Source organism: Sorex fumeus, unplaced genomic scaffold (genome assembly GCF_029834395.1).
Source record: "Sorex fumeus unplaced genomic scaffold, SorFum_2.1 ptg000128l, whole genome shotgun sequence".
In the NCBI taxonomy this organism is placed as follows: Eukaryota; Metazoa; Chordata; class Mammalia; order Eulipotyphla; family Soricidae; genus Sorex; species Sorex fumeus.
Genome location: NW_026606185.1, coordinates 3,498,252 through 3,642,430, shown reverse-complemented (window position 1 = coordinate 3,642,430; position 144,179 = coordinate 3,498,252). Strand labels below are relative to the sequence as shown.

Sequence of the window (144,179 nt, the reverse complement as noted above, 5' to 3'; positions counted from 1 at the left end):
GAGTGTGTAGAGCCAAGCCAGTGTATTGATGAGTACTGACAGCAGGTTCTTCAGGTGTTTGGGTCTGACCTTGTCTGGGCTGGGTGCTGTTCGCTTCTTTTTTTTTTTTATGAGCGATAGCACAGCGGGTAGGGCGTTTGCCTTGCACGCGGCCAACATGGCCGACCAGAGTTCGATTCCTCCGCCCCTCTCGGAGAGCCTGGCAAGCTACCGAGAGTATTCGATATGCCAGACACAGTAACAACAGTAATTTTATTTATTGAATTACTGTGAGAGCAGTTACAAAGCTTTCGGGTCTAAGTCTAGGTCATACAATGAAACACTCGTACCTTCACCAGTGCCTATTCTCCACCACCAAAAACCCCACTATACCCCATCCCATACCCTCCGCATCCTGTGGGGCAGATGATTTCCATATTACTCTCTCTCTACTTTGATCTAATTCAGTATTTTGAAACCAGACCCACGATTATTATTTGGTATTTTACCTCAACACTCAGATCTGTTGAAAAGGCAACAGTAGACAATTTGTTTTCTATTTCTGGTTAAGAATAACATACATGATGTTGCATGGCTGCAGTAGTGGCCGCACGATTTTGAAATTTCGAAGTTTTAACATTTAAAACTGGAGGGATTTCTGTCAAAACCTGCTGGGTTCTGAGATTTGTCCCTGAGTCTCTGGGATCATGGCTGTTAAGCAGCTTGATCACGAGCCAGAAAGGCCGTTAATGGGCAGCGACTCAGGCTCTCATTGGGACAGGGAGGAAAGGGTCAGCTCCACTCCCATCCCATGAGACCCTGGTGTGTCTCATCACTGAGGGCCCAAAACTGACTTTTCAGTGGCCTCTGGAGGATGGCGGCCACCGAGTCACCTAGGGGGAGCAGGCGGAAGAACAACACCCTTTTTCCTCTGGGGTGGCCCAGTGACAGTAACCCACAGCAGGGTTCGGATGCATTTCTGCCAAAAGCCACTGGGTTCCGAGATTTGTTTCTGAGTCTCTTGGACCATGGCCATTAAGCAGCTTGATCAGGAGCCAGAGAGGCCATTCGTGGGTTATGACTTGGGGTCTCGTTGGGGTGGGGAGGAAAGAGCTGGCTCCACCCCCATCCCGTGAGGCCCAACATGTCTCATCACTGAGGGCCCAAACCTGATTGTCCAATGGCCTCTAGAGGATGGCAGCCACCGAGTCGCCTAGGGGAAGCAGGTGGGGGGACAGCACTCTTTCCCCCCTGGGGTGGCCCGGCAACAGAACCTACTGCAGGTCCGGACACATTTCTGCCAAAAACAACTGGGTTCCAAGATTTGTTTCTGAGTCTTTGGGATCATGGCCGTTAAGCAGTTCAATCAGGAACCACATATATAGCTCCAATTATATAGCTTAGCTCAAGGTGTTTTGTGGGTGTGTCTCCCACATAGCTAACTTTTGGCCATTTACTTTCTTAGCAAACTTTGCCCCAAGTTTTTGGGGTCTGGCCAAAGGCACAGCAGCAATTTTGGGGTATCTCCAGGTCTGAAAGCACCATCAGGCTGCTGATGCACTCTCCTCACAGGTACAGATTGACCTGCTGGCGGCATCATACCCCTGCTGTTCGCTTCTTTACTGACAAAATGGCGTGTCGGATTTTGGAAGGTAGAACTTTGGGAACAACATATCCATCCTGAGGAATTTGGTATGTGGGCAGGTGGACATGGCTATTGAAGAGATATGAGTAGAAGTCATGAATAATCTTCTCCAATGCTCTTCTGGAAGAAGTGATAGATCCATCAGGATGTCAGAGGGCAGTTATCTTGGTCTTGTAGTTGGCAAAGGACAGGTGGGCATTGCGAATGCTTTTCCCAGCTTCTGCTGCATCTGCCAGCATTGCTGCTCTTCTCTCTTTGAGGTCTTCCTTGATCACTTCTCTGCACTGCTTTGCGAGCTTGGACATTCGCTTGCAGTTGCCTGAGGCTTGCGCCAAGCCACCTTGGTGAGTGAGCTAGAGTTTTAGAAGCCAGACATCTTTTTGTGGCTCTCTCTCTCTCTCTCTCTCCCTCGGTGTTCCTCACACAATCATGGAGGTGCTGAACCAGTCGATCATATCCTTCGTCAATGTTGTCAACAATGGCATCTTCTCATGTTGCCGCAATAGTGCCAAGAACTCCCAGTTGGTGGTTGTTCTGGGAGTTCTCTTCTTAGCTTTGCAGCCCTTTCTTCCTGCTCCATGAAGTAGAATTTTGTAGACATTTAATACCCATCCTTATAGTTGCCTATTATACCATAGCACAGTGGTACGGCGTTCGCCTTACAAGCGGCCAACATGGCCGACCCGAGTTTGATTCCTCTGCCCCTCTCGGAGAGCCCGGCAAGCTACCGAGAGTATTTGATATGCCAAACACAGTAACAACAAAGTCTCCAATGGAGACGTTACTGGGCCCGCTCGAGCAAATCGACGATCAACGGGAGGGCCTTTACCTTTACCTTTACCTTCCAAGATTATCACACCATATTTGATGGGGTTCAAATATGGTTTGAATCATGGGAACACCTGCAAGAGCGATTAGAGGCCACCCTAAAAGCCTCTATCCCCCTTGGAGAGCCTGGCAAGCTACTGAGAGTATCCCGCCCACACGGCAGAGCCTGGCAAGCTATCTGTGGTGAATTTGATATGCCAAAAACAATAAATACAATGGTCTCATTCGCCTGACCCTGAGAGAGCCACCAATACATTAGTGTTAAGAAGGATGAGGAAGGAGAGGCTGATAAAATCTCAAGGCAGAACTAGGCTGCCAAAACGAAGATGGACTAAAATGACTGTCTGTACTTACAATGCATGTATGCTGGAATTGGATGCATCCATCAAGGACCTGATGGTGCAAGAGTGGAAGATCAAGTATGACATCATTTGTCTGACTGAGACAAGAAGTCATCAACCACATCATGCCATTTTCAACACTGGAGAGGAACCGTTCCTCAGAACATGCAACAAAAGAGGCGTAGGTGGTGTCGGTATCCTTATCAACACGAACTTGGCATGAGCATTGATTCATTCGAATGCCTAACAACCTAACTACACTTGAATGGATGTGGCTCACTGCCGGAAGTTTCTATCTTTATTGTCTATGCACCAACATCCAATTATGATGAAGAAGAAATTGAGAAGTTCTACATGGAGCTGGAGAAGCTCTATAAAGAAGACCACACCTTATACAAGGTCATTGCTGGTGATTTTAATGCCAAGATAGGACCGATAATATCAGCCAAATAACTCCACATCAGGATCCATGGCCTAGAGTGGAATGAACAGGGTGAGAGATTGTCTGAGTTTATCATGTCAACCAAGACCATCCATGGTAACTCACAGTTTCAGAAGACCAAATCTAAACGTTGCATATGGGAGTCTTTCCATGGAAGGGTCCACAATGAAATTAACCACATCATATTCAATCGATGGTTTTGTCTGACAGATGTCACTGTTATCCCAAAATTTCAAATGGGATCGGACCTCCGTCTCCTTCATGCAAAATTCTACTTCAGAGAGCAGGGAGAAAGAGATGCTAAAATGAAGACACACAAAAAATTCAAATAACATATTTGGACATAATAAATCTGATAAAGAGCTAATATCTAAAATATATAAAGCACATCACAAATCTCAGCAACTTAAAAACTAATAGCCCTATCAAAAATGTTTTGGATAAGAAGATGAATAGGTACTTTCCTGAAAAGGACATACAGATTGCCAATAGGTGTATGAAATCATGTTCACTGACTCGTAATACTAAGGAAACACAAATCAAAACAATTAGTTTTCACTTACACCAGTGAAAATGGAATATATCAAATAGACTGTAAACAATCAGTACTGACATAGATGTGCTAAAAAAAAAAAGGAAAGAAAAGTGAAAAAGGAGGGGAGGAAAGGTAGTAGAGGGGAGGAGAAGAAAAAGAAAAGAACTCTGGGAGCCAGAATAGCAGTATAATAAGTAGGGTACTTGCCTTACAGGAGGCAGACCCAGGTGAGAAGGGCATCTGGTCTCCCAAGCCTTGACTGCACTGATCCCTGGTTGCAAAGTCAGAAATCATCACTGAGTGCCACTAAATGAACCCTGTCCCCAACCAAAACATAAGGACAACAAAAGAATCCTCATTCATGGTTTGGTAGGTGGGGATGCCATCTGGTTCATCTTTCACAGAAAACAGTATTGCAATTTCTGAGAGAAAAAAAAAGGAAGGTGGAGGATATATACAGCATGATTTCACTCATACACGGTTCACAGAGAAACAAGTCAAGGGAATAGAAGGTTCCAGGTGATGCTGAGCCCTTGGTCCTGGATTGCAGAACTGAAAATACCAAGCAAGCAGGGGAATGGATGGCAGGGGCTGGTGAAGTGGACTGGAAGCAAAATAAAGCACATTTACTGCAGGTTAGGTGAGGTAATTTTGTGCATTAATGCTTAAAACCATAAGCATTAACATCATTATAAATTTCAAGCTGAACTAGAACAATTAAATTTTAAGAAAGTAATATGAAGGGAGTAGGGTAGGGAGGTATGGGGGTCCTTTGTAGAGGAAAACCAACACTGGTGGTGGGTGTGGAGTTAGAAAATTGCTTAACTGAAAATATTATTAATAATAGTGTAAATCATATTTCCAAAATAAATAAAATATTAAGATGGCATTATATAGCTGTAAAAATACTGAGAAAATCTTTATTTTAAAAATTTAAAAAATTGCTAAAAAATCTTTTAATTTTATAAAAATTGTTTTTGCTTTTGGGGTCACACCCAGAGATGTACAGGTGTTACTCCTGGATCTGCACTCAGGAATTACTACTGGCGGTGCTTGGGAGACCATCTGGGATGCTGGAGATTGAACCCGGGTCTGCTGCATGCAAGATAAATGCCTTACCCACTGTACTATCACTCTGGCTCTAAAAAAACATTTAATAGAAATAAGCTACTACTATTTTTGGGAGTATGACAATATATATTTAAAACCTTTAAATGTCTACTCCAAAATTACTAGAAATAATGAGTTCAGTAAAGCGGAAGCATAAGCTTAAAAAAAAACATGAATCTGCTACATTTATTTGTTCACTTGTTTTGTTTTGGGGACCACACAGGGTGATACTCAGGACTTACTCCAGAGTCTGTGCTCACTCCTGTGGTCTCAGGGGACCATCCAAAGTGCTGGAGAGTGAATCAGTGTCAGTTGAATGCAAGCCAAGCGACTTACCCACTGTACTATCTCTGCCCAGAATCTGCTTCATTACAATGAGAGCTGGAGCAGGGGAAAGTAAAAAAACCATTCCATTTGTAATCATATAAAAAAAATAATAACATACAAGATGTTGGGAAGTAGTTCAAAGGGTTGACACATAATATTATTTGTATTCTAAAGCTCTAGGCTTGATCCCAAGCATTGGATGGTCATCTGAGCACCACCAAGAATAACCCTGGAACACTGTGCTGGGAGCAGCTCTCAAACACAGGCCCATGTGCCCCCAAACCAACCAAACTATCAAAAGATTAAATACTTGGAAGTAAACCTAGCAAAGGAAGTGAAAGCACCACAGATTTAAAACTGGAAGAAACTGCTAAAATAAATAGAAAACACAAATTAAAAAATGATGCTCAGGGGACCATATGGTGATGAGGGTTGGACTGGGGTTGACTGAATGCAAGGCATGTACTAAGGTAAGGCCTCTATACTATGTCTCCCACCCAAGAATACAAATTATTAAAAGGGTTGTCTTGCTTAAAGCAACATACAGACTCATTGAAATCTGTTTGATTCTAATCACTGTACTTGACACATTCATGTTACTGTCAGTAACATATTCCAAGCACACAACATTCTAACACCACAGCTCATCCCCAACAGTGGCTCCATTTTCCTCCACCATTGTTCCGAGATTCCCTCTTTTTTAAAATTAAAATATTATTTTTATTAAACCACACTGAGCTAAACAGCTACAAAGTTGTCCATGACTGGATTTCACACAATGTTCCAACACCCATCAGTGTACATTTCCCACCATCAATGCAACAATGTCCCCAATTTCCCTCCTACCACCCTCCACTCCTCTATGGCAGACACTTCTCTTTCTCTCTCTCTTTCTCTCTCTCTCTCTTTCTCTCTCTCTCTTCCTCTTTGTGTGGGTCTATGTGTGTGTGTTGCTCTCTCTTTCCTTTTCATCATTATGGTCTGCAGTATAGGTACTGAAAGGTTATCATAAGTATCCCTTTACCTACTTTCAGCATTCAATTATTGTCCAGAGTGACCGTTTCCAACTGTTAACATCATAATGGTCCTTTCTCTGACTCCTCTCTTAGCCCACTCCCCATCCTGCCTCAACACTCTGCCCCTGCCTAACTCACACTAGTCTAAGGATGAGTTGTAGGCCTGTTCTGAAGTTCTGTTACTTTTAATCATTTTTCACTCTCTTGCTATTATTATTTATATCCTACATATGAGAGAGATTATTCTGTATCTATCTCTGTCCTCTATATGACTTAACACAGCATGATACCTTCCTGTTCCATCCACATAGTGCGAAATTGATTTACTTCTTCTTTTCTTATAGCTGCTTATTGTGTGTAAAAAGCAAATAAACCTAGATGTCAACATAGTTTCTTTATCCAATCCTCCATTCTTGGATTTCAGTTTTTTATAGATGTTGGCTCTTGTGAATAATGCTGCAATGAGCATAGGAGTGCAGATTACTTTTTTGAATACAGTTTTTGAGCCACTGAGATAAATGCCTAGAAATGAGATTACTGGGAATGCTGGAAGCTCAATTCTTAGTTTTTGGACACATCTCACGTTTAATAGAATTTTTCTTTATCTTTTCTTTTTTTTTCTTTGTTTTCTTTTTCTTTTTTCTTTTCCTTTTTTTTGTGGTGGAGGAACATACCCAGCAGTGCTTAAGGGGCTTTTCTAACTGTTCATTGGAGTGACCCTGGCAGGACTCAGGTGACCACATGTGGTGCCAAGGACTCTTCTCTAACTGCATACATGGCAGGCTTCATACCTCTTAGGCTATTTTTTTAGCCTCCAAAAGTAATATTTTATAGGACATTTTTTAAAAGATTCTAAAATGTGTACAAGTCCACAAAAGATCACAAATAGACAATTATAAGAGAAATAAAATGGACAATACACTGACTGCAAATTCTACTGACTAAATTCTGATACAGGGACTAGAGTGAGAGTACAGTGGGTAGAGAGCTTCCTTTGCACACAGCCAATCCAGGTTCAATCCCTGGCACTCCGTATGGTCCCCTAAGCCCCACCATCAGTGATACCTTAGAGCAGAGCCAGGAGTAAGCACTGCCAGTTGTGTACCCTCTTCCAAAAAATAAATTCTACTATGAAATAAGTGATTAAAATAGTTTAATATTGAAACAAGAAAGGCATATAGACCAACAGAATAGTAGAGAGCTCAGAAATAAATCCACATACATATGACCACCTAATCCATGGTCCACACAATGGAGAAGATGAAGCCTCTTCAACAAACGGGAGAGGGAAAACTGGAAATTTACCTGCAAAACAAGCAAACAAAACAGACAAAAACAAAAAGCAAATAAACCTAGATGTCAAATATTAGAAACATAATAATTACTAAATTACATTAGGAAGGCACACAAAAGCATGAATAAATCAATGACACTATCATGGATTGTAAAGTCTTTACACTCTAAAGATACTATAGCACAAACAAACAAAAAAAAACAACATTATCATCTGGGAGAAGATAGGTATACATCATATTTTTCAAAAGATATTATATTAAAAATACATAGAGAACTCACACAATTTACTACTAAAAAGCAAGTCACCCAATCAAAGGGCAAAATACCTGAATAAATACCTTCCCAAAGAAGACAAATGGCCTATGGACATGACAAATATTTAACATTACTTATTATTGCAGAAGACCAAATTAGAACCAAAACAGAGTAAAAACATACGACATATGCTGGTAAGTGAGTATGTGAAGGAAATGAAACCTTGGAACATCATGGAAATGTAAATTGGTGCAGCCTCTATGGAAGAATGCAGGGATCGTCCTTTGAGAACTAAAAATGGAGGTTGGAGAGAGAGCACAATGGGCAGGGAGTTTGCCTTGCACATGGTCGGCCCAGGTCCCATCCCATACACTCTTTATGGTTCCCTGAGCCCCACTAGGACTGACCTCAGTGAAGAGCCAGGAGTTAGCCTTGAGCCAGGAGTAAGCCTTGAGCTTACTCCTTTGGGTGTGGTCCAAAACCAAAAAACAAAAGGAAGTGCTCTATAATCAAGCAATGCCACTCCTATGCATTTATTTGAAGAATATGATATAAAAACATTAATTTGAAAAGGTAAATGCAGTCCTATATTATTAGCAGCTTTATTTACATTAGTCAGACAGAGAATTAACCTATGTATCACAGATGACTGCATAAAGAGCTGTGTTATATATACTGAATAAAATGCTACACTGGTAAACAAAAAGATGAAATTGTGCCATTGAGATATAAGTGGGTTGACAGGTTTATTAGAGAAAATGAAATAAGGAAGTGAAAGATAATTGCCAGATGATTTTCTGTATAAGAGGATATAAGTTAATAGAACAAATGAACTGACCATAAACAGGAAAACTAACCTCTAGATTTGGTGAGCACTGCACCGTAGCACTGTAGCACTGTCCTCCCATTGTTCAATGATTTGCTCGAGCGGGCACAAGTCCATTGTGAGACTTGTTGTTACTGTTTTTGGCATATTGAATGTGCGATGAGAAGCTTCCTAGGTTCTTCCCAGCAAGATACTCTCGGTAGCTGGCCGGGCGCTCCAAGAGGGGCAGAGGAATCGAACCTGGGTCAGTCGCATGCAAGACAAACGCCCTACCCACTGTTCTATAATGATTATAAACATATCTTTACCAAAAATCTCTCAAAATAAAGCAATAATAAATATTTATATGTAAATAAATAACATTATATATACATGGAACAACATATATATATACACACAATGTTAGGTATATTAAGCAAATTCTAACAAATATGAAAAAAATAGGCTCAGAGTAATAGTAGACCTGAGCATTCCACTATCACCAGACATAAATCAACATAAAAACATTGCACTTAAAAATAAAAGCAACTGAACTTAAATCATACCTTATACTAGAGGTTTTTAAACTTCAGTCTCCAGAAATTTCTTTCTAGCATGAATTATTACCATTTAGCACAAAGTAACCCCTGGGTCATGTGGTGAGTGGAAGTGCCAACCACAGCGATGAGAGCCAACAGTGCTGTGATGCTCATCCTGCCTGCACAGACAGTCTCAGCTCACCTGTTAGTAACACACATCCTGGAATCCCCAAACAATCTCAGGTTCACAGTGTCCTCATGAATTGTTTGCTAAGGCTATGTTGTAATAATTCCAAGATAAATTTATTTTGGTGTCATTATGATAAAACATTTGAAATTTTACAAATAGAGACCCCAAAAAAGCCATTCATTAAAAACTTTTAATCTTTCTTTTATTTAAAAGAAAGAGTATTAGGATTGGAGGATTACTACAGTAGATACGGCACTTGCCTTGCATGTGGTGGACCTGGGTTCAACATCCAGAAACACTTATGGTACCCTGAGTTCCAGGAGTTATCCCTGAGCACGGCCAGGCATAAGCCCTTAGCACTGCTAGGTGTTGCCCAAAAACAAACAAAAAAGCAAGAGTAAGAGTCAGGGGGAAAAGTAGTGATGACACAAAAGTTAGCAACAGATGAGCCCTTCAAGTTTATAAAAAAAAAAAAGAAAAAGAAATGTGTTGATACTTTGGGGTGTACAATAGAAAAAAATTTTAAAGGGAAATTTGCAGCAAATTGCATGATTTAATCATTCTTTATGGCTACAAAATATTCCATTATGTATGTATACTACACAATATCTTCCTGATACACATAAATTGTAAGATATCTAGGTTGGTTCCAAATATTAGCTCTTCCAAAATTCAGCTATTCCAAATCTTAGCTACGATGAATAACAGTGTGCATGTGTCCTTTTCAATGATTTTTTTTTTGTCCTGGGGGAAGATACTCAAAATTAGAATTGCTGGGTTGTATGGCAGCTGAATTCTAATCCTATACCTTTTCCAACAGGGATTAACCCAGACAACATTACCACCAGTTGCCAATGTGAAATCACAAAATATGCTACACGTGGATTGAACTGGATGCTATCATGTTAAGGGAAGTAAATCAGAAAAAGAGGATAAATACAGGCTGATCTCACTTATCTGTGAGATGTAAGGAATGTAAAAAAGTTGGATGTCTAGATCATCATTATTCCCATCTTGTAGGAGAAGAACAGAAGTCAAGGCACAGGGGAGAACAGAAAGATGGAAAGTCATGGGGTCCAAGTGGAAAGGGGATCAGGCACATTGGTGGCGTAAAGGAATTATGTTGCTAAATATACAAACAACAGAGTCAATAACACTCAAATCATGAGACCCAAACTTTCACAACCAAACTTACAAAGGAATCTGTCAAGATGCAGGCCTCGAGTGGGGATCTGGTGGAGGGAACCTGGGAACTGGTGGAGGAAGTTGGCACTGGTGGGGGATCAGTGTTGAAATTTTGTAAGTCTAAGACTCAACTATGGATAACTTTGTAAATCAAAGTGCTTTAATGAGATAAATTTAAATTTAAAAATGTGTATTTTAAAGGGGAAGTTTGTTGACATTATTACAAGTGCTTAAGCTTTGTTTTACTATCGGCCCTGGTATGAACTATCATTATAGGCCTTGCAATCCCTGCAAGTGTGAAAACTCTAGTAGAGCTGAGTGAGGAATCTACTGCTAGGCTTGTGTATGTGCAGACATATTTAACCCTCTCAATGAACTTAATATTTTTTTTTCAGAGGGGTTAACATTTGTTTTTACACTGAAATAAGAGATGCATTCAAAATGTCAATGGCTAAGGAATAGTTGCATGCAAAAAGAAAATATATAAATATGTCCACTTTTGAAAGAAATTCTGCTGTCAGAAAAGCCATATACAATATAAGAGACAACAATTCAAGGCATAAGCTCAAACTTTTCACCTTTATTGCCCTGCAAAGGAGAAACCTAATAAAGGTAACCACTGGATAAACTTTTCAGTATGTCAACTCATGTTCTCCTCATCACAATAAAAGCTGATCAGGTTGTCTTCTGGTGTCACTCATCTATAAACACAAAGTAAAAAAAATCATCTCAAATTCGGATATCACTAGAAAAGGAAAGTTCATTTACCAGTTGTAATATAGCTCTAAACATTTTAGGCTTGACATTGGTTTGTCCTTTCTTTCTTGCCATAGGGAGCTTAGGTTTATGGGGTTACACCCATCACAGTGCTCCCAAGACACTCCCATTCCTTTGTTTATTGGAATATAGCTCTAAACAGTTTTAGGCTTAAAATTGGTTTATCCTTTCTCTCTGGCTGCAGGGAATTTAGGTTTACTGAGTAATACCCATCACAATGCACCTGAGACACTCCAATTTCTCTTAGTTTATCTGTAACCTCTTTCTTTGTGCTTTGCTTCCCCAACTGGTCAATCACCTGTATCCCCTAATGAGACTCTGTTAACTTGTAAAGTCAGATCCGTCTGACATGACTTGTATTCATAAGTGAAATATTGCCTTTCTCTTCTCCTTATGTCCTTTTACTTCAGAGCAATGTCCTTTTTGTATAGACACAGGAAGACAGTTATGCTATGGTTTAGTAACTTGGGAATTAATTGACTCCAAATAATATTCACTCCTAGGCCTCTGTTTCTCGACTTAAGCCTCAGCTGCCCTTACTTTCTAGCACCCCAAAAGCAGGGTCCTGACGAGTAACTGGACGAACCCAGGACAAGCTGTAGGCTACCTTAGCACCGAAATGTGCCAGGCCAAAGCGCCATAATACCTAACTATAAGTTAAGAGCAAGATCATGGACAAATTCTATTATGATGCAAGAAGTAACAACTAGATTAGGAACCTGGTAGGGTTAGGAAAGACTGATCTGGCCTGAGCACTGCAGTCTGAGATCTATAGCAAGATCCCCCAGGAGAGCCATCCTATAAGGTTAATGTATCTCTTACTGTGTCCACACAAAATTCATAATATTATGAATGTTTATATGCTTGTTGGTCTAAGGAAAGGAGAAACACACCCATAGGTGGTATTTCGCTGTTGGGCAAGTCATCTTGCTGAATGAGAATTTGTCCTAAAAGGAGTTTCCCCTGAGAGAAGGACTTTAACTCTGTTGATTGTATGACCATGCCTATGTGTAACTGCTACCCCAACCCCCCATGATTTGGGATTTAACTAAGGGTGTGAGAGTGAGTAGGGGGTGGAGGAAGAGGAATGGAGACGAAATTGGAATAAACTGCAACTGACACCAACAAGTCGGCCCTTGTTCCCTCCTTCATCCGTCCATTGCTATTGGCCTCCTCGGGGTGGGGGAAGTGACCGAGACCACTGAATGCAGGCGACAAGAAAGAGAACGGCTGTGGGCTTAGAATTTATTTTTTGAATACACAAACAGTTGCAAAGTAATTAAAATTGTTGGTCATATTTTCAATAATCAATTTGTGTGAGAATACTTTCTAAAGTCCTGTTAGGGATAAAATCCAAACAGAGAGACTGAATGACTATCATGAACCAGATCATCTATCTGAAGTACTACTGTAGTCATGATTAACAAGTATAGTAGCAAAGTATCAGCAGCAATTGTTCACTAACATTATTTGAATTATACATTTCTTTCTCAACTCTTCAAGATGCAAGGGTTCAGATAAATGGTATAACCCCAAAACAACAACAAAAAGTTAAATATGTGAGTTGGGGAAATAACTTAAAGGGCTGGAGGACTTTAACTTAAAGCTTTGCATGTGAGAGCTCTGGATCCAATCCCCAGCATCTCATGCTTCCTTGAACACTGCCAGAAGAGAATCTTAAACTTCTAACTGGGAAGAGTCCCCATTACTTCAAGATATAGTAAAACCAAAAGAAAAAGTTTAAGACTTTCTATTAATAAAATTTTGTTTAATGCTTGATTTCTGGTTATTTTAAATTCTATTATAAATAATGTGTAAAATTTTTCTGCCTTGATAATCAAAAAATTTCTTTTATTTTCATGGGTCTACAGATGTAAAAAGATGATTACCACTGTTATAAAGTGTACATGTAACATTCCTTAAAACATATAATATGCCAGAGCACAAAAGAAGCCTTAGTAAATTTAGGAAAATTTAAATTGAGCCAGAGATATTACAGTGGGATGTTTGCTCTACAAGTGACCAACCCAGTTTCAATCTCTGGGACTGAGCACAGACCTTGTAGCCACACCAGGAGAGATCCCTGAGCAGAGATGAAGCAAGCATTAAGCATAGTTGCATGTAGTCCAATCAAAAGCCCCCAAGAGAAACGAAGTTTAAGATATATCAAGAATCATATTAAATCTTAATAAATATTAAATCATAATAAATTTAATAATAAATTTAATAAATCATATTAAATCATATTAAATCTTTACCTTTACCATATTAAATCATATTAAATGAAACTAGAAATCAGCTATATACAAACATGGAAAATCAACACATTCTGAAGAACTAATGAATCAAAGAGTAAATCAAAAGGGAAGTGAAAGAACATCTAAAAAAATAGAAAGGTAAAGGTAAAGGTAAAGGCCCTCCCGTTGATCGTCGATTTGCTCGAGCGGGCCCAGTAACGTCTCCATTGGAGACTTTGTTGTTACTGTGTCTGGCATATCGAATACTCTCAGTAGCTTGCCAGGCTCTCCGAGAGGGGCAGAGGAATCGAACTCGGGTCGGCCATGTTGGCCGCTCGTAAGGCCGACGCCCTACCGCTGTGCTATCGCTCCAGCCCAAAAAAATAGAAAGCAGACTTATAACCTAAGGGAAGGTTATGATAAAAGGGAAGTTTCTAAATTGTAAATGCTTATAAATTAGAAGTATTGCAAACAAATAACTTTATGCATCAAGAAACTAGAAAATAAACCATTAAGATCAGTGTTAGAAGAAAGAGAATACTAAGGACCAATAGAAATATGTGAGTTCCCAGATTCAGAGCATGGTGTGGTTTTGGACAGTTTTTAGAAGTTGAAATGCACCCTCAGAGACAAAAACCCTTTCAGGTATTTTTCCCAGTTGGGAAGGGGAAACTCAGCTCCACCATGAAGGGGAAATTCAACTCCACCCACCTGTCCTGCTCCCAATCTCCCAGATTCTGTGAGTGGATCTGGCAATTTTCTGAAACTCAATTGCAGCACCAAGAGAATTTATGTGTGTCTAGTTAGACCAAAAACTCCAAATAAGTTGATTGCATGACAACTATTCTCCAACCATTTCACAGTTCTTGAAGTTCTTCGGGAACTCTTCAACCTAAAAGCACAAAAACCAACAAATAAATAAAAACAAAATTAAAATGTGGAATCTTGGAGGTATGGTGCCACCAGCAGGTCAATCTTTACCTGCAGGGCAAATGAATCAGCAGCCTGATTATCACCACAAAGTGAATGTAACACCAGATTTGGTGAAACACTATTTCACCTATTTGGTGAAACACTATTTCACCAAATAGTTTTTGGTGATACAAAGGGAAAGGGAGGAAAGAAACTAAAAAATTAAATAAATATCTGAAATAAAATGTTTGGAAGAACCAAATTAGGATTTCCTAAAGAGGCAGGACAAGGACCAGACTCTGTCAGATATGTTTCACCTCCCACAGAAACGGAGAAATAGAAACACAATGTGAAAAGTTGCACCATCACACAGGGTGACTTTGAGTTCATAGTAACCAGACTCAGTGATCACAGGAGAGAAACCCACCTCAGCAGAATGCCTGTGAGAGTCAGTCCCGTCAGTGGAACTCCAGTACACGTCCCCAGGAACACTCCTCTCCCTCACAAATAGCTTCCTGACTTAAGACAACATGGGAATATGGGAAGAAAGGTAACGTTCCACAAAGGCCAAATCATTACTGTCTGCCTTTTATAGAGCAGTTCCACTGAGGTCTCTGGTAAGATTTGACAATTTGGTAGGGTCTGTACAGCATCTGTATCAGCAGTTCTGGTACTTTCTAGACTTGATGAAAGGTATCCTCTTTGTCAAAAGTCTGGAGTTCCTGAGATCTGATATTTAGAAAGTCCATGAGATGCTGCTGCCATGACTGATGGAGCTGGGTGTCTCTGAGAGGGAGACTGAGCTCCCTCCAACATTCCTCTGACAGGCCAGTGAAAAATATGGGCAATGTTCCCAGAACAGCTGCCACATAAGTGTCCACTTTCCAGAGGCCATGTCTGGTCAGTCCTGAACTTCAAATCATGCCAGTTCACTGACACTTCACCTCTCCTCCATACTCCAAGCATCTCCATATGAAGGCCATAGCTCTGAACCTTGAAGAAAAATGGTATGTGTCATACCTGGATCTGCTCTTTGATTTTCTGAAACGAGCGACTTTGAGCACCTGAAAATTTCCCACATAGGACTATGAAGCAGCAGTCATACGGAATGCAGTAGTGGCCTCCACCTGATATCTGCATAAATATGAAGTGAGAAACACCACTGTTGGTGCCCCAGAAGATCATGAAAATGAGTCCTTGGACGCTGCCCTGCAATCAGGAAGCAGAACCAGGACCCCACATTGCACTAAGTGGGCGAGCCTAAACTTGAGTCTGATTGATATGGAAAAGCTAAAACTGACCTTCTGTGGCCAGCAAATTCCTGGAGCAGAGAGCAGCAGCTTCCTCTTCTCATATATCTCAGACCTAGCTAAACTTTAGATGTAAACTTTCTCTCCTATTCATCACAGACCCCAAGTGTGAGGAGGTCATTACAATTAGTTACAGTTTCTATAACTGTTTATGTTTGGTTTCTGCAACTGACAATGTTTTCTAACTGTCTATGTTAATTTACATATTCTTCCTATGCTGATGAATTTCACTGGACGTGATTATAAGCCAACAAATAAAGGGAGGCTGAAAAGGCTGCTCTTGGTCAAAAGATCTGAGCAAGTCTTGTGATCCTCCACGAACAATTAATTTCTTTCTGGTGCCTCAGACTGCCTAACCAAACGTTTGTACAACACAACACCTTCATCCCTAAGGAGTTGCTGGCCTGGCTGTGTCAGTGAGAGATTGCCTGGCACTGCTGCTTTGTGGTGTTGGGTTCTAAACTCATATCTGTTCACTGGGAGAAATACAAGCCTGGAGTTTTGGAGCAGAGAGGCATGTTCACACTGTGTGAGTTCAAGATAGATCCAAGCTGACTTTCATATCAGCAATACTACAATCCTACAGGACCATGTCCACGTAGGCAGCGTGATGAATCACCTTCCCTCTCCGGACGCCTCTTTACTACACCAGCATTTTTGTAACTTAGGTGTCGGCCTAGGGAGCTATGGATTCTGCAGTAACTGCTCGAATCTATGTCTTGAGACTATCTGCATCTATAGCTCCAGAAAGAGTTCTTACCTGACCAACAGCAGAAAAAATATACACAACCATAAAATGAAATTGGTGGTCTAATTGCAATTTGAAACTTACTTTGTTCTTTCCACTCTATTCTACATGATAGAATCCTTTCCACATCCATCCACTCATCTCTCAATACACAGTCAGAATCCTTAGTTTATGACTGGATCTAATACACCCAGTTCAAAAGTCAACCGTTGATACAATGGGCAGCAGAAGCAGTGGGACAGGAACACAATGTATACAGATCTGAGCTTTATCCAGGTGGTGAACCCCCTTTCCAGCTTCTAGGCACATCAGTATGGGTATCAAGGAAAGAGAGTTACTTCTGAAACTTTAGCCCTTAGTACCCCCCTTAGTACCCAATCCCAACATACAAACAATCACTGCCCAAAAAAGAAAACACAGACACATACGAAGTTCTCCTCAAAGAATATTCTTATACTTACATTAAAATGCATAGTCACACAACATGCTCATATTTGTGAAGAAGAGAATACAGACTCCAGAACTATTTTTACAACTGTAATTATCGACTGTGACCAATTATCAGGCAGAATATAAACATAAATTGAAAGAACGGAGGCAAGACTTACGTCAAGAGCAGCACATGAAGTCTTGAACACCAACGCAGAACCTGTGCTAAGGGTCCCTGGACTTAGGATCAATTCAACATCTGTAATTTACAAACCCCCCTTCCCCTGAGCATGCTTTCTCCCATACCTGGAACAGTTAGTATCCATGTGTTCCGCAGCAAGTACTTTCCTGGTGTTCTTAATGAACACTTCTGTTTATTTTAATTCATTTTCTTCCTATGTTTCTCTCTTTCTTTCTCTCTCTCTCTCTCTCTCTCTCTCTCTCCTGCTCTCTCCTATTTTATTTCTTTATTTTAATTTTTAAACTTTAAACACTGTGATTTACTAAATTGTTCACAATACAATTGTTTAGGTATTCAATATTCCAATGCCAGTTTCACCACCAACATCCCTTGTTTCCCACCCATCCCCCAAACTTGACCCCTTAGCAGGAACAAATTTAATTAACTTTATATTGCTTATTACAACATATATCTCAATGGTATTGATCAAGTCATGTATTCAGGATTTACTTAGCTATTCAGTACTAGTTGGACCTTTCATGTTATTGTATCCACTGATTGGGCTGGGGAGATACCATGATAACCTTCACTCTTTCTGAATATGGGAATATATACTGCCCAAGACAGTTTTATGTCACATGTTAACCCAAAGATAAGTAAACTCGTGCACCACAAAAATGTACTATAACTGGGGCGCGAGCAAAATATAGCAGCTAGGGCATTTGCTTTGTATGCAGCAACCCAGGTTCAATCCCTGGCATCTTATACAACCCAGAGCATTACCAGGAGTAACTCTGAGTGCAGAGTTAGGAGGAACCCTTGAGCATTGCTGGGTGTGCCCCCCCCAAAAAAAATACAAATTTAAAAAATGGTAATAAAATCGAATTAGAAATCTCTAGCTTCAATTAAAAGTACTTTCATGTGATTCAATTATTTGACATATATCATTAGTCAAAAGGCAATCGAAGGGGCCCAAGCAGTAATACAGTTGGTAGGGTGTTTGCTTTATATGCAACAGACCTGGGTTCTATCTCCAGCACTCTATGTAGGAGTGAACCCTGAGTGCAAAGCCAGGAGTAAGCCCTGAGAAATACCAGGTGTGGCCCCCAAACAAACAAACAAACAAGAACAAAAAAGGACAGTTAGGGCTGGAGACATAGTACAGGAGGTAAAATGCTTCCCTTGCACCAGCTTTAAATCCCTGGCACAACATACTGTTCTCTGAGCTGGGGCCACTGATCCTATATCAATGTGGAAGAATCACTTTTTCCATGGCCTGGTTAACAACAGTAACTCCCGCAACATTCATCTGCCCCATTGATGGGCCCCTAGCCCTCATATATTTTCTCCAACTCAGGCACAGCACCCGGCAAGAAACAGCAAAGACCTTGAGTTTCTATATTATGCCTAAAAGCTTAAGAGCTCCACTCACCACGACAATCCAGGGCTCTGATGTTTTATTTCCTTGTAGCCTCTGAAGACCTCTAATATCAGTTGTATGAAGCTGGTATAGAAGTGAGGGAAAGAGTTTCTTGGAATTTTCTCCTTTCTGGTCGTGGTCCGTTGTCACTTCCAGGTCATCCTGACGAAATATGTACTAGTGTGGCTATTAATGTGGACCCTGAAGGTTAAGACTGTGGGGTAGGGCCTGTTGGTGAATTTCCTGTCCGAGGTTTTCATGTTGACCCAAACTAGGACCTTATTGATTGTGTGTTTTCAAAGGGCGGCAGCGCTCTATGTCTCCTGCCGCTTGTGTTTGGTGGTCTCCGCTTCCTCCACTCTGGGGAGGCCAAAGGCAATGGGTAGGCAAAGGAAGGAACAAGGGCCAGTCTGGTCGGTTTCAATTGCAGTTTATTCCAATCTCCTGTTCAGATTCCTCCGATTCCCCTTCTGCTTCTCTCTCTCCGGCCCCCTTCATTCTCCTTCTTGCTTCCCCCTCACTCTCGTTCTGTCCTCTGGATCTGACTCTGCCCCCCTCAGCTCTAACAGTCTTAGTTTATATAGCAATCACATAGGGTGGTGATACAAAGGTGGGTTGAACATTAACAAATCAACAAAGAGGAGTAAGACCACTCTTCCAGGAGATTAACTCACAGATAAAATCTCCTCTAAAGAGATTACTCCAGATTACTAGGAGATCCAGTGGGGGGGGGGGGAGGGGGGATCTCAATAAGGGTGTGCCGCTTTCTTCTTTCCTTAGCTAGTAATCCACTTAAATAGTTGTAGTTAATCTACTACATAACTACATAACTACATAACTACAATAGTTGTAGTTAATATTACTTCTAATATTTCTAGCAATGTCATTCTGTATGAGCACAGTAATGGATATAAACTTAAGGTTTGGTTTTTCCTGAGGACATCTCACTATATATTCTGCAATATATATATATATGTGTGTGTGTGTGTGTGTGTGTGTGTGTGTGTGTGTGGCTCTGTCACTGTCACTGTTTTCCCGTTGTTCATCGATTTGCTCGAGTGGGCCCAGTAACATTGTGAGACTTGTTACTGTGTTTGGCATATCAAATATGTCACGGGTAGCTTGCCAGGCTTTGCCGTGCAGGCAAGATACTCTCAGTAGCTTGCCGGGCTCTCCAGGAGGGGTGGAGGAATCGAACCTGGCTCTGCCAGACTGGCTTCAAGCAAGGAAAATGCCCTACTGCTGTGCTATAAAAATATATATCGCAGTCCTTCATGTAAAGTTAGTCTCCCTAACCCCAGCAGGGTCTTAGTCTCATCGTTACTTTTGAATCGTGACAGCATTTGTCCATGATCATGATCATGCCCTCAATTTATAGTTGAGTATTGTGATGCTTTGGCCTGGTCCATTTCGATGCCAGGGTAGCTCACAGCTTACCCTGCATCCATTCAGTCCCTCATCGGAATCCTGCTTTTGGGGTGCTAGGAACGAAGGGCAAAAGAGTCAAGAAAGCAGATGCCCAGGAGTAAATATTATTTGGAGTCAATAAACTCCCAAATTACAAAAGCATAATATTAACTGTCTTTCTCTGTCCATACACAAAGGACATTACTTTAAAGTCACTTAATCACTTAATCACTTAACTTCCCGTTAGTCGTCGATTTGCTCGAGCGGGCGCCAGTAACGTCTCCATTTGTCCCTGTCGCGTGCTAGTGTAGCCCAATGGCATCTCTTCGCTCCGGGAACATGGAGGGCCTCAAACCGATCGTTCATGACCTTGACAAAGAAGTCTGACCATCTGGTAGGTGGGCGGCCACGCGGTCTCTTGACATCCCGTGGAATCCAATCAGTAACAGCTCTAGTCCAACGGTCGTCTTTAAATCTCATTACGTGACCAGCCCATCTGATTTTCGACACCTTGGCAAATGAGACAGCGTCCCTGATCCTTGATCGTCGACAGATGTCAGAACTCCGGATTCGTTCTCTCATTTGAGTGAAACGTGATATTCCAAGCATAGCTCTTTCTATTCTTCTTTGGGAGACCTGTACTGCTGCGCAGGAGGAAGAGAGCGGCTTGGAATGCCTTCAAGAACGTCGAAGAAATAGCTAAGAGGACGAAGAACCTCCGGCTCCGGGCACATCTCTTTGATTCCACTGTTCTTCTACTTTAAAGTAAACTATGCAAAAGATGGGGGAAAAGCAATATTTAACTTACAATACAAGTTCAGTGTTCTTAGAAGGATCTGGTCTTACAAGCTAACAGAATCTGATTAGGGAAAAAGGTGGTTAACTGGTTCGAGGGGAGAGCACAAGAGTTTGCAGATAAACATAGGAATGGGAGTGTTTCCAGAGCACTTACACCTAAGCTCTCTATGACATAAGACACTTAATACCCATCTTCCAAGAACAAGCACTATATTTGATGGGTTCAAATATGGTTTGAACCATGGGAACACCTGCAAGGGAGATTAGAGGCCACACTAAAAGCCTCCATCCCTCTCAGAGAGCCTGGCAAGCTACCGAGAATATCCTGCCCACATGGCAGAGCCAGGCAAGCTATCCGTGGTGTATTCAATATGCCAAAACCAGTAAATACAATGGGTCTCATTCTCCTGACCCTGAAAGAGCCACCAATATGGCAGCATTAAGAAGGATGAGGAAGGAAAGGCTGATAAAATCTCAAGGCCAAAGTAGGCTGCCAAAATGAAGGAGGACAAAAATGACTGCCTGTACTTTCAATGCACATACGCTGGCATTGGATGCATCTATCAAGGACCTGATGGTACAATGTGCAAGATCAAGTACGACATCATGGATCTGACTGAGATGAAAAGATAACAATCATATCACACCATTTTCGACACTGGAGAAGAACTGTTCCTTGAAATGTGTGATAAAAGAGTCGTCGGTGGTGTTGGTATCCTTGTCAGCACAAACTTAGCCATAAGCATTGATTAATTTGAATACCTAACAACCTGAATCAGATGATTACACTTGAATAGATGTGGTTCACTGCCAGCAGTTTCTATCTTCGTTGTCTACGAACCAATATCCAATTATGATAAAGGAGAAATTGAGAAGTTCTACATGGAGCTGGAGAAGTTCTATAAAGAAGACCACAGCTTCTACAAGATCATTGTCAGTAATTTTAATACCAAGATAGGACCGAGAAGATCAGTCAAAGAACTCCACATCAGGACCCATGGCCTAGAATGGAATGAACCGGGTGAGAGACTGTCTGAGTTCATCATGTCGACCAAGATCATCCATGGTAACTCACAGTTCCAGAATGCCAAATCTAAACGTTGGACATGGGAGTCTCCCCGTGGATGGTTCCACAACAAAATTGATCATGTCATATTCAATCAACAGTTTTGCCTGACCAATGTCGCTGTTGTCCCAAAATTCCAAATGGGATTGAACCACTGTCTCCTTTGTGCAAAATTCTACTTCACAAAATGGGGAGAAAGAGCTGCAAAGTTTAAGAAGAGAACTCCCAGAATGACCACCAACTGGGAGCTCTTTGGCACTATTGCGGCAACATGAGAAGATGCCGTCATTGACAACATTGACAAGGAACACGATTGACTGGTTCAGCACCTCCATGATTGTGTGAGGAATGCCAAGAGAGAGAGATAGCCACAAAAAGACGCCTGTCTTTGAAAACTCCTGAACTCATTCGCCAACATGGCTTGGCGCAAGCCTCAGGCAACCGCAAGCGAACATCCCAGCTCACAAAGCAGTGCAGAGAAGTGATAAAGGACGACCTCAAAGAGAGAAGAGCAGCAGTGCTAGCAGATGTGGCAGAAGCCGGGAAAAGCATTTGCAATGCCCACCTGTCCTTTGCCAACTACAAGACAAAGACGACTGCCCTCTGACATCCTGATGGATTTATCAAATCTTCCAGAAGAGTAATGGAGAAGATTATCCGTGACTTCTACTTGGATCTCTTAGATAGCCACGTCCACCTGCCCACATACCAAATTCCGCAGGATGGATATGTCATTCCCAACATTCTCCCTTCCAAAATCCGACACGCCATTTTGACGGTAAAGAAGTGAACAGCACCCAGCCCAGACAAGGTCAGACCTGAACACCTGAAGAACATGTTCAGTACTCATAAATATACTGGCTTGGCTCTTCACACTCTACCTGTCTGAATGCTAGGTTCCATCCCAATGGAAAACCCGCAGGACTATACTACCGTACAAGAAGGGAGACAACCACGACATTGGCAACTATCGCCTGATTTTCTTGTTGTCTGTCATGTACAAGCTGTTCACCCGAGTCATCCTGAATAGGATTGGCAGAACACTAGATGAAGGACAACCATGCGAGCAAGCCGGTTTCTGAAAAGGATTCAGCATGATCGACCATATCCATACGATAACCAAGCTCATTGAGGTTTCTTGGGAGTTCAAGATGCCGCTCTGTCTAACATTCATTGATTTAAATAAGGCCTTTGATTCTGTTGAGACTGAAGTGGTTATCAAAGCCTTAGCCAAACAGGGCGTTCAAACTCAACACATCAGGATCCTCCATGAGCTATATTACAGATTCACTACCAGGATCTCACCATTCTACAAGGAAGTGATCATCGACGTCAAGAGAAGGGTTGGGTAGGGTCATACCATTTCACCAAAACTTTTCAGTGCTACCCTCGAAAACATCATGTGATGAGTGGAATAGGAAGAAATGGGAGTGAAGATAGACGGTCGGCAACTATACCACCTTCGTTTCACTGATGACATCTTTCTAATAACACCAAACATCAGCCAAGTGGCACAAATGCTGGCCGACTTTGACCGTGGGTGTGGAAAGGTCGGACTCCAGCTAAATCTCATGAAGACAATGTTTATGAGAAACGGTCTCTTTCCTTACCTTCCAATCACTCTCAATGGGTCGACCATCTCCGAATGCAACAGTTGTGTGTACATAGGTTGAGAAGTCAACATGACGAATGACCTTGCACCTGAGTTGTGCAGGAGGAAGAGAGCGGCTTGAAACACCTTCAAGAGCGTTGAAGAAATAGATAAGAGGATGAAGAACCTCTGACTCTGGGCACATCTCTTCAATTCCACTGTTCTTCCTGCACTAACCTACGCCTCAGAGACCTGGGCCCTACAAAAGCAGGAAGAGAACGCTATTCCGGTCTCCCAAAGAGGAATCAAAAGTATCACTAATTGAAAGTGATACTCCAGTAATTGGAGTATCACGCAAATGAGAGAAAGAATCTGGAGTTCCGTCGATGGTCAAGAATCAGGGACACTGCCTCGTTTGCCAGGCATTAAAAATCAGATGGGCTGGACACGTAATGAGACTTGGAAAGGACCGCTGGACTAGAGCTTTTACCAACTGGATTCCACTGGACGTCAAAAGATCGCGTGGCTGCCCACCTACAAGATGGTCAGATTTCTTCGTCAAGATCCTGAATTATGGGTTTGAGGCTCTTCGTGTTCCTAGAACGAGCAGACACTATTGGGCTACAGAAGCACACTACAGGGATGAATGGAGACGTTACTGGCACCCACTCAAGCAAATAGATGAGTAACGGAATGTCAAGTGATCAAGTGGTTGAAAGCATACCCTAATGAAGCACAAAGCCCTATGACAAAATCTGGGACTTATTTTTTAGCAGTTAGGAAAAAAAACCTGTCGATTTATTTGTTACTAAATTATTTGAGCATATTTCAGTTTCTTCACATGATACAGACTACAAACATGACAGAATTAATTCCCATAAATAACTATGGTAAGCAGCAATAACATCAAATATGAAAAAGAAAGAATTTGGTTCCCACCTCATATTATTTAAATCTTTAGTTTTTAATAATATGTTGGTAGGTACGCAGAGAAACAGAAAAGTACATTTATAATATTCAAAGTAAACCTATAATATACAACATCTATAATATACATGCTGGAGAACAAACCAATATGTCTCTGAATAGCACAAAAATCTTACCAGACCAAGATTTTAAAATAGCAAGTTTAAATATATAAAGACTGAGAAAAGGAAAATTCTAAAGGAAAAAAATGTATGTGTTAGATGTAACTAAGTTGGATATTAGCAATGAATAGGCAGAAATTGTAAAACATATAAAACAATAGTGAATTGAAAAGTACAAAGGAATAGAAAAAAATCACCATAGTTCACTATATTTGGTCAAGTAGAAGAAAGAATGATTATATTTCATGAAATACATCAGTTGGGATGACCCAGCTTGAAGAAAATAAATTAATGAAGATAATTAAATACAGACTTAGAGAACTGTGGAACATAAGTTTGAACACCAGCATATGTATAATATTGGTCTTGGAATAAAGAGAGAAGATCCAAGAAAAAACAGGCTGATAAACCAAAGTAGGATATATTCAAAGATGCATATCTATATTTTTCATAACTGCAAAGAACAAAAGATGGAGATATTGAACACAGTAAGACAGAAATGATTGATTATAGATAAGGATTCTTAATAAGATTAAAGTTCATTTTAACTAGGGGGCCAGAGAGATAGTAGAGAAAGATAATAGAGATAGTTGTTTTGCATGTTGCCAATCCTGGTTTGATCCCTAACTCCATATATGGTCCCCAAGTACCACCAGGGGTCAGTCCTGAACACAAAGCCTGAAGCATCCCTGAGCATCTTTGGATATAATCCAACTCTGGCCCTACACCAAACTTAATTTCTTCTTTGAAACTTTAGGTGCTAGAAGCAATGGGATAAAATAGTCAAAGCACTGAAAGGAAAAATAAACCCTTAGCAAGCATGAATTCTATAATTCTATATGTATAATTCTATACACAGCAAAATTATCCTTAAAAAAGCACAAATGTAGAGTGTTCAGTGCTGCCCAGCAAATCAATCTGTACCTGTGGAACAAGTGAATCAGCAGCCTAAGGTTGCCTTCAGGCTTCCTGATACCCTAAAATTGTTTCTGTGCCTCTGGCCGGACCCCAACAACTTGGGACCAAGTTTCTTCAGAAATTAAATGGCCAAACATTAGGTATGTGGAAATGATGCCCACAAACAACCTCCAGCTCAGCTATACAAGCTCATTTATCAGCCTTGCTTCAGATACCCATATATAAATCTCAAAAGAGATCAAAATCAGGCCATTTGAACTCATTAACGACCATGATTCAGAGAATCACAAATGAATCTCAGAGGAGAGCAGCACACTGCAGAGATGACTCCCCACCCCACGCCAGGGCACCTTCAAGTGGGGCAAGTGTGTCCTCCCTCCTGCCCCACATGAACTCCACAGCTGCCAACCTCCAGAACCCAATCACAGCCATGGTCACAGACAATCTTCACAGGCTCACCCAGAGCTCCCCATGCCTGAGAATGAACCCACTGAAAAACCCAGGTATGCGGAACCAGTGATTGAAAACTCCAGCCTTCACAGAGTTGGATGTGAGTTCACCTCCCCACCCTTCCGGTTCTCTGGCAGTTGAGCCCAAAAACTGCCTCTGGGCACCATTTAAGAGCAATAAAGGCCATGATTCAGAGACTCACAAATAAATCTTGGAAGACAGCAGCATGACGCAGAGAGGCCTCCAGACTCCAAATATTTAAAAAATTTTAAAATTCTAGGAACACTCAGCCACTTTGGGGGCCTCATGACGTCTCATACTGTTCATAACAAGCAATACTGTAGCACTGTAGCACTGTACTCCTGTTGTTCATTGATTTTGCTCGAGTGGGCACCAGTAACATCTCCACTGTGAGACTTGTTGTTACTGTTTTTGGCATATCAAATACGTCATGGATACTTGCCAGGCTTTGCCGTGCAGGTGCAATACTCTTGGTAGCTTGCTTAGCTCTCCGAAATGGACGGAGGAATTGAACCCAGGTCAGCTGCATGCAAGGCAAATGCCTTACCTACTGTGCTATCATTCCAGCTCAACCCAAAAACATAAATAAATAAATAAATAAATAAAGTTGTTGATTAATTTTACATCCCACCATGATCAGCATGCCAGAGGCCTAGAACTTTATGTCCTGGCCAATATTTTTTTTTTTAAAAAAAAGCACAAAGGTGACACTAAAAATTGCCAGTAATTAATATAGCTTAATCAAATAGTTAAAAACTAAAAGGTTTGGTCCTGATGCTGAAGAGAGTTCTTCAAAATAAAGAAAAAAAGACTCTAGAGAGTAATACGTATCCACATTTTTAAAAAAATCATTGATAAATGTAACTATATAATAAAATTTAAAGGCAACGTAAGTATGCATTTGCATTAAAGTTTTCTCCTGTAGCACTGCAGCACTGTCCTCCCATTGTTCATCAGTTTGCTTGAGTGGGCACCAGTAACATCTCACAACAAATTGTGGACTTGTTATTACTGTGGTTGGCATATTGAATACATCAAGCTTTGTCGTGTGGGCTAGATACTCTCAGTAGCTTGCCAGGCTCTCCAAGAGGGTCAGAGGAATCGAACCCAGGTCAGCCATGTCATGTCGGCCGTGTGCAAGGCAAACGCCTTACCCGCTGTTCTCCTAGATGGCTTAATAGACAACCACATAAATCAGTAATCATATATCTGTTAATGGACATAATACGCATGTTTCATTTGTACAAAAATGCAATACTAAATTGGAAGTAGTAAAACTATATAGGACCAATTTTTTTGGTATACTACTTTAATTAAGTTGGTATCAATATCAATCATTTGTTCTGGCGCTACACTTGGTGATGCTTGACCATTCCTGGCTAAATGCTTGGGGGATCACTACTAGTGTTCAGGGGACCATATGGTGGGTGTGATTAACTTCTGGACTCCTGCATGTAAAGCATATGCTAGAGTCCTTTAGCCCTTTACACCATATTTCTGGCCACGAACTTAATTTTTAAATCAATATATTTTTCACTATAGTACCAGATTAAATAGAATAAAAACCCCTCAATGTTACTTATAATGTAAAACGAGAGTAATAAAACAAAACAAAACAAAATTTAAATAGGCCAGTAAAAGAAAGAAGAGAAACAAAACCAAAATGAAAGTAAACAAAAAATGAGGAAAGAAAAAAAGCATCATATCTGAACAAGAACTGAGTGCTAAAAGGAGGTAAAAGGACATACATGATAACCGTTCAGTACCTGCAGTGCAAACCATAACGCCCAAAAGGGAGTGTGTGTGTGTGGGGGGGGGGGGGAAAGGCAAGGAAAGTGCCTGCCATAGAGGCAGGGTGGAGGAGAGGGCGGAGGAGGGAACTGGGGACATTGGTGGTGGGAAATGTGCACTGGTGAAGGGATGGATGTTGGGAAATTGTATGACTGAAACCAAATTATGAACAACTTTATAACTGTGTGTCTTGTGGTGATTTAATTAAAAAATAATTTAAAAGTGTATGGAAAAAAGAGAAAAAAGATCATATAGCTAGCAAATATTTAACTAGATTTAGAGTAGTAATGTAGGTAATAGAGGGCAAGACCATAATACATTAAGGGAAAAGGCAGAAAATGACAATTGTAAATCCTACGTTACTGTAATTTCATTAATTATTAAATAAACTCTTTAAAAATAGCAGGGATTTGTAAAAAAAGCGGGAAGATGCTAACTTTTTGTTATTTAAGAAACATATCCAATTAAAAGATGCAAAAGACTTTAACGTAAAACAACAAAGAACATATACCCTATAAATAGTAGCCAAAAGAAAATTAGAATGTCCATAGTGATATCAAAGCAGACTTAGACCAAAAAAAATTATCGGCAACACAAAAATCATTAATTATCAGTGTCAATTCATCTGACGACAACACAATATTAAAAGATTAATATTAAAACATAAATAAACAGCATGAACTATGTAACATAAATAGTCAAAGAATTATAAACAAAATGCATCAAACAGCAAAGCTGATTTTTCTTCAGAACATGTAAATAACAATATATAATCTAAAAAGGTCTTGTTTGGGGGCTGGATCAATAGCACAGTGGGTAGGGCATTTGCCTTGCACGTGGCCGACCCAGGTTCGATTCCCAGCATCCCATATGGTCCCCCGAGCACTGCCAGGAGTAATTCCTGAGTGCATGAGCCAGGAGTAACCCCTGTGCATCACCGGGTGTGACTCAGGAAGAAAAAAAAACAGTCTTGTTTGGGGGGCAGAGAGATAGAACAGTGGGTAAGATACTTGCCTTGCCAACCACCCACCTGGGTTCAATCCCCGGCACCCCATATGTTCCCTGAGACCTCCAGGGCTAATCTCTGTGTTCTAAGCCAGAAGTAAGTCCTGAGCACATCAGGTATGTTCCAAAAACAAAACCAAAAAATAATTAAATAAGTGTTATTTTATTCTATACTGACAATGTTTACAGTTTGCGATTATAATACACATTTGGAAAATATTTTCATAGAATGAGAGAATTTGTGTCTTAAATTGATGTATGGCAAATTATTAAATTTTAGTTGCAAGGATTGGAGACCCAAAATGTATGTGGTTTGACTAAGATGAAAGTTTAGTTTTCTCTTAGCAAAAGGCAAGAACAAACAAGAAAAGACTAGAAGGAAACTGCATCTGTGGGATTACCGGGGACTTGGAATCCTGCAGCTTACCTGCTTCCAACTACCCAGCGTGCAAGTCTTCTCCTTCCGCCACACGGGCAGCTACAGGGCCAGCCAGCTGAGGACACACATCAAGAGTAAATTCTTAGTTCTTAACATGGGGGTGGTGGTGAGGATTAAACCCTATGTGAGTTGATGGATTTTAACTAAATTTATTATGGTGGTTATTTTCCAATATGGGTATGGCAAGTTATGTTGCAAGTTAAAACTTACACAATGTTGTGTGTAAGACTTTAATAAAATGGAAAAAGGAACATGAATGATCTTTGGTTTTGTTTCACTTCTTTTTTCAACTTGGTGTAGAATTCTTACAAATAGAAAAACATTAGAAATACATAGTGACCATCCACATAGGCTTAGGTCTGTATACTAATCTTCTTTTACCCAATCTGTGTGCCTCAAGTAACCAAACATTTGAGAATTAGCTGCAGATACCATATTTCATCCTTTTCATTTGTATCTCCTATGAATAAGAACCTCCAATCTATTCCCAGCATAATTATCTGAGACAGTCAGAAGAACTCTATAATGATCATTAACATAAACTAAAAACATTAACATGATTGCTATCAGTTCATATAAAAATTTTCTCACTGTTCTGACCAAGTTCTAATACTGTTCTGATAAATTGCAACGGTTGTAATGGCTTCTTAATCTCTTAAAAGAACTGCTTCTGGGGCCAGTGATGGCACAGTGGGTAGGGTGCTTGCCTTGCATGTGGCTGATGCAGAGGCAGCTGGGAGCCTTGAGGAGCCCTGGACACCACTGAGTGAGGCCCAAAAACAAACAAAAAAAGAACAACTTTCATTAAAAAAAAAGTAAGAGTAATTAACTCTACTCATGAATCAATACCAGGAAGATTTTTCCACCATCTAGAATTGTCTGTTTCTTCATTGGTGGTATTTCATTTACTTTATTTATTTCTATATACTCTTACATTATTCTATTATATTGTTTTAAAGGGGGCATATATCTGGCAGTACTTTGGACCTGGGGCCACTACCAGTGGTGCTGGGTGACAGGGTCACGCAGTCTCAGAGACCCAAACCCAGATCCTGTACATGCAATCTACATGCTTTACTATCCGGCACACACTCAGGACCCAAGCCCTGTACCTGCATAGCAGTATTTAATTTTTTCTTATTAACTAGAAGTTAGCACAATGTCCTGTGCTCCACACATCGGACCCAGAGAGGCATGCTAGCCTCAGAAGGTCAGAAGAGAGAACTTCTGTCAGGCTTTAACACAGAATTTTCCCTTCTTGATTTGAACTTCTTAGTCCCATCATCCTGTCTTTCTATTTTTTTTTTCTGGTTTCTTCTTGCTTTATTCGGACCCTTTCCTCGGACCAGAAGGAACCGCTGTTCAGCGCTACCCGAAGCGCAGGGACCCGGGACCCTGATGCAAGCTTCCATCCTCCCCTCCCTGGCGGTCAGTCCGGGGTGGGGAAAGGCAGGGAGCTCATCTCGCAAGACACGTGGCCAGGCTGAGGCGTCCTGGCCAGCACCTTGGCAGAGCCTAGACAGAAGGTGCCGGAATCAGACCCGCATCTGTGCAGTCGGCTTGATATTGGGGGTCGGGGAACTCCCTGGGGACACCGGCAGATTCCCCCCCTCCGGCAGCAGGCTTGGTTCCCGGGTACCCCCCTCAGCAGGCTCGGGTGGGGGGGTCCCTACAGGCACCAGCAGGCTCAGTTTGAGGGTGAGGGGCTCCCTGAGGGACACCGGCAGGCCTCCTCCTTGTGGATCTTCTGGGGCATTTGGTTCCTGCCCAAAGAGGGCATTTGGGAAATAAACATCTTCCCGACGGCGGCGCCCAATGGGAATATTTGGGGGTCCTTTCCCCAACCCCTCCGAGCGCTGTGGGCACTGCACAATGCGGACACCCATCAGAAGGGTGGAGACGGGGGGGGGGGGGGGCTGCCCTAGGCAGCAGCCCCCTCCAGTCGGGGGGAAGGGGGGAATCCAGTGTTAACAGCAGAGAGTGGGCGTGGGCAGAGGAAAGTGCTGGGACCCGGCAACAGGGCGCCCCCCCTCCCGAGGGGTTTCTGGTCCATCTGGGCGTGTTGGGGGGTCAGAGACCCGGGCACGGACTCCCCAGCCAGCTCCCTGCAGCACACACCGCCGCGGGGCGGGGCCCCGCACTTGGCACAGTGTTCTCATCAGCAGGACGGGGGTCCCGGGCCCCCTCATACGCAGCCGTACTCATACCACATGGTCTGGGGGGCCCCACCTGGCTCGGGGTACGAGGGGATGCTGCGGGCGCTGCTCCCGAGGCCCAGGTCCTCCGGTGGCACGGCCCGCGCAGGGCTCTGGGCCGGGAGCCCCTCGCTGGGGCCCCTGTCACCGTCCGCGCGCACCGGGGCCAGGGCAGCGACGTCCCCCGCGTGCGGGGGCGCCGGGGTCAGAGTCCTGGCAGCCCAGGGCGAGAGGGGCCGGAGGGCGGCGGTAAGGGCGGGGACCATGGCTGAGGGCGGCAGCGGGGCCAGGCGCTCCTCCTTGGGGGGAGCCAGAGAGAAGCGCCTCGTGTCCAGCGGTCGGCTGCGGGGGCTCTGGCACGCAACCCCCGCCTTCCCCTGGGGGTCCGCTCCAGGGCCAGGCTGTGGGCACCGGCTTCTCTGGGCTCCTCCGGCCTCGGAGGCTGCTCCGGTGGGCTGGTCTCAGGCCCCAGTGCCCGGAACAGGTCAGCCGAGGCCAGGCTGAAGGCCCCGTTTAGGGTCTTGCTCCGACCAGCTGTGGCCAGGGGCTGGCGGGTCGGCGGGGCCCGGGCCAGGGTCAAGCTCTGGAGATGTTGAGCCGGCCTGGACTGGGCAGAAGGGGCCACCTCGGGCTCCGGGGGCCAGAAGTTTGGCTTCAGGCACTGCCCCGGCTTCTGCGGTCTCCCCTCCGAGGGGCTGGCGGGGGGCCTTGGGAATGCGGGCCACCAGGCTGGTGGGCATCTTGGCCCCGTCCCTCCCTCCAGGGCGGTGGGCCCCGCTGGTCTCCTGCAGCCGGGCCATTATGAGCCTACAGGAAGCAGTCGCTGAGCAGGTCCTCCTGGCAGCTGGGGGTGTCCAGCGTCTTTACATTTTTCTTTTTGATTTTTTTTTGTTTGGTTGGTTGGTTTTTTGCCACACTGGGCAATGCTCAAGTCTCTGCATTCAGGAATCACTCTTGGTGTCCTCAGGGGACTGTATGGGGTGCTGGGTATTGGACCCGGATTGGCCGTGTGCAAGGCAAGCCTTCTAACTGGCTGTACTATTACTCTGCTCCCTCTATTTCTCTTTTTTTTTTTGAAATGGGATGCTTATATTCAAATGGATGCTTGTACTCAGCTGTTCCCTCCAGGGTACTCCTCTGGTTTCTCAGACTCTCAGCTGGAGAGCATTTTATCTCAGGCTGAATCGTACCTCAAATCTCACCCACATTTGATTTAGATGATGTTTAGATTGTATTTGGGGGCTTAGATTGAATGCTAGAAAATACTAAAAGAGTTGGGCTACTGAAGCTGGGCATAAGTGCTTTTTTCATGTGAAAAGAACAAGTTGTCTGAGTTACAGGTGGAAAAATATGGAATAATTTTTTGTTAGTTTATTGAGCCACACCCGACAGTGCTCAGGGATTACTCCTGGCTCTGTGCTCAGAGATCACTCCTGACAGAACTCAGGGAACCACTGGGGAATTGGGGATTGAATTCAGGTTGGCTGCATTCAAGGCAGGCACCCCACATGCTGTACTGTGTCTCCAGTCCTGGAATGAATTCTTATTTTGAAAATCTAATTCAGTGAGACTGAATTAGGAGATAAGCATCTTTGAAAAAGAGTTATAGTAAAATGAGGAAATTAGGGTAGATCTGAATCGATCCTGACTGTTGTTTTTGTGAGAGAAAATTCTCCCCTTGATATGCCCAAGCTGTGTCCCATTGCTTGCAGAGCAAGCTGAGGTTCATTGCTTGCAGAGCAAGCTGAGTTTCATTGCTTGCAGAGCAGAGAGAAGACAGGCACGCTGCCTTCTTCCCAGAAGGGCTCTTCAGAAAAAACCAACCCAGCCAATGCCTCATTTGAACTTCTAGTTCCAGAACTACAAGGGCATTAAAATCTATGATGTTTTAATCTTACGACGCCACAACAGACATGAACAGGGAATGCAAGTGCACTAGTGCAGGCACAGAGCAACTCTCTTAAAAGAGTAAAAACAGAGACCTAATTTCATGGAATTAAATAAGAGCCCATAGTGTGGGGTAACAGATGCCATCGCAACTCTATAGAGATTCTGCATGCCGAGAAGAGAATTTTTCCTTTTAAAGGGCCCGTAAAATGGGCCCTTCATATTTTTAAGTATGAAAAATACTGAACTTCAGAGGCTGGAGTGGATAAAGTGCATGCTTTGCACATACATGGCTACCAGAGGTTGGATCAGCCTTGTGTGATCTCTGACCAAGAGTAATCCCTGATCACTGTTGGGTATGGAGAAGGAAAGAAGGAAGGCAGGGAGGGGGGAAGTGGGAGGGAGGAAGAGAGAGGGAGGGAGTGGGAAGGGAGGGAGAGAGAGTAGGGAGAGGAAGGATGGGAGGGAGAGAGGGAGTGGGGAGGGAGGAAGGGAGGGAGACAGGAAGTGGGGAGGGAGGGAGAGAGGAGGGGGAGGGAGCCAGGGATGAAACTGAGCTAGACAAACATGTGCTATTAAGGACTGATGATGCTGCCTCTATTCTATAGGTCAATGAACTTGTAGTGACGCAGACATAAGAAACTGCAATTCTTCCAAATATTTATTTTCATATTGATTGAGTGATCACTGATTAAAGCCCCTGGATAGAGGTGAAGTGGGCTGGTCCTCAAGGGTGTGAAAAACTGGGATTGATGACAAGGATCTGATTTTTTATTTTAAAGAGAGTTCAAATGTCTCTTCATAAAACTATTTTTAGGTCAAGCTTTTCAATATAAAACAGAAACCACACACTGAATGAAGCCCACAGCAGCAGTGTTAACCAGCTGTCTGGCCAGTCCAATGTTCTAAAAATAATTGAATGAGCTGTTGGCAAGATTTTGATTTTGGCCAGCTTCCCAACCCTTCTTTAAGTTGGATAATATCCTTCCAAGATATTGATTCACATCTGAGCCATGAGTATGGTGGCGTTGGTACCAGTCAGGATGTTCTATATACCCATGTTAGAGAGGCCTGGAGCTTGCCAGAGTTATATTTACCAATTTTTCTTCCCTTTGACATTGACAGACATTTTCCTGAAATGACATGAGTTTAGATAGGAGAATTTTCTTGAGAGTAAGAAAAGGAAATAATCATTGACTCCTCAGCATGTTGGTTTTTTAAGGAGTTTGTGGAAGACAAAACTAGCGTAAAGGAGCTGAAGTGGGCTGAGAGAGAGCACAGCAGGCAGGGTGCTTGCATTACATGCAGCCAACCCAGGATCATTCCCTAGCACCATATATGGTCCCCTGGTCCTCTTGGGAATGAACCCTGAGTGCAGAGCCATAAATAAGTCCTGAGCATTGCCCATGTGACTCCAAAACAAACAAGGAAATGGAAGGATCAAGCAGATATGTTTTATTTTAGGAGTTATCAAATCAAGTTAAACAGCCAAGGAAGAGGTCAAATGTGCTTAGTTTCTCCATAAACACACTACAGGTGAGTTTGAAGGGCAGTCAGAGAGTTTCTAGAAGAGACTGGAAGGATTCAGTATTCCTAAACTTTGCCACAATTTCAACAGCACAAGCACTGAGGGTATTTTTGATATTTTTATTTGCTATATTGTTTCAAAATCTTTTATAAGCAAAACTTTCTCTATACTTTAATCCTTAAGGTAGAATTATAATGCAGATTTTACTAAAATGACAAAATTTACCAAAGCAGTATTCTGGGAAGGAACTCAATAAGAACTTAAAACACATTTAATCACATGCCCGTATTCCTAACTCCTTCTTTCTTTACTTCTTTATAATCACTCATCTATCCTTAAATACCTGTTCAGTGCCTATTTTCCTGGACCTTATACTATATTCCTAGCATACAAAACTGAACGTGACCAATGTTTGCACTCATAAGGACCACTCATCAGTTTGAGGCAGAAGAGGTAATAAAGATTAGAAAACAAAAGCATGGGCCAGAGAGAGTGCAGGATAAGGTATTGCCATGTGTGCACCTACCCTGGATTCATCCTCAGCACCCCATATGTTTTCCTGAACCCCTCCATGACTGACCCTGGGTAAAACCAGGAGTAAGCACCGAGCACTGCCAGGTGTGTCCCCAAAACCAAAGAAAAGAAATAGATAAGGCAAAAAAAGAAAGATAGAAAACAGAAATGTGCTACATTAGATATAATTATGAAACAGAGTGTGTTCCATTGAACTATATATTTTTTTTCCTTTGGGATAATTTAGGAGACCTAAACTGAGAGGAAATGGAAGTCCAGGCTCTACTGCAGCTGACACAGGGGCAGAGGGTGCAGCCATGATGAGGGTTTGGCAAAGCATTGACAGGAATCTCTCTGGGCAGCGGAAATCTGGTATGCTCTTCACTGGTGCTCGGAGATACCAGTTTGGTCTCTAGAAAATGTGTGTGAGTCCTTTGTTGACAAATCTGAGTTTAAGAAGTAAACTGAAGTAAAACCACAATCCTCATACACTTGCCAGTTTCTGCTGGGGAGGTTCCTGCAGAGCAGCTCTCGGGAGCTGCCACCCTCCAAGGAGCTCCTGCATCTGTGTACCCAATTTCTGCTGCTGGCACAAGAGTCGGTGCTCACCAGAATAGCCCCTCAGAGGCTCCAGCTCCACTCACCAGGTGAAAGAAAGCATAAACCAGGCAAACTTGGCCAAACTGCAGGGAAAAGTGCACAGTGGTGGCAAATGAAATACTTGCAGGAAGAAAAAAGCAGTTCATAGAATAACTATAAAGGATCATTAAAAAGTAACTTCATTTATCCATAAAGAAGTTTGGGAAAACGACATCTTTAATATTAAAGAGGTGAATATGTTCACAAACCAATGCACATGATCCACTGTAACATCACTTGCAAGCCTAGAAGTGAACATTTTTACTTACACATCATACAAAGCAGATATAAGAAGTACCATCCAGTATCCTAAAACAGCAGTGGCACAAAAAGAGAACTAGATTAATGAATGTGCCTTAAATTGTACTTAAACTATCTATGAATAGGAAAACTTTACTTGTTGGGAAGAAGAAATAGTCCAGTGGGTAGGGTGTTTGACTTGCAGGATGCCAACCCACATTTGATTCCCAGCACTGTATATGTCCTTGGAATACCGTCAGGAACGATCACTCAGCACAGAACCAGTAGTAAGTTTTGAGCACCTGGGGGTGTGGTCCAGAAAAAGAAAGGAAGGAAGGAAGGAAGGAAGGAAGGAAGGAAGGAAGGAAAGAAAGAAGGACGACCCATATTAGAGGAAGATGATGATGAAATTCCAGATGTTTGTTTTGTTTTGTTTCTGAACAATGCTCAGCGGTATTTAGGCTCTGTGCTCAGGGTTTACTGCCAGGAATCCTCGTGCAAGACCATTTCTATGCAAGGCAAGTACCTTTCCTAAATTCCAGATCTTGTACAAGTGTTTGTTGTTGCTTAGTTTTGGTTTTGGACCACACTGGCGTGCTCAGGGCTTACTCCTGGCGGGGCTCAGGGAACCACATGGAGTGCTGGGAGCTGAACCTGGGTTGGCTGTGTGGAAGGCAAGTAAATCTTGTGGAGATTTTTGTTAAGGCTCCCAGATACAAAAAGAAAACTGAATCAGACAACTTGTGAAGAAGAGGATAAGAACTGAAGTCAAGTTTGCTCCTCTGTCTTGCGGGATTGCTTTCCTTGGAGAGCGGTAGGAGGGGGCACACCTGGTATTGCTCAGGGGTCACTACTGGCTCGGAATCAGGACTTACTCCTGGACATGCGCCAGGGATTATATAATGACGTTCTGAAATTTTGTTCATGGATCTGATAAAACCATGGTTATAAGACCTTGGGAAACCTGGGTGAAGAGGGAAAATAGCCTTGGAAAACGGCCCTTCCGCTTCCACCTCTCAGCTAACTGTCTCAGCCACCAGAGAAAAAGCTGGCATGGGCCAGGCTGGGAGTGTGTGAAGAGAACCTATGCCAAACAAAATTGTTGTCCATCAAGACATTTAGATTCTCTTGTAGCTTCTCCTTTTTTGAGAGTGACTCCCTTCTCTGGGTCTGTTTTCAGTTTTCGCATCTGAAAGGATTGTGATCTTCTGGGAAAGAGAGAATGAGGGGGAGAGGGAGAGAGATAGGGGGTGGGGGGGGGGGGGGAGAGAGTGCCTCGGGCAAGAGAGAAGCTGGCTGGAGGCTCTATTTTATCTTCTGTTATCTCCCATCCTCAGCTTTCCCATTATTTATTCTGTGGATACCTGAGGTTTAAACTCACCAACTAACTCCACCCTTTTGCTCCTGCTGTATCAAACTTACACTTGGAGTGTGTGTGTGTGTGTGGGGGGGGGTCTTGTATTTCATCAAAAAACAATAATTTAAGGAGTAGACAAACAGTAAATCAAAATGTATTTTTGTTTAGGGACAGAGTACATACAGAAGAAAGGGGTGCAAGCATCTGTGACAGATGCCCTGAGTTGCTCTGGGTCGTTGGTTCCAAAGGTAGCTAATTCAGTTCAGGCTCTGTACTTCTGTAAGTCATTGCCCAGGACACCAGTGAGTAGGAGAGGGTGTGGGACATGCCATGCATGCTGCTCACCAGGGTACCACATAAGGGCCCAAGCACTGCCAGGACTGACCCAGTGAAGCCCCTGAGTGAAGTCAGCGGGCCTCCACGGATGACTTATGTGAGGCAGAGAGGAGAGAGATGGCTAGTTTCTCCTAATCCACTTCTGACACCCCAGCACTGACTAAGAAGGCCAAGACAGATAAATCAGCAGTGAGCCTCTGGCTCAGCCCCATTAGGGAGCCTTCAAGCCACACCTCATGTCCACTTGGTCCGCTTGCCTGGGAGTTAATCTTCACCACCTGATTGCTCAGGGAGCCTGGACACATGCTGGGACAAGGAATTGCTCTTTGCAGGAAAGGCAAAAATCAATCTGAGTTCATACCCAGGTCTTGTGTGTTGTAACTTCTTTCTTTGTGCTCTGCTTCCCCAACTGGTCAATCACCTTTATCTCCTAATCAGACCCTGTTAACTTATAAATATTGCTTTTCTCTTCTCCTTAAGTCCTTTGCATAGTTAAAACAGAGCAATGTCCTTTTTGTATGGACACAGGAAGACAGCTGATGCTATGCTTTTGAAACTTGGGAGTTAACTGACTCCAAAAGGGACTCCAGGGCATCTGTTCTCTCAATTTAAGCCTCAGTTGCCCTTACTTCCTAACACCCCCAAAGCAGGGTCCCTACGAGGGACTGGATGGACCAAGGGGCAAGCTGTGAGCTACCCTGGCATCAAAATGGGCCAGGCTATGTGCCATAATACTGTCATGAGCCAAAGAGTAACAACTAGATTAAGACCTTGCTAGGGTTAGGAAAGACTAATCTGGCCTGAGCACTGTAGTCTGAGATCTATTGTGAGATGTCCCAAGGAGAGCCACCCTACAAGCTTCGTGTATCTCTTACTATGTCCATACAAAATACTTAATATTAAGAAGTAGAATTAAGATGTTAATTAAGATGTTAATTGAGTTATTGGACTAAGGAAAGGAGAAAAACCCTTAAGTGGCATTTCACCCTGGCTGCAGGCAATCAGGAAGCGCTTTCATATGTGACTGGGCTAGGGACCTGGGTCTGTGGTTGCTATCCCCAAAGCTGGGAGATAGAGAGAGAGATTAGAGAGAGATCAAAGCGGAGTGGGAACTTGGAGAGAGGAGCAGGAGAGACAGGAGGAGATGGGAATGAGGGGCAGTGTGAAATTAGAATAAAGGGCTCAGCGAGACTGGAACAGGCGTGTGGGGCAAATGGAATAAACAGCAACTGATCACCAACCAGCTTGACTCTCGGTTCCTCCTCCACCCGCCCATGGTATCGGCTGTGGGGGAGCAGCCCGAGACCACCAAATGCGGGCGGCGAGAGAAAGCTGTGGGATTTCTTAGTAGCTTGGTGCTTACACAGGCGAGTGCTTACACAGTACACATCTCAGGAGGCAGATGCGGGCAGCAGGTGTGCTTGGCCACCGGGCACAAGCAGCACATGGGTGGGCTGAGGCAGCCATGTGTGCTCCCATTGTTGAAGTTAGCCCTTACAGGGTTTCTCCATATGGGGCTTTCTACCTAGGTAAGAGTCCGTTGCTAGAGTGGCTGCCAAGGGTGGTAGAGTTGGGATGGCCTTTGAAAACTTCTTTTCTTGACCTGTGGGGCCACATGAGGAGAAGAGAAACTTGGGGCAGGAGGCATGGGAGTCCCAGGAGGTGCAGGAGCAAGTGGGCTCCAGCTGGGTCAGGCCGGTGGCACGGGAACGCGCGGGCGCGCTCGAGGCTGGGGGGGGGGGGGGCGGGCGCGCGTGGCTGGGCGGGGCGCGGGTGCGCTCGAGGCGGGGACTGGGCGGGGGCGCGGCGCTGGGCCGAGCGCGGACGCGCGCCGGAGCAGGGCGCGGGCACGCGCGGGGCACGGGCGCGCGCGGGGCTGGGCGGGGCCGCGAGGCTGGGCGGAGCGCTAACGCGCGCGTGGCTGGACGGCACGCAGTGGGGGGGGCGCGCGTGGCGGGGCGGGACACGGGCGCGCGCTTGACTGGGCGGGGACGCGGTGCTGGGCGGGGCGAGGGCGCGCTAGAGGCTGGGCGGGGCGAGGGCGCGCGCGGGGCGGGGCGCGGGCGCGCGCGGGGCGGGGCGAGGCACGGGCGCGCGGGGCGGGGCGCGGGCGCGCGGGCGGAGCGGGAGTGCGCGCGGGCTCGAGCCCCGTCCGGCTGCCCGGCGGACCCGAGGACCCGCACGATGCGTCGCGAGCCCGGCGCGGTGGCGGCGCTGCTGCTCGCGCTGCTCGCCGAGGTAGGAGCCGCGGCCGGCGCGGACAATGCGGGACCCGTAGAGCCGCCTGTCGCCCGCCGGGGGTCGGGGTCCCCGGGACGGGCGGCGCAGGCGCAGAGCGGACGCGGGGGGCGGCCCCGGGAGCGACGCGGGCCCCGGGGTGCAGGGGGCGTGGGCCGGTTGGCCTCGAGGGGACACTTGTTGAGGTGACCCCGGCGCCCGCTGTCCGGCCAGCTGTCGAGCCGTCTTCCCGGGAGCAGAGTCGCCTCCTTCTAGGGTCAGACCCAGGCTTCGGGCTGCTAGGAGCCGGTTCCGCTCGGTGCTGGCCCGACCCTGCCCGCCCGCGCGGACCCCGAGTCCGGGGAAGCTGGTGCCCGCCGCCCACCCTTGCCTGGGGTCGCGTCATGGGCCCGCGTCCACGGCTGGCTGGGGAACAAAGGCAGGTGGACGCACCTGACCCTCGCCTCGGGATTCGGCGGACAGCCCGTGGGTGGAGGGCTCGGCCGGCTGAGGCGCAGACGGGCCGCAGCGTCGGGGTGGGCGGGCACGGGGGGGCGGCTCAGAGCCGGTGTTCAGACCCTCCCGGCTCCGGACAGGGCCCCAGCGCCGTGTCCATCCCGCCGACCCCAAGCGGGTGGGCTCAGCCGCTGCACAGACTAGACCCAGCGAGGATCGGTTCCTCCCCGGATAGAAGTTTGGTACCGTGGAAGCTACCCGCGGAGAGTTTGGAGGACAGCTGAACACCTGTTAGGCAGAACCGGAACACAAACCCAACGGACCAGAGGGGAAGCCCGACACTCGGTTGGCTCATTCCTATCCTTAGCGGTGGCGCGAACCCCGCGCACTCTGGGACTTTTCTAACTCCCGATTGTGTCTGGTGTGGACTGGTGTCTTTCTGAGGACCGAAGGCGATTTCTTTACAATTCACGTGGAATTTTGTATCTGAGATACAAGTCTGTGATGTTTTTGTCTTTCATTGGTTGCTCTGAATCTCACTAAGGTGAACAGAACACCTCTGAAATTTCCGGAATCACCCAGATAAACCTGCTTTTATTGTTGCCCACTCTCTCCTCTCATTCTGTATGTCGGAAGTGAAGGGTTTTCTTCAAATTGAGAACATAGTAATTGAGAAAATAAAATTTGATCGCATCTGACTGCCCGCTGCAACTTAGGATGGTTCTTTCTTGTTCTCCAGCTGGTTTTGTTGCACTGTTGCCGTGTTGATAATAAACCACCTGGAATTGGAGGGTTTGCTGTTGGACAGCCTCATCGTGATCGTGCAGCGAGTCTGGGGTGAGGAGTGGGTGGACTGGGTGGGGTGTATGGGACTCAGGAAGCCTTTATAAGGGAGAGGAAGGCATCTACATCTGCTGTGAGGAGGCTCTGCCTCCCCATGCGCGATCTCTTTCTAGAAACTTACCTAGCGTGCTCCCCAGAGACAGCGTATGCTTCTACATGGGGCGCTCAGATGGCCAGACTCTGTTCTATGCACACAGCAAATATCTCAGAGAGCCTTTAGCTCTAACTTTTTTATTTTTTATTTCAAATAGATGTTACAGAACTTGTTCATGGTCTCACTGTTGTTAACTGCCAGTGCTTGTGATGTGGGGTTAGACCAAGGCAGACTGGCCCAGCTCACTCTGGTCCACTGCCAAGAGGAAGGCACGAAGAGAATGAATCTAGTGACGGGGAGCTGTGTTCCCATGAGGTCAAGTAGCTGCATACCAGAACTCAGACCCATGTCATCCAGAGGATCATCTGAAATCCAGCACTTTCTCAAAGGAAGTGGTGGTTGTTTATATAACACTCCTGCACAGCAGGCTTTACAGGGTGCACTTCCTAAAACTCAGGCATGGCTTTAAGTGGAGATAGCACTGTCCCTTCCCTGCGAGGCTTATGGGTATGATATGTACCTATTTTACATATGTGTCGATACTATCGTGTATATTATATGTATCGCGATTGCAATATTCTTGCTAATCCAGAAATAGGTTTGGTTTGAAATGACTGAGCAATTTTAACATACAGCTGACCACCTGCTTAGGAGGACGTTGATAACTGACATCCAGAGCAAATACATCCTAGCTATAAGAAGAAATCAACCCTCCCCTGCCCCCTCCCCAGAAAAAAAAAACTGGTCAGGCTCTAAAACATACTTGTGAAGTGATAAAAATGTAAGAGTTGAATTTAGCCAATCTGGGAGGATTCTGGATTCTACAGCTGTGGGTGTCTGAAGCCTTCTGCAATTTTGAAAGTTGCTATTGGAGATGGCCGTTAGAAGCAGCGGTTGCTGCCATGAAGAGCTGATGTTGGGAATTCTAGACCCAAAGTGCTGTTTGAGCAGATCTCCAAGGGGCCCGTAACTTGCCCCTTTTACAGCTAATTGAATTGTCGGCTTCCCTTCTCAGGGTGTGAGGACGCCCCTGTACTGCAGGAGTGTGCAGCTGTTCAGCTGTGCAGCTGGTCAACCTCCCCAGCCAGGTGGGAGTTGGCTTCTTGAAACCAACCCTTACTACCTTTCCTTCCTGCTAATTCAGTGTCCTGTGAGCCTCAGAAGCTCCCGTTTCTTCACAGCCCTTGCTCATCCCTTAGGTTCATAGCCTAGGGTTACTGCAGAGCCATCTGGAGTCAGAAACTAAAGCAAATTGTTCTGTGTGTCTGCTTTGCCTGGTTTCTCAGTTTGGTCCCGCAAATAACAACGACTAAGAGAAGACTGGGCATATAGGTGGCGTCTTCACCTGGAGCTGTGGTTCCTATTAGACAGAACAAAGACAGCACCTTAGAAACCGGGAGTGAGAGTTTTCCAACCTTCTTCTTCTGTAGTTTAACCTGGGAGTAATTAGGCCCTGAGCACACACCTCCCAGGGGCTTTCATTAGGTTGTTGACACTTTTGGAATATACTTAGTACTGTTTGTTCCAAGACTGAAATGAACGCAGAAATGTGTAGTCAACCATTCAGTATAAAATTCCTCAGTGCAAGGGATGTGAGGGGAAGAACTGCCCTGCAATAGTGGTGTCAGGGTCTTCCTGAACCCCCACTGGAAACAGGAGCTGGGAGCCTTAGCCTAGGCTCCAAACAGCTCAACAGTATGCTGGAAATAGAATAGCTAGCTTAGTGGAGAGAAAGGAAAGGATTTTCTTAGAAAGAGTATTGGAAAGTGAACATTATCTTTTGATAGAAATTGCTGAGAATTTTCTATGTTCTATGAATTTTGATGTCCAGGAACTTTGAAATTAGAGCCAAAATTTGAGGAACTTTTATTCCCACCCCCCCATCCTGAAACATGGAATGTGGTGATCCAGAGGTACCGTTTTCTGAAACAAATCTTCTCAACCTTCCCATTCTTAGAGCAATTGAGATGAGTGCAGCATACTATTTGACTGAAAATGAAGCCTGTAGGGAGTTATTTGTCACTGAAGGCCCCTGAAAGGCTGGTGTTGAAGGAAGAAAAGCAGTATAGCAAATGAACTTTTTGGCAAGTGGGGACACCAGCTGTGGGTGTGGAGCAGGGCCAGGCACCTTAGACAAAATCTGCAGTATGTGCTAGAAAAGTCTTCACTTAGTATTGAAATTAAGTGGCATGATCACAGGATAGTCATTTTTCTTTTTGCTCCAGTAACTTATTTTATTAATTAAACTAATGTTTTACTCTAGTAATCAAATGCCCTTACCTACCCCCATTTTCCTCCTTTAGTTTTTCTTGATCTTTTTGTCTGTCTGGCCTTTGAGCATTGTAGGTTATTATATGTGTATGTTCTAAAGGTCGCAGTGCTCTATCTCCCTTTCCACTTGTGTTCAGTGGTCTCTGCTTGCCCCACTCTGGGGAGGCCAACGGCAATGGGTAGGCGGCGAAGGAAGGAACGAGGTCCAGGCTGGTTGGTATCAATTGTAGTTTATTCAAAACTCCATTCCCCTTCTGCTTCTCTCTCTCCAGCCCTCTTCATTTTCCTTCTTGCTTCCCCCTCATTCTCCTTCTGGCCTCCCTCATTCACTCTTATAGCCTAGTTTATATAGAAATCATGTAGGGTGGAGATAAAAAGTTAGGTTGAACATTAAGAAATCAACAAAGAGAGGTAAGACCACTACTCCAGGAGATTAACTCAAGGACAAAGTCTCATCTAAGGAGATTACTCCAGATTACTAGGAGATCCACTCAAGGGTGGGATCCCAATGAGCTAGTAATCCATTTAAATAGTTGTAGTAAATCTACTTCTAATATTTCCAGCAGTGTCATTCTGTGTGAGCACAGTAAGAGATATAAACATCTCATTATACATTCCGCAATCCTCAGGCCGGGTTAGTCTTCCTAGTCCCAGCAGGGTCCTAGTTTCGTCGTTACTTACTTTGGATCATGACAGCATTTGTCCATGATCATGCCCTCAACTTATAGTTGAGTATCGTGGCGCTTTGACCTGGCCATTTTGATGCCAGGGTAGCTCACAGCTTGCCCTGCGTCCATTCAGTCCCTCGTCGGGACCCTGTTTTTGGGGTGCTAGGAACTAAGGACAACTGAGTCAAAAAAGCAGATGCCCAGGTGTAAATATTATTGGAGTCAATCAACTCCCAAGTTACAAAGCATAATATTAACTGTCATCCTGTGTCTATACAGAAAGGTAAACTTAAACTCCCAAGTTACAAAGCATAATATTTACTGTCTTCCTGTGTCTATACAGAAAGGTAAACTTAAATTTCTTTAAGGTAAACTAAGTTCCCTGCAGCAAGGGAGAAAGGACAAATCAATGTTATCCTACAATTATCCATGGCTTAACTCCATATTGTCTTTTTCATAAAATTTCATGGGATGTTGCATGTTTGTGTCACTTGCAAGATCATTTTGTAGTTCATTTGTTTGTTTTTGTTGGGGGGGCACATCTGTCAGAAGTCAAGATTTACTCCCAGCTTTGTGCTCAGTGATCACTCCTGGCGACGTTCAGTGAACCATATCAGGTGTGGTGCATTGAGCCTACGCTGGCTTGTGCAAGGCGTTAAGTACTATCTCTTGGCAGAGATGCAGTTAATTTGTGTGGTATTTTTGTATATGTCTTATGAGCCTCCAGTGCTCCTGAGGTTGTGCAGCTGCTTGTAGGTTATAGTTATGGATTATGGGGTGTCAGGTGTACCAGGGAGCTCTTAAGAAATGTAGTGGTGACAAAGTGTCCCTGATGCCATATAATCTCATCAATGGCCAAGATCCAGAGACTGTAACTGAAAGCTCCCAGAAGAGCACTGCAGAATGTCCTGACCCTGTGCCAGACTGTCTTCACTGGGGCACCTTGTAGGGGGACAGGTTGAGTTTCCCTGCCCACCCCGAGCAGAGCCCTGGCAGCTGAAAACCTCCAGAACTCAACCAGTGCCATGCCCAAGGCCACTCCACATGCTTGGACAAGCCTCACTCAAGATGGGCTGAAGCTCACCAGAGAGTGGACTGGCAGGAAAACCCAGGTATGCGGTAACCTGTGCCTGAGATCTCCAATCCTGCTGGGACTGGGACTGGAACTGGGCCACCTCCACCCAGGTCCCCAGTTTTCAGTAGCTTGGCAGTCACACCCACAAATTGCCCCTGGGCCAAGTAATCTCATCAATGGCCAAGACCCAGAGACTATAAACCAAAGCTCTGGGAAGAGAATGACACAGAATTTCCTGGACATTATATTCTATCTATAACAAGCACTGCTCTGTACTGCACTGTTCTCCCATTGTTCATCGAGCTGCTCGAGTGAGCCCAGTAATGCCTCTTTTGTGAGACTTGTTGTTACTGTGTTTGGCATATCGAATCCGTCATGGGTAGGTTGCTAGGCTTTGCCGTGCGGGCGAGATACTCTTGGTAGCTTGCTGGGCTCTTCGAGAGGGGCAGAGGAATTGAACCCGGCTAGGCTGGGCCGGCTGTGCACAAGGCAACCGACCTACTACTGTGATATCGCTCTAGCCCTATACCAAGCAATACAAAACAAATCTTCTAACATTGCCTTTTCAGCAGGTTTGAGTGGTGGTGGCACACACCTGGTTATGGTGCTGGAAATCCAAATGTCAGAGACCTGTGATTGCACTTGGGCATTTGGGGCAGTGACAGGAATTGAGAGTTAGGACTCATTGGCCTCAGGCTTGCATCACAGGTGCCTTTGCACCTTCTTCATCTATCCTTGAAGCCCCAAATGAATTTTTTCATGTTTTTGGGATAGGTACCTAGGGCGAAATTGCTGAATTATATGGTATGTACATTTTCAGCATTTTGAGGAACCAACATACGAATGCTCATAGATGAGTTTACATTTCCAACATTTTCCTGTACTGGGCCTGTGTATGTTCACAAAATATTTGTGGGCTCTCTCCGTGTGCATTTGGTGCCCATGAACCACTTCCCCATCCCTGCCGGCAGCTGCCATGAGCAGATGCATGAAGGAGGGAACAGGCCCACCAGGCTGGTTGGTGTTCAGTTGCCGTTTATTCCAATCTCTGTCCCGCCCTTTACTCCATTCTCTCTGACGCCTGTTCCAGTCTCACTAAGCTCCCTGTTCCAGCCTCACAATGCCCCTGATTCCCGTCTCCTCCTGCCCCCATGCTACCAACGGTTTCTTTCTCTGTTCAGAGATTTTTTAAAAGTTTTATGTTGGGAGTCGGGAGATATTACAGCAGGTAGGGTGCTTCCCTTGCTTGCAACTGACCCACATTCAATCCCCCAGCACCCAAGATAGTCTCCTGAGTAACATCAGAAGTGAAGTGATTACTGAGCACAAAGACAGGAGTAAGCCCCGACCACAACTGGTGTGTCCCCAACCCCCAAATTCCATGTAGTCCTAGTTATTTATTTTTAACATTTTCTTTTCTTTTATGTTGGAGTTGAACCCCCACACCAAACTTGCTATAGCCATTATTATGTAATATTTTTAGCATTTGTCTTTTCTATGTGTTTTATGGTCTCTACTCTTATATCTTAGTATTTGATCAGTTTTGGATTTATGTATAAATTGTGAGGTACTGATTTAGCTTTATTCTTTTTTTTTTTTTTTTGCTTTTTGGGTCACACCCGACAATGCTCAGGGGTTACTCCTGGCTCTGCACTCAGGAATTACTCCTGGCGTGTTCGGGGGGACCATATGGGATGCTGGGAATCAAACCCGGGTTGGCCACATGCAAGGCAAACGCCCTACCCGCTGTGCTATCGCTCCAGCCCCTAGCTTTATTCTTTTGCATGTGACTAATGAATCAATGTTTTAAAACTGAAAATCATTCCAATGATTTTGGGGCTACAAAAATAGTACAGGGGTTATGGCATTGTCTTGCATGTGGCCAGCCTGGGTTTATTCCCTGGCATCCCACATGGTCTCCTGAGCACCATAGAAATATATTCCTGAGTGCAGAGCCAGGAGCAACCCTGAGCACTAACAGATGTGGCCCCAAAAAAACAAAAACAAAATATCATTCTAATAATTTATATCTAAACACAGAAATATTTTTCTAGTCAAGATTTTAAAAGAACTCTTGAATAACCTTGCATTTCAATAATATTTAGATTCTTCAACATTTTATTTCTCTAAGCTCTGATTAAGACAGTGACAATGATATAACTAGCATATGCTGATATATTACTACTATTTTCTAAGTACTTTTGGGGGAGGGAGTTGAGCCACACTCAGCAGTATTCAGGGCTTACTCCTGGCTCTGTGCTCAGGGATCACTCCTGACAGTGCTCAGGGGACCATATAGGGTGCTGGGTATTAAACCCAGGTGTACCGCTTACAAGACAAATGCCCTAACTGCTATACTATTTCTCCTGCCCCTAAATACATTTTAAAAGAAATTTATAATTTCAGATGTTCTTTTTCCTCTTTTCCAATTTTACTGAACTATATTTAATAAGTATAAGTAGTGTATGTTTAAGGCATATACCTATACATATGTACATTTGATATATAGATATATTTGATTATGGGAATTAATTGCCACTATCAAGCTGATTAACAGATTTATCACTTCACAGTAATATTGTATGTGTTGAGAACACTTCAAATTGATTCTCTTAGCAAATGTGAACTATATAGAACAATTCTGTTAGCTGTAGTTGCAATGTTATAGTCTGCATAACACTAGACTTCCAGATTCTATTCATCTTTCATCCTAACTGAACTTTTATACTCATTGAATAGTTCATATTTACACTTCCTGTTTGGCAATTGATTCACTGGCAGGCACAGTTCTCCTCTCTGTTTTGATGAGTTTGAGTTTTTTGGATTTTGCTTATAAGTGAGATAGTTTGTCTTGGTGCAGTTGACTCATTTTATTATTCACATTAGCATAAAGTCCTTCAGGTTCTTCTGTATTGTCAAAATGGCAGTATTCCTTTTTAAGGTTGACCAGTACATCAGATTTTATTTTCTTTATTAAGTCTCATCATCACTGGATTTTTTTTTTTTTTGCTTTTTTGGGTCATAATCTGGCAATGCACAGGGGTTACTACTGGCTCTTCACTCAGGAATTATCCCTGGCAGTGCCTCAGGGGACCATATGGGATGCTGGGAATCAAACCTGGGTCAGCCGTGTGCAAGACAGATGCCCTACCTATGGCTCCAGCCCATTACTGTATTCTTAAGTTGCTTTCTTACCTATTCCATGGCCTTTTAAACTTTTGTGAATAATCCTATGATGAACATATGTGTTCAGATATCTCTTTAAGATAGCTACTTCTTTTGCAAATGTGCCCAGAAATGGGATTGTTATATTACATGGTAGTTCTATTTTTAATTTTTTTGAAGAATTTCCATACTCTTTCATAACAGTTGTGTCAGTTTACATTCTCATTAATAGTATTAAAGGGGTTTCCTTTTTGTTATACCCTTTATGAAACATGTTATCTCTTGTGTTTTGGTAATAATCTAAATACATATGCGATGATTTTTAATTGCCATTGTGATTAGCATTAGGTTATCTTAAGAATAGCTTTCCATGTACCTGTTGGCCACTTGTATTCTTTGGAAAAATGTTTATTTCTGATACTTTCCCTTATGTAGATTGTCATTTTTCTCCTCTAGTTATATTCAATGTATAGTTTGGATCTTAACCTCTTACTAGATATATGGTTTGCAATTGTTTTCTCCCAATCTATTATCTTTTGATTTTGTTGATTGTTTTGTCTTTGCCTGTACAGAACTTGGATGTAATCTCAAAACAATTATTGCTTTGATCACTGTCACTGTATCACTGTCATCCCGTTTTTCATCGATTTGCTTGAGCGGGCACCAGTAACATCTGCATTTGTCCTAGCCTGGAGATTTTAGCAGCCTCTCCTTACTCGTGCTTCCCAATGGAGCCACATTGGAGGCTCTTTCAGGGTCAGAGGAATGAGGCACATCATTGTTACTGTTTTTGGCATATCGAATATACCACAGGAGCTTTCCAGGCTCTACTGTGTGGGCAGGATACTCTCGGTAGCTTGCCTGGTTCTCCGAGAAGGAGAACTAGACTATAAGAGGTACGCGGCCTAGTGCTTCTGGGGGCTTTGTTTTACAGTCTCTGGATCTTGGCCATTGATGACATTTCATGGCACCAGGGCAGTTTGTGGGTATAACTGCCTAGCTACTGGAAAATGGGGGATCTGGGTGGAGGAGGCCCGATCTGAGCAGACTTGGAGATCTCAGCCCCAGGACCCACACACTTGGGTTCTTCTGCCAGTTCCTTCATATGTGAGGCTCGTCCAAGTGTGTGGAGAGTGGTCTTGAGCATGGCTGTGGCTGGGTACCAGAGGTCTTCGGCTGCCAGTGCTCTGCTTGGGGCGGGGAGGGAACCTCAACCCACCCACCTCTGAGGGGCCCTGGTGAAGACAAGCTGGCACACGGGCAAGAGACTCTGCTTTGATATCATATAAAAAATAGTAAAATGTGCTTTTACTATCATATAAAAAAATTAATTGCCTGATCAGTGTAAAGAAGCTTTACTGAACCCTTCTGCTTGCTGATCTGCCATACCAGATGAGGCTTGCCACTGGCTGATATCAGAAAGCCTATTCTGGAATGGAGGTCAGAATCTCTTCCTTCCTGGGCAGTTCTCAGCAGCCTCCACGTCCTACTTCTGCCATATTAAGACCCACACTACAGCAACCAGACTGCAGCTGTGCAATAGATCTACTCAAACAATTGTTCTTCATGTCATTCTGTGAGGACAGACAGAGGGTACAGAGAGCAATTTCCAGCTTAATCTCTCAGTATCTTCGGGGGTGGGGTGGGCTGGGAGAGAACCACAAAGACTCACTCCCAGCACAGCAAGAACACTAGAAAAACAATTCACATAGAAATGAATTGAGGAAAACAGATAGAAGCTCACGAAGCTCATTGAGCAAAACCATCATCATTGAAGATATAAACCAGTAACTCCTCAGAGTGTCTTTAGTGACACTATAATGAGGATGTTCAGTGGTTTCAAAGAAATGATAGCATAGGTAGTCAGCAAAGCACAGGAAAGTATGAGAAAAAAATGAAAAAACTAGAATTAGAAATGACAGAAATAAAGAACATGGTAGGTGATATAAAAGAGATCAATAGGAGCTCTGAGTAGCAGTATAACAGAAGCTGAGCAAAAGATCAAGGACGCCCAGGATGAGATGGAGGAAGTCACTAGGTAACAGCAGTAGGTGGGAAATGGTCTGAAAAGAAACAAACAGCACACCAGAGCACTGTGGAATGATTTTAAGAAGAGCAATATAAGAATCGTTGGAATCCCTGAAACACAAGAAGGCAAATGTGATGAAGAAACAACAGTTAAAGAAATCATTGATAAGAACTTTCCAGAATTGAGGATTTTTGGGCACCGAGATCCAAGAGGCCTAAAGGGTTCCAGTTAAAATAGACTCAACTAGGAAAACTCCAAAAGACACATTGTACTTAAAATGACAAAATCCAAAGATAGAACAGAATGTTGAATGCAGCAGTATTTAAAAAGCAACCGTATATGAAAGAAAGCTGGTAAGACATGCAACAGATCAAATGAGACTATGAGCTAGAAGAATATGGAAGGCTATAGTAAAAAACTCAGTGAAATGAACACCTCACGAAGAATACTCATCTAGCTAGATTATCATTCAGGTTTGAAGAAACTGTGCAGAGTTTCAGGGACAGGCAACAGCTTGGGGAATTTGTACTTGTGAAACCAATTTTGCAAGAAGTATTAAAAGAGCTCCTTTAAAGGACAGGAGAAATTTTCCATCATGTGGCAATGAGTATAACACTAATGGTGCATATGCCTGGCAAACTACGCATGATGTATTCAATATGCCAAACACAGTAACAAGAAATCTCAAAATGGAGACGTTACTGGGCCCGCTCGAGCAAATTGATGAACAACAGGAGGGCAATGTTTGACAGTGTTTGGACTACTAGGATTAAGAAAGGTTAAGAACATATAGCAGTTCTTCATCACAAATTGACTTTTATTTATTTTCTGATAATCTGCCATTTCTTTAAGTTTTATTGGACGAAGTAAAATGAAATAAATTTGTTACATACATGCCAATGTGGAAGGCGAGGGGGTGGTAGGGAACCTGGGCATGTTGGTGGAGATGGAGGGGACATTGGTTGTAAGAATGTGTGGACTCATTTGTGGCACATACATACATATATATATTTATATAAATATAAAACATAATATGAGAATAATGCCCAAGGACTGCGGGAGCAAGGGCCACGAGGAATGGTCCACTGTTGGAAACTTGTCACAAGTGGTGGTAGGGGAAGGGCAGCTAGGAAGAGAAGGGACCACTACACCAAAGATAGATGGAATTGATCACTTTGGACTAGAACTGAGTGCTAAAAGTAGGTAAAGTGACACACACAATAAACTTTCAGTACCTGAAACCATAGTCAATCAGTCTTGATGGTGCCATTTCAGATGGCATGTTCTTTATTTCTGTCATTTCTAATTCGTAGTTTTTTTCATTTTGATTCTCATACTTTCTGTGCTTTGCTGACTACCTGTGCCATCATTTCTTTGAAACCACTGACCATCCTCATTATAGTCTCACTAAAGACATTCTGAGGAGTTACTGGTGTTGTTTATATCTTCAGCGATGATGGTTTTGCTCATTGAGCTTGGTGAGCTTCTATCTGTTTTCCCCAATTCATTTCTATGTGAATTGCTTTTCTAGTGTTCTTGCTGTGCTGGGAGTGAGTCTTTGTGGTTCTCTCCCAGTCCACTCCAAGATCACAGATGCTACTGGGCCGATGTTAAGTGTTGTGAGGCTTTTGGCAGGTAGGTGTAATTCTAGGGTACTGTACAATGGGACTGGTGCCTAGTCACAGGGCTACTTTAGTTTTGAGATTGGCAAGCTGTTTACTGGGTCAAAAACTGAGTGCCTGGAAGTTGTAACTGGCTGCAAGACTGAGATAAGCCTGGCTTGAGCGAAGTCCATAGAAGGACAGGGCTGATGACTAGTAACCAGAGTGCTGAACCTCCCATCTTGATCTCTTTTGGTCCTAGACTTCTCTGGACTTTTGCAATGAATTCTAAAACCTCCAGAAATATTTTGTTTGTGAATGGCTGCCAGATAGGGGAGCAGATATGTGAATCAGGAAATTCCTTTTTTTTCTTTTTTCTTTTTTTTCTTTTTGGGTCACACCCAGTGGTGCTCAGGGGTTACTTCCGGCTCTGCACTCAGAAATTACTCTTGGCAGTGCTCAAGGGACCATATGGAATGCCAGGGATGGAACTCTAGTCTGCTGTGTGCAAGGCAGACAACATACTTGCTGTACTATGGCCCCAGCCCAGGCAATTCCTTTTCTACCATCTGATTGATGTCCTCCTAAATGTTTTAAGCACATGGCATTTATCTCTGCAACCTTCCTGAGTTCACTGTTGCATTTATGTATGTTGTCTTATGACCCAAGTGAGTTCAGATTAAGAAACTAGTGTAAGATTAACTATAGTTAGTTTCCCAACCCCATCTACTTCAGTCTTTGTTTGTAAATATGCTTCTACACCTCAGCCCCAAGTATATCAGTTTATATCATAACAATTTCTTCTCTGGATTCACCTGGTTTGACTTGAAAGAATTTTTTACTGAATGGTTAACGTTTAGAATCTGAAATTTAGTTGTGCTACTATAACTTGTGTATCTTTTTTAATGTAAATCAGGTGTGGACAACTGGAGGATGGGAATTCTGTCTCATAGTATCTAGAACAGATAAGCAAGCCCAGGACTGCAAGCTGACTCAGGATTAAGATTCCTTGCTGGGAAGGCTTTGTGGTTCTCTGGGAAGCATGTCCTTTCTTAACTCCTCTGCCCCACCCTGGTTAGTAAGATTGCAGTCTGTGACCAGCCTGTGTTTTTTGACCGGGCTGGTCAGGGGCATTGACCAGGCTGTCTGGGGGTAAAGAACTACAGAAAGAGCCTGCAAATGTGCTTCTTGTGTTTGCTGGCTTTTTGTTTTGTAAATGTGGATGTTTGATTACTTCATAGCAGGTTGGGAATTTTTTGGCACACAAATCCATTTTCTTATTGACATGTACCAATTACTATGAAAGAAAAATTTACTGGGGAATATTTTAGAACACATAAAATGGAAAACAAACTAGTGGGGTTTGGTTTATGGGCTGTTTTCGTTATTCATTAATTTATATTTATTTATGGGTTTTAGTTTTATTAGTTGAACTCACAGAAAGATTTTTTTTTCTTATTTTAAAATTAGCTTATAGTTTGGGTCACATAATTACTTTTGGTTTTGGTGTCCATAGTTGCCTCACCTCTACCTTATTATCTACCTCCATTCTATCCTTCACCCTTCTTGGCATTCTCAGTTCTGTAATCTAGGAACAAGGGCTTGCCCACATTGATACCTCTATCCCCTTATCTTATTACTTGATAATGCCACAGATAAGTGAAAACAACTGGTATTTGTCAGGGAAGGATTTTCAGTATACCAAGTCTTTTTTTTTTTTTTCTTTTGAGCTCACACCCGGCGATGCTCAGGAGTTACTCCTGGTTCTCCACTCAGAAATCACGCCTGGCGGTGCTTGGGGGACCATATAGGATGCTGGGAATAGAACCCGGGTTGGCCGCGTGCAAGGCAAACGCTCTCTACTCACCATGCTATCACTCCAGCCCAGTATTCCAAGTCTTTTTATCAGTAGGATTATGTCTTGAAAGCACTTTGTAAGTAGGAATTATTTGATAAAGATTTGGATTTTGGGAGTAAAATTTGCCTTTAGAATTTATGTTCTTAGAATAGGGCTGGTTAAATATAGGTAATTTGCCATTTCCACTTTTTTTTGGGGTGGGGGTAGGGTACCTCATAAATATGCTAAACTTCTAATCTCCATCCCTGTACCTCACTACTACTATTTTAATACTCTTGTGGGGCAGGGAAATGAGAATGAGGCAAACCTAAAGAGGTTTTGATACTTTGAGGCATAGGAAAAGGGCCTTTGAAAATATTACATTGAACCAGAATTATACCACTGGTGGCTCACAAACACTAGTTATTTACAATCTGGTTTATTTATTTATTTTTTTAGTTTTGTTTAATTTTTTTAAGGCACTGTTGTTTACAAAGTTATTCATAGTTGAGTTTTAGGCATGCAGTATTCCTCTACTAGAAAAGAAATTTTCAGACCAATTTCCCCAATGAACATCAACACACACAAAAAACACAACAAAATCTTAGCAAACCAAATTCAACAACCTTTCAAAAAGATCATGTAGGTAAAAATCATGATCAAATTGAATTCATCTTAGGCATACAATGGTGGTTTCACATATGCATATCAATTAACATAAAACCACAGCAATAAAAGAAAAATGGAACGCTGGGGATCGAACCCAAGTCAGCCCCTTGCAAGGTAAAGACCCTACCCGCTGTACTATTGCTCCGGCCTCCCAGCCAGTATCATTCTTGAGGGTGAAAAACTTCAGGGTGAAGGCATTCTCTGTGAAGATTAAGCAAAAGACAAGGATGTCCACTTTCTCCAGTCTCTTAGTTGCCATTATCACTGGTGTAAGATGGTATCTTATTGTTGTTTTGATATGAATTTCCCTAATAATAAGTGATGATGAACACTTTTTCACATACCTACTGGCCATCTGTATGTCCTCTTCATGGACATGCCTGCTTCCCTCTTGCTCCTTTGATTTTGTTTTGGGACCACACCTGTTTTGGGACTCAGATCTTACTCCCAGCTCTGTGCTCAGAGATCACTCCTGGCAATGCTTAGGGGACCAGGGACCATATGTGGTGCCAGTGATGGAACTCAGGTCAGTCTCATGCAAAGCAAGTACCTTATATACTCACTATACTATCTTTCTGTTCTCTTGCCATTTTTTGATGTATTTATTAGGTTTTCATTTATTTGGGTGCCACATCAGGAACCTCAGAGTTTACTCCTGACTCTGGGCTCAGGGATCACTCCTGTCAGTGCTTTGGGAATTGTTTCTGGTGCCAGAGATAGAACCTGGGCTAGCTGCATGTGGGAAAGCACCCTACCTGTTATACTATCTCTCCAGTGCTTTAGTTTTTTTTGTTGCTGAGCTTCTTGGGTATTTTGTAGATTTTGGAATTAGCCTAATAAAGATAGACTTTTAGACCAATAGCAAAGAATTGAGTACCTAGAGACTCGAGCGGGCCCAGTAACGTCTCCATTGGAGACTTTGTTGTTACTGTGTTTGGCGTATTGAATACGTCACGGGGTGCTTGCCAGGCTCTGCTGTGCGGGCGAGATACTCTTGGTAGCTTGCCGGGCTCTCTGAGAGACTAACCCTCAGATTTATGATTAGTATATCTATGACTGTTACTGTGTTTGGCATATCAAATACATCACGGGTGGCTTGCCAGGCTCTGGCGTGTGGGTGAGATACTCTCGGTAGCTTGCCAGGCTCTCCGAGAGGGGCGGAGGAATCGAACTCGGGTCGGCCATGTTGGCTGCGTGCAAGGCAAATGCCCTACCGCTGTGCTATATCTATGACAAAGGAGCTGGGTACATTCAGTGGAGCAAAGATATCTTGTTCATCAAGTCATGCTGGGGAAACTGATAGCCACATGGAGGGAGGGAGAGAGGAAGAGAGAGAGAGAGAGACAGAGAGAGAGAGAAGGATGAAGGCAGGGAGAGAGGAGAGGGAAAGAAGGATGGAGGGAGAGAGGGAGGGAGGAGAGAGAGTAGATCTGTATCTTACACCATATACTCGCATTCATCCATAGCATATGAAAGACAGTGAGGAGGGCAGAACTCTCTCCAGGATCCTTACTTCAGAGATGTGTTCGTGATTTTATTCTGGGGGCAAAGATAATAAGAACAAAAGTAAATGGAACTGGGCTGGAGCTATAGTACAATGGGTAGGGCATTTGCCTTGCACATGACCAGGCTGGGCTCAGTCCCTGGCATTGCATATGGTTCCCCAAACACCTTCTGGAGTTATTTCTGAGTGCAGCACCAGGAATAACCCCTGAGCCTCACTGGGTGTGACCTCTCAAAAAATAATAATAAAAACAAAAAAGGAAACTTGAGATAAAATAACAAGACACCCAGCCAAGTGAAAAAAAAATCATTTCACAGAGAGATTTAATCTTGCCACTGAAGTGGGTGACCACAGCTTCACTAGAATTTCTTATCTGTTAGTACAGTGATATGTCCACTTCACAGAAGTGTGTTGAACCTGAAAGCGAAGTCTTTTATTGAAGGTCAATAAAACAAAATGTAGTTCTTTCCAGATTTTATGTGGAGAAACTGAGGCACTAAAGGCTGGTGACTGTTATAAACCGGAGCTGGTGTTTGAGGTGGGGAGACAGCTGTAGCTTTTGCTCTCAACACAGAGCCTTGCACTGTCCCATCTCCTACCCCTTCCCTGACATTCGTCACAGCTTCTATGTTTTGCTTTGTTCATTTTCTGTGTTACTTCTTCTCAGTTTTCAGATAGATAAATAATTCAAAAAATTACTTTGTAAAAGTGCATTTCTCTTAGCTGTTGTACAACAGCTGTTGAGTGTGCAGTGAGTAATGGTGTGCTTACATTCTTTTGAGTGAGTGTTTTTCTATCCCGAGGGTAGATTCCCAAAAGTGGAATTTCTGAATTGTATGGCAACGTAGATGTTCAATAACAGGTGAATGGATCATGCAGTTGTGGTTTCTATCTACACAGTGGAATACTACGCAGCTGTAAGGAATGATGAAATCATGCAATTGGATGTAAGGAATTATGAAATCATGCCATTCACTGCAACATGGATGGAACTGGAAGATAAATTAAATGAAGTAAGCCAGAGAATGATAAACAGGATGATATCACTTATACATGGTATTTCGAATACCTAGATGAGGAAGTGCAATATTTTAAAGGTGGGGGTGACTAGCTCACCCTTGGCCCAGAGTATATGGAGAAGGAAAGAAATCAAGAGGTGGGGGGGGGGGGGGAGGAGGAGAAGAGACAGGTGAGAAGCAACGGGATCAAAGAGATTCAGGGGCATTGGTGATGTTAAGGAATGGTAGAGCTGAATAGCCAAACCTCAGCGTCAGAGGCACAGAAATGATGAAACACAGATATTAACAACAAAAGCATAACAAGATGTTTGTCAAGAGGGCAGGTTGGGGTGGAGGGTAGGAGAGGAGCATGGGGAGGAAGAAGCTGACTCTGGTGGCTGGATCTGTGCTGGAACATTGTACATCAGAAACCCAGCTGTGAGTAAATATAAATCACAGTGCTTTAACAGAATTTGAAAAAACGTTTAAGTGTTTTGTCTGCGTAACTCAGGTTTAAGATGCGTTTTTCTTTGGGTTTAAAAGCATGTCGTGATGAACGGATTGATTTGGAATCAGCGTCTCTTTGGGAAGGTTCACCTTCTTATCTCCTCGCCTCACCAGGCAGGATTCCCCTCAGCAACTCCTGTATCCTGTGGGCTAATGGCATGCTAATTCACCAAAGGACACTATAAACTAAGCTAATGGTGGTAGGAATCTAAGGTCCACTCATAGATTTCAAGCAGAAAAGAGACAGATTAGAGTACCAAGGGCTCGTACAGGCCAGCAGTAGAGTACTGTGCACAAGGAGAAGAACTGGCATTGAGCAATGGAAAAAATGGAGACCTGGAAGGTGCATCCTAGAAACATATAGGAGAAGAACCAACAGGAGTGGATGAGGACTGCAGAGAGGGCTTCTGGGATGGTGCTGAGTTTTTGCACCTAAGATGCCATCAAAGGCTGATCTTCGTGCGGCAGATATGATGTGTTACACAGCTGCTGTCCACACAGAACCCCCGGCCCAGCCCTGCCTTGCTCTTCACCTTCCCTCCCTACTCTCTGTTCCCAGTGGCTGCGTTTTGCTTTGATCCTTTCCCTTTATTCTACCTTTTACACAGATTCCTGTTCTAGAATATGTGTGTGTTGAGGTTGTTGAATTGAGGATGAAAGAAGGCTTCTGTTAGGATTGATGGAACTCGCTGTTTTTGCTGGTACCCTCAGTGTTTGCCTGACTAGTCTCTTTAACAGAAATATTGAAACCAAACTCAAAATCATTAGGTTTAAGCTGAATATTATTTGCTTTGAAGTACATAAGCCCAGGAGTTTACAGTCAGATGTAGCAATCTTATCGATAGCACAGCGGGTAGGGCGTTTGCCTTGCATGCAGCCAACATGGCCGACCCGAGTTCGATTCCTCCGCCCCTCTCGGAGAGCCCGGCAAGCTACCAAGAGTATTCGATATGCCAGACACAGTAACAACAAAGTCTCCAATGGAGACGTTACTGGGCCCGCTCGAGCAAATCGATGATCAACGGGAGGGCCTTTACCTTTTATACTTAAATATTTAAGTCTTTTCTTGTGCTCACTTTGGAAGCAGTTCTCTTACAGAAGTCTTTACTGGTGAGAGTTCTGTCAGTCTGTCCTGACTCATCCCAAGTGATGCAAAAAATAGAGATGAAGGGGCCCAGAGAGATAATAAAGCGGGTAGGGTGATTGCCATGCATGTGACTGACCCTGGTTTGATCTGTAGCAACCCAAATGGTCCCTTGAGCCCTCCAGAAGTGATCCCTGCGCATAGAGCCAAGAGTAAGCCCTGAGCACTGCAGGGTGTGTCCAAAAGCAAATAAAAATTGGAAATAAAATTATATCCCCATCAAATTCTTCTACATGGTAGAACTAGGGATTACGGAGGGGGAGAACCCTATCCCCCCAAATCCCTACTTTAAAAAAAAGTTTTTTAAAGAGCTGTTTAACAGATGAACAATGCTTCTGGGTAGAGAGATAACACTGGAAATGAAGAGATGAGATGTAATTAACTTCTTTGTCTTTACTATTACTCCTGGATGTTTCCAAGATTCATTTATTTTAGGAAGATGACAGTTGTAATTAAGTTGTCAAGACTTTGTCATTTTTGCTGTAGCAACAACATGGACACCCAGATGGAAGCTCTAATCCAATTTAGACTACGAGGGTACAAGGGGTGGCACCTGGCTGCATGGGTTTCTTAAACTGCGAGCACCCAGCTACATTTATAGCAAGTAGAATGTTTACTTCTTTTTGGGGATACATGCACAGCCTAGAAAATCCTGTATCCATCTCCGTTAGGAGATGTCACCTTACTGGGCTGAGGGCAGTTAGTGATTTAGACACTAGGTGTTTCTTGGGAGAATTGATTTCCTGATCACTTTCTACATGAGTGAGTCAGTATGTGTCTCCTCTCTTAGGAGGGGGAAGTTGAATCCAATGATCTAAGGTCTCCTCATGTTTTTAGAAGTGGTCTAAGGTGTTAGGAAAAGGACAATTTTGGAGTCAGACCAGGCTGTGAAGCTGATGCAGCCTTTCTTTGGGGGCTTATCCCTTAGCTTTCCAAATCTTCATCTGTCACAGGAAATCATCTCTTTTTTGTTTGTTTGTTTTGTTTTTGGGTCACATTCAGTGGAGGTTGGGGCTTATTTTATTCTTAGCTCTGTGCACAGGGATCTCTCCTAATGGTACTTGGTGGGACCATAAATGGTACCTGGGATCATAAATTGGGGTCAGCCATGTGTCAGGCAAGCGCCTTAATCCCTGGACTAGTCTTTGGTCTTGGGAAATCATCTTATCTTGCAGGAGCTATTCGCACTTAGAGATACATGCGAGTGTGGAGGCTGCTGTCTAACAGCATTGCTGTCTTTATTCATTGACATTTGCTTTTTGACAGGGACAGATACTGAATTAATGATGGAAGTGTGAAAATGGTATTGCCCTGTTGGTAGAGTGTGAAGAGAAACAAACTCTAAAGGGCAATTTAACCTTCTTGGAAAGAGAGCATTGTGAAACCAACTAGCTTGTATTCCTTCTCAGCAATGAGAAGGAATACAAGCTAGTTGTATTAAAAAAAAAATGATGCGTTTGTCTATGTCATCTGGTACTCTAGATAAGATGGCATGCCTTTCCAGGTAGTGCTTGTTCAGAACCAACAGAAGCATCATACAACTGTGATATATAAGGATTAAATTTTAGTTTCTCTCTGCTTACCGTGTACTCCTCTGAATTAAGAAATGCTTTATCTTGATGCATTGTTACAGTGATGGTAAAGTTAGAAACATGAGCAGATAACTAAGGACAGATAACCATGGAGGCATCCAGGGACAGGAGCTCTGAGTGGCCCATTCTGGGAACCAGACAGAGATGAATAATCATAAATCAGAAAGCTGACCAGAACAGAAGGGTCAAAACTCATCTGTTGGACCTAGGCAGGAAGGGGAGCAGGACCATCAAAACAATTAGTAGATTACTAAATGTCTATGAAATCTAAAGCAGTATAGGAGAGATGAAGTCATGAAATTTGCTTATAAGTGGATAGACAATGCTAAGTGAAATGAGTCAGAAAGAGAGGGACAGACATAGAAGGACTGCACTCATTTGTGGAGTATAAAATTACTTAACATGAGACTGATACCCAAGGACAGTAGACACAACTGTCTACTGTTGTGTATTATTATCCCATAGTTGGAAGCCTGCCTCATGAACGGGGGGAGAAGGCAGCTGGAATAGAGAAGGGATCACTAAGAAAATGATGGTTGGAGGGATTGGTCGGGATGGGAGATGTGTGCTGAAAGTAGTTAATAGACCAAAAATGATGGGCTCTCAGTAATCTCAGTATTGCAAACCATAATGCCCAAAAGGAGAGCGGGGGGGATTGTCTGCCATGGAGGCAGGGGGTGGGTGGGAAAGGAGGGTATACTGGGGAGATTGGTGGTGGGGAATGTGCACTGGTGGAGGGATGGGTGTTTGATCACTATGTGATTGTAACGCGAACATGAAAGCTTGTAACTGTATCTCACAATGATTCAATTAAAAAAAATCTAAAACAGTGGTAGATACTAATCTTTGTTATATCTTCGACAAAGATTCCCAGTAATGAGGGCCCCCTTTTAAGTTCTATGTTGTACTTCTTTCCTCAAGGTGCCCCAGTGCATTGTCACCAAGTAACTAAGTGAGAAACCCCATTCTTTTTCTCTTTTCTCCTTTTCCCCACAGGTATGCTATGTTGCTAGGAAGCTTCCTTTTTAAAGTGCTCTGTACCCCTGTTCTGGGCTGCAGTGTCAGGTGATTGCCCTGTTGTGATCTGTGTTGATGTTAAATAATTAAATCTCCTTGATTTCTCACCTTAAGATGTTTTTGGTGTGATTAAGTGAACTGTTACAACACAATCACTGTGGGGGACCCCCTGCCAATTTCCTTTCTTCCCATTTCTTTGGTCTCTAATATGGCTCCCAGCTCTGTCCTTCTTACTCTTCATCCTTTGACAACTCAGCATGATTTGGTATATGGTGTTCATTTTCTCCCATACTGTGTTTTTGTTTACCTGCCTAATATATACAGAGGGAAAAACAAACTCTTCCTCCACCTCCCTTCCCTTCTCCCCCACTTATTGTTTCCTAAAGGAGAAAAGGAGAAATAGAAGCCCCCTCCTTCTCTCTCTCTCTCTTTCTCTCTCTCTATAACTTATATGTATACATACACACACACACACACACACACACACATATATATATGTAATTTATTTAGACTTTTGCTTGATGGGAGGGAAAATTGACCTTTGAGGGATGCTTTGGGGAATGTTCATAATCTGATTTGGCATGAATTAAATTTTGTACTGCTTCAGCTCATTAGTACATTTTTCTCAGTACATCTAAACAGAAAGGTAAGGCCCCTGTAAATGTTGGATTCTAATGGTTCCTATCCTAATATTTCAGGGCAGTACTTCATTCTGCCCCATCATAAAAATCCCCATCAACTGTAGACTGATAAAACCATAGCAAGCGTGGCAGAGAGGGTTAGTCTCTAGATATAACTTCTGGATTGATCAATGAAGTTTGTAGGTAATTGCTAATCTATAATTAGCAAATTAACTCTGCTGAGTGAAGTGTTCCATGAGCTGCCTTATTACTTTGGGTCATGCTGTCCCGTCCTTCAGGATAATTCTCTCTATCTGTACTTATGTTCTTATTTCAATAAAACATCCTCCAAAACCCAATTTGATCCTACAATACCAATGTTATCTTTGACTTTCAAACATCTTAGACCATTGCTTTATTGTAAAAAGAAAATCATTGCATTCTAATTATGGAATCATTGGGAAGTAGAGAATAATTAGGAAGGGTAGAATTGCACTATGAAAGCAAACTACATTTTGGCCACAGTAACAAATACAATGGGAAAGACTAGAAGGAAAGCGTTATATGATATAAATGGTCTTAGCACCCTCCCTGTTACTCTCAGACCATTTACATTTCATGATGTTTTCCTTCTAGCCTTTTCCATTATATTTTGTCATTGTGTTCGTAACATGTTCGGTTTTGCGTTCTTCTATAGTGAATATGCTGTCTGTGAAACATTCCCTGGAAACATTTCTGTGATATAATATTGGGTAATATGGCTTCTGATTGACTCCTGAGTTCTCCTCACATTGTTAATCCATTTTCCTGTATTGTAAGATTCCTAAGATCAACATTTATGCATTTTGAATTTTTCTATACAAATTTTATTTTATTTTAAAAAAATTATGTGTTTATTTTATTGATGGGGTCTAGTTGATGGTTGTATTGAAATCTTATTCTATGCTAGCAGTGCTGATACATCAATCTGTCCACCATTGTCCTATGGTTTCTTCTCCCTTGCACTCTTTTTCTCCCTTAGCCTGCTCAATTTCCAGTTCTGTATTAGGATATATTTTAAAACATTTTTAAATGTTTATTTTTAAATAGATTCTGTGAAAGGAAGATTCTGCTTAAGCTTGGTTTACCTACTGAAAGTCTCTCTTCAACTTGAAATTTTTAAGGAGGAAGATAGACCTTTAATTGTTGAATAGCTGAAAAAAGTCATGTATGATGCAAGTGAAATGAGTCAGAAAGAGAGGGACAGATGTAGAAAGACTACACTCATCTGGAGAATATAAAGTAACAGAATGGGAGACGAACACCCAAGAATAGTTGAGATAAGTACCAGGAGATCTACTCCACGGCTTGGAAGCCGGCAGCACATGCTGGGTGTGGGGGGGGGGGGGCTATGCAGCTCAAATAGAGAAAGGAACACCAAGTAAAGGGTGTTTGGAGGACTCGCTCAGGATGTGAGATGTGTGCTGAAAGTAGACTATAGACCAAACACGATGGCCACTTAATACCTCTATTGCAGACCACAACACCCTCAAGGAAAGAGAGAGCAAAAGGGAATGCCCTGCAACAGAGGTGAGGCAGGATGGGAGCAGGGGATGGAGGGTTGGAGGGCTACTGGGTTCATTGGTGGTGGAGAATGGGCACTGGTGGAGGGATGGGTACTTGATCATTGTATAACTGAAACCCAAGCATGAAAGTTTTTAAGTTTACAACTGTACCTCATGGTATTTCACTAATAAAAAAAATCATGCGTGAGATTTAATGGAAATATTTTATGGACTTGAATGTGATGTTAGTAAATGACAAGAGATATAAAAATTTAAGGTAAAAGTTGGATGCCAAAGGAATTTTTATTTCCAAAACTGCATGGTATTGAATAAAGATTGTTGTACACCGGTGGAGCAGAATTAAGAGTCCTGAGCTAAGCCCCAAGTTTATAGGCAGCTAATCTATGTCATAAGAGCTATGAGGTGGAGCAAAGAGAATCTCCTCAAAAAATTGTGCTGAGAAACCTTGTTAGCCCTTTGTTAAAAAATGAGATTAGAACTGTACCTCACACCGTTCACAAAAGTAAACTCAAAATGGAATAAAATTTTGAGATTAGACCAGAATCTATAAAACACATTGAATAAAACATCAGCAGAACACTTTAGGAAATTAATTGACCTCAGGGGAGTATTCAACAAGATAACCATAGTAACAAAGATAACAAAGGCAAATAAATTAAAAAAAGTGGAACTGTATCAAACTAAAAAGCTTCTGCACCATGAAAGAAACTCAATATATAATAGAATGACAACCTACTGAATGGGAGACAGTATTTGTACATAGTACATGATAGTGGATTGATGTCCAAGATCTATGAGGCACTTACAAACCACAAAAATCCATTGGTCTTATCCACAAATGGTGCAAGGAAATTAATAGACACGTTCCCAAACAAGATGTAGAGGTGTCTAATAAGTAAAAGTGCTCTTCATCACTAATGATTAGTGAAATACAAATTAAGAGAACATTGAGATATTATCTCACACCAGCGAGAATGGTCTGACATATCAAAACATTTGGAAACAGCTAGTATTGGTGGAATTGTAGTGAGAAGGGAACTCTCATCGACTGTTGTCAGGAATATGATCTGGTTCAGCTGTTATGGAAAGTAATATGGAGATTTCTTCAAAATATAGGACTAGAATTACCATACGACCCAGCAATACTACTCTTGCCATCTATTCCTAAAACACAAAAAACATTAATTTGAAAGGATATATGTAATCTGTGTTCATCACAGCACTTAGTACAATAGCCAAGATATGGAAACAACCCAAATGCCCAATTTCAGATGGATGGATTAAGAAGTTGGGCTATTTATACACAATGGGATACTGTCAAGCTCTGAGAAAGAAGAAATTATGAAATTTGCAGCAACATGGATGGAACTAGAAGATAAAATTCTGAGTGAAGTTACTCAGAAAGGTATAGATACAAAATGATCTCTCATGTGGAACTTAAAGAGACACTATAAGGTAGAAACAAATACAGCATACCAGGAAAATGAATCCACACAATTGATTTAGGGGCAGGGAGTTGAAAGGGAGGGACTTTCAGATCCTTCGGGGAGAGACGTCAGTACACTGGTGATGGGTGTAGTGTTGGAATCATGCACACAGGAAGCCATCATTAACAGTATTGTAGATCATAGTGCCTCTGTCAATAAGAAGATAAGTTAAAAAAATAAAGCAATAGAAAATCATACCAGAAAAGAAGTGTGTGTGTGAGGGGAGCAAGAGAGACTCCACTTGTCTCTAGTTGACTGCTCAGAGGCTTTAGAACTTTTATGAAAATTAGGAAATCTATAATTTTCTGTAATGATTATCTTAAAATTACTGTGGTCCAAATAAAAACATATTTGATGGCTAATTGACAATGACCATTATCAGCTCCATTTCTAGGAAGTGTTTGAGTGATTGACACATTTAGTTCAGTGTGTACAGAGAGCTCAGCCAAGCTATTTTCCTGTTTCCTTGAGTGTACACAATTCTGTAGTTCTCAAGAAATGAACAATATTTATTTGTGCACAGGTGCTTATTGAAATCATACATCCCCACTCCTATATTTGTGTGTCATAGGAGAACAAGACTTCACTAAAAAATTAGCTGAAAGGTCCTGTCAAGCCTCAGTGTCTGTGTTGCATCCTAGTTAGACTGGACCTCAGGCTGTCGACCTGAGGATTTTGTTTTGTGTATGTATGTGACTTTTTTTTAACTTCACTTTTTTTTTCTATTTCTTTTTTTGTTTGTTTAATTAATTTATTTGTTGAATCACTGTGTCACTGTGGGAAAAGTTACAAAGCTTTCAGGTTTAAGTCTCAGTCATACAATCATCAAACACATTTCCCTTCACCAGTACTTATTTTTCACCACCAAGAACCCCAATATACTCCCCCTCCGAACACTCCCAATGCCTGTGAGGCAGATGAATTCTAGTTAACACTCTATCTACTTTGATTAGATACATTGTTTTGACAAAAGATGCACCATTATTATTTAGAGTTTACACCCCCAAATCAGACCTGCTGAAAAGGCATTGCGAAATAATTTGTTCTCTACAACTGGTTATAAGAACCAAATGATGTCGCGCAGCCGCTATTGTGGCCGTGCGATTTTGGATTTCTGATATTTTACTTATTAAGCCTGGAAGATTTCTGCTGAGAGACAGATAATTCTAAGATTGGTTTCTGTGGCTCTAGAGCCATGGCCGTGCCGGAAAGCCGCTCGTGGGGGGCAACTCGTGACCTCGGTAGGCAGTGAAGGATGAGCCGGGTTCATTCCCATGAGGTTTCAGTTGCCCCGTCACAACTGGCTCATACTTGGCTTTCCAAAAAGCTCCGAGGGGGGCGCCATCTTGCTGTCTAGAGGGAAAAGGGTGGAAGGGAGCAACACCCTTTCCCTTCTGGGCAGGTATGGTGGCGTGGATTAATGCACAGTCCATTCACTTTTCTGCTGCAAGCTGCCAGGCTCTGCATTAAGTCCTTGTGCAGGAGCCATGGCCGTGCTGGAGAGCCGCTTGTGGGGGGCAACTCGTGACCTTGGTAGGATGTGGACGACGAGCCAGGAACGCCCCTCTTCCTATGAAATTTCAGTCACCCCGTCACAACTGGCTTTCCAAAAAGCTCTGAGGGGGACGCCATCTTGCTTAACTTCACTTTTTAACTGTGACTTTTAGCTTCACTTTTTCTCCAGAGAGAGATAGATTGTATTAGAGATAACATTGTTAAATAATGTTGTTTGTGTGAATTTTCATCTTGTTGGGTTTAAACTTGTAATTACCTAGTGTCTGATGATATTTTCGCTTGCTAATGGGCAATCTGTAACTCTTCCTTGGAGAAATGCCACTAAAATCCTTTGCCCATTTAAAGAACAACATTACTGACATATAATTCACATACATGCCATGTACATTTAAGGTGTACATTTCATTGTTTTTTTAATACATTCAAAAAACCAGAATCAGAATCAGACCAGATTCCATAAAATACATTCAGGGAAACATAGGAAGAATATTCCAGTCTTGAATCAAAGGTGTTTTCAATTATATGACTTCATTAGCAAAGACAATAGAAACAAAAATAAGTGGGATCACATCACCTTCAAAAACTTGTGTGGTGGACATTCTGCGTGCTGCTCCACCATTCCAGAAGAAGTTTGCTTGTACCTGATCTCACTGGGCCTATTTTGGAATGAGAGGCAGAGTCTCTCCCTACAAGGTGGGTCCCAGCAGCTTCCACACCTGGTCTGTGCTATATTAAGGGCCCACATAACAGTTCCTGAAGCAACAGATCTATTCAAGAAATTACATGCTGCTCTCAATTATTCTTCCTGTCACACTGTGAGGACTGGCAGAAGACAGAGAGCAGTCCCCAGCTTAATCCCTCAGTATCTTCCTGGAGGGTGGGGATGCGGTCTAACTACAAAGATTCACCCCCAGAATAACAAGAAACCAATGGGGAAAACACATAAAAGTCCACCAAGCTCAATGAGTGAAAACAGTATCACCAAAGATAGAAACAACAACAACAACCAGGAAATCCCCAGTGTCGTTAGTGACACTATGATAAGGGTGTTCAATGAGTTCAACGAAATGATAGCACAGGTCGTCAGCAAAGCACAGTAAATTATGAGAGTTGAAATGAAAAAACTAGTAGTCAGACATAAAGAACATGGTAGATGATTTAAAAGAAGTTAATAGAAGCTCTAAACAATAGCAGAATAACAGAAGCAAGCGAAATATCAGGCAGCTCCAAGATGCAAACCACTGGGAGACAGCAGAGTGGATGATAGCCTGAAAAGAAAGGACAGCATACCCGACAACTACAGGATGAGTCGAAGAGGATCAATATAAGAATCATCAGAGTCCCCAAGGAGTAGAGAGGCAAATGTGATGAAGAAACATTAGTTAAAAAATATAAGAACTTCCCAGAGTTGAGGATAATGGACACTGAGATCTGAGTGGCCTAAAGGATCTGAGTGAAAATAGACCCAATTATAAAACCTCTAAGACACATTATACTCAAAGTGACAAAACTGAAAGATAGAGACAGAATGTTGACTGCAGCAAGATCAAAAAGGAACTTATATATGAAGGAAAGCTGTTAAGATGTGCAGCAGATCTTTCAAAAGAGACTACAAGCTAGAAGAATATGGAAGGATTCAGCACAAAACCCAATGAAATGAACATCTCACCAAGAATATTCTATTTAGCTAGATTCAGACTTGAAGGAGCTATACAGAGCTTCATGGACAGGCAAAAGCTTAGGGAATTTGTAGCTTTGAAACCAGTTTTGCAAGAAGTATTAAAAGAGCTCCTTTAAAGAACAGGAGGAACTTCCCATTATGTGTCATTGAGTATGATATCACTAATAGTACTAATGGTGCATATAGTTGTCTTCTCTCAGATGAAGAAAGATTAAAAACATAAAGCAATTCATCATCAATAATTGACTTATTTTTATTTTATAATTATTCTATTTTTCAATCCTTTAAGTTTTATTGGGCCACGGTGTGTGAAATAAATTTATTATATGTCTGCAAAGGGGTCAGCTGGGGGGGTGTCATTTGATTTTAGCTACACTTCTTTTGCCACACAGAAAATATTAAAATACAAGCAATAAACTGGATCAGAGATGCAGAAGAAATAATTATAAAAAAGACTCCTCAGAAATACATTTGTATAATGTGCAACATAGAAGCTGTAAGGAAGGATTGCTGTTTCTTCAATATCTTGGAAGACCTTAAGGAAGACCTAAGTCTTCTTTGAAGGTTTGCTAGAACTTATCAGTGAACCTGTTTATACCTGGGTTTCCCTTGGGGGATATTTTTAATTACTGTTTGAATTTCTTTGCTTTTATTGGTCTGTTCAGGTTTTCTACTTCTCATCCAGTTTTTGGTGATCATATGCTTCCAGGAATTTATCCATTTCTTATTGGCCTCTAGTTTGACAAAATAGAGTTGGTCATAATAACCTCTTAGCATCTTTTGTATTTCTGAGGAGTCTGTAATTTCTTCCCTTGCAGCTGAACCAATTTATTTGTTGTAATTTTTTTCCTCCTGGGTCTAGCTAAATTTTTTTCTATCTTGTTTACTCTTTCAACGAGCTAGCTCCTGGCTTTATTGACCTTCTATTTTATTTTCTTAATTTCTATATCATTGATTCCTGCTCTAGTTTTTACTATGTTTTTTTCCTTCTAGTTTTGGAATTCAATTGTTGCTTCTTTTCTGTTCCTTGTTTGTTTTGGGGCCATACTTGGTGGTTCTCAGGGCTTGCTCTAGCTCAGCTCAGGATTCACTCTTGATGGTGCTTTGGAAATCATTAGTGGGTTCTGGGAATTGAACCTGGGTCAACCACATGCAAGGTATGTACCTTACCTGCTGTGCTAGCTCCCTCTTTTTCTGATTCTTAAGATGAGTGTTTAGGTTGATTGTCTTTTTGTTGATTTGTATTTATTTCTCTAAGCCTCCTTTTGAGGTTTAAGACAAAATAAATAAGACAATGTAACAGTGTCATTGACTTGGTTAGAATATATTCAGCAGGAAATTCAATATTCAGATTTTAATATAGATGGTTCCTTAGGGAGGTAAAGATGTGGCAGTGCTGGCAAGTGGCCTGCTTGGTGTCTGGAGTCACTCTGAACCTGAATGAGATTGATCCCAGTGAGATGAATGTCAGCAACTGCTCTTGAATACTCCATAAGTCTAGCTGACCATCATCCCCAGCATATCTATTTTATTGTTGCTTATGGCAAGTGCAGACACAGAAATTGCAGACTTTCTCAGCAGAAGTAGTACAAAATGAGAGTTCCTTTATTTCATAAGCTATATAGAAATTTGTTGACTAATGAGGGAATTTAATAAAAAGTTTCACCAATATTTCTGTGAGGAAGTAGGTCATACCTAAACATGGATTTAGGAGTACACTAAGTTGATACATATTAATTTATGGGTGTTCTTTTCAATAACTTCATCATATGGAAAAGCTGTTTGTGTAAATGGGTGGGTATGTGCCTCCATATGCTCTGTGAAACATAGACCATCAGCCTATATAAAATGCTAATCTATTTACCTGAGTTATTGTCCATCCAGTTCCGTCTAGGCTGTTGAGTGAATTAATCTATGGCCATCATTTTCCAGATGTACCTGGACCTGAGAGATGTCCGACTGGACCTCTGTCTTTCCTGTCTGTCTCCATCCAAGGCAGGTGTGTGGATTGTGATTGGAGAAGAGCTTATTATCTAGTGGCAAATTGCTCAGAGACTTTGTTTCTTGTTCTTGGCCTCACATTGATTTTGTTTTAATGACAGAAGGAGAGAAGAAAAGAGAGGAAATGAACTCATTTTCTTTGGTTATATTATAAAGGGCAAATACCAGTTAAAATGGCATTTTAAAATTATATGGGAGTTTTGTTTACATTTATCTTGTTCCTTATTTTCACTTATAATTGATTTGATGGTCTCTTAATAGGCAGTGAACACACACACACACACACACACACACACACATAATATATATCACCGTCACGGTCCTCCCGTTGTTCATCGATTTGCTCGAGCGGGCCCAGTAACATCTCCACCATGAGACTTGTTGTTACTGTGTTTGGCATATTGAATATGTCATGGGTAGCTTGCCAGGCTTTGCCGTGAGGGTGAGATACTCTCGGTAGCTTGCCGGGCTCTCCAAGAGGGGTGGAGAAATTGAAAATCGAACCTGGCTGGGCTGGGCCGGCTGCATGCAAGGCAAACGCCCTACCACTGTGCTGTTGCTCCAGCCTACATATATATATATATATATATATATATATATATTTAACCATGTATATATGTAATGAACTCATTTTCTTTGGTTTTATATGTGGTTTTATATATATGTATGTATGTATATATATACACATATATACATATATGTATATATGTATATGTATATATGTATATATACATATATACATATATGTATATATATGTATATATATGTGTATATATATATGTATGTATATATATTTAACCATGTATATATGTAATGAACTCATTTTCTTTGGTTTTATATGTGGTTTTATATATATGTATGTATATACATATATACACACATATATGTATATATATGTATATATATATTTAACCATGTATATATGTAATGAACTCATTTTCTTTGGTTTTATATGTGGTTTTATATATATGTATGTATGTATATATATATATATATGGTTAAAAAAAAGAATGAGAGGCTTCCATCCTGAGCCCCTATTAACTCACTACCTGTAGTTTTCTCAACACTGGTGACTACTGTTAAGGGGTTTTTTTGCAGTTCTCTGATATATTTCTTTTAATTTGAAAACTCAGATGCTTTGTTTTAAGTATACAGAGGAGATCATACTATACACAGTGTATTATATTTTGTTCCTTTTAAAAGATATTTTCATTTCAGCTGTATAAAGTCCACTTCATTCCTCATAGAATTACTGAGTGTTCCATAATATGAGTGATTATGATTCATATAATAAGCTCTCTTGTGATGGAGGAAAAAAAGTTTCTAGCTTTTTACTACTGCACACAGTGCTCCATCTAACTTATGGAGAAGTGCCTCTCCTATGCTCTTTTGCAAATTTGCATTGATGCATTATATTGTCATTAAACCATAAAAAGTCTTTTAATAGTAATTCTCAGAAAGGCTGTAGAATCAGGAGACATTTGATTAAGTGGTGATTCAGTCTCTGACTTGGGTACACCTTTGTAGAAAAGACATCTGATTTTGAGGAAAAAAGTTAAATATTAGGGTAGATATCAGCCCCAAATACACATTTCAAGGTGTTGGATTTAATTACTTCACCTGGACATGGAGGCAGAATAGAGGGAGGTGCCTGGTTCAGGAAAATAGTTCCTTGTAAGAAGAGCATGACGGTCCAGAGGAATTTCCTACCAGTTGGTGGTGAAAGTTTTTGCTGTTTAACACTTGAGACACCTTGATCATGTCACCAGCTGGACAGTGTTCCCAAAAGGCAATAATAATGTTTTTTGAATTTCTGCTTTATCAATCCTTGACATATTTCTTCCATTTTCATGGCTCTCTGGGTTAAAACTGCTGTCAGGGATTTATTCTTGTCCTCCTCAGGTTGGTATTAACAGACTGTGCACCATGTTTGTTCCAGAAACACTTTTCCAGTGTGACTGATGGCTTGGAGACAGGATCTCAAGAAACCAAAAGTTTTTCACCATAGTAGCCTCCCTTCAGGGGTGTCTCCTAGTCCGGGGGTGTGGGCTCTGAAAGGGACCCCCGTTTGGCCTGGTGAGTTTTCCTGCTCAGTGCTGTTGCTTTGAATCAGGCTGTCCCCTCCTTCTTGACTTGTGGGAAGAAGAGAAGTGAGAAAAATGGAGTGAGGGAAATGGAGCGAGAGAAATGTGAGTCAGCCAGGCTTTGCCACTTTCTAGTATGGACTTGCCATGTGGATTTGGGGAGAATGGGCTTTTGTAGGTGGTTTGCGAGTTGAATTTTCATTGAAGTGTGTTTGCAGTGGTTCCAGTGGGAGAGAAGTGGGAACTATGGAAGGTGATTTAATGGTCTGTGAGTAGCGCTGGCCCCACTTTTTCATGTTTTTATGTGGTTAGCTCTTGAAGTCTTGTAATACCCTTAACTTGAGGTTGAGATTATTGTATGCATTTTGTGGTTGAGGGTATTCCCAGAGCAGAATAGAGGTGCAGTCTCTTCCTCATATTTCAGGTCATTCTGTGATTGATTTTATCTGAGTGACCTAGTCAGTGGCACCTACTCAGTGACAGCCCGTGATGTAGGCCTTTGTTCTGTCTGTGATGGCACCATGTGTGGTATTCAACACAGCGGTTCTTAATGTTCAGGTGTTTGGTTCATGAGTTGTTGAGTCTGCTGAAGCCTGTTGCAAAGTGTGGGGCTCAGTTCTCAGAGGAGAGTTGAGAGGGGTGTTGTAACTTATCTTTCCCAAAATTCCATTGTGAAGTCACTTTGTCTAACCTCATGTCTCTTCTTACTCAAAGCTGTTACCTGTTGGGTTTGGTTTAAGTAAAAGCATATAGTAAAAGCCTATTTTTATTATATGCCTATAGTAAAAGCATCCTGGCTATAAGATGTGAGCAAAATTGCCTGCTCTCTTTACTGATAACTATAAGGCAATAGCTCTTTGGGTTTATTTAGGGAAACCAGCAGAGGCCAGGAAACAGAATAAACGTGCTGCTCTAGGGGCTCACGCATGACCCAGAGTTCTGACACTATCGTGCACATGTGTCCACCTCGGTCCTGGGGAATCCTTAGAGCACTTCACAGCTGGGGGTCTGGAGAGTATCAGGTTGAAGGTGTTGGTCCCCCCAACATTCAACCTGCTATCTTGGAAATGGCAAACCCAGATGCTCTTGACTTCTCAGAGTTTCACTCTAAACCTTCAAAATTTCCAGCCATTGAAAAATCCAGTTGTGTTGCAAGAGCTCTGGATGTTTCACCGAATTCTATTCTGTTCACGCTCTACTAATATTCTGGTGGTTCTGGTGCATTTCCTGGCCTTTGAGCAAAGCCGAATGCCTGCATCAATCCAGATGGGTCAAGTGGCTTTTCCTGTGGCTCTTCGTGTGCCGGATGCCTGCTGAGACAGTCAAGGCAGACCCCTGCCCCAGCACCCATGCCAGGCTCCTCCCATCATGGGCTCTGCTTGCTATCTTCACTGCTCTGCCCCAGCACCTTTCTAATCTTCCTCCACTGCCAGGAAGCATTCACACACACATGTACACACGCACTCATATGCATGCATGCACATGCACACACATATGCACGCACACACGCATGCACACACAGAAGCACACATGCGCACACACACAGAAGCACACGCGCACACACAACATAGGCACACACGCACACAGGCACACATGCACAGGCATGCATGCACGCACACACGCATACACAGGCACGCAGGCACACACTCCCTCCAGCCCCTAATACTGCCAGGGAGTGCAGTGTTCCTTCGGGGTGGGACTGAAGGACCATGCAGGGTGAAGTGAGAAAAGCATCCAAGTGTTGTGTGTAATGGTCAGTGGCATTGTTCCCGTTGTTGGGAAGGACCAGGGTGCTAAGGGGGTGGAGGTTCTTTGTCTTTGGCCTGCAGCCCTTTGGACACATGCCCAGGATGGCCAGTGGCAGCTAGGAGGTCTCCTGGGAGAGTACCCTGCAGTGTAATTCAGTGTAACTGCACAGCTTCTGCTCGGCACACCTGCTGGAGGCCTTCACCATGTAACCCAAGGCAGATGCTCAGTCTGTAGTAAGGAAACCAAAATGAGCTTGAAAACAGAAATCCGGGGGGGAGAAATACTTGGTCCTGGGCTCTGAACAGCAGGGGTGGAAATGCTGTCATCAGCTTTGCTTCAGTTGGAGTGAGACTTTTGACCACCGGATGAGTGCCATGGTAGCTCACCAGGGCAGGGACTGGCACATGCAGCAGTGCTTGTCAAGACTGCAAGGATTTCAAAAATTGCAGGAGAAATGAAGTGAACTCTACTATGCAGTTTAGTTTAACTAGAAAACCTGCTGGAGCGATAGTACAGCTGTAGGGTGTTTGCCTTGCACATGGCCAACCTGGCCGAGCCAGGTTCGATTCCCCTGCCCCACTCGGAGAGCCTGGCAAGCTCCCCGTGACGTATTCAATATGCCAAACACAGTAACAAAAAGTCTCACAATGGAGACGTTACTGGGCCCGCTCGATGAACAACAGGAGGACAGTGCTACAGTGCAATGCTAGAAAACCTGCAGCCACGCAACACATCGTAAGACACTTCCTACCCATTCTCCAAGAGCACCTCACCACATTTGATGGGGTTCAAATAGTAGGCAACCAATCATAGAGGGAAATATACATATATATATGCATATATGTGTATTTTCAGATATATATACACGAAAGTTCACATCATTCAACCGTGATATCCTAAAGAACGTCTTCATGACCCCTGCCAAAATAGAACAATCTTCACACTTTTTCCTTTATGGATACTTTTTTGTAGCATTTTCAGCGGTTTTTCCTAACAATACAAAATATATAATTTCAGTTGTGCTTTGGGACAGGGATTGGGGCTTGGGATGGAAACATCCCAAATATGGTGGTGGGAAGGTGTAATGGAGATGGGATTAGTGTTTGAATATTAAATGTAACCAAATATTGTGAACTACCTTAATAAAATTAAAAATTAATTAAAAAATAACCTGTGTTATTTACAAAAAAATAACATTTTTGTCTTCTGCTTGCCTTTATTTTTTCCTCTGATACTATTCCATCTTCCTTTTCTCCCCATCCTTTGTGGCCTTGAAAGGAAAAAAAAAGCTACAGAAAATGATTTTTATCACAGGTTTTAAAAAGTGGGTCCCAGTGACAGCTATGAGAATGATAGCTGACAGTGCTCAGAGACAGAGCTATTAAAAGTTTTCTGATATTTTTCCAAAAATGTGTTATTTTGGGTGGAAACTTGCTGTCGACAATGCTTAAAACGAAAACTCACTTTCCTTTTAGGCCTGAGTTCTGCCATCCTCCTTCCTGTTGGTGTTTTCCTCCACTGGCCCACTCCACCCCTCCCTACCCAGCCCCACATACTCAACAAGATAAAAGGTCAGGAGACAAAGCTGGGAAGCTGAGAGGAAACTGAGGTTAGGGCCTGGAACAGCATTAAGGCTTGCTGAGGTTTGCAGTACAGCTACCAAGAGGTTCTCATGTTTGGTCCTTTACCTCCTTTCAGTTCTTATTCAGAGTGATCATTTCCAACTATTTTTGTCATTGTCCTTCTTTGGCCCAACTGCCTTCTCCCCCAGCACTTGAGGCAGGCTTCCAACTGTGGACCAATCCCCCTGGCCCTTGTTTCTGCTGTCCTTGGATATTCACCTCATGTATTTTTTTATATCCCACAAATAAGTGCAATCATTCTATGTCTGTCTTCCACCTTCATTTCACTCAGCATGGTACTCTTCATGTCCATCCATTTACAAATGAATTTCATGACTTCATTTTTCCTAAGCAGCTGCATAGTATTCCATTGTGTAGATGTACCATAGTGTCTTTATCCATTCGTCTGTTCTCAGGCTGTTTCCAGATTCTGGCTATTGTGAACAGTGCTGCAATGAACATAGAATTGCAGACGGTGTTTCTGCTGTGTGTATTTGGGTGACCACAGACAGCTTTGTTAATTATGTATCTTATAATGATTCAATTAAAAAAAAACAAGATACTGAGGCTTGACAGAAAATCAGTGTAGCTTAGTTATAGGTGAGCAGAGCAGGTAAGTCATCCCAGTTCCCTGGGACTGCTTCTAGTGGCTTGAAAAATACGTTTATGGGATAGAGGGAGTACAGTGGTAAAGGCTCTTGCCTTACCCGTGGCTAAGTCTGGTTCGATTCCTGGCACCACATACGGCACCCTGATACCCCACCAGAGTGACCCATGACCAAAGAACCTGAGTGATATCGGCGTGGCCCAAACCTTGTCTGCTCCCCCAAAAGAGTTTGGACTTTCAGAAAAATCCTAGGTTACACTTTCCTCCTATGCAGGTAAAAGAAGAGGGAGGGAGGGAAAGATACAATTTTCTAATGCAAGTTTAGAAATCCTGGTCTATATTTTGGCATTTTGCCCTGACAATGTACTTATCTTTCTAGGAATGTCTTGTCTAAGATAGTGCTTTACTTTTCAGTTTAGTGGTCAAGTTTTGTCTCTGCAGGCAGAGATTTCAGTCTGACTGAAGGAATATGGTCTTTTTTTTTTTTCTTTTTGGCTTTTTGGGTCCCACCTGGCGATGTTCCTCAGGGGTTACTCCTGGCTCTGTCCTCAGAAATTACTCCTGGCAGTGCTCAGGGGACCACATGGCATGCCAGGAATCGAACCTGGGCTGGGCACATGCCCTACCCACTGTGCTATCACTCTGGCCCCTGAAGTGTGGGTCTTTTTTTTTTTTCTGTGAAACACCATGAGATGCAGTTGTAGACTTATAAGTTTTTGTGCTTGGATTTCAGTTATACAATGATCGAGTACCCATCCCACCACCAGTGCCCATTCTCCACTCCTACCAATCCCAGTATCCCTCCCACCCCCCCATCCACCATCCCACCCTGCCTCTGTGGCAGGGCACTCCCTTTTGTTTTCTCCTTTTGGGTGCTGTGGTTTGCAGAAGAGGCATTGGGTGGCAATCATGTTCGGTCTAGAGTCTACTTTCAGCATGCATCTCTTTCCTGGGTGGCTCTTCCCAGCACCCTTTATTTGGTGCTCCCTTCTCCATCTGAGCTGCCTTTAAGTGTGGGTCTTTTTTAAGTGCACTATTTCCCCATCACCCGAGAGCGATATAGTCCAAGCCCATCTGTGAATGCCTTAAAGTGCATACTGTAGTAGTTTGTATATGCTATATTTTGCTATATAAACACACCTATTTATACTCTTTATAAATTCAACACAATAAGGGACTAAAAGGAACAATAAAATAGAACAATTGTAATACTATAATAATGGTCAGTCAAATGTGCTCTCCCAGCTTCTCTTTCTCTCCCTCCATCTCTCCCCCGAATTATCTTATTGTTCACAGTATTTTTCAACCATGGTAGAATGTGAGAAACAGGAGAGGGGAAATTTGAGAATACAGGGAGACTATTTGACTCGTTTCATTTGGGGAACACTGTGGGAGGGCTTCTAATGACCCGCCTGTCATTGTCCTCCCTTCTTCCTGTGTTATTGAAACTCAGAGCCAGACCCAGTGACTGCAGGGCTGCTATGTGGAGCTCAGAGAGCTCCTGTTACTGCCTTGAGAGAGACAGCATTCCTGTATTGGGCCCTGAGCAGAGAGAACATCAGTTTTGATGTCTGTTGGGTGCTTTTGTTGGAATTGGATCCATCACCACAGTTGATTGCCTAAATTTGTTGCCAGCAAATAACAGTAGCACTGCTATTTCCATCTGTCATAGCTACTTTCAGATAATTCAAATTAAATCTTCCAGTCACCATCTTTTAATGAATGATGTTTTGTAGGATTTGAAAAATGTGTCATCTGAACACTTTTTTTTTTTTTTTTTGCTGCAGCCCATGCATTTGACTTGGTGTTAGTTTGTCCTGAAGTTTCAGGTCTGAATATTTTTAGCAGCTCTTTTGGTCTGATAGTTCAGGTTCATCAGTGCAAAGATGAGGTCTTCTTGGAAAAGCTGCTAAATGATCTTGTCTTTTATTTTGCCGTTGGAGATGCCATAAATGACAGTGTTGAGAATTAGGGAGGCTCTAAGGTATAATCTCTAAGGACTCATCAAAAGTTATTTTGGGAGGATGGAGTGGGGGTAGTGAGGGGACATTTCATGTAGATTTAGTCATCATTTTAGTTTTCTTTTAGACCATGAACTATTACCTAAAATAAACCTCATTCTGATTTTTCTAAGACATGTAATAAACATTCCAGTATTGGATTGTGAGTTTTTGGGACACAAGAAATAGCAACATTTGTACATTCCAGGATAGGAAGGTTTTAGAAGCTGCCAAACTATATTTAAATTTGCTTTCTGCTAGTTTCCTGTGTTACCTTAGCCAAGTTAATACACCTCCAGAAGACCTCAGTGTAGTACATAGACTATTTAACTTCTATGAGAATATAAAAAGCACCTGGTCTAGTAAGCATTCAGTAGAGGCAGCTATAACTTTTACCTTGCAATGAGCTATGGTGAACAGATGCTATGTCTCATTACTCATTGGGGGAAATGCCAAATTGGGAGAGCTATAAATTCCAGACAGATAATGTAAAAAAGGTAGTAATGAATGTTGGTGAGGATGTGGAGGAGTTGGAGCCCTCATGCATTGCTGGTGGAAAAGTAAAAGATGCAATTGCTTTGAGAAATAGTTTAATGGGTCTCCAAAAAGTTAAATGTAGAGCTAACTATAGGACCTATGAGTTCCACATCTCAGTATCAACCCAAACAAAAGGTTGATGTCCCCTCCTCACGTGAAGATTGACAGGCAAACGTTCATAGCAGCCTGTTCATATGAGCCAAGAAAAGGAAACAGTTCAATGAATGGAAAAACAAAATATGGCATATTCTTTCTGTGGAATATGATTCACTGAAGAAGAGTGAATTGCTGATTTGCAGCAACATAGATGAACAGAATCTAGACATAAGATATGTTGATGTATATTATTTCATTTGAGTGAACCGTGTAGAATAGGTCTGACTATAGAAAAGTAAAAACTGTGGATCATTGTTTACTGGAGGGATGGAAGTTGTAATTAGCTAAAGAAGGACTTGAGAGAACTTTTTCACTTAGTGGACGTGTTTTAAAACTGGATTGTGGTGGGAAGAGAGATAGTACAATGGGTACGGCACCTGCCTTGCACATAGCCAACCTGAATTTGATTCCTGGCACTCCATATTTCCCCCACCAGGGATCACAGAGCCAAATGCCAGCCCTGAGCACCTCTGCGTGTGGTTCAAAAACCAAAACAATAAAGATAGAAATAAAGATAAAAAATAGCAAAACTAGATTTTTGTATTTCATGAACAGCTCTCTACATTCTGCAACTCACCTCAGACTACATTGAAACTTTTTATTTTTGGATTATTGTGACTTATAAAATCTACCCACCTATCAATCTGTACATATGGTTTTTCATACCTATAAAGATGTCTGTGCTCATATCAATGAGGTGACTTTTCAAAAATCTTTAGGCAGTCTAAGAATGGGCTCATTGCCTTGGGGACAATCTTGTGATTAGAGGTATAGAACTTTTCTTCTCAGCCCTCCTCTAGGTAGGGGAATTCAGTCACCAATGGTCAAGGTCAAAGGTTTCTGTCATTTCTGTCTATTAAAGCCTTCATATCCCCCCCACCACCACCACCACTCAGAACATGGTCTGGAGGGCTTCAAGTTGGTGAACAGGTAGAGATTAAAGAAGACTGATCATCTAGTGAGTAAAACATTTCTCCTAGTTCTGCGGGGGGGCTCCAGCAAATTAAGGGAACACTGGAGGGACTCATGGGCATCTCTGATCTCTCACCTGGGACTATCTGGACTTGTGATGAGCAAGTGAGAGGGGGGAGGCCATTCTAAGAGCTGGACCTGTGGGATATGACACTCTCCAGGTACAAGCTGTCATAATTGAACTAAATTGTGGACCACTCACTTATTGTCAAGAATGGCCAGGAATGGTGAAAACCCAATACCTGTGTATCACAGGTGAGGTGAATATGTAATATTGGAAGAGTGTTGGAGAACACAGGAGGAGCAGAGGTTTCCAGCATGGTGGTATATAAATAAAACCTCCTGCTAAGGTAGCACTTGTATCACATGATTGGCATGCATTTCCTAAAAAATCAGCAATCGTGTTTTCTAAAAGAATGCTTTTAGAACTCATACATATTAGCATGTGGATACCCTTGCATTTGACGCTTTCTACATATTCCATCTTTTATGCTGTTTAGAATTTCTGGGCCAGTTGCCTTTGGCTTCAGCCACCTTTGATTATTGGATAAATTTAATGCTCCAGAAGAGTTATTTATAAAGTGACCCAAAAGAAGGTATACCATTGAAAAACTAATGCTATAAATATAGGCTTAGGCAGTCCTATTTTTCTATTTCTCCCTGTAAATATTTTCATTTTGTTAAAATAAAACATATATAAAATGACCATGTTCCTTAATGTTAAATTTTCAGTGGTTTTAACTATGAATGTTTGTATATTATCTTTCACAAACTTTGCCCTTTTACTTTTGTTTTAATTCCCATGAATGATGTTTTGTTAGACACTTTTATGCTCTCTTAATTTAAATATTTTATATACATTCTCCATTTCTTTATTGTATTCCAAGGGATCTACTTTTTTAGCATAAACTTGATAGTAAAATTTTATGAATATTATACAGAAAAATAATGAACAATGAAAAAATATTGACAAGTGAACTGAACATGTACAATAAAAGCAAAATATTGTATATTTCTCTACAATCTGATAGTATGTGCCACATCTTTTGAGTGCATTATAATTTTGTTAACTGATTCAATATTCTGAAAATGTTGGCTATTCACCACTCCTGGGAATATATCTCAGAGAGCCAAAAAAAAAAAGTATAGTCGAAGTGACATCTGCACATGTTTGTTCATTGCAGCACTGTTTACAATAGCTAGAATCTGGAAGAAAACTAAGTGCCCGAGAACAGATGACTGGTTAAAGAAACTTTGGTACATTTACACAATGGAGTACTACGTAGCTGTTAGAAAAGATGAAGTCATGAAATTCACATACAAGTGGTACTACATGGAAAGTATCATGCTAAGGGAATGAGTCAGAAAGAAAGGGATAGACATAGAAAGATTGCATTCATCTGGGGAACATAAAGTAACAAAATAGGAGACTAACACCCAAGAATAGCCGAGATAAGTACCAGGACATTTATTCCATGGCTTGGAAACCAGCTGCACACACTAGGAGAAAAGGCAGCTCAGATAGAGAAGGGAGCACCAAAAAAAGGGTGTTGGGAGGATCCTTCCAGGATGGGAGATGCATGCTGAAAGTAGACTGTAGACCGAACATGATTGCCACTCAGTGCCTCTTTTGCAAACCATGGCACCCAAAAGGAGAGAACAGAAGGGAATGCCCTGCCACAGAGGCAGGGTGGGATAGGGGAGATGGGGGTGGGATACTGGGATCAGTGGTGCTGGAGAATAGGCACTGGTGGAGGGATGGGTACTCAATCATTGTATAACTAAAACCCGAGCACAAAAACTTGTAAGTTCACAACTGTACCTCATGGTGTTTCACTAATAAAAATTAAAAAAAAAATAAACCAAGAGAATTTGTTTCTAATAAAACTACTCTAAAAGAATATAAAAAAGTTGGCTATTTTCAGTTTTTCATAATAACATTCATATTTTTATATTATTTCAGTAGGATATGTAAAATGTAACAATCCCTACTGAGGTTGTTTACACTATAAAATGTTTTTAATATGGATTGAATATTGCCATTATATATATAAATATAAATATTGCCATACACTTACATTCTCAACATTTTTAGGTGATGGTACTTTCACCTTATACTCTCATCAACAGCAAAGGCTAATTTTTATTAATGGATTGCTAAAGCCATTTCATTAGAATTTATGCTTATTTTATTATTGATATATATTTAAAATAGGTTTTGTTGACCTTTTTATTTTCTTTTCAAAGAATTCTCATTTTTTTACTTTTAGGTTTTTCGAGTTTTTATTTTTCTCTTTGAATCACATAAGAACCTTGTTATTTAAAGATACTAAACTTTTCTTTTTTAATTTTTTATTAGTGAATTGCCATCAGGTACAGTTAGAGACTTACAAACTTTTGTATTTGCGTCTCAGTCATACAATGATCGAGTACCTTTCCCTCCACCAGTGCCCATTCTCCACCACCAATGGTCCCAGCATCCCTCCCACCACCCCCCATCCCGTCCCCTCCACCCCACCCCACCTCTGTGGCAGGACATTCCTTTTTGCTCTCTCTCTCATTTTGGGTGTTGTGGTTTGCAATAGAGGTATTAAGTGGCCATCATGTTCGGTTTGTTGTCTACTTTCAGCCCCATCTCCCACCCAGAGCGGGCCCTCCTAGCACCCTTTACTTGGTGGTCCCTTCTCTATCTGAGCTGCTTTCCTCCCTAGCATATGAGGCCATCTTCTTAGCTGTGGAGTAATCATCTTGGTACTTATCTGTACTATTCTTGGGTGTTAATCTCCCATTCTGTTACTTTATATTCCACAAATGAGTGCAGTCTTTCTATGTCTGTCCCTCTCTTTCTGACTCATTTCACTTAGCAACTTAGCATGATACTTTCCCTGTACTACCACTTGTATGTAAATTTCATGACCATCTTTTCTAACAGCTGCATAGTATTCCATTGTGTAGATGTACCACAGTTTCTTTAACCAGTCATCTGTTCTTGGGCACTCGGGTTTTTTTCCAGATTCTGGCTATTGTAAACAGTGCTGCAATGAACATATAAGTGAAGATGTCATTTCTACTATACTTTTTTGCATCTCCAGGATATATTCTCAGAAGTGGTATTGCTGGGTCAAATGGGAGCTCAATTTCTAATTTTTTGAGAAGCATCCATACTGTTTTCCAAAAGGGCTGAACCAATTGACATTCCCAACACCAGTTGCTTTTGTTCTTTGGGATGTGTGCCAGTCTCTGTGGTGTGAGATGATATCTCATTGTTGTTTTGATCTGCATCTCCCTGATGATTAGTGATAAAGAGCATTTTTTCATGTGCCTTTTGGCTATTTGGATTTCTTCTTTGAGAAAGTTTCTGTTCATTTCATCACCCCATTTTCTGATAAAGTTGAATGTTTTCGTAAAGTTCAACCAGTGCCTTGTAAATCCTCGATATCAACTCCTTATCAAATGGGTATTGGGTGAATATCCTTTCCCATTCTGTAGATTGTTCTTTGTATTCTAGTCACTGAAGATACTAAACCTTTAACAATATTTTCCTCTGTTGGTTGACTTTTAATTTTGGTTATTAACTAAATTTCTTCTTCTAGAGGTGAGGATTTTTACATGTTTGAACTATGTGCCTTGAGGAACTCTGTTCCTCTGCCATGCTTTTGTGAACTACAGCAGATAAAACAAAGAAGCTTTATTTAGTGTATGTCGTGAGAATTCACAGAATTTTCTCAAGGGTTGCAGCTGGGATTAATTTGCATCTTGTGTACACGTCCTCAGAATCTTCTGGTGGGTTTTTTTTTTAATTTATTTTGCAGGCAATAGATGAATTTCTTATGGATTTCTCAATAAGAAACTAGAATTCATTTCACTTCCTTTTTTTTAAAAATTGATTCACTGTGAGGTACAGAATTACAAAGCTGTTCACAGTCAGGTTTTAGTCATACAGTGTTCCAACACCCATACCTCCACCAGTGTACATTTACCACCACTAGTGTCCCCAGGTTTCCTTCACTCTCTGTCCCCCTAGCTTGTCTTTATGGCAGGCTCCTCCCTCCTTCCCTCCCTCCCTTCCTTCTTTCCTTCCCACCCCCCTCCTTCCTTCTCTCACTGTCTCCCAACCCCCCCTTGGGACATTATGGTTTGCAATACAGCTACTGAGAGGTTATCATGTTTGTTTGTTTACCTGTTTTCAGCACACAGTTCTTATTAGAATGATCATTTCCAACTATCTTTGACATGGTGGTTCCTCCACTTCCATTTTCTCAAGTGTTTCCCTTATGTAAATGACACTTGTGAGAAGCCTTGTATTCTCACTTCTGAAAAAATTGATGTTCCTTGGAGATGAGGTGTTCCTGAAAACACTGTTCCTAAGCTCAAGGATTGGGACATCAGCATTTAGGGAGCTGCTTAAAACCCTAATAGAAGAATTAAAGCACAGCTACTCCTGCTAATTAAATTCAGAGACCTTGAGATAATGACCTGTCAGATCCCCCATAAATTCTTGCTTTGATTTACAGACGCTGCGCCTGCCTCTGTCCTTGGTGCTGAGCCGTCCAAGCGATTCTTTGTTCTGGCTGTGGCGGCTAACCGCCCACTCTAATTGGACAGGAGCTGCCGACCTGCTCTCCTGCTGTGTGTCAAGCTCACAGTGATGAATGTGAAAATAGCACAGCTTCAGCAGAGAACTTTGGACTGACCCGCTCAGGGCCTTCCCACTGTTTTAAAGTGAATTGTGCATTTATTGTGCTGAGAGACTAGCCAGAGCTCTCTCTGCAGTAAGTAAGGATTATTATTTTCCAGGTGTCAGCAAGTGTCAGTCATTTAAAGAGCCTACTTCACCCAGCCCTGAAGGAAAAAGAGTGGGATTTAGGTAAATTCCAGTGTTTTGAATTCCCTAGGTCCTTGCTTTTTATTCCCAGGAGTCTTACTTTTCTGCAAATTGACTGTGTTTGATTATGTTCCAACTCTTTTTTTTTTTAAACTACAATTAGAGAAAAAATGCATCATTTTATTAAATGATTGCATCTTGAGCCTTCATATTCAGTACAACTAAATGTAGACTGATTCATGTCAGTCTGAGGAATATTATTTGGATCAAGGATTTGTTCCTTCAGACTTATTTAGATTCTGGCTAAATATGGATAGCTATATTTAGAGGACTCCATTTTAGTTTTCAGATGTCTGAATGCTTGAATAATAGATTCTCAAGGTTTCTTCCTAAGTCTGTCAATTTTATAAACCTTTGCAGTTTATTTATTGGAAAGGGGCACATACCTGGCTGTGCCCAGGGTTTACTGCTAGTGGAACTCCAAGGACCTTAAGAGGTGAGAGGGATCAAACCTGGGTTGGCTACATGAAAAGCAAGTGTTCCACCTCCTATACTATCTCTCTGACCCCTGCAATTGAATTCCAATTCACTTGGTTGAAATGCTCCTATAATAAACATTTTCCCTTGTTTTGTTAATAATTTATATGGTCTTTGTACTTGCTCTTTATCATTTCTCCAAGAAGCAGATAGATGGCTATTTTTATGAATGTTTCCATTATTTAAGAAAAAAATATATTTTGTTGGTCAGTTAGGACTTTCAGTTTGCCCAGAACCTGGCTCAGTGCCTAGGTTAAGGGATTCTCTGTCATTAACAGAGGACCACTAGCTTTGCCAGTGAAGTTTCTTTCTTTCCTTTTTTCATTTTTTGGGTCACATCCAGCAGTGCTCTTGAAGGATTCCTGGCTCTATAGTCAGGAGTCACTTGTGATAGGCTTGGGAACCTGTGGGTTTTGTGTAAATTGTCAATCCTTAATAATAGTTTCATATATTGTCAGTTTGTGGAATTGCATGGTATTATCTTTCCTGAATGGATAGCCCTACTTTTAGGAGTAAACATTAAACCCAGGAACTTATTGTTTTAGTTTATTTGAATTTTTTATTATTTTTTAATTTATTTTAAATTATTTAAATTTATTTTAAATTATTTTATAATTATTCTTGTTCTATTTAGGGGAAATTTTGGAAAATTAAATGCCAGATAAATGTAAGATATACTACAGAGTCTTTGTTCTAAGATGTTTGGATACATTGCTTCTGCTTTGCTGGCAGATAAAGCAATATGATGAGCTGTGGAAGCCATTAGAACTTGTATTTGGGGATCGAGTTGTTGCCTGGTGCTGGGGAGTCTCCCTGATCATGAGCTTGACCCCTTTCAGGCGTTTTGGTATATTCAGTCGGTTACTTCACAGAGCCACCTGTGAACTCAGCAGAGAAGAACCTGCTGTAGACATGAAGATGTGTAGCTCATACTGCTGGCATCAGGCAGTCTGGATTGGAATCCAGTTCCCTGGGGTCTGGGCTCCTCGCTCTGAGTGCTTCTAGTTGGTTCTGGCATGGTTCTTTGACCTTTGTCCTATGGCTGGCCTTTTATCACTCATCTTCTTTCAAGCCAGGCTGCTTTCTGGAAACCAAAACCTCCCAATCCTCCCTGCATACTCCCCTCTCGACCACACCACAAACCCATCCTCACCACCCGCACTGCCCCCTGACCCCAGCCCTGCTCCTGCCCTGCTCCCCACCCCCAGCACTGCCCCAGCCCTACTCCCAACCCCAGCCATGCCCCATCCCTGCCCCCATTCCCATCTCTGCCCTCCCACCCCCATCCTTGCCCTCCCACCCCCAGCACTGCCCTCAGCACCGTCCCCCACCCTGCCCCCACCCCATTCTCCCCCAGATCCTAGTATTGCTCTATGCTAGATGTGGACATAAAATGGATAGGTGAATTCTACCTTTCTTACTAGTCTCATACTTACTTACCCTTGGCAGCACATGACTGCCAACCTGGGGCTCTTGGCTCTATTTTCTAGCAGCAGCTTCCCTTTGCACCTTTCATCCCAGGGAGGAAGGCTTGTGGGTCAGCGGACAAACATCCTGGGCCACACGAAGAGTGAATTAAAAAAAAAAAACAGCCATACATTTTGATTCCATTACTCAAATGCTGCCACGCTTCAGGCCACTATCTGGACACTCGGTTGAGCCTCATGCAGGGGTGAAGTAACACAGATCCCAGGTAATGCGGAACTTTGTGACCTTGGACTCTGCACTCAATGGGACCAGGATCAGAGATCCTCTGTCTGCTTTCCCTAGTCTCTGGTGACCCAGGGATCACACCCATAAGCCTGCTGATATCAGATGACCTCCTCATCGGCCACCCTCCAGAACTCACGGCTTCTCCTCCCAGATGGGAGTATAAAAGGAGGCCCCCATAACCATGCCACTGGACTCCATGCTGGGCTGTTTTCACTGGGGGCATTCCAGAAGGGGTGGGTGAGAGCCCTCCCTGCCCTAAGGGCCCCAATCCTGGTAGCCAACCTCCACTACCCAACTGCTGCCATGCTCCAGGCTGCTTTCCAGACCATGTGACACATTATGGGACACTTTCTACCCATTGTCCATAATTACTACACCATGTTTGATGGAGTTCAGACAGTAGGCAACAGATCATAGAGAGAAATTATTATCTCTTGGAGAGCCCAGCAAGCTACTGAGAGTATCTCGCCTGCACAGCAAAGTCTGGCAAGCTACTTGTGTCGTATTTGATATGCCAAAATCAGTAACTATAACAGGTCTCATTCCCCTGACCCTGAAAGAACCGCCAATCGCTGGGAAAGACAAGTAAGGAGAGGCTGCTGAAATCTCAGGGCTGGGACGAATAGAGGTTACTGGCGCCTGCTAGAGTAAATTCATGAACAATGGGATGACAGTGATACAGGGATACATTTTGACTTAACTTTATTGTTTTGAATATGAAAAATACTTATGATTCGAAAATCAAACTATGAGAAAGTATACTTACCGAAGTCTCAGTCTTGGCCCTGTCTCTGCTACCCCCTCATTTCCCATAGGGTAAGCATCTTGTTTTTTAGCTTTTATTGTGAAAGATACAGTAATTCCTAGGGCTGGAGCAATAGCACCAGCCCTAGGAATTAGGGTGTCTAGGGAATTAGGGTGGTAGGGCGTTTGCCTTGCTTTCAGCCTGTCCGGACGAGGCGGGTTCGATTGTTCTGCCCCTCTCAGAGAGCCTGGCAAGCTACCAAGAGTATCTCGCCCTCACAGCAAAGCCTGGCAAGCTCCCTGTGACGTATTCAATATGCCAAACACAGTAACAACAAGTCTCTAAATGGAGATGTTACTGGACCCGCTCAAGCAAATCGATGAACAACGGGAGGGCAGGGTCCCCATGTGAACAAGCCCTTCTGACTGCTGGATGAACAGTAATTCCTCGTTCTCTGTTAAAAATAAAATAAAATTAGCCAAGTGTACAGTTTTTCTTTTTCACAAAAAAAGTTGCATTTGAAGACACAGCCTTGTGCATATTACTTTTTCAGCTAACACCTCATCTTGGAAATCATTTCACACTGCTCTAACAACCCTTTCTTGGTGACTTCTCAGTGCTCTGTGGTGTGACTGTACCATTATTCCTTATTTAACTGACCTTCTATAAGTGGATATTTGCATCATGCTGAGAATTCTGTCATTAGGAGCAGTGCCACGAGTTAATTAATATTGTGCACACAGTGTTTCTTATTTGTGGAGAGAGAAGCAGTGACTAAGAGAAATGCACTGGAAGTAGTTTTCTAGTTTTTGCTAAATTTCATTTCCAGTTGCAGTGCATGAGAGTGTCTAAAATTGGGCTGTGTGTGAAACAGTCAGTGCCTTCATCTACACTGTTACTGCAGTGACACCCATACTCCTGTGAGAATTACACATACATGCGCACGCACACATATCTGCATATTCACATGCAACTACCCTTCAGCAATAGGTATGCAGGGCTGCCAGCCAGGAGAGTCGCCTCCCTGAAGTAAGGGGGTTGGAGACCAGAGCAAGTTCCGCAGTTCTTAGTCTGCTTCTCCCTTTGCTCTCTGTACTCATAGAACTTTTAAGGGAAATTGGACCTAGGAAGAATAAGTTGGAGAGAAAAATGGGGTGTACTTCAGAAGACACAGTGCCCACGTTAGTTCTGCTACTTGACAGAAACTGTAACCCTGAGTGAGGCGTCTATTCGGGGCCCTATTTCTCCAAGCTATGAAATGGTCTTCCCGATACTCACATACAAAGGAAACTTCATTTCTAAAAAGCAAATCTCCTGTGCTACTTATGTTGTTGTGTGTGGAGACGTGATACTCGGGCCTTAACCATTAAGCAGCTGTTCCAGAATAGAGAAGGACAGAAGGGAAACTCCCCTACTGGACGCTCAAGGCATTTCTTGGCCCATTCCCAGGGTCTTGGGTGCTGTGTGGAGGTTGAGTAGCCTAGGAGCAGCTGGGCAAGGAAAGGGAGAGGACTTGAGGCTGGGTTCTGGTACTCGCTGAACTTCGGGGTTACCATCAAGGGAGAAGAGGCAGAGCTGGAGTGGCAAGTTCTAAGAAAGTGGGGCTGCCAATGGTGGTAATGGCGAATATTTAAAATTATTTCCTTTTAAAAGGAACATTGAAGATGCCATTTGGAAGAAAGACCCAGTCTGTCTGTATCTATCATAGAGACTGTTGGAGTGAACTGTCACATGGTGTAAGGAACTTTCCGGGCTCTTCCTTGCCCAAATAAATAGATGATCTGAACTACATTTTTTTTCATCAGACAGATGCTAACAAATTCTAAATTACAGTCCTTTTCTGTTAACAAAGCTGGGACACTCCTAGGTGTGCCTCTGAAGATCTGAAAGTTTGTATTTTAAGTATTCAGTGTTGTTTCTGGCCTTTTCCATAACATCTGACTTTGCCAGCATCCAGCACAGTGTCTGTGCCCTCATCCCTTGGCATGGCATTGCAGTTCTGGGGCCTCTTTCTGATGTCAATGCAGTTGCCGGTGGATGGGCTCAGGGTTGCCATTGTATACCTTCTGGACTTGGGAAAGGTCAAGAATGGATTGCCCTGGCTGGTCATAGAAGCCCCTCTGACTGCCTTGGTGGGCATGGGGCAGAGGGCCAGTGAGGCAACACAGAGGGCCTTTACCTTGGCCAGAAATATTTCATTGCCTCTGTTTGTCCCTGTTTTCTTGTTGATAAAAAAAAAAACCCTCTACCTTATTTCAAAGTTTTGTCTACATACAGGGGCCAGCGACTTGGTTCATGGAGGTCAAGGTGTAAATTAAAATGACAGACAAACCATGGCACAGGGACTAGGGGCAGAGCACAAGTCGTGGAGCACCTGCCTGTGTGCAGGAGGCCTGAGTGTGTAGGCCAGGCACTGCATGGCCCCCTGAACACCTGTTGGGGGTATGGGCATGGCCCGAGGGCCCTCTTACACACCCAGCACAACTGGGGGTGGCCCCTATTTTAGAATAGTCAAGGCACGAGCAGACAGAGTTTAGACACTTCTTTGCATGGGGCACTGGGTGGAGTCTGAGCTGTTCTTCTGCAGGAGTTCATACTCTAGAGTGTCACATGCTGGGATTCCTTGGAGGCTAGGGGAGGCCCCTGTGCCTCTTCCTGCTTCTGGGGGCACTCACATAATGAATTTTGAGGTAAGAGCACCCACTGGGGGTCAATGATTTGAGTACGACTTTGGGTATTTTTGGACATATTTGGATACATAAACATCTAGAAATTTATGAAACTTTGGGGAAGTGTTGCAGAAATAAATATTGAGAGGAAATGGAAAACTTTGTAGTATTTCATTTCTGACGTTTCTACATAGCTGAGGTGCTCTGAATTAAAAAAAGAAAGAATTGTCTTTGAGTGACCTGTTTAATGAATCGGTGACATCTGGCTTATTTAGAGATACAAAAGGGTAGAAAAAAGAACAGATGCTTTTCTGTGGTGTCTTTCCCCTTTTTTTGTTTTGTTTGAGGGAGGGGTTGTTTGTTTTCTGGGCCAGACCTGGCAATGGTCAGGGATTACTTCCTGTTCTGGCTCAGGAATTGCTCAATGTGGTGCTGGGGGACCACATGGGGTGCCCAGGACTGGACCCAGGTCAGTTATGTGCAAGGCAAGCCCCATGTCTGCAGTGTTCTCTCTCCAGCCCTGATGTGAGTTTTTCTTTCAAAAATTGTAGGAAATAAAGTCATGGTGGAGTGGCTCTTCTGCTAACTCATTATCTCTCCTGGGCTTCAGTTTTTCATGTTTAAACAAAATCCATTCATCCTTTCTTGCTTGTTTTGATGAGGTCTCAACAGTTTGCAGATTAACTGCTATTGACAAACTTTTGCTTCCTTCTATTTCCAGTGCACAGAGGCCAAAAAACATTGCTGGTATTTTGAAGGACTCTATCCAACATATTACATGTAAGTATTTCTGTACGTTCCTTTTTGATTCTGTGGTGACATCATTCTCCGGGGATTATCACTCTAAAGGGAATAGGATGGGATTCAACTGTGAAATGACTTCAGAGGACACTTATCTGCTCAGGCCACTTCCTGCAAGGACCCGGGGAAACTCAGCTGCTCTTTCATCTCATGTTTATTGAGTCATCCATGAGTGGTCAAAAGGGGCAGGATGACTAGCAGAGTGATTTGGGTTTATGCTGAATTTTGTAGGCAGAAGGAGTAAGTGGGGGTGGGAGGAGGACAGGAAAAACTCCTCAGGGGTGTGTGTGTGTGTGTGTGTGTGTGTGTGTGTGTGTGTGTGTGTGTGCGCGCGCGCGCGCGCGCGCGCGCGTACATTGGTGTGTGCATGTGAATGCATTTCAAAGGTCACTTGCCCCAGGAATGTGTACTTATGTGTGGTCTCAGGAACTCTTGCCTCAGGGGTCCTTCACTAGATTCACATCTTTTCAAGACTCTTGCTGTGCCCACCGTACCCACCAGTCTTGACTCTAATTAAAGCTTTGCTGTGTTCCCTCTTACTGTCTTCATGTATGTTTAATATCTGCACTTATTTAATATGCTGAAACATCTGCCACCATAGTGACCAGATTGACACTCCAGTTATCAAATACTACATTTTATTCTGATTAGAAGTTTCATAGGTTTGTAGTTTAGAGTTTCAAAACTGTTTCCTCCCCCCAATTATTCTTAGTATTGAATTTTGCAAAACATGAGGTTTTAGTTTTTGTTTGTTAGTAATGGATATAATTGTGTATGGCAGGAGCACTCTATTCTATCTTCTACAGCAGCTAGAGAGGAACGACAGCATAATAGTCAAGAGAATCTATTTGCATGGAATAGGATGTATATTTCCTCCCTGTCATTGTTGGGAGTTTCAGTTCTTAAGAAAAGACCAGAGGAGCAACAAGACCCTTGCAGGCCTGTGAGTGGCTTAAAGCCCAAGGGCTTGGTCAGTTTTCTTAGCAGGAGTCTCATGTGAGGAACTGCCCACGTTATACGAGTCTTGGCAAAAAAAAAAAAAAAGTAAAAAGACAAAACCAACTTGGAAAAAGCCCTAACAGCAGAGGACTTGGACTCTAATTGCAGAGCTGTCAGGTTGAAGAAAAATGGTTCTGGTATAATAGGGAGATAAAAACCTTTTGCTTCTCTTGCTACAGTGAATTTTCCTTGGTAAATGTTATTTACTTGGGTCAGCTTATGCAAGTATGGATCAACTATGTGTTTCTCTGATTCTTTCTCGGGATAAAAATCTCAAATTGCTTTCTAAGGCTTCTGATGAGCACTTTTCTGTTTAATCAGAGGTTGGGAGATGGAAGATTTTACTCCATGTCACTTGTTCCTTTGTTTCCTTATTCTTTACCTTATTTATATGTATTTTTCATGTATTTTTACACTGAGACAGAGAGAAATACTAAGACAAGCCTTGTTCTCCTACTCAGACTGTAGCTTCAAATGCATTTTGATTTTATTCTCTACTAATGGTGGTGGTGGTGGGGAGGGTAAAGGTCTTAAAATTAAAAAGTAAAATCACCCTATTAGGGTACTGAAGCTCAACATAAAAGCAACGACAGTTATTTAAGCACTTACTCTAGGCCAGGCATTGTGCTGTACCTCTGATGTGAATGAATGTCATTAACCCCTTGTCAGTTGAAAAACCTCAGTCACGCTATCCTTTTGATTCTCTGAAGGATATTTCTGTTCCCAGTGCCTTCACATAAATCCATTCTTTTGTTAGTGCTCACTAGAACCATTGTGTAAACCTTTTCTCTTGCTTTCTTGAGGTTTATCTGACATACAACGTTGTGTAAGTTTAAAGCATTCATTTAATATTTTCCTATTGCAAAATAATCACCACCATAATACTAGCTGACACCCTCATCATGTAACAAAATGACCATTTCTTTTTTTGTGGGAAAAACATTTAAGATACTGTCTTTTATCTCAAAGGCCAGAGTACCCAGCTCTGGCAAGGATACAGAGAAGCAGGAACCCTCATTCTTTGTTGGTGGGAATGTCATATGGTTCAGCTTCCGTGAAAAACAGTAAGGAGACTTTTTAAAATAAAAATTAAGATAAAATTAATGTCAGTGATTCAGTAATTCCACTTCTTGGAATATCCCAAGAATACAAAACCATAAATTTTAAAAGATATGTGCACATCTATGCTCCAGTTTATGGTAGCCATGATCAGCAACAGATCATTGAAGAAATGGTGGAGTATTATGCAGCTGTAAAATAGAGGACATCTTGGATTTTGCTCTAGCTTGGATGGAACTGAAGTATATCAAGCCAAATGAAATGTCAGAAGGACAAGTTTTGGTTAATCTCACTTATATGTGGACTGGAGTGATGGCACAGCCGGTAGGGCATTTGCCTTGCATGCGGCCAACATGGCCAACCCGAGTTCAATTCCTCTGCCCCTCTCAGAGAGCCTGGCAAGCTACTGAGAGTATCTCACATGCAGGGCAAAACCTGGCAAGCTACCCGTGACATATTCAATATGCCAAACACAGTAACAACAAGTCTCACTGGGCCCGCTCGAGGAAATTGATGAACAACGGGAGGACAGTGACAGTGACACATGTAGAATGCAAGCAACCAAGTAAAGGAATAGTTCGTATCCAATGAAAACAAACCTTTGTACTCTCACCACAAAACTCAGGTTACTAAGGTGAGGGGAAGCTGCTATAGCGGAAGAAAGGTTGATTATAAATGGTGCAAGGTGGTGGTGGAGGGTATTTGGCGTTGTGTTGATGATGGAGGTGCAGTAACTTTGTACAATTAAAGTATAAACATTAACACTTTTAACCCATGTTAATGCAATAATAAAAAGGTTTTTGTTGTTTGTTTTGTAGCTTTTTGGGTCACATCTGACAATGTACAGGGATTACTCCTGGCTCTATACTCAGGAATACTCCTGGTAGTGCTCAGGGTACCATATGGGATGATGGGACTCGAACCTGGGTCGGCCATATGCAAAGCAAACACCCTACCCTCTGTGCTATCATTCCAGTCCCAATAATAAAAGGTTTTCAAATATATAGTCTCTTAGCAACTTTTAAACATATCCTACAGTATTATTAACTATAATCATTATGCTGAACATTAACTTTCCAGAATGTGTTTCTCTTATAAATAGAAGTTGTGCCCTTTCAGCATTATTTCCTCAGGTGTTCCACCCTCCAGTCTCCAGAGCCTTCATTTTTTGTCTGCTTGTTGTTTTGAGTTATGTTTAATGTGTTTCATATATTCATACTGCTTTTTCCTCTGACTTTTCCCTCTTAGCATAATACCCTCAAATTTCACCCATAATAATGCATGTAGTCAACCCCCTCTTTCTCTTGCTTGAGAAATGCTCTGCTCCGTGCGTGTCTGCTCTTGTACTCTGTGTCTGGCTTGTTCCTCCATCTGCCGGAAGGCCGTAGCTTGTGTCTGTGTCTTCACTCTTACGAATAATGCTGCACTGAGCACAGGACTACAGACCTCTCTTAATGTCCTCTTTTATTTCCTTTGCATATCTACCTGAATATTGCGGGGTTATATTGTAGTTCTATTTTTAATATTTTTAGGAATATTCTATAATATTTTCCATAATGACTCACCAGTGCACATTCCAACCAACATATTGTAACATAGAGTTTACTTCTATGAACATCCTTTCTAGTATTTAATTGTAGTATAGGTGACATGGTTACGATAGTGTTAGCATTTTTAGTTTTGATGTACTATGTTGTTGCACTTCACGCCACCCAAGTGCTCCAAGCCTTCTACCCCTGTCCTTCCATTAGTTCAGGTCACCTCCTCATCCCCCAGCACCTCCTTCACTGCTGGGGAATGTCAGTTTTGTTGTCCAAGCCCAAGTGTCAGTTCTCATTCAGTAATGTCTGTTTCCTTATCTCTGTGTGCCATAGATGAGTAAGATCATGAGTATGCATCCTTCTCCCTCTGACTTTCCTTAACCTGGTAGCTTCAGTTCCATCTGTCTTGAAGCTAACTGCAATATTTTATTTTTTGTGGCTGCATGATATTTTATTGTATATATAATCATAATCATATGTATATAATCATACCAACATGCTGAGACCACTCTCCACACACACGAAGGTACCGGCAGAGGAACAAAGGCATGCAGGTCCCGGGGCTGAGATCTCCAAACCTGCTCAGATCAGGGCTGAGCATCCTCCACCCAGATCCTCCATATTCCAGTAGGCAGGGGTCACACCCACCAACTGGCCCCCTGGCGCCATGTAATCCCATCAATGGCCAAGACCCAGAGACTGTAAAACCCAGCTCCTGGAAACCTTCTTATTATCTCATTCTTACTTTGGACAAACTGGCAGGCTACTGAATGTAACCTGCTCACACGGCAAAGTCTGGAAAACTCCCCGTGGCGTACCCAATATGCCAAATACCAGTAACAATGATGGGTCTCATTCTCCTAAAGAGCCTTGAATATAATCTCAGGGCTAGGATGAAGGAGACGTTACTGGGGCCTGCTCGAGTCAATTGACGAACAACAGGATGGTCATGATCATCGTGATATAATCATAATTTCATTATTCACTCATTTCTCATTGAATATTTGGTTGTTTCCATATCCTAGCCATTGTGTGAAGTGCTGCAGTGAGCATAGAGGTGCATATAACTTTTTTTGCCTTTTTATTTATTTTTTTATTAAAATATTTGTTAATAGTGAGACATCATGAGGTACAGTTGCAGACTTACACATTTTTGTGCTTGGGTTTCAATTATACAATGATTAAATACCCATCCCTCCGCCAGTGCCCATTTCCCACCACCACGGATCCCAGTATCCCTCCCACCCCCCATCCCACCCTATCTCTGTGGCAGGGCATTCCCCTCTGTTCTCTCTCTCCTTTTGGGTGTTGTGGTTTGCAAAAGAAACATTGAGTGGCAATCATGTTTGGTCTATAGTCTACTTTCAGCATGCTTCTCCCATCCTGGGAGGATCCTCCCAACACCTTTATTTGGTGTTCCGCTCTTTATCTGAGTTCCCTTTTCCCCTAGTATGTGTGGTTGGCCTCCAAGTCATGGAGTAAAATTCCTGGTACTAATCTCAGCCATTCTTGGGTGTTAGTTTCCTATTTTGTTACTTTATGTTCCCCAGATGAATGCAATCTTTCTATGTCTATCCCTTTCTTTCTGAGTCATTCCTGCTGGTTTTCCACTGGGACAAAACCTTGCATTCAGACAGGTAGTGTGTGAAGAGCCAGTGTATTGATGAGTAATGACAGCAGGTTTTTCAGGTGTTCGGGTGTGATCTTCTCTGGGCTGGGTGCTGTTCGCTTCTTTACTGACAAAATGGCGTGTTGGATATCAGAAGAGAGAATGTTGAGTACGACATATCCATCCTGCGGAATTTGGTATGTGGGCAGGTAGATGTGGCAATCGAACAGATCTGAGTAGAAGTCATGAATAATCTTCTCCATTGCTCTTCTGGAAGATGTGATAAATCCATTGGGACATTGGAGGGCAGTCATCTTGGTCTTGTAGTTGGACAGGCGGGCATTGCGAATGCTTTTCCAGGGTTCTGTCGCATTGACCAGCACTGCTGCTCTTCTCTCTTTGAGGTCTTCCTCTATTGCTTCTCTGCACTGCTTTGTGAGCTCGGGCATTCGCTTGCAGTTGCCTGAGGCTCCCACCAAGCCACGTTGGTGAATGAGCTCAAGAGTTTTTGAAGACAGGCGTCTTTGAGGCTATCTCTTTCTCAGTGTTCCTTGCACAATCATGGAGGTGCTCAACCAGTCTATCGTATTCTTCGTCAATGTTGTCAATGACGCCATCTTCCCATGTTGCCACAGTAGTGCCAAAGAGCTCCCAATTGGTAGTCATTCTGGGAGTTCTCTTCTTTTTTTTTAAATATTTTTTTGTTTTTTTATTATTTTTTATATGTATACATTTAAGTTATATATATATTTTTTATTAGTGAAACACCATGAGGTACAGTTATAGACTTATAAATTTTTGTGCTTGTGTTTCAGTTATACAATGATCAAGTACCCATCCCTCCACCAATGCCCATCCTCCACCACCACGGGTCCCAGCATCCCTCCCACCCCCCATCCCCCCCATCCCACCCTGCCTCTGTGGCAGGGCATTCCCCCTTGTTCTCTCTTCTTTTGGGTACTGTGTTTTTCAAGAGAGGCATTGAGTGGCAATCATGTTTGGTCTATAGACTACTTTTAGCATGCTTCTCCCACCCTGGGAGGGTCCTCACAACACCCTTTTTTTGGTGCTCTCTTCTCTATCTGAGCTTCCTTTTCACCAAGCACGTGAGGCTGGCCTTCAAGTCATGGAGCAAAATCCCTGGTACTAATCTCAGCCATTCCTGGGTGTTAGTCTCCCATTTTGTTGCTTTATGTTCCCCAAATGAATGCAGTCTTTCTGTGTCTGTCCCGCTCTTTCTAACTCATTTTGCTTAACATGATACTTTCCATGTAGTACCACTTGTATGTAAATTTCATAAATTCATCTTTTCTAACAGCTACATAGTACTCCATTGTGTAAATGTACCAAAGTTTCTTTAACCAGTCATCTTTTCTCGGGCACTCAGGTTTTTTCCAGATTCTGGCTATTGTAAAGAGTACTGCGATGAACAAACAATTGTAGATGTCACTTCGACTATACCTTTTTGCCTCTCTGGGGTATATTCCCAGGGGTGCTATAGCTGGGTCAAATGGGAGATCAAATTCTAATTTTTTGAGAATCATCCATACTGTTTTCCAAAAGGGTTGGACCAGCCAGCATTCCTACCAGCAGTGAAGGAAGGTCCTTTTCTCGCCACATCCGTGCCAGCACCAGTTGCTTTTGTTCTTGTGGATGTGGGCCAGTCTCTCTGGTGTGAAATGATATCTCATTGTTGTTTTGATCTGCATCTCTCTGATGATTAGTGATGTAGAGCATTTTCTCATGTGCCTTTTAGCCATTTGAATTTCTTCTTTGCGAAAGTTTCTGTTCATTTCCTCGCCACATTTTTTGATGGGGTTGGTTGATTTCTTCTTGTGGAGTTCAACCAGTACCTTGTATATCCTTGATATCAACCCCTTGTCGGATGTGTATTTGGTGAATATCCTTTCCCATTCTGTAGGCTGTCTTTGTATTTTGGTCACTGTTTCTTTTGAGGTGCAGAAGCTTCTTAGTTTAAGATAGTCCCATTTGTCTATCTCTGTTTTCACTTGCTCGGCCAGTGGCGTGACATCTTTGAAGATACCATTAACTTCAATATCATGGAGAGTTTTGCCAACTTTGTCTTCAATAAACATTATGGATTCCGGTCTGATGTTGAGGTCATAAATCCATTTCGATCTTACTTTTGTGCATGGCGTTAGGCAGAGATCTGAGCCCACTTTTTTGCATGTAGCCGTCCAGTTTTGCCAGCACAATTTATTAAAGAGGCTTTCCCTGCTCCATTTCACTTTTCTTGCCCCCTTATCGAAGATTAGATGATTATATGTTTGGGAGGAGATGTCAGTATATTCAACTCTGTTCCATTCATCTGCAGCTCTGCCTTTGTTCCAGTACCATGCTGTTTTAATTATTACTGCTTTGTAGTAGAGCTTGAAGTTAGGTAGGTTGATTCCTCCCATTTTCTTTTTGGGAGTTCTCTTCTTAAACTTTTCAGCCATTTCTCCCAGCTCTGTGAAGTAGAATTTTGCATGAAGGAGATGGTGGTCCAATCCCGTTTGGAATTTTGGGACAACAGTGACATTGGTCAAGCAAAACCGTCGATTGAATATGATGTTGTCAATTTCATTGTGGAACCTTCCACCCGGAGACTCCCATGTCCAAAGTTTAGATTCAGCCTTTTGGAACTGTGAGTTACCATGGATGGTCTTAGTTAACATGATGAACTCAGACAGTCTCTCACCCTGTTTGTTCCATTCTATCCATGGTTCCCCATGTGGAGTTCTTCAGCTGATCTTCTCGGTCCTATCTTTGCATTAAAATCACTGACAGTGATCTTGTAGAAGTTTTGGTCTTCTTTATAGAGCTTCTCCAGCTCCATGTAGAACTTCTCAATTTCTTCTTCATCGAAATTGGATGTTGGTGCGTAGGCAATGAAGATAGAAACTGCCAGCAGTGAGCCACATCTATTCAGGTGTAGTCGTCTGATTCAGGTTGTTAGACATTCGAATGAAACAATGCTCATTGCCAAGTTTGTGTTGATAAGGACACCAATGCCACCGACACCTCTTTTGTCTCATGTTCTGAGGAACAGTTCTTCTCCATTGTTGAAAATGGCGTGATGTGTTTGTTGCCTTCTCATCTTGGTCAGACCAATGATGTCATACTTGATCTTTCACGCTTATACCATCAGGTCCTCGATGGATGTATCTGATGCCAGCGTACATGCTTTGAAAATGCAGACAGTCATTTTAGTCCTTCTTCGTTTTGGCAGCCTAGTTCGGGTTTGAGATTTTATCAGCTTCTCCTTACTCATCCTTCTTCACTCTGCTGTATTGGTGGCTCTCTCAGGGTGAGGGGAATGAGACCCATTGTATATACTGTTTTTTGCATATTGACTATGCCATGAATAGCTTGCCAGGTTCTGCCATGTTTTTGAGTTAAATTTATTTGAACATTTTTCTTCCAATTCCTTATTAGATTATTTGCAAATCTTTTGTTGTGATTGTCGTTGCTGTTGTTATGCAGAACCTTGTTGGTTTGGTGAAGTCTTAGCTATTTTTTGTTCTTTAGATACTTAAACTTTGGGTATCATCTCCCACTAAAAAATAAAGCACTGTTAATGCCAATATTTTAGGTTTTTTTCCTAGTTCTCCTCTAGAATTTTATGATTTCAGGTTTTGCACTTAAACCTTTAATGTATTTCAGGTTAATTTTTATTAGTGGCAAAATAAAATTATTGTTTTCATTATGGCACTGTCTATAGCACTGTCCTCCCTTTGTTCATCGATTTGCTCGAGCAGGCCCAGTAACATCTCCATTGTGAGACTTGTTACTATGTTTGGCATATCGAATATGTCATGGCTATCTTGCCAGGCTTTGCCTTGTGGACAAGATACTCTCGGTAGCTTGTTGGGCTCTCCGAGAGGGGCAGAGGAATCGAACCCAGCTCAGCGGGGCTGGCCGCATGCAAGGCAAACGCCCTACCGCTGTGTTATCATACAGCTTTATTATATAGTTTGAAATTGGGAAGGATGATGTCTCCACCTAAGTTCTCAATTTTGGATTTTTGGTGTATATTTTTCCAAAGAAATTTAGCTTTGGCTATTCATGGTCTATTTATGGCCACATCTCAGCTTTAGTTCTTTGTGGGCTTTTTTTTTAACATTCAAGTGAAAATGTCTTTAGAGAAACTGGGCAATAGTACAGCAGGTAAGGTGCTTGCCTTAAGGTGGCTGGCCCAGGTTTGATCCCCTGTACCATTACAGTCCTTGAAGCTCACCAGGAGTGATCCCTGAACACAGGGCCAGGAGTAAGCACTGAACACAGGCTGGTGTGCCTCCCAACAACAACACCACCAAAAATAAATAAAAATAAAAGGAAAAGAATGGAAATGTCATTGGAATTCTAGAGTATGTTGGATTTGTGAATGGTACTCTAAGGGGTCTCCTTTCATTCTCTTTCCCCATTTGTTCCTCACTTCATTGTGAATTATTAAATTGTTTGTGTTGTTTCCTACCTAAAAACATCAGGAGCAAAGTTCAGCTACATAACACCTTGGAGTTGTAGATATCCAGGACACTTAACTGGTTTTTATCTTCTTTCTTTATTGACAGTCCCTGCCTGGCCTTGCGTGCCTTGGGGTCTGTGGTGAACTTGGACAGCCAAGCTCCCTGTTGGACAAAGCCTTCCATTCCTGCCCCTGCAGACCATTGACACTGCCTTCTGCTGGCTCCACACCTTGGTCTTTGCCCAGCAGTCCCTGCCCTTTAGGACACCATCCATGGCTGACCCTTGCGCAGGATTGGTTCCTCCTTTCTCTATGACTCTGCTGTGTTTCTTGGATAACCTTCACACAACATTGTGTGTTCTGTGAACATTTCCATGGTGCCATGACTTGCCTGTTTACTTAACCTTAGTGCTTGGCTTGGTGATTGGCAGTTGGAGTCTTTCTCCTTGCGTTTCTGCTCCATATTTTGGCACCTGTCTTAGATTTAAGAATAAGGGTGACAGAATCTAGACGTCAGGTTCCAGATATTTGTTCTGTTCCTCATTATTTTAATTGGAGTGAAATTCTCATAACAAAACCAACCATTTTACATTGAGCCAGCCAGTGACCTAGAGTATATTCACAGTAACGTAAAGTCGGTACCACTATCTACTTCAAATATTTTCTCTGCTCTTTCGTATAAGTTACTGACACGTTGACCTTCTCGGCAGCTTTTTTAGTGAATCATGGACACTGTGCTGGCTTTCTAATAGTAACATGGGGTTTGTGCATGGTCACCCCTGAGAACAGATGAGCATGTGTACACCAAAGCCCAGCTGCATCTCTGCTGCTTAGGCGTATGTAGGGTTCTGCAGAGTGCCCACTCTGCAGCCTCAGTGCCGCCCTAGGGCACCGGGAGTGTTGCTGAGGAGAAAGACTGCAGGCTGTGGGTGGGCCTTGAAAGCCTCTCTCCCTGCTTTCTGTCACACTGGGTAGTGAAGCGTTTCTACCCCAGTAGTGACAGACTGGACAGAGGTCACTTGTCTGTATTCTGTTCTGGGCCGGCTTATCTTCAGGCCACAGTGCTGCAGTCAGGTGGTGGTCGCTTGACGAGAAACACCAGACATGTGGTGATTTATGCAGGGTGCCACGGATGACCCTGCAGGTTAGGTGACTGACCCAGCTCCGCTCAGCCATACTGGGGATCTGTTGCTGATCTACCAGTTCACTGCATCAGACCCTCTCTTAGCACACGTCTAATATGCAGGCCCAGTGCCGGGGCTGTGGCGGGTACACTGATTTATCCATCGCCAGACACGTGCCGAGTATCTGCTGTATGTCACTTACTGAGATGTGGTGTGTGCAGGGCCGACAAGGTTGGTTCTGTGGACAGGATAGTAATAGCTAATTAGTTATTTTAATATTTTAATTTTCTTTTGGGGAAGAAAACTTTATGTAACTTTCTTCAAAATAGGTAACTACTGAATTCCCTATTAATAACCATTATGCCAGCCCAGATGATTTCCTTGTGCTTATACTCCGTTAGTAGCCTTTACCCTCCCTTTAGAAAATATATTCCAAACAATGCCTCTGTTTTGAGTTTATAATGCCATGGGGTACACTAGGGACAGAGCATTTAGGCTGCAAACTCTTTTGGAGATTTTACTCTTATTTTATTGTTACTCTTGAAATCCAGTGGTTTTGTTTTGTTTTGTTTTGTTTTTTGGTTCATCAGAAGCCCCTGATGGCCCTCCTCTAACTTTTCTTGCTTTTGGGCATGTCCCTGCATTTCATTACAGCCCTACAATTATCAGGCTAATTGAAGCTAAGTTTTTAAGGATAATCCTGTTTCCACTATAGCTGCATAGACATCACAGTTACTCCCACCTGTTATGATTTCTTTATGCTAAAGACTCTCTGTCTGCTGCTCCTTCATGAGGTTGACTTGTTTATAATATTACCAGTGTTGAACTGGAAGATTGCATATGTGTATGTACAAATAGAGTATTCTTATTCTTGAAGAAAAAAGTTCTCTGGGATCAAAACAGAAATGCAACACTGATTTCAAATCTCCTTTAATTTTTTTCCCTCCTCCCTCTGTATCCTTCACTACCTTTCTTTTTCTGCCAATCAGCTTCCCTTTGAAAAGCGCCTAATGAAGATGTTGTCTTTTTTTTAGCCAAAAGTATAGTTCAACTGTAGATTTGAACTTTTCCTTTGCCTTTATGAGACTCTTGTTTGATTTCTGCTACCAAAATGAGGGGCAGAGTTGGGAGGAGGGGGTGGGAGAAGAGAGAAAAAGAGAAAAAGGAAAATTTATTCAGGGCTCTCTTTAAATCTTCTCTTAGCAACCATGCCATTTAGAAATAGGCGATCATGTGGCTTACCCAATCTAGTTCTTGGCTCTCACTCCCTAGCATAGTTGTTCTTCCGAGAAAGGACTTGGCCACTCATTTCCCCTTGTTTTCAGGACGTTGAGCACGAGCTTCAAAAAGGACAAGACGAAACACTGAGACACATTGTGGGGAGCGGCAGTGGCAGGGGCAGGTGCTGCGGCTGTCAGGAGCTGGACAGATCTGAAGCAATGATCTTCTCCTTCTTGTTGCTTGAATTGTAGAAAGGCAGGTTTTGTCTTTAGCAGAGCTGCATGTTTTCTGACAGCTCCCTGTGGTGCCTAAGTGGCTCCTAAGAGATGTGGCTTGCATACCTGGCTGGCCTGGCCACCTAGCCATGCCCTGGTGCGGAGAAGCACAGCGAGCGTCAGGGATTTAGTTTTGTCTCACCTGCTTCACCAGATCCTGGGTCTTATCTACTTTCCTGTTGTTGTTGTTGTTTTAATTTTAGTTTTAGTTTTGTTTTTTTGGGCTACACCCAGCTCTGCCCAGGGCTTGCTCTTAGCTCTGCACTTAGGAATTACTCCTGGTGGGCTTGGGAGACCATATGGGATGCTGGGGATCAAACTAGGTAGGCTACACACAAGGCAGATGCCCTTCCCGCTGTACTGTCACTCTGGCTCTGGTTCTCTGGTCTTAAAGTAGAGGTGATGCTATTGCCTGCTGCCGTCTACTCTTGGGTGGTAGAGTTCCTTTTCCTCTTCACAAGGGCTTTATTGTCACCAGTGTTGGTGGTTTCATTGGGATGTGACACAAGTCAAGTGGTTCTGTTTCCAAAACATTCCAGAAAGAACCCCTGACTCTAGGTTCAACCACCTCCTAGATGACTGGAGGACTGGGTGACTGTGCCTGTCAGCTGGGCATGGGCTTAGCTCTCCTGGAACTTCCTTCAACACTTCTCAGTCACAGGGCTACCTAGGCAGCAGTGCCTTTGTGGACACTTCAGAGCCACATGCAGCCCATTTTGCAGGCCCTGAGTGTGGAAGGGGTGGCCAGCACAGGAGTAGGGGTTACGTGTCTGCAAGTATTCCTGCCCTTTGGCTGACGCTACCAGCTGGAAGCTCCCAGCCGGGCTCTACGTCACGGAGGTGTAGAGGAGAGCGGGGAGGTGGCTGGGGAGTGAAAGCAGGAAGGAGATGGGGGGATGGCATGAGTCTCCAAACTCGAGGGCCAGGGACCCTTCCCTGGAGTTGACAGTGGTAGGAAGTCTCCCTCACAGCCCTGGTCCCTGCTGTGATTGGCACACTCACCCCTCCCAGCGACCCAAAGCAAAGAAGACTATCTCAGAGTCTTTCCAAATTGTAGGTGAGACCAACCCCTCCACTGTCAAAAAGGCAGCAGTGACAGGATTCTCTGTAATACAGATGCCCAGCGGAATCGCAGCTGACATTCGCTGAGCGATGACTATGTGCAAGCATCTTTTTTCTCAGGATGTTATCTGTACACTTTCTTCCAGAAGGTCTTTCTTTCCCTTTTGCTCTGTGTCAGCTGCTGGGGGGGGGGGGGGTGGAATGGCATGGGGGTGATAGGAGTGGAGGAAGTACATCCCTCTGATAATCAGCTCACGGGACAGCCCCTGACCTACTCTTGATAATCTCTGTTGCCCCCTCCCTTGCCTGGGAGTTGTTAAGGAAACACGTTCTGTCCTATTGATTTACCCTTCTTCCATTCCGGCATATAGAAGAACTCGAATCCTTTTTTATTTTTACAGTTTAACCTCTTTTCAGGTAGCAGCAAAATAAAGAAGCATTCCTAGTGGTCATCTAAAAAAAACTATTCATTATCCATAACATTAAAATTGAATGCAACCATTTGCTGTTTTTAAAAAAGGTATTTTCATAAGACACTTAGAATCACATGGTTTGGATGATAAGAATTTATCTGGAAAGATAGAAGATGAGCAGCATGCCCTCATGAGAGACTTCTCAGTGTCCTTGGCGTGATTAATATCAAGGATTTAAACGTAATAATACTGTTTTCCTCAGAGAAAGCACTTCAGTGTCTAAGGAGCTGACCTCTGACCCCGCAAGCCCCACTTTCAGTGGCTGCTCACTACATACTTTTACACCACACTTGGGACAAGTAAAGTTGATGTCACATACAAATCTGTTCTTGACACAGTAGTAACAGAAGATCTACTCTACTCACAGCCTATGGTGTGAGGCATGGTGGGTCACTCTCCACACAGACATTTTTTACCAGTGGTAGCTAGTGTCCTGTCACTGTTAGGAGCACCAGTGAGAGGGATGTACCGTGAGGATAACTTAGCTTTCAACTTTTGGGTATTGATAAGGGGCAAGAGAAAAACCAGAAACTTAGCACAGCCATGCCAGAGAAGTTCTCTATTCATGTACTCAAAGCCAGCTTCCTGTGTACTCTGGAGCTTACAAAACACAGAACAAATGCCTAGGAGACATTCTGTTAAAATGGCAGACTTGCCTCTTTGAAGGAAAATAAAAAAATTGTTTAACCCACCTTACTTCAAACATGCAACTGTAAAGTTCACACATTGCTTCACTTTCCCAAATGATGCTGCATGGTGGTTGCGAAATAATCCCTGTCGGTGTTCTCACCACAGCCCCCCAATCATACAGGCAGCAAACCAAAGCTTCTGACTCTTCCTTGGCAGCTGGTTATTTTGAGGGAAAAGATCATTTTTATACTGAATATTCAAAACTGATGCTCCCACAGTAGCATTTTCAGAGTAGACAGTGGATCTCCATGAGAAAGTCCACAAAAATGCTTTCACTTCTACCTCAGGTGGCTCACAGTCCTGACTTAAATTCACAAAAGCACTGAGTAAAGTCAGGGCTTCGGTGTGTGCAGCTGACTTTATTCTTATCACTGTCTGTCCTCTTCCAATTCTCCTGAAGCTATGCCTCTCTGAAGCCCACAGTGCCAGCTGCCTCCTGAGGTGAACTTCCATTCCCCTTCCCTGCAGCGCCTTCAGGAGTGTGTAAGCCTCTGGATATGGCAGTAGGGATTTTGGCTGCAAGTGCTTGTGTAAAATGCTTGCTCCAAATTAGCCAGGAGTTTAGGAGTGTGCAAAACAGCTGAGCTCCATGTAAGTGTTTCTGAAATGTTTTTCAGGAAGCAGACTCTTCCTTGTTCCACTTGGTCTATCCAGGTTTCTGGACTGAAACTTGTTTATAGTGACTACTGAAGGCTATATGAATATTGTACCAGGAGAAGATTGGAGAAGGTGCAGGTGATCTGGCCACAGGCTTCCAGGATGGAAAGTATTTAGGACAGAGAAGTCAACAGACTTTCACCAGTCCAGCTCAGCCCATAGGCTGCTGTGTTCTTGGTTACATTTTCTAACCTGTCTCTGCTACAATCTAATCTTACTTATTTTGTGACATGCTCTTGCTGCTGCTCAGAATAATTTAGAGCATAGGGAATAATATATGGATGACTAATCAAACTTTGGTATTGTAGCTGAGATAAACATTTCAGCTTATTTGTTTATGTATTTTAGATGATTAGGGGCCCAATTGGCTAGCCAAGAACAGAGCAGTCACCTAATATTTCTTTTCCAAATTGTCAATTGTCCTTCTCTGCAGATATTCTACAACACAACAGTGAGACCAAGACACTGAGCCTACAGTCTGGCGGGGGATGAGCTGGGAGCCACCAGCAGCTCACTGAGCTTCCAGACAACTTAGAGGCAGCATATTGGGGCTTTCCAAAAGTCAGGTGCAAGGACAGTTGCTTAAAAACATTTTCCATGTAAACATAAAGTAACAAAATAGGAAACTAACACCCAAGTATGGCAGAGATTAGTACCAGAAATTTTACTCAATGACCCAGAGGACAACCACACATGTTAGGGGAAGGGGGAGCTCAGAAAGAGAAGGGAACACCAAATAAAGGGTGTTGGGAGGATCCGCCCACGATGGGAGAGCATGCTGAGGGTAGACTGTCGACCAAGCATGATTGCCACTCAATGCCTCTTTTGCAGACCCTGGCACTCAAAAGGAGAGAGAGGGAAATGCCCTGCCACAGAGGCAGGGTGGGATGGGGGCTTGGGGGGGGAGGGGATGCTGGGGTCCGTGGTGGTGGGAAATGCGCACTGGTGGAGGGATGGGTGTTTGATCATTGTATAATCGAAACCCAAGCACAAAAATGTGTAAGTCTACAACTGTACCTCATGGTGCCTCACTATTAAAAAATAAATAAATAAAAAATTTTAAAAAACACCCCCCCCAAAAAAACATTTTCCATGTAATTCTAAATAGACCCAAGATTTTGACCAGAAAAATAGTGGTTTTAATGTGCAGGTTTCCTGTTCTTTACGGGTACCAGTGAATCTGGTTATCTCTCCTAGGAAATGGAGCATAGGCTGAAGTAGACAAGGTCTCCTGAATCAGTGATTTAAAAGCAAGAATAACCCAGTGATCCTCTAAAGAGTTGACTGCTTGAAAGGCTTAACCCCAAAGGTAATCCTTGATTACCTGTAATCTTTTAGAATACTGAGACTATCCTGACCTTGTTTTATAGATGAAATCACTGACAGCAGGTGTTTAAGTTGTGCCTCAGCCTCTCAGAAGTCTCTTGCATAAGTGGCCACATTTGTTCCATGAGGGAAGCAAAGGTGGTGCAGGGCTTTTGACTTCTGGGCATTCTGTTTGCTCGTTTATTTTAGTTTTGTCTTCTGCTCTCAGAACTATGGAAAGAGACACTGAGAGGAAGCTTTTGAAGTCAGCTCAACTGATATTCAAGAGCATCTGTCCATGTTCCAGCTCAGAGGAGAGGGTGGGAGGGGCCCTGTGGAGGGGAAACATTTGCTTACATACAAAGGCAAAGGATGAAACAGAGTCGATGGCCACATACCATGGTCACACAGTGATTCCTCCTCCAGTACCTGTTACTCGCACACCAGCACTTCCAGGGAGGGAGCTAGAGGGTTGGGACCATGAGGTGAAGGGGAGGGAGTCGGTCACTCCCTTTCTGGTTGTCCTGCATTAGAAGAGGAGACTCTGAGGCGGCTGGCCGTGGGAGTGGGAGGCTTCTGGTAAAGCCTCATGGTACTCTGGTCTATTGTGTCTCTCAGGTATCATTCATGTGCTGTAAATAATTAATGCAGGGAGAAGGCAAAAGGTTGTTTCCAGGTGTCAGATCAAGATCCCAGAAACAGACCCGCAGAGATAGTACCTGGCGGCCATCTGATGGGGGAGGCTGGAGGTACTAGCACCAGGTTTGGGTTCCCTGAAACACAAGGCAGCCGCTGACCCTGGAATGTGCTGGTGAGTGGGGTGGCCCCAGGCCACTCTTGTCAGACCCCCAACCAAGTCAACCACAGTATGTTCCCTATTTGGATCTAATTGTTAGGAAGTGGGGGATGGGGAGGGCCAGTAGGCTTGGCTGTTGGTGGTACAGGGCAGAGGGCCTCATTGGGCATCCCTCCACAAGCTCCTGTTCCGAACCACGTTACACTCCACGATGAGGCACCTGAATATGGCCTTTGTTTTGCAGCCTGGAGGGGAGGAGGGGGGATCAGGTTTGGGACAGATATTCTAAAGGAAAATTTTGTTTCTCCCTTGGTTCATGTTGGATTTATAAAAGAGGATTTCTTGTATAAGATGGTTGCGTTTTTTTGTCCTTAGAATAAGGTGAAAAATACCACTGGTAGTGCTCCCATGAACTAGCCCTAGACTCCGAAGGCTAATGTTTATGTCCTCCAAAACTCATGCTGAATCCTGCCCCTTAAAAGTGATGAGACTGTGTGGCCTTTGGAGTGCAATTAAATCATGAAAGATCAGGCTTATTGAATGCAATTGGGCCTTGCAGAGTTTCTAGGAAGTGCCCTCAGCCCTTCCCTGTGTAAGGATGAAGTTCCAGCTGTGAAGGCACCCTCCTGCGACTGAGTGAGCATGATGTCACCTGGTATTTCCCAGTTTCCAGGACTGGGAAGTGCATGTCTCCTGTGTGTGAGCCAACTCAGTGAGGCTGAGCAGCATGAGAAGAGTAAGGCAGTCACTGAAACTGCCTGGAACTTGATTTTCCCCCATTAGCTAAATACTGGCCACCACAGAGGGGAAAGGGTTCTGTCCCTCTGCCTGCTCCCACTAGATGGCTCAGTGACTGCCATCCTCCAGAGGCCACTGGACAGTCAGGTTCGGGCCCGCAGTGATGAGACACGTGGGGCCTCACAGGATGGGGTGGAGCCGGCCCTTTCCTCCCCATCCCAATGAAACCCTGAGTCGCTGCCCACGAATGGCCTCTCTGGCTCCTGATCAAGCTGCCTATCGGCCATGATCCCAGAGACTCAAAAACAAATCTTGGAACCCAGCAGCTTTTGGCAGAAATGCATTTGGACCCCTCAGTAGGTTACTGGCCTTGGGCCATCCCAGGTGGGAATAGGTTTCGTGCCTTGGCCTGTTCCCCCTGGCAGCCTGGTGGCCACCATCCTCCAGAAGCCACTGGACAGTCAGGTTTGGGCCCGCAGTGATGAGACATGTGGGGCCACATGGAATGGGGTGGAGCTGGCTCTTTCCTCCCCACCCCAACGAAACCTCGAGTTGCCACCCAAGAATGGCCTCTCCTGATCAAGCTGCTTAACAGCCATGATCCCAGAGACTCGGGAACAAATCTCAGAACCCAGCAGGTTTTGGCAGAAATCCCTCCAGATTTAATTGTTAAAATTTCAGAATTTCAAAATTGCTCAGCCTCTTCTGCAGCTGTGTGACATCGTATGTTATTAATAACCAGCAATAGAAGACACATTGTCTACTGTTGCCTTTTCAGCAGATCTGAGTGTTGGGGTAAAATCCCAAATAATAATGGTGGGTCTGGTGTCCAAATATTGAATGTAATCAAAGTAGAGAGAGAGTAATGTGGAAATAATCTGCCCCACAGGTAGGGGGAGGGTGTGGGATGGGGGTATACTTGGGGCTTTTGGTGGTGGAGAATGGGCACTGGTGAGGATACGGGTGTTTCAATGTATGACCAAGACTTAAACCCGAAAGCTTTGTATCTGTTCTCACGGTGATTCAATAAATAAAATTATAAAAAATGGAAAAAAAAATTAAGGCGGAGTTCATGCCCGATTCAATCAGCCTAATCACTAGCTGAATAAATAGAGGTACTCCTACATAAAAAAAAGACAATGTCATGCACATATTGTTTAATATTTCACTGTGCAGCAAGAATGAATTTAAAAAGACACAAGACTATTTATAGAAATATTTAAATTCCACTTAATATTATGTATTATAAAGATGCTCTGTGGAATATTCACTTTTCACCAAGTTTATGTGATACAAACTGTGTATTCTCTGGGTGGCTAGGGTAAGCCCCAGCAGCTCTCCCTCTCACCGATGGACTTGGGCCGTACCCCCACCCAAGGCAGCCCATGCCAAGGGCGCATGAAGGAGGAAACGAGGGCCATGCTGGCTGGTGATCAGTTACCGTTTATTCCATTCTTCCCACGTGCCTGTTACAGTCTTCCTAAGCTCCCCATTCCCTTCTCCTGTCTCTCTGCTCATCTCTCCGCGCTCCATCTCACAGCCTGGTTTCTCTCTCTCCATGCACCTGCTCCTGCATTCTTCCCCCACATTCTTCTCCCTCTGTCCCTCTTGCTAGTCTCTCCACACTCCGTCTTGTTGCCCTGGTCTCTCTCTCTCTCTCTCTCTCTCTCTCTCTCTCTCATTTCTCTCCAACTCCCCCCATTGGGGGTAGCAGAATCAACATATCAAAAGCCCTTCCTGATGGCCAATCAGGCTCACGGGTGGAAATACCACCTAGAGATGTTCCTCCTCTCCTTAGTCCAGTAACTTAATTAACATCTAGTTATTTTGTATGGACACAGTAAGAGATACATTGAGCTTGTAGGGTAGCTTTCCTGGGGACATCTCGCCATAGACTCAGACTACAATGCTCAGGCCAGATTAATCTTTCCTAACCCTAGCAGGGTCCAAATCTAGTTACTACTTTTTGGATCATGGCAGAATTTCTCCATGACCATGCTCTTAACTTATAGTTAAGTATTATGGCACTTTAGCCAGGCCCATTTTGATGCCAGGGTAGCACATAACTCACAGCTTTCCATGAATCCATTCAATCCCTTGTTGGGACCCTGCTTTGGGGGTGCTAGGAAGTAAGGGCAACTGAGACTTAAGTCCAAAGAACAGGCGCCCAGGGGAGAATATCATTCAGAGTCAGTTAACTCCCAGGTTACAAAAGCATAGCATTAACGGTCTTCCTGTGTCCATACAAAAAGGACACTGTTCTGAATTAACTGTGCAAAGGACTTAAGGAGAAGAGAAAAATGATATTTACAAGTCAACGGAGCACAAAGAAAGAAGTTACAAATAAACACAGAGAAATGGGAGCACTGTGATGGGAGCAACCCGATAAACCTAAGCTCCCTGCAGCAAGGCCTAATGGACAAACCAATGTTATCCTACAATGAACCCATGGCATCTCAACTAAAATTTAAAAACCATTTTACTTGAACGAACAGTGATTCAGATTCAGGAGCACTGAACCAGAAGTGGTTTGGAACATCCCACTGACAGGAGTTAGAGGCAGATTTTATAGAGAAGAAGATAAGGAAGTGATTTGACTCACCATGGCTTATATGGTTGCACAAACATGCAAGCTTTCCCAAATAGGGATAGCTTGTTGACTGCTTGTGATTGTTCTTCTAACCTTGAGACACTGATAGTTGATTCTGGCTTGGGTTTTGGTTTGCTTACGTAGCTACCAAGGTAGCCCTCTCAGTTCAGTTTGATCAAACAAGTCCTCGTTGTTTGATTCCTGCCTGTTTGATTACTTTGGCAGATGCTTTGTGTCTATCAGTGCAGATCCTGTTGGTGGTATTTGTGTAAGACATGATTTACATATATTATCATTCATGAATTCAAATGTTTTTTAGTCCCAGGAGTTTGCAGAAAGGATTATATTGTGCTCCAGAACTCAATAAAAGTCTTCCTATATACTGTGTCTTTAACGTTTGGCTTATTTTTGTCATGGGGAAACTGCAGAAATAGAATCGCTGAGAAAAGGTCTTGCTCATTTTGCATTTTAATGAATGGTACTGTGATACTAGTCTCTCAAAGGTTACTATTCTATACATCCTGCAGTACTTGATGGCACCCAATCTAGCCTTCCAGCAGCATTAGGGGGTTAGGAATGACAAAATGTGCTATAAGTGCAAATATGGGTTAGGTCGTGTACTGCCCATTGTCCAAGGTCAGCTTTCTGTGTTACGGTCATTCTCCTTAAGACAAACACTGATGATATGCCCAAATTTAGGACATTGATTCTCAGTCCATTTGCACAAAGTTTCTGAGAGGTCACGTCCAGCTAGTGAGCACAAGCATTTTAAAAGCTGCCTAGTAATTCCTGTGTGAGCCAAAGTCAAGAGCTGCCAAGACCTGAGGCGTGAGGCGCTGGGCAGATTCCTCCTCCCAGACCACTCGGTTCCTGTTGGAGTCATATTCCACATGGGGACTTTCTGCTGCCTCGTTCAGGTGGAACCCTCGCAGGGCACACTGGGGCTCTGAGCAAGGGGAGGGAAATGGCCTGTTATATTATGCCATAGAAAATGACATCAAATCTGTGATGCTTATTACAGGAAGGAAGACTTGGTTGTGACTGACCCAATACTGGGGAAAGGGGGACTGTCTCTCCCGGATGAAGACATCTAGAGTGTCTCCATAATGGGAAACTGAAATGTTTCAAGGTTCAGAGGCAGAATATCCTTAGGAAGCGAACATCCCACTCTGCTGATTTAAAAGGACTTGTTTGAAAAATAAACAGTGCTATTTTTAGGGCTATAGATCATGGTAGGGCCTCTGTGAAGGATTCTGGAGCATCCTGTAGAAGGGATGGTACCAATGTTGTCTAATTACTTGGTACTAATTCAAACTCATCTCACTAATGTCCTTCAGTTATGTTTAGAAAATATCAGCCTGGAAGAAGTAATTCTAGTGAATTCAGTATTGGCTCCATCTCTGATATTTTGCCATTGATTTGACTGAAAACAGGATCAGCATCCTGTATTGATCCCGTTGTTCACAAGCTATACGGAAAGATCTAGGACAATTCCCTCTTACGATTTTTTTCCAAATTAATGTATAATTTAAATACCATAAAATCTAGTTTTTCTTCTTTTTTATCATGACAGCGAACTGACCTCACTGATTGGAGTTTAGGATGCTGATTGGAAGAGAGCTTGGGGTGGGTTCCTATACCTCCCTCTCTTCCTGCTGGCCTCCCTTCTAACTCTCAGGCCAGACCCACCTCTTCCTCAGTCTTTCATTCCAGGCAGGGGCCAGGACTCACTTTGTTAGGTGGTTTTCTTTTTCCATCTTCCTTTGGTTTTCTTGGTAGAGGCAGCTTACAGACTCTGGGGAAGATCTCAGATTTTGGAGTAGACAGCCCTCAGAAATGGGAAAATTCCACTTCGTATTGTGGCCAAAGCCTTACTCGAAACACAGCTATGCGGGGTTATCTCTGTGGCTCCTTCCAGAGAGGAGGAGCAGAAGGAGCTGGGTCCCAACAGAAATTGACTAAGATGCTTCTTTTGCATGTTGCTTCCTTTAAACTAATAGTAATAGTAACTATCTTAAGTGATAGACTTCTAACCGGCTGAAAAAAGGGACAGATTTAAGTTTCCTTTTTATTATACTCTATATCCCATATTTAGGGCCCGAGGCTGTGCTGTACCAATACAGTATGGGAAGACTTAGCTTGCTAAGAATAGATTAGAATGTTTAATTAATGGAGAGTTATTTATAATTCACCCATGTTAATGGTGAGTGTCGGAGACGGTAGTGTGGAAGGAAAGCCGGCTTTCTTCCTGATGCTAGAGAATGAGGGTTTACCCAACTGGATTGCTTGATTGTTTCCTGGAGAAGAGAAGAAATAAAGCCCTGTGAATCCATGCAAAGAATGTGACCAGACCTGGATCTTATAGAAATAAAATGTAATAGACCCTGCAGTAGACAGTGGATGCTTCCTTGTGGGCTGGTAGACCAAGAAAGTCCCATATTTGAGGGCTGGATAACTGGGTACAGAGAGAACACACAGATCTTTGGGCGCATACAAGAGATTTTTACAGGATATTAAGTGGGCTTAGGATCAAGCCCCCTCCCCCTGCCCCCAAGTTTTATCCTCCTGTTGTGGGGCGGTGGCTGGGCCACATCTTGTGGTGCTCAAGACTCACTACTGGTTCAGGGATCACTCCTGGAGGGATTTGGAGGATCCTATAGGGGGCTGGAGATTGAACCTGGGTTGGCTGCATGCCAGGCAGGTGTTCATTCCCCCCTTTCCCTCCCCCACCCTCTCTTCAGCCCTCTTGTTTCCCTTTAGAGCTTTCTCCAAACCTTGGAGGGTATGTTTAGTTTTTTCAAAGAGCTGATTTCTCACAGGTGAGTTGAAGGTCTTTACTATCCTGAATAGTTTTGTTTGGGGGCCACACCGAACAGCGCTCACAGCATTGCTCAACGTTTACTCCTAGAGGTGCTCAGGCACCACGTGCGGTGCTGAGAATCAGCCAGGCTGACTGCAAGGCCTTCTATACTCTCTCTCTATCCCAGTCCCTGAATGTACTTTCTTTTTTATAAATTATTTTATTTTATTTTTATAAAGTTGTTCACAGTAATTGATTACATTTAATATTTGAACACCAATCCCACCACTTTTGCATCTTCTCACCACCATATTTCGAATGTTTCTACCCCAAAACCCAAACAGTGCCCTCAAAGCAGAACCAAAATAATTTTGTATAGAGGAAAAAGATTGTATATTGCCTTATGCTTTAAACCCCATCAGATATGGTGTGCTACTCTTGGTACATCAGTGGTGTAGAATCTGAGTTGTCTCCAGGAATTCTACAGCAGATTCACTCATGGGTGAGGCTTGTCCAGGCCTGTGGGGAACAGCCATGAACATGGTGATTTTGAGTTCTGGAGTTTTTTGGCTGCCGGGGCTGTCTCGAGGTGGGGAGTTGCCCGTATGACACAGCCTGGTGCGGCGTCCCTAAATGTAATGTCTTGATTCTAACCTAGGAACCTGCGTGGAGGCACCTAGCCAATGCCTCCCCTCTATGAAGTAATGCATATGATAATGAAAGCCATGTAGGAATGGGTACAGATTAACACCTTAGTATTTCCTTCATAGTTTTAGTTTCTCCTCCAATGGTTGATATAATTTTGAAGATTTGACTTAAATATGTGTTATCATTTTACATCTCATGACAGAGTTATTATTTACAAACTTTGACTATTTTTTCTTTTTTTCTTTTTTTCTTTTTTATTAGTGAAACCCCATGAGGTACAGTTGTAGACTTACAGACTTTCATGCTTGGGTTTCAGTTATACAATGATCGAGTACCCATCCCTCCACCAGTGCCCATTCTCCACCACCAATGATCCCAGTAGCCCTCCCACCCCGCCACCCCCTACCCTGCCCCACCTCTGTGGCAGGGTATTCCCTTTTGCTCTCTCTTTTCTTTAGGGTGTTGTGGTTTGCAATAGAGGTATTGAGTGGCCATCGTGTTTGGTCTGTAGCCTACTTTCAGCATGCATCTCACATCCTGAGGGAATCCTCCAGACATCCTTTACTTGGTATTCCCTTCTCTATCTGAGCTGCTTTTCGCCCCAGCATGTGCTGCCTGCCAGCTTCCAAGCCGTGGAGCAGACCTCCTGTACTTATCTCAACTATTCTTAGGTGTTCACCTCCCATTCTGTTACTTTATATTCCCCAGATGAGTGCAGTCTTTCTATGTCTGTCCCTCTCTTTCAGGTTCATTTCACTTAGCATGTTATTTTCCATGTAGAACCACTTCTATGTAAATTTCATGACTTCATCTTTTCTAACAACTGCATAGTATTCCATTGTGTAGATGTACCAAAATTTCTTTAACCAGTCATCTGTTCTCGGGCACTTGGGTTTTTTCCAAATTTTGGCTATTGTGAACAGTGCAGGAATGAACATGCAAGTGCAGATGTCGTTTTGACTGTACTTTTTTGCCTCTCCGGGATATATTCCCAGGAGTGGTATTGCTTGTTCAAATGGAGCTCAATTTCTAATGTTTTGAGAATCATCCATACTGTTTTCCAAAAGGGCTGAACCAGTCGGCATTCCCACCAGCAGTGAAGGAGGGTTCCTTTCTCGCCACATCTGCGCCAACAACCGTTGCTTTTGTTCTTTTGGATGTGGGCCAGTCTCTGTGGTGTGAAAGGATATCTCATTGTTGTTTTGATCTGCATCTCCCTGATGATTAGTGATGTAGAGCATTTCCTCATATGCCTTTTAGCCATTCGGATTTCTTCTTTGAGAAAGTTTCTGTTCATATTGTCAACCCATTTTTTGATGGGGTTGGATGTTTTCTTCTTGTGGAGTTCAACCAGTGCTTTGTTTATTCTTGATGTCAACCCCTTATTGGCCTTATCGGATGGGTATTGGGTGAATATACTTTCCCATTCTGTAGACTGTCTTTGTATTTTGGTCACTGTTTCTTTTGAGGTGCAGAAGCTTCTTAGTTTAAGATAGTCCCATTTGTCTATCTCTGTTTTCACTTGCTTGTTCAGTGGCATTTCATCTTTGAAGATACCATTAGCTTCAATGTTGTGGAGGGTTTTGCCAACCTTGTCTTCAATGTACCTTATGGATTCTGGTCTGATGTTGAGGTCTTTAACCCATTTTGATCTTATTTTTGTACATGGTGTTAGGTAGAGATCTGAACCCAGCTTTTTTGCATGTAGCTGTCCAGTTTTGCCAGCACAGTTTATTAAAGAGGCTTTCCTTGCTCCACTTCACATTTCTTGCTCCCTTATCAATGATTAGCTGATCATATATTTTAGGGGGAGGTGTCAGTATATTCAACCCTGTTCCATTGATCTGCAGTTCTACCTTTGTTCCAGTACCATGCTGATTTAATTATTACTGCTTTGTAGTAGAATTTAAGGTTGCCGAGGTCAATTCCTCCCATTTTCTTTTTCCCAAGAATTGCTTTAGCTATTCGTTGGGGCTTATTGTTCCATATGAATTCCAGGAGTGACAAACTTTGTCTATGTTTTTAATAGAAAGATTATATGACTTCATTAACATTGGCCATTTCTTCATCTTATATGCTCTCCTTTTCTACTCATGAGATGTATCTGACCCAAAGGCTTGGAATAAACCTGCCTGAATAAATATGTGCAACTTCCTTCCTTCTTGAACAGTGCTAAATGTTACTTAGACTTACTTCTTAGTGACTAACCTCTCCAAAGAGCCCTTCTGCTGCATATGTGTTTAATTGCTCTTATGACAGTTAATACATAATCAGGCAGAATTGCTTCTAGACATGCACCTCCTTTACCTTTGTGTTCCCTTGGGACAAGATCTTATATTGTTTACAGGAGCCATGACACCTGATTTTATCTTGGAGGTGTACTTAATAACAGTTAGTTCCTGCTCACATGAGCTGTCCTGTACTGTTCTCTTATCTCATCAAAAATTTCTATTTGGATCCTGTTATCTAGCATAGAATACTTGCTAACAAACAGGTATAAAATTCAGGACCCATTTCTGCAGCTGCATGGTCTTGCCCTCTTTTAAAGGAATTCTGCATGCCTCAGCTATAGACCTGTAAAAAGATTTGTGGAATAGTGGATAGACTTAAAGTAATTCTTGCTATCATGAATAGTGCTGCAATGAACATAGGAATGCAGATGGTGTTTCTGCTGTGTGTTTTCACCATAGCTAGAATCTGGAAACAACCCGAGTGCCCAAGAACAGATGAATGGATAAAGAAATTTTGGCACATCTACACAGTGGAATACTCAGCAGCTGTTAGGAAAAATAAGGTCATAAAATTTGTCTATGAAATGATGGACATGGAGAGTATTATGCTGAGTGATACTCTCAGGGACAGATATAGAATGACTGCATTCATTTGTGATATATATATATGTGTATATAGAAGACTAATATATATATATGTGTATATAGAAGACTAATATCCACGGCCAGGGAAATAGGGGTTAGGAGGACTGGTCAATGGTTAGAACTAACCACAAGTGTGTGTGGGAGAAAAGGTAGGTTAAAAAGAGACCAGTATGACAGTAATAGCTGGGAATGATCACGCTGGACATGAACTGAATGTTAAAAGATGGTAAAGGGATATTTTTGATAACCTTTCAGTCTCAATATAGCAAACCACAATGCCCTAAAAGGGGAGGGGGAAGAGAGAGAGAGAGAGAGAGACAGAGAGAGAGAGAGAGAGAGAGAGAGAGAGAGAGAAAGAAAAGTTCCTGCCATAGAGGCAGGCAGGGGTTGCGGGGTGGGGGTGATGAGAGGGAACCTGGGGACACTGGTGCTGGGAACTGTACACTGGTGGAAGGATGGGTGTTGGAATACTGTAACACTGAAATCCAGCCATGAGCAGCTTTGTAAAAGTTCATCTCACAGTGATTCAATATATTTTTTATAAAAGAATAAGTTTTATTCCTTTCATTGTAAATACAGCATGCAGAGTGAATTGAGCAGGAAAATTCTGTTCTTGTGCCTCAAGCACTAGATCTGATATGTTGCCTGGTGACTTATTTGGTATGCTAGACTGCCTGCTAATGTTTACCACTTATAATTAAGCACAATGTTACACTTAACTTTTATAATTCCAGCTGTTTGGAATGTCAGCAGGTATGTATGTGGGACTTCAATTTACCAGCAGGCTCATTGGGAGAAAGCAGCAGTAGAAAGAAAGAGGGTAATAGTGTCACCCCATGTGTAATTGGCGCTTCTTCAAGTGGCTGACACTTGCTGGCATCCACATTGGGAGCCAGGCCAGGACTGCAGATGAAGCACAAGGATGCTTGGAGTGAATTGCTCTTCAGCTAAATAAAGGGTGCTCTGTTTTGAGAAATAAAGCAGATAATCAGTTGACAATGATTATCTGTATTGGCTGCTGGTGTTCCAAATTTATATCTCAAAAAGTGCGAACTGTACACTTAAAGTTGAATGTTGGCAATAGAGTGAGAAAACCATTATATGCCCCCTCTTCTAAGATAGGTATATTCTTCGACTTATATGCATATATGCCCCAGAATTCAAAAACAGTGTCTAAATACGTCTCAGAGGTTGTAGATATATGCCAATCACGCTGGTGTGAGATGATGTCTCACTGTTTTGATTTGCATATCTCATGATAAGTGATGCATAGCATTTTTTCATATGCCTTTTGGCTCTCTGTATGTCTTCTTTGACAGGTTTCTGTTCACCTCTAACCCCCATTTTTTATGGGCTTCTTGTTCAGGTTTCTTTTGTAGCATTCTGTTAGTTCTTTTTATATCAATATATCTGCACACTACTCATCAAAGATCAACCCTTTACCGATAAGTGGCAGGCAAATAGCCTCTCCCAGTCTGTGAGTTGTCTTTTAATCTTGCTGTCATTTCCTTTGCAGTGCAAAAACTTCTTACTTTGCTGTAATCCTGCTTGTGTATCTTTGTTTCGGTTTGCTTGGCCAGGGATTCTGAGACATTGAAGATATATCTGGTTTCAATATCATGAAGTATTTGGTCTATGTTTTCCTCAATGTAATTTATGGACCAAAGTCTTATATTGAGGTCTTTAATCCATTTTGATTTGACTTTTGTGGATGGTTTCAAGAAGGGACCTGAGTTCATTTTTCCCCACGTGGCTGACAAGATTTCCCAGCACCATTTGTTGAAAAGGCTTTCTTTGTTGACTTCATATTTTTTGCTTTTTTATCAAAGATTAACTGTCCATAAGGAACCCTCATTCTCTGCTGATGGGAATGTTGACTGGTTCAACTCTTTTTGAAGACAATATGGACACTTCTCAAAAAAATAATCATTAAGCTTCCCAGCCGTTCCATGTCTGGGCACCTACCCCAAGGTCCAAAAACTAAATTTAGGAAATATATCTACTACTATGTTCATTTCTTCACTATTCACAATAGCCCAACAACCTAAGTGCCCAAGGTCTGATGACTAGATAAAGAAACTGTAGTACCTATATACATAGTGGAATACAACTTGACTATAAGAAAAAAAAATGAGATAATGAAATTTGCTGCCACGTGGGTAGAGCTGGAGAGTATCATGCTGAATGAAGTTTGTCAGAGGAGAGGGACAGACACAGAATGATCTCTCATATGTAGGACTTGAAGAAACAGAATAGGGATTAATTAATGCCCCCTGAAAAACAGAAGCTGAGAAAATGTCTTTAATAGGAAGCTTACCTATTAGAGGGAAGGTGGTGGGAAAGGGCACTTGGACAATGGCAGAAAGAAGTGGAAAGCTGAGTGGAGGGTGGATGCTGGAATATTTCATGCATGAAACCCTTCTAATAACAGTTTGCAAATCACAGTGCCCAAAATATAAGTAAATAAATGTTATAGACTTTTTGGGTCATACTTCCTCTGACTTGAGAAAGAGAATGGTGCTGAGACTGAGGTTACAGTGTGGTAAATTCTTCCATATAGTATAACTCCGAAAGGGAAGAATGTTAACACGTCCAGCTCTTGAAATAGGATCTACTTAATCCGTTTTTACTCCTGTACCTGCTTGCTTTGTTTATACCAAGTTCTAGTTACTGAAGTACTCGTTACTTGGATGGGAGCCAAGTACTCTTCAGTTCTGGCTGTGCCCAGAGTTGAGACAGCTCAAGATCACTGTGAATAAACCCAGAGAAAGACACGAAGAAAGCGACATGGAGGCAGAGGCACCTCACAGGGCTGTGAGCTCAAAGCATGCAATCTGTCTCTGCTCGCTCTTCACACCTTCAGCAACTGCAGCAGAGGATGTGCACGAGTAGGCAAGTGAAGTGGGCCCTCCCGTTAAAGAGGCTCTTTGTGAGAGATGTACTTTCTGGTCTTTGATTATTCTATCTCAGTGTAGAATTAGGAGCGCTTGCACAGATGACACTGGAGACCAAAGAATCTTAGCACAGTGACAACAGGAAGTCAGGAGATTTGGGTTAGGAGTTTCCCAGAGCATACCAGGAAACATGAGCGTATTCAGTTATGAGTTGCAACTTCCACAACATAACTTGGAAGAAATTTGAAGAAATACACATCATCCTGCAACCAAGTACTCATCTGTTCAAGTGTATATTGAACCAAAACCCGAGTTTCACAAAATCTTATATATCATATTCTCATATATCCCAGTGTCACTGGATATGTCATTCCAGAAACCTTTCCTTAGCATACGATGTGTGACAGCCATTTTATAATCTTGTTTATTATATTTATTATCTTGCAATTTCTGCAGCTAACAAATTGTCTCAGCACCACAGTTGTTGGTCCTTTGCTTTGGAGCTCATAAAACTGAAAACATTGTCAGTAGTTGTCTCCTCATCAAAATCTTGAGCTAAACCTGAAGAATTGTTCAAAATATCACTGTATCACTGTATCACTGTTATCCCATTGATTGTCAGATTACTCGAGCGGGCACGAGTAATGTTTCTATTTTAGGTTTTAGCAGCCTCTTCTTATCTATCTTTTCCCAATGATTGGAGGATCTTTCAGGGTCAGGGGAATGAGATCTGTTGTCGTTACTGTATTTCGCATATCGAATATGCCACGGGGAGCTTGTGAGGCTCTGCCCGTGTGGGCAGGATACTCTTGGTAGCTTGCCAGGCTCTCAGAGAAATATGTTCAAAATATGGAAGAGTTTATTTCTCTGTAGTAGTAGGGCTAAGATCTTGGTTTCCTTGAAAGTATCTGGAGGTAACACCTGGCCTGTGACCTCTGTGCTTGATGCCAGTCCTAAGCCATAAAGGCAGCTGCTTCTTCAAAGCCAGCAGAGACCTCCGCATACATCAGTAGTCTTACACATAAGCTTAATCTTATGCACATTACTTAATACAACTTCAGTCATGTCGAAATCATGGGATTGGTATGTGACTATCCATCATAGTTGTAGGATCCTCCACACTCAAGAGGAGGGATTGCAATAGGCTGTGTATTCTGGGGACAGGAGTCCTGGAGTACTCCTGTCCTTTGAGTACTCAAAGTACTCCTTTGCGTTATGTCTTCTACGTTATCACATTGATCAAGACTCTGATCTAGTTTCTAAGGACTCTTCATGAAATCTTGATTAGAAATAGTTCTGTCTCTTTATTTATAGATTATGGTATGAAATCTACTGTATTTATCCTAAAAGCAAGAAATCCTTGGGGCCAGGTAGGATGCTTAATTTAAACTCAGTTCATCCCCAGCAGGGAATCACATAGATTCTTCCAAGCCCTGCCAGAAGTGCACAGAACCAGGAATAAGCCCTGAGCACTGCTAGGTATGGCCCAAAAATATACAAACAAAAAAAGGCAAGAAATCCTATAACTCCCTAGAATATTTCCTCTCTCTGTCCACCTATTTGCACCAATATGTACACATATACAGAGGCATGAGTGTAGCCACAGAGCCTGTGTGGCTGGATGGAGAGACTGTGACACCAGTTCCCCGAAATAGCATTGTATTGAGTGGTACCAGACACTGCTCTCGTCTCAGTGACTCACCCCTAATTCTGCTGCTTAAAATAATGTCTTCACTGATTATCATGGAGATGCTGATCAAAAAACTCTGATAAGATACATCTCTCTCTCTCTCTCTCTCTCTCTCTCTCTATCTATCTATCTATCTATCTATATACATATATATATATATGTATATATGTATCAGAGTGTATTAGACCTAGAGATTAGACAGACTCACTTTGTGGCCTGCCTGGACTTGTCCATGCTGCAGATCTGGCTTGAGCGCTGAGCGGGTCAGCAGTTTGGTTCCTTACTGGTTTTTTACTTCACTTTGGTTGCAGAGCTGGCAGACCTTGCCTGGCACCTCCTCAGAAAGCGATATTGTACGTGTGCACATGGGGATGGGAAGCAACCATGGTGTGCTTGGCTCCCTCTGACAGGACCCTCTCAGCACCTTCTGTATGGGCTACAGACCAACAGTGGTCTACTCTGCTCATCTAATCATGGAAATCTACCTGTCCCAAGGAGTGGGGTGCCTTCCTCTGACCTTGTCCCTGACCAGCCTGCACTGTTCTCTCCACAGATGCCGCCCTTACGAGGACTGCTGTGGCTCCAGGTGCTGTGTGCGGGCCTTATCCATACAGAGGCTGTGGTATTTTTGGTAAGTCACAACTCTCAGGTCTGGATACCTTGCTCCATCCTCAGTCTATATTGTCATGGCTGCAGTTGCTTCATCACTTGAAGGCTTGGCCTTGGGGATAGCCTTGGTCAAGAGAACAGGAGCATCCAGGTTGACTTGTGAGAAGCCAGTGTTGCTCATGATTTAGAGGGAGGTCTTCCCATGCCCAGGAATTGCAGCTGGAAGAACAATTCTTTTGTATGTTTGATTGCTTTGGGAGTCTCAGGGGTCATACCCTGCATTGCTCCTGGCTCTGCACTCAGGGATCACTTTTTATGGTGTCCATGGGATCTCAGGAGGTGCTGGGGATCAAACTCAGGTGTGATGTCCTATCTCTGCAGCCCCAGAACAGCTCTTTTCTTTTTTTTTTATTAATGTTTTATTAAGGCACCAAGATTTATAAAGTTCTTCATAATAGAGCTTCAGGCATACATATACTAGCGTTAGTTCCATCATAGTGTCAACTACCTTCCACCTGGAGCGATAGCACAGCGGGTAGGGCGTTCGCCTTACAAGCGGCCAACATGGCCGACCCGAGTTCAATTCCTCCGCCCCTCTCGGAGAGCCCGGCAAGCTACCGAGAGTATTCGATATGCCAGACACAGTAACAACAAAGTCTCCAATGGAGACGTTACTGGGCCCGCTCGAGCAAATCGACGATCAACGGGAGGGCCTTTACCTTTACCTTTACCTTACCTTCCACCTGGGTCCCCAGGTTCCCTCCCACACCCCTAGTCTGCCTCCTGGGCAGGCACATTTTTAAGTTTGGGTGTTGTAGTTTGGATCTCCTGCTTTTTTTTTTTTTGTCATACCCAGTGTTGCACAGGGGTTATTCCTGGCTCATGTACTCAGGAATTACTCCTGGCGGTGCTCGGGGGATCATATGGGATGCTGGGAATCAAACCCGGGTCGGCTGCATGCAAGGCAGATGCCCTACCTGCTGTGCTATCCCTCCAGCCCCAATTTTGTCTCAGTTGTTTAGATATATACATATACACACCTCTGCACCATCAATAAGACCTCTGCCCCCAACACCCTTCCATGTGCCTCTTCTTATTCCCCCTTAGTTTCTTTCCTTCTTTGTCCTTCTCATTTCTGTAATATAGGATTAGGAGTGATCTAGATTTACCACCCTCATTGTTTGATACCTTGCATTCCCTCATCCACCGATGAGGGAATTTGTATTCTACCGATAATTTGTATTCCACCGATAATTTGTATTCCACCGATAATTTGTATTCCACCGATAAGTAAAATAATCTGGTGTTTGTCTTTCTTCTTCTGACTTGACTTAACATGAGACCCTCCAATTCCATCTAAGTGTCAATGAATTAATTGCATGGTTTTATCATTACTTGCAGCTGCAAAATATTGTATTTTGTATATATACCATGGCTTCATTTTCTGCTCACTTGTTGCTAGACCTAAGTTTAATACGTAAGCCGAGCTATTGTGCTATATACTGTAATGAGTAATGGTGCCCTTTTGAATGAATTTTTTTGTGTCCTGGAAAGAGATACCTAGAAAATGGGATTGTTGCTTCATTTGGCAGCTCAGTTCTTACTTTATGAGAAATCTCTATACCATTTTCCATACTGGTTGAACCACCATCAGTGGGTGAGAGTTCCCTTCTCACCACATCCTGACTAACATAGGCATTGCTTCCAGTCTTCGTTGGTATTTGTCATTCCCACTGGTGTGATACGGTATTGTCATCTTGGTTTGGGTTTCTCTGCAAATAAGTGACGGTGAACACTTTTTCATGTGTCTATTGACCATCTTTTTGTCTTCAGAGAATTGTCTGTTCACTTCTTCTCCCAATTTCGGGTGGGATTTGAGTTTTTGGTGGTTGGTCTCTGAAGAATAGCTCATCTTTTGGAAGGTGGGTTCATCCTGAAGCAGCTGCTCTGTTGTTTCTGAAATGGAGCTTCCCCAAGCCCCCATTTTAAAAAAATTCTCATTGTTTTTATTTATTTAAAACACCACAATTCATGATACCATTAATGACAGAGTTTCATGCTTCCAATAGTCCACACTGCATGCTCCATCACAGTGCCCACCCTCCTCCACCATTGTCTCAGCATCCCTCCTGTCCACTCCATAGCCACTACCCCCTCAACCCCTGTCCCTGGTAAGCTCAGCTCTGTAGACCAGTTCTCAGGTCATGAAACTTTTGAAAACCAGAGAATTAGCAAATCTCGTGGTCCAGTTTATTTCCATTCAGACTCTGTCGGTTGAATCCTGACAGACAGCCTGTGCCATTGCCCATAAACGGCTCCACGGAAGGAGCTGGTAGAGCCAGGAAATCTAAAATTAAAATACTTTCAGGGAATTTTTGGATACAGAGGTTCCGGTGAGTGGGGGGATCCTCTGTGGATCACCATCTGGGATACATGTTCTCATTTGACTCTAGAAACAAAACATGCTGCTTTCTGCATCAGGGAAAGCCGAGCTGCTGTGGGGATTTGCCAGAAACGAGTGTTTCTGGCACCATCCAGAGCTTCCGCTGCTCTGCTCAGGGCATGTGACCTCAAGGCTGACTCCACAGAGTTATGGCTTCTTTAACTTCACTCCTTCAGCTGCCATGCAGCTTCAAGGTTCTGACATTACTGACTTCTGAGAACTTTAGACCTTGGCTGAGGATGTTCCAGTAGTCACCTGTGTTTTTCCCTCCTGATAACTCTCACCAGTTTTTGATGAGGGGAACTATCCTGGGGGATTCTGCAGGCCAGAGCTTCCTGCTCTGGGGGTCTTGTCATCGTTACCATCACCCATGCCCTGGTGGTCATTGGGCATGTGCATGGCTGAGCTCTCCCATCTCAGGCAATCCTGGCCTGACCAGTCTAGCCGTCTGAGGCATCCCTGGTTCAGTATCACTACTTGGAGCATGGCCGTGCCTGATTATCTCACCACATAGTTGCTAATACCTAAAACTGTTTTTTGAAAAAGTGTTTGGGGTTTGTTTTGTTGTGGCTAAGATCTCTACATTTCAGGCTTAGAGAACTAGTACCAAAAGCTGAGGGAGGGGCTGTAGCTGACCGGAAAGGAGCTGGACTGGAGGGCGGGGGCGGGGGTGTGCTTGACTCGTGCAGGGCAGCGTGCCTCTGCCTGCTCAGAGGTTAGTCCTGAGATTTAGGGTGGGATGTGGATTAGCAGGGAGCCTTCCTTGGGGACGTTCGTTTAAGAGCTGCAGATTTCCCTTCAGTGATTCTGTGTCTTAGGTTGTACTAAATTGTACACTAAAAAAATAGTAGTACACTTTGTACTAAATTGTATACTGGAAAAAAATGGTAAAAATAGGGGCCTCAGGACAGCTCAGCGGCCAAGCTCACTGCGGGGCCTTCCCTTCCCCAGGACTCTGCTCAGATGGGGTTTCCTTCCTGTTTCAGCGGGGGAATGTTGTAGCCACACTTGGGGGCCATGTGGTGTCAGGGATGAACTCAGGGTCTCAAACAGGAAAAGCATGTGCTCTGCCAGTCAGGCCGTCCCTACCCTCATAAGGGTTTTTTTAGTCCCCGGGCCTGTTACCCCCAGGTTCCTCTCCCTCTGTGGCCTTTAGCGTTTCCCAGCCTCTCCCCATGCAGTGCTTCTGCCTTTCTCTCCAATCTACCTCCTATACTTTTATCCCCCATGACTCAGCTCAAATGTCACTTTAAAGCAGAAGGTGCGTCTCTCGTCTTCCTCACTATGACATACTCTTGTCATATGCCTTGACATATGCCTTATCCGGGGGGAGGTTGTTTGCCTGACCCATGAACTACCCAGTTCAGTCCCCAGTATATAGTCCCCCAAACCCTTTAGGAGTGATTCCTGAGCACAGAGTCAGGAGGATGCCCTTAGCGCTGCCGGGTGAGCTGTATAAACAAAAGCAAGCAGAAAATGACTTACCTAAAGCCTTTTGTTGTACTAAATTATACACTTAAAAATGGTAAAACAGAAACCAGGGGCCCCAGGGTAGCTCAGTGGCCATGCACCTGGGTTGGACATGTGGAGCACCGCATCCATCCCGGGCACAGCCACACATGGCAAAGGTGCCCCTGCCCTGGTCATGCCATCCTTCTTGCTCCCCTGCGGCATGGAAAGGGTCTGATATCCAGCACACACTGTCTAGAGACCATAAGCCCCACAACTAAATATGTTTGCCTTCTGGTCATCACAATGACTCAAAGAAGGGGAACCTTTTAAGATAATAAAAACAGCATAAAATCGTGTATCATTTACTACACAAATTTTTGCACTCTAGTTTTTCTTCCTTAGCAGTTACTAAAGTCCTATTAAGTTACAAATTTGTAGTTTCCTCCTCCACCACTAAAACTCAAGACTGGTGGTGGGGAGCAGGGTCCCCCAGCTGGGGGAAATGGCCCTGAGTGAGGAGAGGATTGGAAGAGGATTAGTTGTCTCAGCTGAGCTCTATTTTGAATCACTGTGCCTGATGTCTTTGGCCTTCCCTCCTGTTCCGTGTCTGAAGCTACCCAGGAAGTATGCGACATGGGCACCATGTCAGGATTCTTCAGGCCCTGCTGTGTTCTTTCATAGTTTGTTTGTGGAGATAGCGCCTTTGGCCATGCCTGACTTTCTGGGTTCCGTGCAGTTCTCATTGCTCACATGACAGTGTGCTGCTCACACAGAATTGGAAGGTTCCAGGATACCCCTTAAATTTTCAGGTCAGAGATGGGCAAGAGTGTGCCAATCACTGAGAATTTTCTGGCCATGTTCTTTGTAGAGTCATGGTCGGAGGATATTCAGTCATATTTTGAACTTACAGACTTTACTTGGGCTCCCAAGTTGGCCAGTGGATCAGTCATGGCAGTCCTCAGCCAGCTGGGCTGGTGTGCGTGTGTGTGTGTGTGTGTGTGTGTGTGTGTGTGTCTGTCTGTCTGTCTGTCTGTGCATGTGTGTATGTGTGTGAGTGTGTGTATGTTTATGTGTGTGTGTGCCCATGGCAGTGCTGCTTAGCACTGCATTGTCAGGGGTGACCAAGGCTCCCTGATGGTACTTAGGGACTTCCAGGGCTGCACACAGAGATGTTCAGGGGTCTGAGAGCACATAACCTCTGTGCTCTCTGTCCAGCCCCTCCACATAGATAAAGGTATTATTTGCAGGAAGGTTTCTCTGTTTCTTTAGTTTCTCTGTAATCCGGGAAGCCTCCTCATGCGGTGCTCTTGCTTAGGTTCCTCCTGATGATGGGTGTGCTCTTCTGCTGCGGAGCGGGCTTCTTCATCCGGAGGCGCATGTACCCCCCACCACTGACTGAGGAGCCTGCGTTTAATGTGTCCTATACCAGGCAGCCACAGAGCTCTGCTCCAGGTAAGCCACTTCCAGCACTCCTGCCATGTGGCACATTAGAGTTGGGGCATGCGAAGGGGGTGCTGTCACAAAGTATGCCCGGAAGAAGTATTCAGGCCAGGTTTCATCATTTACATTGTGGTTATTAGCTTCATTTTTCATGTGGGGTGCTGGGAACCAGCCCAGGCTACACGCATATGAGACATGCACTGTAGTACTGAGTCGCGTCCCTGATCCCTGGGCTGATGATACATTTTATTCTGCCTTTGTCACGATAAAAAGTACGACTATGGGGTCCAGTATTATAGCAGGTAGGGCGCTTGCCTTGTACACAGCACACCTGGGTTCAATCTCTGGCATTCCACTTGGTCCCCTAAGTACCACCAGAAGTGATCCCTGAGTACAAAGCCAGGAGTAAACGCTGAACACCACCAAGAGTGGCCCCCAAACAAACAAAAAGTACAATGACTATTAGGCTGACTGCCTTTTGACTCATGTTCTTACCTAGTTATTGGTCCATCTTGTATGCATTTATGAAACTTGTGTATGCATATTATTTCCTTTCATTTCTTAAAATCATCTCATATACATTTTGCTCTGAAGAATGTTCCTGATATTTTTTAAGCTTTGGGACTGAGAATTATGTTACCAAGTGGCAGATTACCTAGATATACTTTCATTGTAGATAATTTTTTAATTTATTCATTCTTTCAACAAATATTTATTGTGCATTAGCAAATGCATTAATAAAATGAACCATTAGTTTTCTGAGGACTTATACATATTGCTGCTATAGAAATTTTGACTTATTTGGGGACCATTACCCAAGGTGATGTTTCTGGGTCAAAAGAATTAGTAGTTTCTAAGTTGAAGCCAGCGGAGATGCTGCCCATGAGCACTGGTTTTCAGCAGGAAACCACTCCTGAGGGCCGAGGGCCAGTGAAGAGGCACATCCACCTGGGGGGAGGAGTTGGTGCTGTGAGAGGTCCAGTGTAATGTAATTCCTGAAGGCTGGAATTGCTGAGTATCACCTATGAATCACTGGGTCTGGCCCCAAAACAGCAACCACAAAAAGGTAACTAGGTGAGATGATGGATGTACTGCTAAATTTTGTAATATTGATCAAATCATTGTGTTTTATACCCAGAGCAGGTACAGTGTCATACATCAATTCTATCCAGATAAACTGGGAGAGGGTAATGGGGAGATGTCAAAGCCTCAGCAAATGCAGTGCTGGGGTGGGTGGAGTGCTGGGCCGGGAACAGTCTGAGTGTTTGAGGTGCACATGTGAGGAGGGCTTGGGGGTCAAGAAGATAACGACTATCGACTTCTGCCTTTTTTATGTGGTTCCTGACCTGAGCATTGAGGCTGAGGCTGCGTCCACTGTGGCCAACTGTGCATTAGGCTGTTTTTAGGAAGGGAAGATGGGTAGTACAGAGGGCAGAGAGATGCAGGGAGCAGAGGGGCTGTTGATAAAGCCAGGTGTGCAGCTAACACAGTTTGGATCTCCCCTTGGTGAAAGGAAGTGGCTGCAAGTATCTAAGTCATTGTCTGTCACAGTAGCTGCCAGGAAAGCAGTGAGTGTTGAATGCAGAGCTGGGTGGAGAGAGTCTGCGAGCCCAGAGTCCACGCAGACCATACCTGATGCAGGACATTCTCCTGTGCCCGCCAGGAATGTTCTCATCTGCTCTTGCCCTGTCTGTCATCCTTCTCTGAGCAGCCCTTTCTGACACCAGCCTAGATTCTCCCACTCGAAGACTACTTAGAGCCACTGTGCCTTTGTGATCCAGTCCACGTCGTAGGTCATGGGTATTTCTCTGGCCTATGGAAGTGCACAGGTTTCTCCCACCTACTGTTCCTGGTTCTTTTGAATAATAACAGATAATACCTGTTGCAGAAAGTGGAACCCAAAGGGGAAGGTGCTTTCTTGGCTAGCCCTGACTTCACTGGGGCAGGGAGGGACATTTTTATTCACTGTCCCATTGTTGGGCAGTTGATATTATTAATTTAAGCAAAACTAACAGCTTTCACGTCTTTAACCTTTAATCAGTGGGAGCAGAAACTTTTGGCCCATCTCCGTCCTTTGTGCCAGAGAAAGTTTCATATAATCTGGGTATCTAGGCATATATATCCTAAATTTATTTTTAAACAAATACTTTCACAACCCACCCAATAAGAACCTAGGGCTTAGAGCAACGGACAGTTGCCTCCCAAACCTCTTACTGTGGATTTTTGTCCCTACATGCATCTGATCTGGTGGTGGGAGGTGGGGGGAGGGTCCCTGCCTCTGGGCTCCAAACTAGCGCAGAGTCCAATAGTAAGAAAAGCATGGAAGCATTAGATTCTAGAGTCTCATCCTTTCCCTTTCATTGAACACATTCAGATTGCCGGAAGAACTCCAAGGGGAAAGGTGGGGGGACAACAACAAAAAGAAAAATGCACTTGAAGATTTTTCACTGCCTTTTACTTCTTCAGTTTATCCTTAATAAATTTTGAGTTCCTCCAATGAGTTTTCTCTTCTTTTAGAATACTTTTAATGTCTCGAGGAGGTATTTCTAAACAAGTTGAAATGATGTTTTTCATTCACTGTTTGGTTGTGTTCACATTGTCATCCCTGCTCTTTGTGGAGGACAGCTGCTGATGGAATGGTGCATGGGTAATTATAAAGGTTATCGTTGCTGTTGAAAATGAGGGAAGTTCGACAAGGGGCTATAGCTAGCACAGATTTTTCTTTTCATTTTAATGCCTTATGGTTTATCACAAGCAAAAAGCAGAGGAAGATCAGAAAGCCATAAGACCTGAGTGGGTTGCCGGAGTTCTTCTGGTCATGCCTGTTGCCCAGCTCATAACTGGCCTTTTGCTCCATGTCACATCTCAGACTGGATACTGGCTAGTTCCCAGAGCTGCACTTACCACATGAGGTAGCCATGCCATCTTTGGCCAACTCTGCCCAATATTTTTGCCTTTGAGGCTTCTACAAACTAGAGATACTAAAATCATTTGGTAGAAAGAGGGAAGAGCATGCTGTCCCCAATTTCAGTTCATCTAGACTGGCCAAGGGGTTGGATGGAGGAAGTCCAGTGTGTGCTTGACACTTCATAGTGTGTCCTTATAATATCTTCTCTTGGAATAAAAGCAACATCTGTACATATTAAATCTCTGCCAAACATGGTAATAAAATTTTTTAAGATGAGAGACGAGGAAACATAAAAGCAAAATGTGAGACAAGACCATCTACAATATAATATATATATATATAATAGTATCTAAAGTGTTTGACATTAAGTTGTGTTAAAATAGTTATCTCCTTAGAGAGAGACAGTTGAACATGACACGAGAAAGTACCAGGAGTTAACTGGGAGTATTTAGTGTTCGGTAGTCACATGTGAGATCGTTCTGTCTCAGCGGAAGGCAGCAGTGGTCGTGGCAGGGTCTATAGCAGTGGGGTCGTGGTGGTGCGTTTGGGCCTAGACTCAGGGTTCCTGCACAGGCTGAGGGAGAAGCGAGGACCCCATCTCTGTGACTGCAGTTTCCCTCCTGAGACCGAGGGAGTGTGACTGTAACCAGGATCAGTAGACACAGTGTGTCAGTTCTCATGCCCAGGGTTTGAGCAGAGGCAGACAGAACACACTGTAGACTGTGCCTGAGAGCACCTGCATTTGAACAGGACCCCAGTTGGACAGAAGAGCACCTGCACACAGAAATACCTCCCGTGCACAGGTGTGTCCTTCTATCACCCTCTCTCCCATGGGTGTTCATTTCTTTTGAACTTCTTCTTACACTGTGTACACATAAAAATATGTGCTTCCTTTTTTCCTCTGGTTTTTCTCTTTTTTAAAAATTCATCCTTCCGCTGTGTGTGTGTGTGTGTGTGTGTGTGTGTGTGTGTGTGTGTGTGTGTATGCTGGAGCCACACCTAGCAATGCTCAGGGCTTCCTTCCAGCGTGGACTATGTGTTGCCAGGGATCAAACCTTCCAAACACATGTCCCAGCCCTTTGTGCTGTTTCTCCACCTTCATTTTTGTCTTAACACTTATCCAGTAGTAAGTGATAAGGTGCTCCCTGGGAAGCCTGAGTCGGTCCATGCCTACTCTGGTCCATGCATGCTAAGCACATTCCCAGTGGCTGACATTGGGGGTCCCCAGGAAAGGATGAAGTGTGCAACCTCTATGCGATGGGGAAGTCTGTGAGAGTGTGTGTGTGTGTAAGTGAATGCCCGTGAGCACCTTATCAGAGTAGTTGAGGGCCACAACTGAGTGTAAGCAGAATTAAGTGTGCAACCGAAGCACATTGCCACACTCAAATATGGGAATGAATATTTCAAAAGGGGAGTTAAAATGAAAGCACATGAACTCACGAACAGGCCTCACCCTAAAAGAAGTTCCTCAATTAATAAAAGTAAACTCTCAAAAGGCTGAAGTGATAGTCCAGGGGTCAAGGCACTTGCATTGCATGCTATTGCCTATGGCTGAGATCTCCTGCACCACAGGGTCCTTTGAACACCACATGTGTGACCTGGAGGCTTCAAGCAGTACCCAAGTCACTCCCAGCACTGCTGGCCCAAACTGCGCTTCCTTTCAGGCCTCGCACTCAGCCTCTGGCCCAGTTGGCCAAGAATCACTTTGAGGACCACCCCCTACACGCCCCACTTCCTGAACTCCATCTAAAATAAAAAACTAAACGATGAATTCACAGGAAGCTGGAACCAGCAGACTGCTTAAATGAGTTACACAAAACAGAAAAAGATTTGCAAACCTGGAGGTTTATGCTTGGTAAAAAACAACATATAGAAATGGCATCACAGGCCTTACTTCTGACAAACCTAATTAGCTGGAAAAGGAAAAATTACAAATTAAAACTGCAAGTCCCACAGTGATTCAAATTCACACAATAAAAGTATTCATGAGATGGAAAATCTTGATAAGATGGGAAGTGTACATCACCAAAGATGCGTCAGAATATTGACATTTACAACGGACCAAAACTCTTTTAAGCAAGAGTTTAAAGACTCAAGAAAAAATTTAATTAACTTCCAGAACATTCATTTAGTACCTTGAACCCTTATTTTTTGTTTTGGAGGCCACACCCTGCAGTGTTGGGGGCTGCTCTCAGCTCTGTGCTCAGAGATTGCTCCCAGCAATACTCCCTGCTCAGGGGATGATGTGGTGCCAGGGTTGACCGGGGCCTGGGTCTCTCCTGTGTGCTCCAGCCTACTCAGCTCTCGCCCGGCCCAGCGTCTTTGAAACTCAAAAAGGAACAGTTTATTTCAGTGACATATGAATATCTACAATGTATTAGAAAATTAAAAAAAAAATTGTTATTGTGCCACACTCCTGAAAGGGTTCAAGGATCCTATGAATTGAACCCAGGTCAGCTGTGTCCAAGGCAAGACAGCACCCTATCCACCCCACTCTAATAGCACTAGCCCCCTAAGTCTATTTTTTGAAAGTTGTCATAATTCAGAAAGAAACACTAAAATGATAAGTTGTGTTTATTGAACACAAATACAGCAACCCAAAGTGGGGGGGGGGGGCATAACTGTAACGGAATCGAGTTATATATATTATAAAAATAAGCTGGTATACAAATAGAGTGTTCTAACATTAGGACATCAAATGCAATTCCAGATACCAGATAAGATCTGGGATACCAGAAAAGAAAATTATTATGTAATATACACAAACGGAAACAAATAATTCAGTATACAAATTGAACTATTTCAAGAAAACGAGGGATTAAAAAAGCACAAAAACATAAGTCCTTTTTAAAATTATTTTTAAAAAATGTTTTAATCTGACGTACACAAAGCTTATTCACAGCTCTACACCCCAGGGTTCACTCCTTGTGGACTCAGGGACTGTATGTGCCACAGGGATCAAACCTGGGTTGGTCATGTACTGTAAAAACCCCTCCCACATAGCTGGGGTTGGGGGTGGGGGGATTATACGTGAAAGGATGTTCGCGGGCTCTCTAGGCAGCTCTCTCTCTTGCCATCCTAGTTCGGTGCTCTCGGGCCGCTTCTCCGCTGGGACAGCTGTTGCCTTGGATGGACAAAGAAAGTACGAGGGCCATGCTGGTTGCTGATTAGTTGCTGTTTATTCAATCTCTCATCTCTCCCAGCTCTCTCTAATCCTCTCTCTAACTCGCTCTACAACGCTCTCCATGACTCCTCTCCAACCTCCCCAGCCACCCTAACACTTTCTCCTCTCTGCCTTCTCTCTGACTCGCAACCTTCCCCTCCAACTCTGTGTCTCTTCTCTCCATCTCTGTCTCTCTCTTCCTCAGTCTTTCTGGAACTCTGTCTCACTCCATCTAGTCCCTTTTCTTCTGTCTCACTCTGTGTCTCTGGTCCTAAGTCCATCCTTATCAGTAATTACTTTTGATATGAAAGGATTGAGCTCTTCAGTCAAAAGAGAGAAAATGGGCATAAACACATGACCCAATTACCTGCTGCCTCTAGAAAACTTAACAGCTTGGAAATGAAAAGATGGGAAAAGCAGATAATCAAAAGCAAATTATCTCAGCAATTTATATCCAAAAAGGCAAAGTTGACTATCTTAGTATGAAATAAAACGTCTTGAATTTTTAAGTTTATGAGAATAAAAGAATGTATGAGACATAAAGGAACACTAATTGCTAACAAAAGATCAGTTGACCATCCAAGTGAGTGATGAACAATTCTGCAATGCTAGCTGTAAACATGGATATCCCACTTAACATGATTCTTATTCTCTTTCACACTTTTTTTGTTCAGGGTCTTCCTGGTTTGCCATAGTTCTACTGGGCTTTGTTTTACCTGTTTCCATCCAAATTTCTTTCTGGTGATAATTCCCATTAGTCCACTAGGTATGGCTCAGAAACAACACCTTCTGGCCACAGTATACCCCTCCCCACCCCCCACCATGCTTGATTACAGAATTGAATTTGCAGTGTTTGAGATGTTTAGTTTCCAGAGCCCTATGTGCATAGGCACATTTTAAAAATGACCACTCTGCCAGTCCAGTGGTCAAAGACCTATTCTTTCCCGTACTTCTGTCCATGGTTTGCATGCCTGTGATGAAGTCTTCCTCATTCCATTCCTTCCCCCCCCCCCCCCCACCAAAGGTCAGTGCTGAGTCCATCTCTCTCTCTTCCTTCATGGACATCTGCATGGTCAACCTGGTCAGTGTCTGCTCCCGGCCTATGCTCTTAACCGGATCAGCAGATGTCTGGAAATGTCCAGGCTGTGCATATTGTCTGTGTGAGCCACTTTGTCCTGCCTCCCCTGGCCAGAGGGCTGTTAGCTGCTTATCACCAGCAGTGCTCCGGCTTCCTGATCACCTTTTGGTTTAGATACCAGTGTCCAGCATGTTCTGTCCCATGGGTGACAAGATCTTTTTCACCTAACAGTTTATGTTCTCCACAGTTTGTCATGTATCATTTCTGTCTGTTCTTTGTTTGTCTGTGTGGGGTTATACCCATCGTGCCACTTGCTTCTGGCTCTGTGCTCAGGGTTTGTCCTGGCAGAGCTCAGGGGACCATACACAGTGCTGTGTATGGTGCCCAGGCGGGCCATGTGTGCGCCAGGCACCCCGTAGGCTGGTCTGTTCTGCTGCTTTATTTCCATACTAATGCCTCTCCGTCAGACTCCGATCCTATGCTCCCAACTCATCAACACCCAAGATCTCTATCATGAACATCAAAATACCACCTTCATGCTCACTCTCCACACACTCACATGGAGCCTCACCCACAAGTAAATCCACAGAAAACCAAGGTATGCGGGACTTTATGACTGAAAACTCTGGGTTCAACAGAATGGGGAATGGGTTCTCTGCCAGTCTCCCTGTTTCTGGCAACCCAGCAGTCACGCCCATAAGCCACCTCTGGTGGCGCCAGATAATTTCATCATTATTCTTGAATAACTTTGGACTCTACTCAAGTAACCAAGCACAAGTGGACTTCCCCTAGCGACTGCCCACTGTGAATGTCCTATTGGTCCAGCAGGAGGAATACAGGACGGTAGACTCCTCCTGACCAGTTCTCCACCCACCCTGACAGGTGCTGGGAGCCCTCCTGTGCTTGGGTCCTTTGCTTGGCAGTAGGTTCAAACACTGCACCAGATTATAAAGTCCTTGGGCTCACTGAGCGTGTATTTCCCACTCCAAGTCTCTACCCACGTAGGAAGGCCCAGACATGGGTCACAGTGCTCAGGCATTTCACCTAACCAGTAGGTCTTTGCATGTCCCTTTTAGCTACCATTGGCCCCTTCCCCTGCCTCTAAGCCTTCCTCTGAGCAGCTCTTCAGTGCACAGCGCAGTCAGGGCTGCCTTAGCTCTGGAGTAAAACTATTAAGTAAAGGCACAGGAAATTCTGTATCTCTGTGTCCTTTGAAAATCTGAAGTTAAAGGCTGGAGAGAGAGAGACAAAAACAAACAAAAATTGGGGTGGGGGACAGAGTGGTAGTACATTGGGGAGGGTGTTTTACCCTGCATGAAGCTGACCTGGGTTCGATCCCTGGCATCCCATATATTCCCTGAGCAGCACCAGGGGTAATTACTGAGTGCAGATCCAGGAGTAACCCCTGAGCATCTCTGGTTATGGCCCCAAAACAAAAGAAACACCAGAAAAGGAAAATTTAAATTTATTATCTGGGTCTGTCCTCATGATGCAAACAGTATACCAATCACTTCTTTAGTCTTAAAAACTCTCCTTTCTGAGGGCCAGAAATGCAGCTCAGGTAGCAGAGCCCCTGGCTCCTTCTGTCCGAGACCCATCCCTAATAACCCTGGGTGTTCTGTAGCCTGCCCTGCTGCATTGAGGAAACTAACAGAGCCACAGATTCCTCACTCAGTCAAACCCAGGGTACCTCTGTCTTCATGAAACAAGCAAGAACAAAACATACCTCTCTCCCCTTGGCCCCCGGAATGCAGCTCCTGACTCCCTGTTTTGTTTCTTCCCAATTTCCTTTAAATTCTTTTCATCTACTTCAGATGTTCTGCTTCCTTTTCTGCTTTGCTTTGGCCTTTCCTGTAGTTCTCTGCCAGCCTCGGTGATTTCCTTCTGTTTTCTCACCCCACATACTTCGTGGGTGTTTTTCATCACATCTGTGTTTTTCTTACCTCCTTTACAGAGGCTTCCCAGGAACTGGTGGAACTTCCACCTGCCCCACCCTCCTGCCCCTGGGTTCTCTTGGTAGACCCCCTGAGAGAGATGGCAGGCAGCCCTTCGCTCTTTTTTCTTCTTTCTCAGATTTTATTTTGTTAAAGCACCGTGAATTACAAAGTCATTCATAGCTCAATTTTCCACACCCCGGAGTTTAGAGGTGAAGGAAAGAAACTGTTTTTCTTTTGACCTCTTCTTTCTCCTGCAGAACAGAATCCTGGTTGAATGACAGCAAGGAAAAGTGTTCAGTTGAAGCATTAACTGTAGGGCCCAGAGAGATTATATAGATCATATAAAGGGCAAAGTCTTGCTTGCAGGCAACTAGCTCCATCACATATGCATTTGGTCCTCAAAGCATTGAGTAAGGCTACAAAGACAGATTGCAGCCAGGGGAACATAGACCCGAGTTGACTGGTTCTGCCCTGGTAGAGCGGAGCTCCCAAGCACACTGGGACTGGACCCTCAGCAACCTTCTAGCTCTGTTTCAGTTACTCAGATTCCAATAACCCCAGACGAGCTTTAATATTGTGCATCTCAAGCATTTGAGTGGAGACCCCGTCCCCCCCCCCCCCAGATCACTTGAGTCTTCCTCATGCTCACTCTTTCCTCTCTCCTCCCTGTCAGCAATCCCACCAGCAGTGAATGAGGGTCCTTTTAACCCCATATTCACACTGTCACTGGTTGCTTTTGTTCTTTGTGATGTATGGACATCTTACTGGTATGGGATGATATTTTATTTTTGTTTTAATTTGCATTTCCCTGATGATGAGTGATGTAGAGCATTTCTTCACATACTAGTTGGCCATCTCTGGCTTTTCTTGAGGAAGTTTGTTTCTTTTTTCCCCATTTTTTCAGGGGGTTGACAGATTGTGAGAAAATAATTGCCCACCTCTCATCTAACAAAGGGTTGGTCATTGGTCACTGTCCTCCCATTGTTCATCGATTTGCTCAAGCGGGCCCAGTAACGTCTCCATTGGAGACTTTGTTGTTACTGCGTTTGGCATATCGAATATATCACGGGTAGCTTGCCAGGCTCTGCCATGCAGGCGAGATACTCTCGGTAGCTTGCCGGGCTCTCCGAGAGGGGCGGAGGAATCGAACTCGGGTCGACCATGTTGGCTGCGTGCAAGGCAGACGCCCTACCCGCTGTGCTATTGCTCCAGCCCAACAAAGGGTTAATATCCAAAATATGTAAAGAACTTATAAAACAGCAAGACAAAAAGTGATCTCTTTTGAATCTTTAATTTCTTATTTATATAAAATTGTTTAAGGCTCTGTGTTTGTATAAAATATACCTCCAGAGATTAAAAAATTAATCTTTGAAGCCAAAGGGATATTACAGGGGTCAAGAAGCTTGACTCCCAAGCAGCTGGCCAAGTCTGAGCATCTCATGTTACCCCCTGCACTTGCCAGGAGTGATTCTTGAGTGTAGAACCAGGAGTAGTCCCTGAGCACAGCTGGATGTGCTCCCCAAATTAATCTTTGTCTTTGAGAGACTCACAGTCACAGACAGTCATGAACTGGTACAGAAATATTTATTGGCAGCAGGTGAGATGTACCCTAGTCTAGGTGTGCAGTTGTGGTAGAGTCGCCAGGGTAGCAGGGCATGACTGAAGTGGGCAGTCTGTGCTGACCCTGGGACACATGCATGTCTGTCTGGCTTTGTTTCTGTCCTTCAGTACGTCTCTAGGTACCATGAACTAGTTCATGCCATCTAGAGTCTGAGATAGTTTGTTCCTTGGGGGCTGTCCTTCCTGCTGGAAGTGGAGACATCCATCAGTCAGACTTTTGCAGTGAGCGATTAGAGGGGGAAAATCCACACAGTCCTCATACCCCATCAGACTCCCAGCAGCTTCTTGGGTGCCCCAAGGAGCTCCCTGCATTAGTAGAGGCCGAGTCCCGAGTCCCCTTGCAAAGGATTGTGGCTCTGGGATTCCCTAAAGCTCCTGTTTACTTGTGTTGATTTTTGTTTTGTTTTGTTTTGGGGTCACACCCAGCATTGCTCAGGCTGACTCCTGGCTCAGCACTCAGGGACCACTCCTTGTGGGCTCAGGGTGCCTATGGGATGCCAGGAACTGAACCCAAGTCAGCCATGTGCTAGGCAAATGCCCTACCCACTGCACTATCATCCTGGCCCTTGCCTTGATTTTTTTCATTTGACATTTTATCATGCTGTCAACATGATACAAGGAACCAGGTATGAATAATAGACTCCAAACAGCGTCTCATATATTCTACCCATTAAAATGAGTTAGGGGTTCGAGATAATACAGCAGGTAAGATGCTTGCCTTACCAGCAAGGCTTACCCAGGTTTGGTCCTTTGAGTACCACCAGGAGTAACCCCCAAGCATAGAGTCAGGAAGAAGCTTTGAGTGTCACCAGGTGTGGCCATGTAACAAACACCCAAAGATTAATTAATTAGAGTAAGAGTTAATGCTGGATTTGGGAACTGAGCAGCAAGACTGCTCCCGAGCCACTGTCTTTGCTCCGTGCACCCTGCAGCCCCCAGAGAATACCTTCCTCTGTGGCATCGGGGCAAGTAGGGGTTCTGTCAGCAACCTAGCTGCCTTCCCGGGGGTTTGCTCAGAGGTTGTCTCCTGATGTTGGGCTGCCCTGAATGACAAGTAATCTCTGCCTCTCAGAAAGTTTGACCCAGCAGGCAAGCATGAAGGCAGGGCTGGGCCAGCTCCCATGTCACCGAGCCCAGTGGAGGCCAGAGAGGGACACTGGCAGGGTCTGGGAAGCCCAGTCCCTCCCCCATCACCTCCGTCACCTAGACGACTGGTGCTCCTGGCCACCCTCTCCAGCTGTGGTTTTGCAGCCTCCCGGGCCCTTCGGTTGAGTCATTCAAACCTCACCCAGTCTGGGTCTGACCCTGGTCATCAGGGCTTGTCCCTGTGCCCGTGCCCGGGCTGTGGCCCTCCATTGTGTGGGCTCCTCCTGAGACTCGACTCTGTCACCGCGTCACCTCTGCTGTTCTGTCTTGCAGGTGCCCAGCCCCCGGGGCTGCCCTACTACGCCGACCCCGGAGGACCAGGGCTGACTCCTGCGGGCAGCACCGTGGCCATGGCTTACCAGGTGCAGCCACACTCCCCGCAGGGTGGCACCGCCTACCCGCCGCCCCCATCCTACTGCAACACCCCACCGCCCCCCTACGAGCAGGTGGTGAAGGCCAAGTAAGGCTGCCACCCACCTGGTGACCTGCAGGGGACACAAGCAGAGACTCCACTCTCGCACCCCTGTCCGTCTGCTTCCAGGAACCATCTTGTGAGCCACTCAAGACAAACGCTCTTGGGGCTCCAGAGCCAGCGTGGCCCAAGCTGCCCCAGGAGGACCAACGTCCACCCATCCCGTGTCTCCCTGTGGCCTGTTTCTGCTAGGACAGAGGGGATCCTCCTGGGAGAGCGCCCGGCCCTCAGGAGAGCCTGGAAGGTAGAAGAGGCTTCGAGGGCTGTGCCGGAAGCAGCAGGACAAAGGGGCCTGGGGTCTTCTCTGTCTCGCTTACTTAGAAGCCGATAGAATTGGTCCATGGGGCGAGCCTCTTAGCACGTTTCTTTCTCCACCGGTTTCCCGGAGAGGGGGGGAATCTACATCGCTGGGAGAACTACAGCGATGTGAATCCAGCCCCAGGCCCAGCTGAATGTCTGCCTGAAAACCAGAGGAAAACACCTAAATTCAGAGATCGCTTCCTGCCCTGCCCAGAGACCTGGCATTTTGTGAGCTTTAATCTGACCTGGAGGAGAGACATTTGCTCTCTGTGGTGTGTGTGGGGCCCTGTCTTCCAAGGGCCTCTGCTCGTTGCTCAGATTCTTCACACCCTTCCCTGTGGCAGCTTCCTGGCAGAGGCGTGTTGGCAAAAGGTCACAGCAGCCTCGTGTCCGTGCCAGCCATGGCCCGTACTCTGACCTCACCTGGTGAGGAGGCTGAGGTAACAGACAGAGAAATAGGAAAGTGAAGTCAGGACTGTGGGTAGGTCTCTCCGAAGGTAGTGAAACAGCCATGAGGTCCATGTCAGCAGGAAGCTGTGGTTGGCAAGGCAAGCCCGGGTCCGAAACTTCTCCCTCCACCACCATCGCAGACCTGGACAGTGAGCAGAGTTAGTGGTGCTGACATTGTGGTTAGCCTGCCCAAGACAGGAAGGGGACGGGAAGGGGAGAGTGACATAGTGACATAGATCCCTGTATGTGTAGTAGTGGGACAGGGCGGGGGTGGGGTCTAGGGGGTGGGGGTGGGGGCTAAGATTTAAACAAATTGGAACGAAACCAATTGGAACCTCTTGAAGAAGTGCAGCTCCTTGAACTTGAGCAATAAGTGTCTTACTGAGGTGGATGCTGGGTGTTTCCATCCTTCGACATCGTGAATCTGCCTCCCCTGCTCTGCTGAGGCAGCTTTTAGGGGAGCAGGGAGGAATTCCAGCTGAGGTCGGAGCCTCTGCCCAGACTCACCTGCCTTAGAGGACAGAGAATCTGGGAGGATCCAGCGGTTCCACAGGAAGCGCCCCTGGGATCACAGATGCTGCTGCCAGCTCGGGGACCACCCTCAGGTGACTCTGGAGCCCTGCCCCTGACAGACCGCCCATGGCCAGGCAACAGCTCGCCAAGGCAACAAAGCACAACATTTGCTGTTTACAACCAGGGACAACGACAAGGCTCCAATCTCTCCTCCAGGTCATTTGTTTTGCCTTTTCAACTTCAGTTTTACCCTTTCCTTTTCTAGTCTGAAAGCACACTCAAGCTTGCCTGGACTCCACCCAGGTGCCACTGAAGAGCACCCAAATGTCCATCCCAAATCTTATTTATCTTTTTGGAAGAAAATGGTCTTAACAGACTGGACACATTGAGGTTAGTGCTGAACAGTTTTCTGTGCCCACGTTTGTCTAAGCTGAGTGTGGCTTCCCCCTGGGACCTGAGTGAGAGCCCTGCAGCATCCACTCCTGTGTGTGGAGATCCCACTGGGTTGCATCCCCAGGTGTCTCCTGCCCTCTGAGCTGCTGTGGCTGGTGCCATCTGGCTCCTACAGGTCCAGGTGCTTAAGCGTGAGCTTGGAGAGGGTCCATGCATGTTTTTCCTTGGTGGTACTTGGCTCATTCCTGTCTCTTTCGTTCTATTTTGATAGGGTTCTGTTTCCTATGTATGCAAAATAAAAATAAATTTGGGCATGTGCTTTGCTTTTCTGAGTGGGGGAAGGGGAGAGAGGGAGGATATATAGCAAGTGGAGAGGGGCCAAGGAGTGCTACAACCCTTCTGGAGGGAACCAGAAATTAGATTCCATCCAACATATAAGGTACTTTTGGCTCATCAACACATTTTTTTTAAATTTATTTATTAATTGAATCACGGTGGGAAAAGTTACAAAGCTTTCAGGTTTAAGTCTTGGTCATGCATATATCAAACACATTTCCCTTTACCAATACTTATTTTTCACCACGAAGAACCCCAAGAAACCACCCCCTTCCCCACCCTCCCAGTGCCTGTGAGGCAGATGAATTCTATTTAACACTCTATCTACTTTGACTAGATTCATTGTTTTGACAAAAGATGCACCATTATAATTTCATTATAATGCACCCCCAAATCAGACATGCTGAAAAGGCATTGTGAAATCATTTGTTTTCTACAGCTAGTTACAAGAATTAAACGATTTTGGATTTCTGCTATTTTACTTATTAACCCTGGAAGTATTTCTGCTGAGAGTCATATGATTAAGAGATTGGTTTCTGTGCTCTGGAGCCATGGCTGTGCTGGAGAGCCGCTCGTGGGGGGCAACTGGTGACCTCGATAGGGTGTGAAGGACGAGCCGGGAACGCCCCCCTTCCCATGAGGTTTTAGTCGCCCCATCACGACCGGCTCATACCTGGCTTTCCACAGAGCTCCCAAGCGGCTGTCATCTTTCTTTCCAGAGGGAAAAAGGCAGAAGGGATTCTTCAACACATTTTAAGTTGAGTTGATGAGTTGGTTTGGGGCCGTACCTGGCTGTGCTCACAGCACACACCTAGGTCTGTGCTCAAGGACTGCTCCTGGGAGAGCTCAGTGAGTCCTAGAGGGTGCCAGGGATTGGACCCTAGCCTGCTGTACTCTAACCCCTTGTAAGTTTTGAACTAATGAGGTGATTGGTAAGACAGAAGCATGAGTTAGATAATCTACCAGTTGGTATTGATATTAGTTAACCTGAGACCTGGCCCGGAGTGATAGCACAGCGGTAGGGCATTTGCTTTGCACATACAGCCAACCAAGTC

General features: G+C 43.4%; 1 protein-coding gene and 2 pseudogenes across 1 annotated transcript; 1 reads left to right on the top strand and 2 right to left on the bottom strand.

Annotated features, from left to right (window-relative positions):
• Positions 1 to 31,266: 31,266 nt before the first annotated feature.
• LOC130045478 (protein Daple-like) lies at positions 31,267 to 35,769 on the bottom strand (annotated as a pseudogene).
• A 4,121-nt stretch (positions 35,770 to 39,890) lies between these two features.
• On the top strand, positions 39,891 to 141,138 carry VOPP1 (VOPP1 WW domain binding protein). The gene is made up of 5 exons (XM_056138143.1): positions 39,891 to 40,014; positions 91,270 to 91,328; positions 123,418 to 123,495; positions 128,684 to 128,820; positions 140,934 to 141,138. The coding sequence occupies exons 1-5, from the start codon at positions 39,961 to 39,963 to the stop codon at positions 141,122 to 141,124; spliced, it is 519 nt and encodes a 172-aa protein (XP_055994118.1). The 5' UTR covers positions 39,891 to 39,960; the 3' UTR covers positions 141,125 to 141,138.
• LOC130045455 (peroxisome biogenesis factor 2-like) lies at positions 105,347 to 123,098 on the bottom strand (annotated as a pseudogene).
• Positions 141,139 to 144,179: the final 3,041 nt, after the last annotated feature.

Coding starts and splice junctions, on each gene's coding strand:
- VOPP1 (XM_056138143.1), top strand. CDS start 39,961: ATGCGTCGCGAGCCCGGCGCGGTGGCGGCGCTGCTGCTCGCGCTGCTC. Junction 40,015..91,269: donor TGCTCGCGCTGCTCGCCGAG/GTAGGAGCCGCG, acceptor TTCTATTTCCAG/TGCACAGAGGCCAAAAAACA. Junction 128,821..140,933: donor GCCACAGAGCTCTGCTCCAG/GTAAGCCACTTC, acceptor TCTGTCTTGCAG/GTGCCCAGCCCCCGGGGCTG.